General features: G+C 43.2%; 1 protein-coding gene across 1 annotated transcript; it reads left to right on the top strand.

The window, feature by feature from the left end:
- Positions 1 to 22,948: 22,948 nt before the first annotated feature.
- On the top strand, positions 22,949 to 139,440 carry tox3 (TOX high mobility group box family member 3). Its single transcript, XM_078210260.1, has 9 exons — positions 22,949 to 23,691; positions 90,526 to 90,591; positions 109,696 to 109,947; positions 121,466 to 121,735; positions 122,553 to 122,780; positions 127,695 to 127,775; positions 130,585 to 131,373; positions 136,553 to 136,728; positions 138,287 to 139,440. The coding sequence occupies exons 1-9, from the start codon at positions 23,590 to 23,592 to the stop codon at positions 138,345 to 138,347; spliced, it is 2,025 nt and encodes a 674-aa protein (XP_078066386.1). The 5' UTR covers positions 22,949 to 23,589; the 3' UTR covers positions 138,348 to 139,440.
- Positions 139,441 to 144,179: the final 4,739 nt, after the last annotated feature.

Below are 144,179 nucleotides of genomic sequence, written 5' to 3'. Positions count from 1 at the left end.
GCCTGGTTTTCTCAACTTAATGAGAGGGTTCCTTCAAGGGGTATGCCTGATCCAGAATAGTCCCAAAAGGAGGCTCGGATTATAATCTACTTCACAGCAACATAAATTATCACAAGAATTAAAATGCTCACAAAATACTGGGATTGATTTCCAGGGGTGTAGAATTTTTAAAAATTTGTGAATTTATATTAAACTTCTATAGAACACTGGGGTGGCTACATTTAGAGTTTTTTTTATTCACTCATAGTTTTGCTAGTTTGCTAATTATTTGCTCCACTTTTAAGAGAATTTATTAATAATCTTTTTAAGCTCATGCTCTAATGAAATGCTTATTTCGGCACCTTCACTATTGCTGTCATTTCCCTACCATAACCCATGAGTTTAATCTCACTCATTGTTTGCCATAACCCTACTTTATTTGTTATTTTATAATTTATGTGTCTATGGAACACTTCATTATTTCTTTTTATCTTCCTTGACAATTTGACTTCCTAGTTTCTCTTTGCCTATTTGAAAGTATTTTAAACATCTCTCCTATGGTATTTGTATTTCCGGTTTTCCACATCCTTTACTATCTAAGAGCTCCTTCTGAGGTTTTTTCTTTAGATTCGATTTTTTTCTTTCCTTATGAGCTATATTGATTATCCTTTTAAATATTTTCCACTAATTCTCTGTCACTTCATTTTTCAAGATGTTCTCCCAGTTTATCTTCTAGATTTTCACTCTCATTCTCCATCATTTGATCTTTTTCAATCCATTATCTTAGTCTTTGTCCTACTTATGCCCCTGTCAGCCTTGACCTGGAACTTACTGTGTTGTGATCACTATTCACTCAGATGTAGCCTTTCTTATTTTCCCTATCTATCCTGGTTCATCACTCATTAGAAGATCCAGCAGTGATTTTTTTTTTCTTGTTGGAGAAACTGAAATAACCTAACCAGAGATGACACAAAAATTGGCTGGGTGGTTAACAGTGAGCTTGAGTGTCTTGGGTTACAGGAAGATATGGACGAGATAGTACGATATGGGCAAATAAGTAGCAGGTTGAAAAGTGTAAGGTGGTATACTTTGGAAGGAGTAATTTGACAAGAAAGTATACTATGAAAGGTCTGACACTGGGAAATTCCAAAGAATAAAGGGACCTTGACATGTTTGTCCATAGATCTCTGAAGGTGGAAAGGCAGGTTAATAGGGTGGTGAAAAAGGCATTTGGCACACTCTCCTTTATCAATCAGGGTATAGATTACAAAAGCATGATGGAGCTGTATAGAACATTGGTGAGGCCACAGCTGGAGAACTGTGTGCAGTTCTGGTTGCCACATTATAGGAAGGATGTGATCGCACTGGAAGGGGTGCAGAGGAGATTCACCAGGATATTGCCTAGGATGGAACTCTGGAGCTGACTGAGGGGTGACCTGATTGAGGTGTTCAAGATTATGAGGGGCATGGAGAGAGTGGATAGGGAGCAGCTGTTCCCCTTAGTTGAAGGGTCAGTTACGAGGGGACACAAGTTGAAAGTGAGGGGTAGGAGGTTTAGAGAGGATTTGAGGAAAAATGTTTTTACCCAAAGCATGGTGACAGTGTGGAATGTACTGCCTGAGAGGGTGGTGGAGGCCGGATGCCTCACATTCTTTAACAAGTACCTGGATGAGTACTTGGCATGCCATAACATTCAAGGCTATGGGCCAAGTGCTGGCAAGTGGGAGTAGGTGGACAGGTCAGGACCTTTCATGCGTTGGTGCAGACGCGATGGGCCGAAGGGTCTCTTCTGCACTGTAGTATTTTGTGATTCTGTGATTCTGAGACAAAAGCAACCTGACCAGAGCAATCTGACCAGCAATGATAGCAACACAGTTGGTAATGAGCGGAGTCAACATTTGCCCAGTAAATGTGATTGAGATGTTATGAGGTGTGTCATTTTTATATGAAATTAGAACTAATGTTTTGCAGTTGTGATGAGCTAACCTTGGTCTGCACAGTGAAATGTTGATTCAGGCATAAATCAATAATTATTATTGTGTTTTGAACCATTGTATATTGTGTGCTGTGTTTCAAGGCAATTACAGTTCAAAGCATTTTCACTGTTACCCATTCTCTGAGGTGCGCTGTTACCGACATTTTTGAATGGTTCTGCATTTTTCTGGAAAAGACACATTCCAACTTTTAATTCAAATGCATTCCAATTTCCAAAGAGAGTGTTGTTTTTGAAAGTTTACTTTTATAAAATCTGTTTGTTCTGCGCCCCAGAGAGTGCAGAATAAATCAGGAGGCTGAATATAGGATATTATAAGTTTAAGTATTTGTGTCACAAGCAGGCTTACATTAACGCTGAAATGAAGTTACTGCGAAAATCCCCTCACTCCGTTGCCTGTTCGGGTACACTCAGGGTAAATTTAGCATGGCCGATGAACCTAGCTAGCACATCTTTTGGACTGTGGGAAGAAACCCATAGAGATACGGGGAGAATGTGCAGACTCCACACAGGCACTGACCCAAACCAGGAATCGAACCCGGGTCCCTGGCACTGTGAGGGAGCAGTGCTGACCACTGGGCCATCATGTTGAAATTTCAAACAGGATGCTGGTTGTTGAGGGTTCAAGTATATTCAATAAAAGCTCACATACATATAGCACCTTATCATATCAAAGACATGGTGAAGTAGAGTCACCACTGTGTAGGCAATGTAGCAGCCTTTATACACTCAATAAGATCCTACAGATGAGTGACTAGACGCTTCATTTTTGGTGGTGATACTTGAGGGAAGTATTGGTCTGGTAACTGAGTGAACTCGTTACTTTATTTCTAAATAATGCTGTGGTATTTTTTTTAACATCCATTGGATTGAAAAGACAGGGCCTTGGCTTAACCTTTCATTGAAGGATTGTATCTACAATAATACAGCAGTCCCTTGGTACTTTACTGCAGTTTGAACCTTGTTTATGTGTTCAAGTTCTGAAGTGAAATTTATGCCTATAGATTTCTAATCCAGAGATAAATGTCTGACCAGGCTGAGACATGGATGGAATCTTCCCATCCTGCCCACCAAGGGAATCGTAACGGACGGGACACAGACCATACAAAGGTCCGTTGACCTCGGGTGGGATTTTCTGGCCTTGGGGCAAGTGTGGCTGGAAAATCCCACCCCATAAAGTTGTGTACTGTGAGATGCAGACACAGAGTTGTTTTTCAAAGATGCAGTAATTAATGACATGACCTGTATGGCAAACTGAACATTGGGTCAAATCAAAATTGGTTAGATACCAATGCAGTCCACAGACCTAACAAGACCAATGGTAGGATTGTACAAAGCTGGTCTGCTGGCTTCCTTTATTTAGAAGCACCTCGCTGTCCATGGAACGAAATTGAAACTTAGAGAATACTAAGAGGCCTCGATAGTGTGGACGTGAAGAGGGTGTTTCCACTTGTGGGAGGGACTAGAACTCGAGGCACAACCTCAGAGTGAAGGGATGCTTATTTAAAACTGAGATTAGGAGGAATTACTTCAGCCAGCGGGTGGTGAATCTGTGAAACTCATTGCCACAGAGGGCTGTGGAGGCCAAGTCATTGAGTGTCTTTAAGACAGAGATAGATAGGTTCTTGATCAATAAGGGGATCAAGGGTTATGGGAAGAAGGCAGGAGAATGGGAATGAGAATCATATCAGCCATGATTGAATGGTAGAGCAGACTCGGTGTGCCGAATGGCCTAATTCTGCTCCTATATCTTACAGTCTTACAGCTCAGATACCATGAGGAGGGTGATTAAGAAACAGCTGGCAGATTTAACATGAAATTGGGAGGAGCACTCCTGCTCCCACTGGTTCTGAATGCATTAAATAAAACAATAAAAACATACATTTTGTGAGATAACCAGCAGTAGGGGGCCCTTTAATGATCTCAGCCTGATACTAAGAGCTTTCAAAGTCAGACAATGTGCATTGGATCAATATTAATGAAATCTCTGCTTCAAAATCATGGTAGCCCCTTCACCATAACTGATCAGATGGTTCGCTGTACCAATTGTTGACCCCACTGTATGTGTATTGATTCTGTAAGCTATTTTCTCCCACCATCTCATGACCTTCCATGCTACACAGCTTTATCCAGGCTTTGGCCTGGGAACAGATTTAGATGGCACTCTCTTTTGAACTGGTTCAGGTGAAACATCGCTGTACATTGCTGGTATTTTGTGCTTTTATTTCAGATTTTAATTTGTAATATTCCCTTTTAGTACTTCAATATTTATGCAAAATCTAGTTCAAGTATTTCCCCAGATCATTAGCCCACATTTTCCCTTCGGTTGAGAATGAGAAGAAGACATTGCACTCTCCAATGAGGAGAGGATCTTTATCTAGAATGAAGACCTTAGTGTGACTAATAAAGCTGTGGATATGCTAAGTGTGCAACAAAGCTCTTGTGTCGACAGAACCAGTCATTTCTTAGAGAGAAGTTTGAATACTGAGGTAACCTGCACAGGTAAGACAGATTGATCAGCTGGAGATTACATGCCCTATTCTTTGTCTACTTCTCAACAATTTCACTTGCTCCCTGCACCTAAACTAAATTAAACTATTTTGTGCCAACTTTTCATTTTTGGTTTAGCAGAATGGTTTAGACAATGTGGCGACACATTTAAAGCAACAACTGTGGCCCAATTTGGAAATCAGATCCAAAGAGAGGATTGACTGTAAAATATATGTTTCTGATAATTAGCGCTTGTATGCAATGCAGTCACTGTGGCTCTGTTGGTACCACTCTCGCCTCTTAAATCAGCAAATTGTGGATCTAAGTTCCACCTGAGAGGCTTGAGCAACTATGGAAAATGACACTCCACTGCAATATTGAAGGAGTGCTGCACTGTCAGAGGTGCAGTCTTTCAAATGAGGGGTGAGATTTTCCAGCTCTGCCAGCTGTCAGGAGCGTCCAGTCCTGCCCAAAGTCAATGGACTTTTGTCCAGGCTGTCGAATCTCCTGCAACAGGTCTCACCATGTCTGGGTCGGTAAATTGCGGCTGAGATGTCAAACCATGACCAGCCTGCTATCTCAGGTAAATGGGGAAGAGCTAATTACTGTACACTATTTTATTAATGAGCCAGTGAGTTTTCTCATGTCATGCTTCATGTGTACAGAGCATTGGTAAGATTGTATCTCAAATACTGGGTGTGATTCTCCCGGCCTACTGTGCTGCTCTTGCAGTGCAACGGGCCGGGAGACATCAACGGAGGCCGTTTAGCGGATTCCCTGCTGGGCGCCATGGCCTCCGTGCATCTCTGGTTCCAAGGTTTTTGGAGTTGTCAGCTGCACGCCGTAAATCGGCACAGAGCTGATTTAAATATTTAAATTTGAATGTCAATCCAATGGTGGACCCGGAGCCTTCAGCCCTGTGCCTACTGGCGTCTCCCCCTCTCTTTCTACCCCACCCCCCCACTTCCCCCACCCCCCCTCCCCACCCACCCCCCCTCCCCACCCACCCCCCCCCCGCCCCCCCCCCCCCCCCCCCCGCCCCATCAGGAGTGATCCACTCCAGTGGGGTTTACAACAGCTCATCGCTAATGGGGAACAGGCAGCCGACCCCACTGGAGCGAAAAGAGGCCCCCCCCAGGAAGTTGCGATTAAGAGGGAGGGGGTGATCCTTGGGCATTGCCTGCCTGGCAGTGCCAGCCTGGTCTCCTAGCAATGCCCAAGGGGTACCTTGGCACTGCCCACCAGGTCGAGACTGCTGGGGGTGTGGGGTCAGGGAGATCGGGGTGGGCGGTGGGGTGGCAGGGACATTGATGCTGGCCTGGAGAGGTCCAGGATGCCAGCGATCAGGGAGGTGGTGGGGGGGTGGGGAGGTGGTCAGAGACAGAGTAATGCGGGGTTGTGGGGCTGGCCAGCGATTGGGCTGGACAATGAGCAGGAGGTCGGCAATTCGGGGCCACCGCACATGCGCTGAACTCGGTGCTCACAGTTCGGCGCATGCGCAGTGGTTCACTCGCCGCTATGCTGCCGGCCTCTCCAGCGAGAATGGATATGTCAGGAGATACTGGATAGGTGCAGGAAATATAGGGTTGTTGTAGTGGGAGACTTCAATTTCCCTGGTATAGACTGGAAATCGCTGAGGGCAGGGACTCTGGATGGTGAGGCATTTGTAAAATGTGTACAGGAGGATTCGTTGGAACAATATGTGGACAGCCCAACTAGAGAGGGGGCTATACTGGACCTGGTGCTGGGGAATGAGCCCGGTCAGGTCTTCAAAGTTTTGGTTGGGGAACATGTGGCAAATAGTGACCACAATTCTGTTAGCTTTAGGATAGTGATGGAAAAGGATGAGTGGTGTCCCAAGGGTAAGGTGTTGGATTGGGGGAAGGCTAACTTTATTGGGATCAGGCAGAAATTGGCAGCTCTTGATTGGGAGAGGCTGTTTGAGGGTAAATCCACATCTGGTATGTGGCAGTCTTTTAAGGAACGGTTGTTAGGGCTACAGGACAAGCATGTGCCTGTAAAAAAGAAGGATAGGAAGGGTAGGATTAGAGAACCGTGGATAACCAGGGAAATTGAGGGACTGGTCAAAAGGAAAAGAGAGGCGTATGTTAGGTCCAAGCAGCTAAAGACGGAGGGAGCTCTGGAGGAGCATAATGAAAGTAGGAAAATACTCAAACGGGGAATTAGAAGAGCAAAAAGGGGTCACGAAATGTTCTTGGCAGACAGGATTAAGGAGAATTCCAAGGCATTTTATTCATACGTTAGGAACAAAAGGGTTGTTAGGGAAAAAATCGGACCTTTCAGGGACAAAAGTGGGGACTTATGCTTGGAGCCCAAAGAGGTAGGGGAGATCCTAAATGAATACTTTGCGTCGGTATTCACTAAGGAGAGGGATGTGTTGACTGGGAGTGTCTCGGAGGGGAGTGTTGAACCGTTGGAGAAAATCTCCATTACAAAGGAGGAAGTGTTAGGTTTGTTAGAGAATATAAAGACTGACAAATCCCCAGGGCCTGATGGAATCTATCCAAGGCTGCTCAGGGAGACGAGAGGTGAAATCGTTGGGCCTCTGACGCAAATCTTTGTCTCGTCACTGGACACAGGTGAGGTCCCAGAGGATTGGAGGATAGCCAATGTGGTCCCATTATTTAAGAAGGGTAGGAAGGATAACCCGGGAAATTATAGGCCGGTGAGCTTGACGTCCGTGGTGGGGAAGTTGTTGGAGAAGATTCTTAAAGATAGGATGTATGCGCATTTAGAAAGGAATAAACTCATTAACGATAGTCAACATGGTTTTGTGAGAGGGAGGTCATGCCTCACGAACCTGGTGGTGTTTTTTGAAGAAGTGACCAAAATGGTTGACGAAGGAAGGGCCGTGGATGTTGTCTATATGGACTTTAGTAAAGCATTTGACAAAGTCCCTCATGGTAGGCTAGTGAAAAAGGTTGGATCCCATGGGATAAAGGGGGAGGTGGCTAGATGGGTGGAGAACTGGCTTGGTCATAGAAGACAGAGGGTGGTAGTGGAAGGGTCTTTTTCCGGCTGGAGGCCTGTGACTAGTGGTGTACCGCAGGGCTCTGTATTGGGACCTCTGCTGTTTGTGATTTATATAAATGATCTGGAAGAAGGAGTAACTGGGGTGATCAGTAAGTTTGCGGACGACACAAAACTGGCAGGACTTGCAGATAGTGAGGAACATTGTCAGAGGCTACAGAAGGATATAGATAGGCTGGAAATTTGGGCAAGGAAATGGCAGATGGAGCTCAATCCTGATAAATGCGAAGTGATGCATTTTGGTGGGAATAATGTAGGGAGGAGCTACACGATAAATGGAAGAACCATAAAGGGTGTAGAGACGCAGAGGGACCTGGGTGTGCAAGTCCACAGATCTTTGAAGGTGACGTCACAGGTGGAGAAGGTGGTGAAGAAGGCATATGGCATGCTTGCCTTTATAGGACGGGGCATAGAGTATAAAAGTTGGGGTCTGATGTTGCAGATGTATAGAACGTTGGTTCGGCCGCATTTGGAATACTGCGTCCAGTTCTGGTCGCCACACTACCAGAAGGACGTGGAGGCTTTGGAGAGAGTACAGAGGAGGTTTACCAGGATGTTGCCTGGTATGGAGGGGCTTGGTTATGAGGAGAGATTGGGGAAACTGGGGTTGTTCTCCTTGGAAAGACGGAGGATGAGGGGAGACTTAATAGAGGTGTATAAAATTATGAAAGGCATAGATAGGGTGAACGGTGGGAAGCTTTTCCCCGGGTCGGTGGTGACGTTCACGAGGGGTCATAGGTTCAAGGTGAAGGGGGGGAGGTTTAACACAGATATCAGAAGGACATATTTCACACAGAGGGTCGTGGGGGCCTGGAATGTGTTGCCGGGCAAGGTGGTGGAGGCGGACACACTGGGAACGTTTAAGACTTATCTAGACAGCTATATGAATGGAGTGGGAATGGAGGGATACAAAAGAGTGGTCTTGTTTGGACCAGGGAGCGGCGCGGGCTAATTGTTCCTGGTTTCTCGTTTCAAGGCTTCATTCTATGATCATCTTGCTGGTGCCAGTACAGAGTGAGACTGCGGATAGTTGGGAACCTGTCTCGGGGGCAGGGAATTCATATGGTGTTCGTGGAAGTGGAAATGACTAGGGTTGGGAAGCATTTTCCGATCGGGGCCATTGTGATCTCCTGGACTCGTTTCGATCGCCTCAGGGGGTCGGAGAGGAATTTCCCAGATTTTTTTTCCCCATATTGGCCCTGGGGTTTTTCACTCTGGGTTTTCGCCTCTCCCTGGAGATCACATGGTCTGGAATGGGGGGGTGGGGGTAAGTTAATAGGTTGTAATGAACAAAGCATCGTAGCTGTGAGGGACAGCTCGGTGGATAGGATATTGGTATGTAGATAGGCTGGAAAATTGGGCGGGGATCCTGGATTCAGGATTCAATCCTGGACCGGGGAGCGGCGCGGGCTTGGAGGGCCGAAGGGCCTGTTCCTGTGCTGTATTGTTCTTTGTTCTTTGTTTGTTCTTTGTTTGTTTGAGAATAGGCCCAGCCCCTGATTTTCAGTGTGAATCTCACTAGGGCACACTGCAGTGCTCAGAGTGTGGAAGATTCATTCTGAAAATCCCACTGAAAATAAACAGCGGGAGTTCCTCCAGTTTTTATGTGGATTTGGCACTTACAATTTTTTGGGGAGAATCGCTCCCACTGTGTGTAGTTTTGGTCTCCTTATTTAAGGAAGAATGTAAATACATTGGAGGCAGTTCAGAGGAGGTTTGCTAGATTGATATCTGGAACGAGTGGATTGTCTTCGGTTGCAAAGGCTGATCTTGTTTCTACTGAGTTTTGAAGAGTGAGGTATGACTTGATTTGATTTGATTTATTATTGTCACGTACTGGGATACAGTGAAAAGTATTGTTTCTTGCGCACTATAAAGACAAAACATGCCATTCATAGAGTACATAGGGGAGAAGGAAAGGATAAGGTGCAGAATATAGTGTTACAGTTACAGATAGGGTGAAGAGAAAGATCAGCTTAATATATGATAGGACCATTCTCATGACAGCAGGGAAGAAGGTGTTTTTGAGTTTGTTGGTATGTGTTTCAGATTTTTGTTTCTTTTTCCCGACGGAAGAAGGCGGAAGAAAATCTGTCCCGGATGAATGGGGTCATTGATTATGCTGGCTGCTTTCCCGAGGCAGCGGGAAGTGTAGATGGAGTCAATGGGGAGGAGGCTGGTTTGGTGATGAACTGGTCTACATTCACAACCCTTTGTAATTTCTTACAGCCTTCATCAGATACGTCTGGATAGGATGCTTTCTATGGTGCATCTATAAAAATTGCTAAGAGTCGTAGTGAACATGTCAAATTTCCTTAGCCTTCTGAGAAAGTAGAGGCATTGGTGGGCCTTCTTTACTATAGTGTCAGCATGAAGAGATCGGGACAGGTTGTTGGTGATCTAAACACCTACAAACATTTCCAGTTCATCACCATTAATGTAGATAGGGCACGTGCTCCACTACGCTTCCTGAAGTTGATGACCATCTCCTTAGTTTTACTGACATTGATGGAGAGATTGTTGTCAATGCACTATTTCACCAGATTCTGTACCTCTTCCCTGTACTCTGTCTCTCGTTGTTTAAGATCCAACCCAATACAGTGCTGTCTTCAGCAAACTTGAAAATGAAGTTGGAGCAGAATTTGGCCACACAATCATAAGTGTATAAGGGGTATAGTAAGGGGCTGAGGACAATGCCTTGTGGGGCACTGGTGTTGAGGATAATTGTTGAGGAGGTGTCGTTACTTACACTTATTGACTGCAGTCTATGGGTTAGGAAGTTGAAGATCCAGTCTCAGAGGGAGGTGCTGTTGGGACAATGGCGTTGAAGGCTGAGCTGTAGTCAATAAATGGGAGTCTGATATCGGTGTCCTTGTTATCTAGGTGTTCCAGGGTTCAGTGTAGAGCCAGGAAGATGGCGTCCGCTGTGGACCTATTGCAGCAATAGGCGAACTGTAGTAGATCCAGGCAATCTGGAAGACTGGAGTTGATGTGTGCCATGACTAACCTTTCAAAGCACTTCATGATGATGGATGTCAGGACCACAGAGTCATTAAAGCAGGCTGCCTGACTTCTTTTCTTTGGTACAGGGATGACGGTCATCTTCTTGAAGCAGGTAGGAACTTCGAACAGAGTAAGGAGAGTTTAAAGATGTCTGTGAGCACCCTTGCCAGTTGGTACTCACAGAATCTAAGTGTTCAGCCGGGGACCCCATCTGGGCCAGTTGCTTTCCGAGGGTTAACTTTCAAGAAGGTCGATCTGGCGTCTGTGATGGTGACCTTGGATACCAGTTCGACCGAGGCTGTCGGGGCGGATGATGTCCGCTCACTGACTCCTGCTCAAAATGAGCACAGAATACGTTGAGCTTTTCGGAGAAGGTTGCATTGGTGTTGCCGATTCTACTCGTCTTCACCTTGTAGCCTATTATGTCATGTCGACCTTGCCACGATCGATGGGTGCTCATGTAGCTAGTCTGAGACTCTAGTTTGGTCCGGTACTGTCTCTTAGCATCTCTGATGGTCCTCCGTAGATCGTATCTGGATTTCTTGCATAGGTCAGGGTCACCCAATTTGAACGCCTCAGACCTGGACTTCAGCAGACTTGATTAAAGTATATTAAATCCTGAATGGTTTTGACAAATGGGCATTGAAATGATGTTTCCTCCTGTGGGCACGGTTTTAAAATTAGGCATCATTCTTTATAGGACAGAGATTAGAGTTTTTTTCTCTGAGAGTTGTGCAACTTTGGAACTCTCTGCAACTCCCTGCCTCAGAAGGTGGCTGAAGTGGAGTCACTGAATATTTTAAGGCAGAGGTCGATAGATTCTTGTCGGGCAAAGTAATCAAAGGTTGTCGGGGGTAAATGAGGAATGTGGGACTCAACACAAACAGATCAGCCGCGTAAATGGTAGAGCAAGCTCGAGGGGTCAAATGGACTACTTCTGCTGCTATTTCATATGTTTTGTATGTTCTCTGAACTGTTTCCAATGCAAGTATACCCTTCCTTAAGTAAGGAGACCAACATTGTGTACAATACTCTAGTCTCACCTGTGTTCTGCACATTTGTAATAAGATTTCTCTTGTAATAAACATCAACATTCCATTTGCCTTCCTAATTACTTGCTGTACTTGCCTGCTATTTTCTTTGTGATTCATATACTGTATAAAGATACCAAGCTCTCTCCATTTAACTAATATTCTGTTTTTCTATTCTTCCTGCCAAAGTGGACAACCTCATATTTTCCCACATTATATTGCATCTGCCATTTTGTTCCCACTCATGTAAGCCAAGTATATTGTTTTGAAAATGTTTCTATCCTCCATATTACTTGCTTTCTGGCCTATCTTTGTATCGTCAGCAAATGTCACTGCATTACAGTTGGTCCCTTCATCCAAGTCACGAACATATATCAAAAATAGCTGACGTTCAAGCACTGACTCATAGAAACATAGAAACTAGAAGCAGTAGTAGGCCATTCGGCCCTTCAAGCCTGCTCCACCATTCATTTTGATCATAGCTGATCACCAAATTCAATATCCCTTCATCCTCCCTTCCCCCTATATCCCTTGATCCCTTTAGCCCCAAGGCCTAATGTCTTCCTGAAATCAGACGTTTTTGCCTCAACTACTTTTTGTGGTAGTGAATTCCTACCTTCACCTTCTGGGTGAAGAAATTTCTCCTCACCTCAGTTCTAAAAGGTTTAGCCCTCATCCTTAAACTATGACCCCTAGTTCTTTTTTGTTTTTCAACTTTTAAATCTTAGTTCTTTCCCTGTGGAATCTGAGGAAAAGGGGCATTATGAATGTGAAGCCAGTTTTGCTGTTCTCAGTGCTGGATGTGGGAGGTCGTGGAGTCTCCTAGCCTCCCAGAAGTGCATATCTGTGCTGGGTGCGTCGAGCTGCAGCTCCTAAGGGACCGAGTTAGGGAACTGGAGCTGCAGCTTGAGGACATTCGTCTGGTCAGGGAAAACGAGGAGGTGATAGATAGGAGTTATAGGCAGGTGGTCACACCGGGGCCACAAGAAGCAGGCAAGTGGGTCACAGTCAGGAAAGGGAAAAGTCAGGTGGTAGAGAGTACCCCAGTGGTTGTGCCCCTTAAAAATAAGTACTCTTGTTTGAGTACTGTTGGGGTGGACAGCCCACCTGGTGGAAGCAGCAGTGGTCGTGCCTCTGGCGCGGAGTCCGGCCTTGTAGCACAGAAGGGTAAGGAAAGGAGGAGGAAGGCAGTGGTGATCGGGGACTCTACAGTGAGGGGGTCAGACAGGCGTTTCTGTGGAGGAAGTCGAGAAACGTGGATGGTGGTTTGCCTCCCTGGTGCCGGGATCAGAGATGTTTCTGACCGTATTCAAGAAATCCCGAAGTGGGAGGGAGAGGAGCCAGAGGTCGTGGTGCATACTGGTACCACTGACATAGGCAGGAAAGGGGAAGGGGTTATGAAAGAAGAATATAGGAAGTTAGGTAGGGGGTTAAGAAGAAGGAACGCAAAGGTAGTAATCTTGGGATTGCTGCCTGTGCCACGAGACAGTGAGGGAAGGAACGGAATAAGGTGGAGGATAAATGCATGGCTGAGGGATTGGAGCAGGGGTCAGGGATTCAGGTTCCTGGATCATTGGGACCTCTTTAGGGGCAGGTGCGACCTGTACAAAAAGGACGAGTTTCACTTAAATCCCAGGGGGACCAATATCCTGGCGGGAAGGTTTGCTAAGGCTACTGGGGAGTGTTTAAACTAGAATGGTTGGAGGGTGGGAATCAAAATGAGGTGACTAGGAGAGAGGAGGTTAGCTTAAAAATAAAAAGGGCTTGTAGACAGTGTGAGAGGGAGGATACGCAGGTGACAGAGAAGGGGAGCACTCAGACCGAAGGGTTGAGATGTGTTTATTTTAATGCAAGGAGTGTAGTGAACAAAATGGATGAGCTTAGAACGTGGGTCACTACTTGGAAGTGTGATGTGGTGGCCATTACAGAGACTTGGTTATCTCAGGGACAGGGCTGGATACTTCAAGTGCTGGGTTTTAGATGTTTCAGGAGGGACAGGGAAGGAGGCAAAAGAGGTGGGGGAGTGGCACTGTTGATCAGGGATAGTGTCACGGCTGTAGAAAAGATGGACGCCACAGAGGGATTGTCTACGGAATCTCTGTGGGTGGAGGTTCGCAACAGGAAGGGGTCAATAACTTTACTGGGTGTTTTCTATAGGCTGCCCAATAGTAGCAGGGATGTGGAGGAGCAGATTGGGAAGCAAATCCTGGCGAGGCGGGACTGGATGGGATGTACCCCAGGTTACTGTGGGAGGCGAGGGAAGAGATTGCTGAGCCTCTGGCGATGATCTTTGCGTCATCAATGGAGACGGGAGAGGTTCCGGAGGATTGGAGGATTGCGGATGTGGTTCCGTTATTCAAGAAAGGGAGAAGAGATAGCCTGAGAAATTATAGACCAGTGAGCCTAACCTCAGTGGTTGGTAAGTTGATGGAGAAGATTACCACATCACGAGATGTGATAATAACAGAGTGGTTGTGATGGGAGATTTTAATTTCCCAAATATCGATTGGAATATCCCTAGGGTAAGGGGTTTAGATGGGGAGGAGTTTGTTAGGTGTGTTCAGAAGGGCTTTCTGACACAGTATGTGGATAAGTCTACAAGAGGAGAGGCTGTACTTGATTTGGTATTAGGGAATGAACCTGGGCAGGTGTCAGATCTCTCAGTGGGAGAGCATTTTGGGGATAGTGATCATAACTCTATCTCCTTTACATTAGCATTGGAGAGAGATAGGATCAGTCAAGCTAGGAAAGTGTTTATTTGGAGTAAGGGCAATTATGAGGCTATTTGGCAGGAAATTAGAGGCATCAATTGGAAGGAGGTTTTCTCAGGGAAATGTACAGAAGAAATGTGGCAAATTTTCAAGGAAAATTTGTCTGGAGCACTGCACAGCAACGTTCCAAAGAGACAGAAGAGTTATGGTCGGTAACAGGAACCATGGTGCATGAAAGCTGTAATGAATTTAGTCAAGAAGAAAAGCCTACAAAAGGTTCAGGGAGCTAGGTAATGTTAGAAATCTAGAAGAGTATACGACCAGTAGGAAGGAACTTAAGCGGGAAATTAAAAGAGCAAGTAGGAGTCATGAGAAGGCCTTGGCAGACAGGATAAAGGAAAACCCCAAGGCATTCTACAAGCATGTTAAGAGCAAGAAGATAAGATGTGAAGGAGTAGGACCTATCAAATGTGATGGTGGGAAAGTCTGTATAGAACCGGTAGAAATAGCAGAGGTACTTAATGAATACTTTACTTCAGTATTCACAGTGGAAAAGGATCTTGGTAGTTGCAGTGCAGACTTGCAGTGGACTGAGAAGATTGAGCATGTGGACATTAGGAAAGAGGATATGTTGGAGCTTTTGAAAAGCATCAAGTTAGATAAATCGCCGGGACCAGATGGGATGTACCCCAGGTTACTGTGGGAGGCGAGGGAAGAGATTGCTGAGCCTCTGCCGATGATCTTTGTGTCATCAATGGAGATAGGAGAGGTTCCGGAGGATTGGAGGATTGCGGATGTGGTTCCGTTATTCAAGAAAGGGAGAAGAGATAGCCTGGGAAATTATAGACCAGTGAGCCTAACCTCAGTGGTTGGTAAGTTGATGGAGAAGATCCTGAGAGGCAGGATTTATGAACATCTGGAGAGGAATAGTATGATCAGAAATAGCCAGCATGGCTTTGTCCAAGGCAGATCATGCCTTACGAGCCTAATTGAATTTTTTGAAGATGTAACGAGACACATAGACGAGGGAAGAGCGGTAGATGTAGTTTATATGGATTTCAGCAAGGCGTTTGATAAGGTGCCCCATGCAAGGCTTATTGAGAAAGTGAAGGGGCATGGGATACAAGGGGACATTGCCTTGTGGATTCAGAACTGGTTTGCCCACAGAAGGCAAAGAGTGTTTGTAGATGGGTCGTTTTCAGCATGGAGGTCAGTCACCAGTGAAGTGCCCCAGGGATCTGTTCTGGGACCCTTGCTCTTTGTGATTTTTATAAATGACCTGGATGAGGAAGTGGAAGGATGGGTTGGCAAGTTTGCTGATGACATAAAGGTTGGTAGTGTTGTGGATAGTGTAGAGGGATGTCAGCAGTTGCAACGAGACATAGATAAGATGCAAGACTGGGCGGAGAAGTGGCAGATGGACTTCAACCCAGATAAGTGTGTGGTGGTTCATTTTGGCAGGTCGAATAGGATGAAAGAATATAATATTAAGGGTAAGACGCTTGGCAGTGTGGAAGATCAGAAGGATCTTGGGGTCCGGGTTCATAGGACGCTCAAAGCAGCGTCGCAGGTAGAGGCTGTGGTTAAGAAGGCGTATGGAATACTGGTCTTCATCAATAGAGGAATTGAGTTTAGAAATCGGGAGATAATGCTGCAGCTGTATAGGACCCTGGTCAGACCCCACCTGGAGTACTGTGCCCAGTTCTGGTCGCCTCATTACAGAAAGGATGTGGAAGCCATAGAAAGGGTGCAGAGGAGATTTACAAGGATGTTGCCTGGATTAGGTGGCATGCCTTATGAGGATAGGTTGAGAGAGCTAGGTCTTTTCTCCTTGGAGAAGCGAAGGATGAAAGGTGACCTGATAGAGATGTATAAGATGTTGAGAGGTATTGATAGAGTGGATCCTCAGAGGCTTTTACCCAGGGCTGAAATGGTTGCCACAAGAGGTCACAGGTTTAGGGTGCTGGGGAGTAGGTACAGAGGAGATGTTAGGAGTAAGTTTTTCACTCAGAGGGTTGTGGGTGCGTGGAATCGGCTGCCGGTAGTGGTGGTGTAGGCGGATTCGATAGGGTCTTTTAAGAGACTTTTGGATAAGTTCATGGAAGTTAGTAAGATAGAGGGTTATAGGTAAGCCTAGTAGGTAGGGACATGTTCGGCGCAACTTGTGGGCCAAAGGGCCTGTTTGTGCTGTAGCTTTTCTATGTTCTATGTTCTAGTTCTGGACTCCCCCACCATCGGGAACATTCTTTCTGAATCTATCCTATCTCTAAACCTGTTAGAATTTTGTAAGTTTCTATGAGATCCCCCTCACTCTTCATAACTCCAGTGAATATAATCCTAACCGACTTAGTCTCTCCTCATTTGACAGACCTGCCATCCCAGGAATCAGCCTGGTAAACCTTTGCTGTACTTCCTCTTCCTGCGGCACTCCACTAATTACAATTTGCCAACCTGAAAATGACCCATTTTTGCTTTCTCTCTGTTTCCTTTGAGTTATGATGTGGAGATGCCGGCGTTGGACTGGGGTAAACACAGTAAGAGTTTTAACAACACCAGATTAAAGTCCCACAGGTTTATTTGGTAGCAAATAAACCTGTTGGACTTTAACCTGGTGTTGTTAAAACTCTTACTGTCCTTTGAGTTAGCCAGTCCTCTATTCATGCTAATATATCACCCCACACCCCAATCCCCATCTCGTTTTTATTACATTGCTGTTTATGAGAGCTTGTTTTGTGTAAATTGTCTGCTGTGTTCCCTGAATTAGTTGAGAAAATAAACTTCAAGAGTACTTCATGAGCCATACGGCACTTTGGGATGTTCTGCGGTCATGGAAGGTTGTCTTTATACTTTTGTGTTTGCATGTACAGCAACAGCAAATATTAAAAATTATTTGGAATTTGTGTATGATATGCGTGAGGTGGGTCCGCAGATATTCACGAAGGGTCCACCTGAAGTGTTGGAAGGTTGTGTTGCTCAAAGATCAGCTCACTATGCTTTCTGAGCCGAGAAATGCTGAATTTAAATGGTCCATTTTGCATAAGGTTCATGAGCCATATGTTTCAGAAGTTTGTCACCACATAAGTTGATGAATAGGGAAATTAATGAATAGGTGACCATCCGAAAGAGACAGGGGAGTTGGTTTAAGTGGTCGCCGTGAATGTTGTTTTGTCACCATGAAGCAGATTCTTACTCTTCTGGTTCCATCTTCACTGTTATTTACAGATAATCCCAGCAATGTAAACCACATTTTTCCTCAAGCAATATGCACTTCGGCCTTTTGGCTAAGATCAAGTGTAGTATGGTCGGCAGCCCATGGTCGGCCGCACTTGGTTGAGGTCATTAGGTTACACTGAAGCTTCATATGTTTCATATGAAGCAATTTTTTAAAGCGGCATCTCAGCCTTTTGGCTAAGATGCAAATGAGCTCAAGTCTTGGAGGAGGAACCTCCCCCTTCTCCAATCAGCTTGGCTCATGTAGATCAGGCCCAAGACAGGGTGCTTTGGTCGCTCGCCCTGTCTTGTCAGCCTGGATCTGAAATGTCTCAACTTGTTGAGACTCTGAATTGGATTTGATTTGATTTGATTGAATTGGAAAAGTATTTTAAAAAATGCAAATTAAGTGCATTGTCTTCATAAAAAAAACCTCTTTGTTTGGTTTTAAAATTATTTATGAACAAATGGTGCAATGTGTTCTTTACATTGGAATCAGAGTTACAAACTCTGGCTGGATGCAATTCTGAGGGCTTGATCATGTGATATTTGATCATTGATATTTGGTCACATGACAACCTCCAGCAGGGCCCTGCTGAAGGTAAATGTTTAATTAAATTTTTGGTGAACACAAAGCAGAGGTAGGGTTACCAATGTGATGTGTGATCACAAGGCATCTGATCACTCTATGGGTGGGATTTTATGGCTTTGCTCGAGTGAAGCCAGAAATTCCCACCCGAGGTCAATGGAGATTTCCATTGTCGGACCCTCGCCCACTTCGATTCTGGGCGGGTGAGTTAGTAAAGTTCCAGCCATACCTTCAAATATCATTGTGGCTACCTTTTAAAGGTTGGCTTCCCTGTAGTTGATTATCTCTTCTTGTGGTTTTGCAAGTCACATTACTTCAATCTAATTGGTTGAATTTGTGAAAGGAGCTAAGTAAATGGAGAGACAGGGGGCTAAAGAATTTTCAAATGTGAAACAAGGCTCCAACCCAGCCACTTCTGGCTTTAGACAATCAATGCTCTCTCAGAAGATCAGTGGGTTATTAACACCATTCAAAGAGGCTGCATGCCCCTGTTTTAACTTGTCTGTTTTTAACCTCCTGCAGGCCAGAATTGTTGGAATTTCCAGTGCTTCTCCTGGGACCCCAAACCTAACTTTTAAACACCCCATGTGGTGATTGGCCAGCTGACCTATCCACCGCACAATATCTGCCTTCCCTCCCACAAGTTCCAACTGCCTCCACCACTACATACAAACTTTCTTTCAGCTTTTACTCTGGCCTTTACTAGCTGCTCATTTCTTGGTGCTATTCCCACTCACCACGTTGTCTCTGCTGCTTCCAGTTCTACAGGTTGGGCCCCATATCCCCTTTCTCCCATTCTCCCCTGCCCACCGTGACTCTCTCCATCTGCCCTCAGCCCCAATCCACTGAGCCTCCTTCCTCCGCTGCTCGGGTGACTAATTCTACATTGTGCCTCAATTCCCTCCCCAATCAGTCCGTGATCACTTTTTCCAATTCAGACCCACTCCTCTCCATTCCATTCCTCTCTCCCTTTCCTGGCTTTTTCTCCATCTGCCTGTCTCATTGCCACTCCCTGCTAAGTAAGTGCCCCTTCTTAGTGATGATGGGGCAGTGAGCAGTGAGCCAGTCTCTGTGATGCCAATTGGAGGGGTCACAAAACAGACAGGGGGAGATGGGGAAATGTATTGAGTGAGGTTCTCCAGGATCCTTATCAGCTGTCTTTAGGAGTTTCATGCCCTATTCCAGGAGACTCCCAGTATTCCGCAGGGGTCAGCAACCTATGATGGGCATAAATATGCATTCAAACAAAGTCAGCTCAAAACTGTGATCTTGGTTCTGTGTTGTGTTGGCTCATCGCAAGTAAAGATAGGTCTATGCCCATCTGCCAGGGTTTCCACTCCTGACTGCTAACTGTATCTTTAAAAACTATAAGGTAAACTGCAGTGTTGGTCAAAGTTTGATCAGCCTTTGGCAGGGGTAACATTATCCCTTTTTCCTTTCTTTTCTCTCTTGTACTCTATCTGCCATCGCACATAAAATTAAGGTTGGATGTTATGTGCTAAGTTCAAAATCCACAAGCTCATTTTATAATTTTCTCCACTGCCTCATCCCATTTACCTCTGCAACCTCTTCCAGCTTGGTATGGCTGCTGCTCTGCCCAAGACCGCAAGATACTACAAAAGGTCGTGAATGTAGCCCAATCTATCATGCAAACCAGCCTCCCGCCCATTGAATCTGTCTATATTTCCCGCTGTCTCAGCAAAGCAGCCAGCATAATTAAGGACCCCACGCACCCCGGACATACTCTCTTCCACCTTCTTCCATTGGGAAAAAGATACAAAAGTCTGAAGTCACGTACCAACCAACTCAAGAACAGCTTCTTCCCTGCTGGCATCAGACTTTTGAATGGACTTACCTCGCATTCAGTTGGTCTTTCTCTACACCCTAGCTATGACTGTAACACTACACTGCACTCTCTCATTTCCTTCTCTATGTACGGTATGCTTTGTCTGTATAGCGTGCAAGAAACAATACTTTTCACTGTATGCTAATACATGTGACAATAATAAATCAAATTAAAAAACATCAAATCTTTGCAGTTATGACTATGGTCTTCAATTCTCTAGGTATGGCCTCCTGTGCACTTCTAACTACTCCTTCCCTATCCTTGCTACCTCCCCCCCTCTATCTTCTGCTGTACCATCAGAGGATTCAGCCACCTCAGCTCTGTTCTCAGGACCTCCTTCCTGAAACCTGTGATCTCTTTACTCTTCTCTCATATTCTTAAAGAGTCTCTTTAGATATATGTTATAGTTTCCCTTATCTCTCCTAATTCTACCAGTATTGAAGAATCCTGCCTCTACTGCAAAGGACTGTGAGAGGTTTTCACTGCATTACGAAGCTCTGTAAATGCACATTGTTGCTGCTGATGTCCATTGGGAAGTGTACCAATACACACCAGAACAAAGCTTACAATATTCCCTCCACCCATTCTCATTCTTGGCCTTTTCCCAATACCAGACACAGCCTGCAGGGCAGAGAAAGTAAAATTGGAGCAGAGCCTGTTGTTCAGCCCCTTTCACTTGAAAAGAACAAGGCTTTGGGCACATATTGCATTAATGCTACAATGTGTTGAAGCCCTCAGGGGTTCTGACTGCATCACTCCAATTCTTAAAGTTTATGTTTTTCTCCTTCTCTTGGCCGACAGCTTGGATTTAAGCAAAACATCGGCAGGAGAATCTGAACAGTACATCTTGTTTATGAATAATTCAGAAACCCGTGAGTCTTCAATGGAGAACCTGTGTCTGTATATGTATCTGATGTATGTGTTTATGTCTATTGAACTTATTACAGAAGCAATATTAATGATCCTGTTTATGTTACAGATATGCCACATGACATTAATTTCTCCATTGATGAAATGTTTAGATGAAGCTTTGTCAAATCTATTTTCAACTTGAGCATGGCGTTGTATAGGAAGAGGTGTTTGTTTACTATTGGAACAGTGTGAGCTCACAGTACAGAGGTAACTCCAAGTGGCTGGCTGAATGCTAAGCAACTGTTGGTGGACCTGGGATTTACCTACCTATAAGTGTGCTGAGTGCAGCTGTGGACTACAGAGGTATGAGGCCTCCATAAAATCAGCTTCAGCGCTTGTCTCATGAGTTAGTAGCAGTACATTGCGGAAGTCGACCCTCAGTTCCAGGAGAATCCCAGCCAATCCAGGAGGGATGGTAACCACAAAATACATTGTGTGAAAATAAAGAACTGTTCTTTCATCTCACTTTCTCTCCTGATCAGAAAACGTTTTGTCAAACACATGAAGAAAACATATTTTTGAATTTTCATTAATAATTTCAAAATCTCACTCGACTACATTATGTCACAGCGGGAGCTAATAGTCATCATAGAATCCCTACAGTGCAGAAGGAGGCCATTCGGCCCATCATGTCTGCACCAACGCTCCTACAAAGCATCCTACCCAGGCCCATCCCCATAACCCCACATATTTACACACTAATCCCCCTAACCTACATGTCCTGCCACACCAAGGGGCAATTTAGCATGGGCAATCCACCTAACCCGCACACCTTTGGACTGTGGGAGGAAACCGGAGCACCCAGAGGAAACCCACGCAGACACGGGGAGAACGTGCAAACTCAACACAGACAGTCACCCAAGGCTGGAATTGAACCCAGGTCCCTGGCGCTGTGAGGCAGCAGTGCTAACCACTGTGCCACCGTGACACCCTCCATGTGAACAAATATTTTAGAAGTGGAGTATTTTCTCTAATGATTAATCTTATCCATGCAGACGGTGGAGGCGGGGGGGGGGAGCAGTTTTGATGTTTTTGACGGTGAACATGTGATTGGGCATATACTGTCTAAGTACCTATTCTTTTCTCATCTAATCTAGATGTAAATTATACAAAATAGATTGAGGGTTGAGCTTTTGTAAGATGCATTCAGAGGCCTGGGGTGATTCCCTCCCATAGGCCACGGGGGTCAAGATACACAACATTCATTTTGCAAAGCCACTTCAAGGGGTGAGGAACATAGTCATTTATTTTCATTTGTTCTTGCTTAATTACATGGATCGTACACAGAATATACCCACTGGACAGGTGGTTAAAATTTCAAGGAAAGAACTGTTCCAGGAACGGCCTTAATTGGAGTGGGGACCAAGAACTGCAGCCAATCATTTTTTTTGACGAAAGCATTCAAAAAAAGAGGAATTTTGAAATGACCAAACTTAGGAGCAGCAGTGCAGCATCAATTTGCAAACGAGCTGTAAGCTGAATCAGTTTTCATTCATCTGCCTGGAGCGCCGAAAATTTTCCATTTCAATGGGAATCATTAAAAGATCCAACTTTAAAAAACATACAGACCTACACGCTGTGTGTGGGTGGGTTGCCTGTGATCTGATTCTCTTCGTTTAATTCAACAAGGACTCGAGTTTAATTGATTGTTTTCACTGGGTTTTTCGCAGTTTGCTTGCACACACTCACTCACCGGGGTTTGTGAGTGCTCGGGAATTAACCCTGATGGCAAGGTTTGACAGGAGCTGTGAATATTCCGTAACTGTTCACAATGACCCACTCACATATAAATGGGTGCGATCTATTACAGGTGTATTTGTCCATGTTACATCCTGAATTTCTGCCGTCGTTTGATTTTTTTCAAAAGAAAATAAGACTTATGTGAAATGAAGTTCCGATGGGCTGGATTGGGAAGGAGAGTCTGTCCAGAAGTAAACTGGGGTGTTTTTTTTTTAGTATAGACTGGGAGAGACAAAGTAATGTTTGGTAGGTGTGTATTGAACCTCTGTATGTGTGTGTTGTGTGTGTTGTGTGTGTGTAGTGGCAGCTGCAGCTGGTGGGAGTGGTGAGCATTACTGGGAGTGGTTCATTATGAAGCTTTCTACACTGCCTTTCAGAGGTTTTTACTTGTGCATTATTCTCAGGGAGCACTGTGCCAGTAGCAGCTTCAGAGCTCTTCAGCGCTTTTAAGCTGTGACCGTTGGCTGGAAGATAGAACTCCTGTTAGTAACCCCTGGCTTGAAATTCTACAAGGACTGTTTTTTTAAAATATATATAAGCCCAGCTTGGCTGTGCGTGTGTGAGTGAAGTAGATATGGACGGATTGAAAGTACTATTTTAAAGAGTTAACAGAGAGGAGAGAAAAAAAAAGCTTGGACCCTCCTCCGTCTTCTTCAAGGGACCCAGTTGCTGTTCCAGTCTTTATCAGCACCCCAGATCAGAATCTGCTTTGGGTAAGGCTGGAAAGCATCAGCTTATCAGTGCTGGTCGCGTGGCTTCTTTGTGTACAACAGCTGCTCTTGAAGCATGGACAAATACTGAAGCTCAGCACTGGGCAGGTCACCACAGACCCAAGGAACACAGGAAATACATGTACCTCTCTTACCTTTTTCTAAACGAGATTTAAACCACTTTATACACAATCCCCAGGGTTACTTCTGTGCATTACTTATCCTCAATTAAGTTAGCACTAAGTGGATGTAAAAAAAGAGAAACCCATAATACTCAAAAGTGGTTCATTACCAAGGGTTGCTCTATTTAAAAAAAAACACACCATGGATGTACGTTTTTATCCAGCTGCTGCTGGCAACACTATTCCTGGAGATCCTTCCAACCTGGACCTTTCCCAATGCTTGGGCTACTACAGCTACAACAAGGTGAAAACATTTCTTTATCTTCATTGTGCCATTTGTTACTCTTCATACTCTGTAAGGAAAAGGCTGATTGAATTATCTAGTATTAAATTATTGCCAGTGTATGCGCTGACTGTTTATGTTTTATTTATTGGGAGTGACTCTGGCATTTTTTTTTGCTTTTATGATTTTAAATGCATTATCTGCCATCAGGAACTAACTGCAAGTGGCCTAATCATTATTCGCCTTTTCAGATTTTTGAAATCAATAGAAACACTGATGGGATTGGCAGCATAATCAGTGAGCCAGAAAACTGATTGCTAACCATCTTTTGAAGAATAGGCCATATTTGGACTCATAGAGATTACAGGAGTGTTGTTTGCAATATGTTGTCCTGTCATCTGTGAATGCACACTGAACAGTGCCAGAACATTTATTTTGATGTGCATTATTTATTTGAAGATCCAAACTAAAATTAAACCATTCACTCTTGAATATTTTTATTAGCTGTGTCATTTTGACTGTGATCACTCACTGAACAAAATCTTAAAACAAATTGTGATCTGAATTCTCATTGAATGTTAATTTGCACTATTTACTTCAAATCCTAACCAGAATCATTGGGAATAAAACTTTTTACCCCCAAAACTGCTGACTCCACGACAGTTTATGTAAATAACAATACCAGTGAGTTTTGCAGATTCAAGCAGTATAAAAAACGTTTTATCAACTACAAATTTAAAACTCTGCTACACGACCATTTGAAATGATCTGATGTGCTATAGAATGTACTATATCATTGTGCTGGTAACATGCTCTCCTTGTCTCGATGCTGCTCCTGTATTTGACTTTATTACTTGTTTACTGGATGCTTGAGTAACACATTGCTCAATCATTTACTGCTGTAGGCTTAAGGGACATCACGCCTAATTATTGACTAATTACTGTGAGAAAGTTTTGTTTTTCTCTCTGTCTCTTCCTGCTTTCATGCATGCCATGGCAGCATTATCTCCTGATTTTCTTGCACTGTGTATCAGAAGAGTAAACCTTTTGTACTGTCAAAGCAAGTATTGTTTCAAGTTACTCACATAGCAGACACAAAGCTGTTCCCGTAATCAATATAACAAGTTCCTTTTTTCATATCGTCAACACAGCACTGTTGATCTTTGTAGTTGTTGATAACTACATCATCAATACTAATGGTTAGCATTTAGTTTAGTAAAGAGTATGGTGGACTCCTATAGAGTTTGGCAAATCAAAGATGCTTTTATTATGCCAAAGATGTTCTTCTGTGCCCTACTGTAGATCTGTTGTGATCTGGCAGAACCACTTCATTGTGTTATTTAGCATACAGTTGTGACCCTGCTGAGGAAAAGCTTGCTCATAGTGCCAACCTCATTAGAAAGCTGGTTAATGTGTGCATGCTACTCCCAGTTTTAATTGTCTTTAATTATGAGTTCATGAATCTTTTTTCTTCTGGAGTGTAAACTTTTGAGGGTACCTACAATAACTTTCTGAATATTGTGCATTATTGATTTCCCTTGAGTTTCAAGTGGCAAAACTTTGTCAAAAGTGCTATATGGTGACACGTGAAAAGGCAATGATGTGCAAAATAGTTAATCTGATTCTAAAGTTTCTTTTTGAATAACTTTTTAAAACTGCAGTACTAATAATTCTCCATTAAAGCAGTTGAATAACTTCATAAAGAGATGAGTATTGGATATTATTGAACCAATTTTGAGACTCCAACACTTTTTTTCATCTTTTAGTACATTCCCAATGTGTCACACAGTATCTGATCTGAACAGTGGCAGCTTACCTCACATGATCTTTTGGGGATCATTATTTGAAACGGGTTAATGATACATTTTTCTAATACATGGGAAAGATCTATTTCCCAAGGTTACTGTATTTTAAACACATTTCTAAAATTAGTTTAGAAATTTGTCATAGTCTAAAAAACATTGCTATTTTTGCAAACGGTTCTACAGTTTGATTTTGTTTTGGATTGCTCAACAATGCTTATACCTATAAATAGAAGATGACTGGCAACTAAAATCAGAGTTGTTTTAAGATATTTGGCTTCAGATTTTTAGGTTTCAAAAGATCTTTATTTTCACTGGAAATGCTCGAGTAAAGCTGAAGCTACTGCCAAAGTTATGGAAACTCTCTTCTTATAACTGGAACTTTTAGCATGTTAGAGACTGTTCCTCTTTGGTACAAGTCAGCTAAGTTCTCCAGTTATTACCTCCAAAACATCACTATGATATCCCCAGTGCTTAAAGGTAAAAACCGCTGTCATGAAGTTGATTTGTTTATGCTGACAGGCGGTGGGCCAGCACACTCTCTCTAGCCCAAAGCAATGATTTGTTGAACATGACTCAGCTGTTCAATGCCTCTTACTTATACGTGCAAAAACATTTCACACAGTAAATGAATTCACCAAAAGATATTAACCGGAATCTTCCAGCTGTGGTTTTGAGAGTTTTAAGAAATGCTTGTAGGAAGGATTAATACAGGAGAAAAAGCAGTATAGCAGTAGTGAATGGAAGTCTGTTTTGGTACAGAACATAAAAGTTATATTGTGAATAGTTACGTGTTATGCAAATAGTTATGCAAATAACTTTTCAAATGGTTATGTGTTTTAGATTTGAAATTCAAAGTATGTTCTGATAATTAATTGATTCACGTGATTCAAATTTCAGATCCTCTGCACAGACTGAGGTTCAATTTGAATGCACTGCTCCTTCAAGAAAATAATGGAGTCTTGGCAATGAGATCAGTTGTTTGTTCTGTGCAAGGGACCATGGCATTTTGGTAGTTGAATGTTTCTGTCTTTCAGAAATCGGCAACAAAGGAGTAGATTTTGGCTTTTATCTTGCATTTCAAAATTTGCAGATGTCACAAAACTTGGAAAATATTGAGAGACTTCAAGAAGACATTGACAGGCCGATGGAATGGGAAGGCACATGACAGATGCAATTTATTACAGAATTACAAAATAAAGGACTTTTGCAATTCTGGTAGGAAGAACTTGGGAGACAATATAAAGTAAAGGGTACAGTTCTAAAGGGGGTGAAGGAGCAAAGAGACCCGGGCACTAATGTTTACAAATTGTTGAAGGTGGCAGGAAAGGTTGAGAAAGTGGTTATAAAGACATATGAGATCCTGGGCCTCTATAGATACAGGCATAAGTGTGCAAAAGCAAGGAGGTTATAATATGCTTCAAAACACTGGTTTGGCAGCAACTGTAGTCTTATGTCTGATTGTGGGCATTATACTTTAAGAAAAGTCTGAAGGCCAGAGAGAGGGTGCAGAACAAATATGAGAATGGTTTCAGGGATAGAGACCTCTGTTACATACATAGATTGGAGAAGCTCAGGCTGTTCTTCTTTGAGAAGACAGAGGAAATTTCATAATGGTGTTCAAAAACACAAAAGGTCCAGACAGAGTAGATAAGAGGAAATGGTTTATGTTGGCGAAGAGTTGAGAACTGAAGATTTGAGAACCTGATTTAAGGTAGTGTGGTTATATTCTGGTATGCACTGCCTGAGAGGGTGGGGGAAGCAGATTCAGTCATGGCTTTTGAGAGGGAATTGGATAAGCACCTGGAGGAAAAAGATTTGCCAGGCTACAAGGAACGCATAAGAGAGAGAGGGGCTAGCCAAATTTCTGTTGCAGAAAACTGCAATGGGAAAATGGGCTCCTTCTGTGCTGTAACCGTTCTACTATCATTCATTGCTACCAAACAATTCAAATGATTCACTTGGTGGCCCAGTAAGTTTGTATTCAAGATGGATCAGTAAGGTGTGTGTCGGTGACTTCCATTCATGTTCGTTTCCCAGGCCTTTATGGAAAGATTAGTGATCCTCTGCAAAGGTATATAAATGGAACTGAGTTATAAATCAGCCACAATATAATTGAGTAGTAAAACTGTCTGGAGGGGCTGGATGGTCCATGCTTGTTCCAAGACCAGGTCCAATCCTGTGTGATTTTTGAGGAGGAGGCTAGGTGGAGTCAAAATTCTTCAATCACGTGAATCTCCCTAGTTTGCTTGCTAAAGTCTGCTGGGATGAGAATTGAATCCAAATTACATGTGTATTGCTCAGAGAAAAAATACAATCCTAACTATGATGGTTAATTAATTTCTGTAAGCTTGCAGAACTTTTTCACAGCTGTAATGTTACACGACTGTTTGTATTGTGGCATTTAAAGATCCCTTGAAAACCAGTTTACAAGAGGAAGAGTTTGAAGGACAGTTTGCAGACTGGCATCAAAACTGAAATAATCATTCTTAATCAATGAAAGGATGGATTACAAAGCAATGAATAATGATGGATGAGTTGAGACTCTGTCCCCAGGTTTTTGTCACTGTGCTCATACAGTATAAATAAGTTTATGTGCATTAGAAACTGAGACAACCTGCTTTGTTATTTCACAAGAAGCAACTGAATGAATTCAGAGACTAGTGTCTGGCAGCTGTGTTGAGTTAATCATCCAACTAGTCATTAAGTACCTTCAGGGAAAGGATTTTGTTAATATCTCTAGGTATAATAATTCTGATTTAATTTAATCAGTGCAGTTTAATTTGACATCAGAGGGCACACTAAATCATAAATGCTGACAGGATTGAACACAGTTTAACATTCCTGTTTACCATCACTTCATATTCCATTATTTCCTTGCTCTGAATTTATTTTTTTCACCAGTGGAGAAATTCTTAATTTCTTTAAAAATAATCCTATGAGTATCACATTTTTAATGTTGCGGGCCTCAGTAAATTAAAATCTGTTCCAACAAATTTGGCTCTGGCAGCGATTTGCTTAAAAATGTTTTTAAATAACTCTGAACATTTAGTTGCAGTGAGGGAATATTTAAATATTGTATGCATTAAATATGACTCCAGAGAAATGGAGCTGGGGTTTAACACAAACTCTGTGGAAACTGTCAAGACAAAAATCTGCTGTGCAGCGGTAGAAGATTGCTTTACACTATTTGTAAGGACTGTGCTTGTAGTGCAAAGTGCTTCAGATGTTATGATTTATTGTAGAAACGTTACGAAGCTATTGAGCAAAATGAATGTAGTAAATAAGTAGAATTGTAATGAAAAGCCACTTCACTTTAATTTGGTCCAAGACTGCCTTTATCTGCATAAAATAACAATATCCAGTCCTACTTGGATTCTGCATTCATAGAATGAATTAAAATGTTGTATTTTCACAGTTTGCTATTTAACCAGCATCAGGTAATCAGCATCGTCTTGCAGCCACTTTCTGTGCTGCATATTTAAACAAAGAGCAAAGTGCTCAGCTGTTTCCGAGGGACGGTGCTGGAAAAACACAAGTGATTTATGTGCTCGCAATCTTTTTAGTGTGTATTGATTTGCCTGTTCCAATTCATAAACTGCCTATATCAACTCAGTCCTGAAAATTACTTCAGAAAATCTTATTCAGGATTGGTAATATAAAAGTTGAGGAAAAACAAGAGCAAAATTGTATTGTGAGGCAGGGAACATGTTCTCCAATATTGGCTTTCTCGTTTTCTGAAGAAGCTTTAAGTGAGAAAGGTTCTGCACGTAGAATTCTTGAGATTGCCCAATCTGATAAAATTGTATTTCCCTTCTTTCACTCATTCCATATTATATCCACGCATTCTGCTTGGTTCCCAAGTTAGGATTAAATACATTTGAGTTTGTTCCATCCACCCCCTCTTCTTTCAGCAAAGTTAAATGCAACAGTGATGTGTTCCTGGATGGGTGGAATCAATTCTATTTCAGGACAGGTGGATAAATGAGGAACAAAGGTCAGCAGTTAGAATAATCTGATGCTTTTTTTAACGTTATAATATTGCAATATAGCTGGTGCGAAGTTGCAAACAATATTGGTGAAAAGAAGATGTAAAAGAAAGAAGCTTGTAACTTTACTGCCAAAGTGCTACTTTTAAACTTGTTTGTGTTGCTTATGTGCAAGTTACACAAACCAGTGACATCTTGTACATATTTCAGATGTAAAGTATGTGTTTTGCCCTGCCTGAAACCTAAAGTTGTTCAGCCCACTTTTAGCACTTTCCAAGTGTACTAGTACTGCTTCTTTGAGTACCCTTTTGTTGAACGTGAAATCCAAAACGTTTTGGAACAATTTGCTGTGTTGCTTTATACGATGAAATACTTACACTTGTAACATTTTAAATAACTATTTTAGCCAGTGGAAAAAAAGAGCTGAAAGTCCAAAAGGATAAGGGGCCCCATCTTTGGAAAGTTTATAATAAATGTTCACGTTTCCCAAATTATGGAGGGGGAAGGGCTGATAGCAGTTTGATTTCTTTGTGCTGGCCCCTGGCATACCTTTTGGTAACCTTGGTAACAAAAGAGTTTGCAAGAGAATGATTTATCACAGCATGGTACTGTATTTGAAACCACATATGCGTAAGTGGTTTAAAATGGTATTTTTCTGCATCAGTTTCTCCACTGTGGATACTGAAATGATTTTAATTATAAGCTAGTATGGAACAGTAGTAATAAAAGTATCTGACCCCGGTGTAATCTACCTCAGTGCTGGCTGTCAATGATAATGTTTACGATACTGTGTATAATTTAGGCATTAGTGGACCAAAGCAATTTCGGTAGTTGCCAATTACTTAGAATTCTTTATTCTAAAGTTCAATTGGTGTTGCCAGCTGTTCCAGCATTTTGATCAATAATTGTACACTTGTTTAATTTTAATCATGAGTGCTTCCAGCAGTTGTGTAGCTACAGAAAAGGCAATTTGTTTTCGACAGAATATGACTAAGACTTGTTTGACCAGTAATTTAAAAAAAGCTTATCCCTACAAGCCTGCACTTTTTTGAAACTTGGACCTGAGTTTGGGACAACAAACATTTTTTTTTACTGAAATCTTTAATGGATCCCAACATGGTTAAAAAGAGAAGGTGCATGAAGCCCCATTGAAACTACAACTGCAAGCTCACTTACCTTGAAAACCTGCTCGGGTAAACGTGTTGACATGAACTGGGTCATTATTTTAATCTTAGTTGTGGGAATAACTTTCAGCTCTAGTTGCTGTGCTGTTGTGCATCAGGGGTTTTGCGAACGGCTGGTTTAACTGGCTTGATATGATCTCCCCTCAATTCTTGCCACAAAGGAACTTGTAGCATGTGCAATTAACTGGCAACACCTCCCCACACAAGAACTGAGTCCGGGCAGAGGGCGAGATGGTGGTGTAAACAGGGTTGAAATTGGTGTTGGAGTGCAGAAGAGAGACTGTTTTAAAAACTATTAAGCACTATTTGTCGGGAATTGCAATTAAATTGTGGGAAATGATTACATACATCTGATACGCAGTCATTCATCCCAGTTGCATTTCAGAGCAAAGGTGATGATTTTAACATCACCTGCACAGTCAGAAACTGACTGGATCAGGTCTGACACTGGTTTGATTTTACTCCTCACGGACAGTGAAATGAACTGGGTGTGACCCTATCCCTCCTGTTTTATCCCAGGTAATGTTAGGTTAAAATTACCCCCCAAGATTTTAGTTTGCTCATCTCTGAGTGCTTTTAGATTGAATGGGGAAGTTTAAATTGGGCTGGTATAAGTGGCAGGAAGAAAGGTAGAATAGTCTCTGACTTGAAATATTTGCTCCATTTCTCTCTTCACAAATGCTACTTAGCTTGCTGAGTATTTCCAGCATTTTCTATTTATATTTCAGAGTTCTAACTTTTGCAGTATTTTTGCATTTGCACAGTGCATATTATTCGGCTGGTAGTTTGATAATGCCCAGTACCTGAACTGAAGCTGCCAGGAATAACCCTGGGATATTGTGTACAATTCAGATTATCCTGATTCAAACTCAGTGTAGTCTCAATGGGGCCCACAATATGAACAGGGGCATTACTGGAATTCTGTCAAAGGCATTTCTACAGAATTAAGTGATTAATATGTTGTAAAGTGCATGGCACAATTGTCATATTATTGAAATGTCCTTACATTTATCTCTACGGTAAGTCTTGTTTGTCTTGTCAGAAGGCAAAAGACTGTGCTCCGCTGTTGCCACATGCTCTATTAGAAAAAACATTAAATGGGCAAAAGCTCTGAAGTACATTTAGATTGGTGTTGGCTGCTGTACTATGTTGTCAGTTAATTGAAAAAAACACCACTGCCTTCTATAGCGATGCTGAGCATAAATGGTTTGCTATCCAGAGTATAGAGCAGAACACAGCTTGTTTCTTTGTGATTGAAAGTGGTTCAAATCCTCCTAGGCGACTGGCATTGACTTTTAAAGCCCCGGACATATGGTACAGTAAATGATTTGTATTTACAGTACTGCCAGGCCTAGGTATCATGTTTCATAAAGGCAGTGTTTTGTAACAGTGCCCTGGTTTGTATTCCCAGTTCTCTTTTCATTGTGCCATGTCTCGGTATCCAACTATTCAGGCGGCCATTATCTTTTACAAATCATTGCATCTGTTATCTTCTCGGGTTACTATTGACAAAGGATTGCGCCTCAACCGCCTGCAGACCCAGTTACAACCTTACTCCTTCACTGTACACTGGCCGCCTGACTAAATATGGCAAAAAAAAATTTAATTAAATGCTTAATAATCGAAGATAACATGCAGTCTTTTTTTAAAAAAATAGTCACATGCGTTCGCAGACATGGTTCCATTTGCTGTAACCGGTGTCAATTTAATTAACGATTTAGATTTGATGTCTAGGAGTGGCGAAGAAACCTGACTGTCAAGTCTAACAAAGTCTTTGTGCTTTTGTGCGATTTTAATTTTCATTCCCATTTAGTTCTCGTTAACCTAGATTTAGCTTTCTGCACTGACGCACGGCTAGAAATCTGAAGACAATGCGGATTATGTTTTCTGAATTCTGAATGCTCCTGAGGAATGCCAAGAGTGGCTATTGTTGCACAATTGGAGACTTGTAGGCAGATGTCTTAAGGAGTAGTAAATAAACTTTAGTGTTGCCTGAACAATTTACCTTGCATTTACTGACCCTCAAAGGCAGCAACAACTTCTATCATTCACCTTTACTCCTTGAAAGGTTAAATTTGAATTTACTCTGTAGAACTTTATTCAACAATGTAAAACAATATAAATCATGCTCTCCTGCAGTATACAATGACCTTCCCAATTAATTGTCCCAAAGGACCTTTTGTCATCTGCTTATTTTAAAGAATATAATGATGTTTATAAAATATATTCTAAGCAGCTGGTTATCTTAATCTGTGTAAGAACTTTTAATGTTCTAACCTTCTAATAAAGGATGTTTTTACTTATAAGAGAAATATACTTAAGATTTTTGATATATGTAATTTAATATCAGTAAAGGCTGTTTATTATAAGCTTGGACGCATGGGTAACACATTCATATAACATTCCTCTATCTGATTTTTTAAAATAGAGGCATGAACATATTTAAAGTAACTTAATAAATGCTTAATTGTCTGTGTTGAAATAGCATCAAAAAGTGAAAGGAATCCATTATGCACTGGTCTATTAGAATTCCAAATAATCTACGAGCCTAAAGTGTATTATCCATTCCCTCATCATTTAAAAAATAATGTGAGAAAGTTCAACAGAAAAAGGTGCAAATTGCAGTACTTTGTTCACTTTATAATGGATTGAACAATCTAGAGAATTACATTTGCAGTCAGGCAAGTAATAGATATGCTATATCTTTTTCTTCATCACATATATCAAATTTACTGACCGTAATCAGTAAAATAAAAAGTGAGGTACCTAGAAATTTTTGTTCTGTAGGTGATCCTCAGATTTGATTTCTGAACAGCAATTCTGTTTCACATATTAACCAGGTGTTTGTTTCAAAGATACATTTCTCGTTGATTTCACCATATGGAAACAGATGAAAAATGACCTCCTCTTCCCTCCCCCCACCCTCCCTCACTCACCAGTGCAAATATTGTAATAAAGTCATCAATGCTGGCATTACATTTATGATGTTTGCAGTTTGTTTAAACTGAAAATAAATGTGTACTTGAAATAAGATACCATTTTTTTCAGCGAAGAAATAACATTGAGAGCCATGCTGGAATATCGAGATGCTTCGGGGTATCAGTCATGTCATCGCAATGATAAAAGGATTTAACATGAATGCAGATGATTGGCGACAACTGTTGGGATTAATAAGGATGGAGACAACAGTTTAAGTAAAGATGTTCCTACAAGATGCTTAAAATGCCAAACACGTTATGAACAGATTACAATTTATCTGATTACATATTACAAATTATCTCTGCAAATCCCTGAACTCCTTTCCAAACACACAAAACAAAGCTTTATGTAACCTCAGATGTACTCTGATTCGTCTGGAATACAACCTTTGCATGTGAGGAGAAAAAAACAATCAACAAATAGGATAGTCAGTTCTTGGTGAAATAAAAAAGCACAGTTACAATAGCCCTTGGTCAAATAAGGATGACTGAAGACTTTGTGGCTCTTTTGGCCTCTCCAGCAACAGAAACTGTTCTAAAGCTTTGTTTTACACATTTGCATTGTACACTGGGGAGGCGATGGCCTAGTGGTATTATCGCTCGACTTTTAATCCAGAAACTCAGCTAATGCTCTGAACATTATGAAGCTCAGGAACGACCTGTGGAAAATCTCCTTTGCTGTTGCAATGTAGTGGGTAGCCCCATGTTCCCAACCCAACATTATAACTGTAATTGGAAACTTGCTTAGTGGAGGATCATTTGGTTGGTGAGCTTTCATTTGATTTCAACTGGATTAATACTTGAGTTCAAAAGTTATAGGAGCAGAATTAGGCCATTCGGCCCATCGAGTCTGCCCCGCCATTCGTTCATGGTTGATATGCTCATCCCCATTTTCCTGCCTTCTCCCCATAATCTTTCAAACCATCACCAATTAAAAATCTGTCGAACTCCTCCTTAAATTTACCTGCTGTCCCAGCATCCATCGCACTTTAGGGTAGCGAATTCCACAGATTCACAACCCTTTGGGAAAAGAAGTTTCTCCTCAACTCTGTTTTAAAATTGCTTATCCTAAGACTATGACCTCTTGTCCCAGAATGCCCCACCAGCGGAAGCATCCACTCCATGTCTACTTTATCTATACCTTTTATCATCTTGTATACCTCAATTTGATCTCCCCTCATTCTTCTAAATTCCAGAGAGTATAGGCCTAAAATGTTCAATCTCTCTCCATACGACAAACCCCTCATCTCTGGAATCAATCTAGTGAACCTCCTCTGAACTGCCTCCAATGCCACTACATCTTTTCTCATATAAGGAGACCAAAACTGTGCACAATACTCCAGGTGCAACCTCACTTGAAAGAGAACATTTCTTTACCATGCACGCCCATAATGAGTCTGCTGGATGAGCAGCATATTGATTGCAAATTAGGCCAAGACCTAGATAAAGTCAGGTTCCGGCCTTCCCTGGCAATTACTGTGGAGTTTGTTTATCTCCTCCTACCCAATCACGGTCCACCATGTTAGATAGAGCATGGCTGTGGGATGTGTGCATCACTGGTTCGGCTAGTATTTATTGCCCATCCTTAATTGCCCTTGAGAGGATAATGGTGAGACAGATTTTTAATCAGTAAGGGAGTCAAGGGTTATGGGGATAAGGTGAGAAAGTCGAGTTGAAGATTAGCATATCAGATTAGTCATGACCTGATTGAATGGTAGGGCAGACTCAATGGGCTGAATGGCCTACTTTTGCGCCTTATGGTGAGCTGCCACCTTGAACCACTGTGGTCCATGTGATGTAGATACATCCACACTGCTTTTAGGGAGGGGGGTTCCAGGATTTTGACTTAGGAGCGGTGGTATATTTCCAAGTCAGAATGGTGTGTGACTTGGAGTGGAACCTCCAGGTGGTGGTGTTCCCATTTGTTTGCTGTCCTTGTCCTTCAAGATGCTGGCGGTCATGGGTTTGGAAGGTGCTGTCTAAGGAATCTTGGTGAGTTCCTGCAGTGCATTTTGTAGATGGAACACATTGCTGCCACTGAACATCATAGAATCATAGAATCATAGAAACCCTACAGTGCAGAAGGAGGCCATTCGGCCCATCGAGTCTGCACCGACCACAATCCCACCCAGGCCCCACCCACTAATCCCTTTTTTTTTACCCGCTAATTTACCCGCTAATCCCTCTAACCTACGCATCCCAGGACTCTAAGGGGCAATTTTTAACCTGGTCAATCAACCTAACCCGCACATCTTTGGACTGTGGGAGGAAACCGGAGCACCCGGAGGAAACCCACGCAGACACGAGGAGAATGTGCAAACTCCACACAGACAGTGACCCGAGCCGGGAATCGAACCCGGGACCCTGGAGCTATGAAGCAGCAGTGCTAACCACTGTGCTACCGTGCCGCCCTAGTGGTGGTGGAGGAGTGAATGTTTGTGGAAGGGGTGCCAATCAAGTGGGCTGCTTTGTCCTGGATGGTGTCAAGATTCTGGAGTGTTATTGGAACTGCAATCCAGTGGAGGTTATTCCATCGGACTCCTGACTTGTGCCATGTAGATTGTGGACAGGCTTTGGGGAGTCAGGAGGTGGGTTACTCGCTGCAGCATTCCCGGCCTCTGACCAGCTCTTGCCGTCACAGCATTTATATAGCTACTCTAGTTCAGTATCTCATCAATGGTAACCCCCAACACGATGTTAGTGGGGAATTTGGCAATGGTATTGACTTTGAATGTCAAGGGATGATGTTTAGATTGTCTGTAGTTGGAGTTGGTCATTGCCTGGGACTTGTGTGGTGCAAATGTTACTTGTCACTTCTCAACCCAAGCCTGGATAATGTCCAGGTCTTGCTGCATTTGGGCATGGACTGCTTCAATATCTGAGGAGTTGTGAATGGTGCTGAACATTGTGGAATCATCAGCAAACATCCCCACTTCTGACTTTATGATAGAAAAAAGGCCTTTGATGAAGCAGCTGAAGATAGTTGGGCCTGGGAAACTACCCTGAGGAACTTCTGCAGTGAATCCTGCAAACTGAGATGACTGATCTCCAACCACCACAACCATCTTCCTTTGTACTAGGTATGATTCCAACCAGCGGAGAGCTTTCCCTGGTTCCTATTGACTCCGTAAAAAGTCTCACAACACCAGGTTAAAGTCCAACAGGTTTATTTGGTATCAACCTATTGGACTTTAACCTGGTGTTGTGAGACTTCTTACTGTGCCCACCTCAGTCCAACACTGGCATCTCCATATCATGCCTATTGACTCCAGTTTTGCCAGGGCTCCTTGATGCCACACTCGGTTAAATGCTGCCTTGATGTCAAGGGCAGTCACTCTCCCCTCACTACCAGGCTATGTGCCACATACATAGCCAGAAATCTGCCAGGAGGGCATAATGCATAGAAAATGAAGGAATGCCAGCTTGCCCACAAGTACAAGTCGAACTCAACTGGGGATCTGGGTCACTGTTATGAACATCTTCTTTCCCCATTTTGTTTGGTGTCCTTTAATAAGAGAGGCCAGTTGGCATGACTGATAGACCTTCTCCAGAGAACCTTAGCACCCAAATGTCCAAGGAAATGTCCAATGTTAGAAATCGTGGTGCTGCTCCAGAAGATGCCTAAGATGTGCCCCTCATGGCATTGAAAAGTCCCCAATGGTATTACAATGAGGTGACCTTGCCTTGACCCCACACACTTTAGGTTCAATGCAGGAGGTCAGTGCTGTTCCTGGCACTTTAACTGAGATCAAAGGCCAGTGGACTTCCGCTGGATTTTCATTTCTTACCCTTCTAATGGGATAAGAACCTCCAATACTTTGTGCAGTTTGCTTGCGATGTTCCTCAAACCATGGCCATGACTTTAAAGGGCTCTTTATGGAACTGTACCTGGACAACAGCTTATTTAAAGTTTGTTGCCTAGTGGGCTATTGCATGATGAAAATTAAGAACTTTGACTTTATTTGAAGGGTGACAGAAATGATGAGATTACACATGCCTGGAGCCCATTCTTTTCTAAATTCAAGTTAAAATCTAATCAAGAAAAATGAAAAGGTTTAGTGGCAACTATTGCTGTTTACTGCTCGTGGCATTGTGAGAGAAATAATAATCTATTTAAGTTCAGGTGCAATTTTATACACTGAGCTCTTATGTAATGAAATATCATCTATCCTGACAAAATTTCACTATGTCAAGAACTGTCTGATTGAGCTGCCTGTGGACATTAATTTACAGACAGACACAGAAGGCATAACTAGATCAACATTTACAGAGTAAAGGCAACACATTACTCATGGCAGCTGAAGAGAAAAGCACATTAGAAGAAGAATTATGTGTCGCAGAAAGTGAAATAAATGAGTTGTCTCAGAGACTCGATGTAATAATAAAATAAGCACTGCAGGAAGAATTGATGAAGAAACAACTTGAGATCAAAAATCACATTTTAGCTGTGGAAGAGGGGAAAAAATAAGGTTCCAAACATGACAGAAACCTTGAAGGTGACCAGACATGATATGGTGCGAAGGTTCAAGCAACATTTAGAGGGTCTTAGCATCTTGAGTGACAATCGTGTTCCGACTTATTTTTAATGAATTGGGACAGAGCAATATTTTTACTGTAGCCAGAGATTCAATCTGTTTTAATTCATTGCAATAGCTTCACAATTGGAATATAGAAACATATTAAGGGAGAGGGCGAGTAGGATTTGAGAAACTAATTCTGGCAGTGACATTGATGAGACAAGTTAAAGGCTTCGGGCCCACACCTATACCATTTGGTGTTGTAAATGCACAATTAAAGTTTGAGTGAGAGTTGTGTCAATAGCGTGATTTTAAATGTTCTAATGGGCTGTAAAGGGATTACTGTATTTCTTTCAGTTTTAAATTGCATAATTAGTTATCATGCAATAAAGGGGCCCAAATTGCATAGCCCCTCCATAAATGGGTGTGGGGTTCATGATTAACCTGTGCCCATTCAATGTAATGTAGACAGCATGCCAACTTCATTTCAATGTTTGTTGCATGCAGCCAACATGAAACCGGCATGGATCAGCAGGCAATCCAAAATTGTAACTTGCGACCAGCAGTAAAACTAGCTTGTGCTGCTTAAACAGAAGGTTATTGCAACTGGCACTCACTCAGGAAATAATCTGACCTCGGAAATGGTGGAGAATGGCTCAACATTTGAGAGCGTGGCTCCAAAGTTCTTGGTCGCTGGATTGGAGGCCTAGGTGCAAGAGATGGAAAGTAGGAGAAATGTCCAGTTTCTGTAGGGGTTTGGGTGTGGGGCTACTGTATGATGCCCTTCTGATGCACCCTCAAAAGGCAATGAGAACTAGCTGGAGGTCAGTGCTAGGAGTCAACCCTGAGGACGAGGACGCTGTGTGTGAGAGGTTCACCAGCATTGCTGAGGTACTGCTCCTCCAGAGTGGCTGTGGGCTCTGTTTGACTCCAATATGCTTTTCTCCCTCAGAATGACAGCATTTTTCCTCCCATCCCTGCCACTTCCTTGCTGTTGCCTGTAAGCCAGCCAACCTGGACAGCAGCTGCCCATGCTGAGATAGTATAGCTCCTAGTTCATCCTTTTAGACCGAGAGCTGCTTGAGGTCTGTCATTTGTAAATGTGGTTTGGAGTGTTTGTTTTGTGATGGATTTTATTTTTGCATTGTGGCCAAGTAGACCATCAGTAACTGAGGGGAAGATAAGACACAGAGAATTGGAAATTGGGGTTCTCTTTATTGGTATCGCGCTCAAATGAGTTCTGTATGGACAGTCCAGCCAGAAAGGGGCTATCGAGGATGGCTCTTCCTCATGCTTGTTCTCCTCAGCTACTTATTGTACAGTTGGTAGAAAGGCTGTCCCATCATGATGCCAAGCCTGTGCGGTATGAAGCAGACCATCATATATCTTTGAGAGCTGCTTTGCTGAGTGCTGTAATGCTTTTCAAGTGTGGTTCAGGCAGTGGAAACATGGGGCCGATTTTACCAAATCAGCTCTAAGTGCCGGGTGCGGTCGTAAATCAGACCCGCGTCCGGCAGACGCGCTCCAGCGCCCCCATACGCCTTTTTTCGGCGTGGGTCCAGTGGGCGGGGCCTAGCGCTTTTGCATCTGTCGGAGCACCGAACTGCGCATGCGCAGTTCGAAGGCGACAGCACTCAGCGCGCCCGAGCACGAAAGTCCAAGGCAGCGCTGACAGCACTGCTGTCTGCAGTGGGGGGGGTGGGGGAGGTGGGGGTGGGATGTGACGTCCCTTCCCTGGGGGAGGGGGATAGGGGGGGGATCTGACATCTCTTCCCTGAGGGGGGGGGGGGGTAGGGGGGGGGGGGGATGTGACATCTCTTCCCTGAGTGGGGGGGGGGATCTGACATCTCTTCGCGTGGGTGGGGGGGGGAGGGTGGGGGGGGGGATGTGACATCTCTTCCCTGAGGGGGGGGGTAGGGGGGGTATCTGACGTCTCTTCCCTAAGGGGGGGGGGGTGGGGTAGTGGGGGGGGCGTTTCTTCCCTGGGGGGGGGGGAAGAGGGGGATGTGACATCTCTTGAGGGGGGGCGGTAGGAGGGGATGTGACGTCTCTTCCCTGAGAGGGGGGGGGGACAGGGGGGGTGGGGGGAGCGGGGGGGTAGCGGGGGGGGGATGTGACGTCTCTTCCCTGATGGGGGGGTAGAGGGGGATGTGACATCTTTTCCCTGATGCGGGGGGAAGTCGGGGGGAGGTATCTGACATCCCTTCCCTGGGGTGGGGGGGGGAGGGGAGGGGGTGGGAGTAGGGGGGATCTGACGTCTCTTCCCTGAGGGGGGCGGTGGTAGGGGAGGATGTGATGTCCCTTCCCTCGGGTTGGGGGGGGGGGGGGCGGTGGGGGGGATGTGACGTCTCTTCCCTGAGTGGTGGGGGGGGGGATGTGACGTCTCCGTCCCCCCCAGGGGCAGAGACATCATATCCCCCCAATCACCCCCCATTAGGGAAGAGACGTCACATCCCCCCCCCCCCCCTCAGGGAAGAGATGTCAAATCCCCATCCCCCCCTACCCCCCCCCACCAGTGAAGAGACGTCATTCTACCCATCAGGACCCCCGGAGCAAGGCCAGGATCCAGGATCCAGGATCGCAAGATGCTTTCGACGGACACCAGCGATCAAGGTAGGTTGGGGCCTGGGAGTTCCGATCCTGAGGGGGGAGTGGGGGGGGGCTGCTGGCGGGGCCTGGGTCCCAGGGTGGTCCAATGGGGGGGGGGCTGGGGGGGCGGTGGGTGGACTGTTGGGGTGGTTCACAGGGGTGGTCCGCGAAGGGTGGTCGGGGGCGATTCAGCGGTTCAGTTGCTGAGTTGAAACCCTATCGGACTTGAATTCAGTAACACGGTAAATGCGCGGGCGCCGATCGGATTGGAGCCTCGTAAAGTAGGAATCCTTGGGTAAGTTGGGCGCGGGCTTCATTATGCCGATTTAAGTGCATGCAAATGCATTTAAATCGGCCCGCTGGCCGATTTGGGCGCGCGCCGGTTGGTAAAGGTGTGATTGGCCTTGGGTAGGGTCTGGACCGCGTTTTAGGCCCGACGCCCAACTTTACCACGATTTCGCGCCCGTCGGGCCCATTGTTTCAGCTCACTAATGGTCTGGCTATAACATGACTTTCATGATATGCCTGCTGTCCACATGCACATGGGTTGTGCACTGGAGCCATCAGCCAAGTGATCAGTGGATAGCCCTTGTCACCTTTTGGTGTGCTGAAGTGACTCCAATCCAGCTGGCACACTGGGCTGAGGCAGAAGGAAGGCCATCATGTTTACTGCCAGGATACAAAGCATTGACCTGCATTATTCACCACCAGTGATCAAACACCAGCGGGTTGTTGAGGGAGTGGGATTCTTATGGGGAAGAGCTGATAGACCACCAAGCCTGCACACAGTCAATGACACCTCGCACCTTGGGGGAAAGCCTGCAATCCTAATAAAGGTGCATGTTTTGCTTCAGCTGCTCCTCTCTGGCATCAGAGAGTTAAAATACACATCTTTCTCTTAACGTATGTCCCCTCAGTGACCTCCCTTGGCCAACAGTGGGAAAGGGGACATACGGGAAACTGAGATGTTGCAAATATCTCCCTCTCCAGCTGGGAAGGAGCTGGGCACATAAATGGTATTGGGCACATAAACCTTTGGTCCTTGCCCTCCGCTGGGGCTGTAGTTGTGGCTGCAACATGCTGAAACTTTCAGTGAGCAAGTCCTTAGCAGAGATCTCCTGAGGTTGAGGTAGGAGAACTGCTTCCTGAGCACTCAGGGCAGATATGCTCAGAACTCTTCTCCCCCTGTTTTCTCTTCCAGCAGCTTGTTGTGTTCTGTGAATCCTCTGTTCAAGTCATACTGTACTCAAGGGAAATGCCTACTTGTGCACCCAGGTCTGGAAGCAATTGGTTTGTGCAAATGTCTTGAAGTCAGCAAAAATATTCTTCAGCACCTACCCCAGGATTGCCTGTCATAATTTAAGAGCCAGAGTTTTACCCACCCACCACACCGGTGGCTTCTGAAGCTGGGAGGGGAGATATGGACAGGATTCCTTCCGGGTTCCTGCTCACCCTGACCTGGTTGTAAGGGTGGGCAGGGCCTCAATTTTAAGGCTGGCGGACAGATGACAGTTCAGAGGGGGGGAAACGTATAAATAAAGAAGGGAAGGGAGGGGCACCTCCATCAGAAGCCCCCTTCTCCACCCCTCATGACCACCCGCCCCCGTCCCCCCCCCTCCCACTCCTCTCCCAGATGTTCCCTACCCTCCCTGACCTGGGCCCAGGTTGCTGGGTTTCGGGTTTCAGGTCTTGGTTCCAGGTAGCTCCCTACAGTACCTCCTCCAGCCACTGCAGCGCTGTGTCTAGAAGGACTGGAGAGTTGCTGACCCATCTGTTTGGCCATCAGCTCTTCAAGGTGGGACTTCCTCTAGACAATGCTTGTTAGAGGGTAATGTGACATCGGGGCAGCAACTTTTCACATAGCAGGAATCGAGCCTTTGCCGTCATGAGGAGTCAGGCCGATGTCTGTCGAAAGTACCAAATCCTTGTAGAATTGTAGCAACAGCCAGAAGAAAGCAACCAGTAACTCATCTGTAGGTAATGCTGATCCCTTTAAATAACACTGGTGGGTGCCTCTCAGCTACTGAGTGCCCTTTCAGTTGTGTGAGGTTAGCTGGACCATTGCGCTCCAAGTTGGCATCTCTGGCACGATGGTCTGTCTGCTCCCCATACTCCCGCTAGACATTAACTGTGCGTGTGCTAATGCCTTCACCAATATGCTTGTCTGAGCAATACACCCCACTAGTGTGCGCATGCACCAATGGTATCAGTGGAGCTCTACATTCTACATAGCCAGGGCTCAAACATGGGCACTAACAAGCTCAATTTCTTCATCTCTATGTTTGTTGAAGATGCCTGTGATGGAGGAAGGTAAATGTTCTGGTTAACGTGAATCAAATGAGAGTTGACAAACAATGTCTTGTATCCCTGCAGACCACCTGCATCATCCCCAATGTATCACACCCATTTTGTGAATCTGTTTGTTTATTTCCTATTAAAGAGCAACTCTGAACTGGACTTTACCTAGAAGGAACTGGTCTTGGCCATTCAAACTTATTCCTGCCCAGCCAGAAACAGGAACTTGCTGGAGTGGAGTCAAATGAATCAATGTACTATTGGGACAGTGTACATTTTAACCATACTACAGACAAGTTTAATAACGAGGCTCCTGGAGATGTGAAGCTTTCTCCACTGATTGATGTGGTTTAATTTGTACTCAGGACAACCTTGTGTGGCACGGTGGCATAGTGGTTAGCACTGCTGCCTCACAGTGCCAGGGACCCTGGTTCAATTCCGGCCTCAGGTCACTGTCTGTGTGGAGTTTGCACATTCTCACCGTGTCTGCGTGGGTTTCCTCCGAGTGCTCTGGTTTCCTCCCATGCTCCAAAGATATGTGGGTTAGGTTGATTGGCCATGCTAAATTGCCCCTTAGTGTCAGGGGGATTAGCAGGATAAATACTTGGGGTTACAGGGACAGGGCCTGGGTGGTGCAGTGATTCTATGATTAGCTTTATTGAGGATAGGAGAAATTGGTATTAACAGGGACAGGACTCTACCTTTTGATTTTAAGTTCACTTCAAATCTAGTTTGTGGCAGGCGTACATTCAATTCAAGACTGTGATGTTTGATATTGGCAGCTGGAAGAGATGCACAAAGCTTCATTTAAGTTGGGTTTGAAAGAATGACACTATTAGTTGTGACAAGGATGAGTCAAGTCGTATAAAGAATCAGCTTCTGGATGCTGCCATAGATGAGGGACTGTTGTGTGCCACACAACATCCAAAGCAATTCTTGGACCAATGTGATACAATGTATGAGTTTCTGTCACCTTTATAATTCCCACAGGAATTTATTCTTGTGGGAATCCTTCCAAAAATAACGATTAGCTAGACACTGGTCTGGATTTTAAAACGGTTGGGATTGGAGACCATCGGGCCACAATTTGCCGCACTGGCCTCCTAGCCAGTTCACCGTCATGATCCCAACTCCAAGCCATTTTGAATGAGCATAGCTCAAGGTTGGGTGGGTTGCCCACTGGCAAATGGCAAACAGGTCAATTGAGGCCAGTTAGAGTAAATTATCGGGTCTAATGCCCCTGTTGCATGCCAACTGGGACTTCCATTCGGTAATGCAGGCCAGCCCCATTGACCTTCAGTCCAGAGCTGCAGCTTCTGGCTGTCTCCTGGAGGGGTTGCCCCCTCACGGATGATGGCAATGTAGCCGTGACATTTTTTAAACAAGAAAATGAGATTACCTGCCCTCAGCAGCTTCCCTCATGGCCGATGGGTCTGTCGATAAGAAATTAGATGTAGCTCTTGGAGATAAAGCAATCAAGGGATATGGGGAGAAGGGGGGATTAGGATACTGAATTTGATGATCAGCCATGATCATAATGAATGGCGGAGCAGGATCGAAGGGCGAATGGCCAATTCCAGCTCTAGTTTCTATGTTTCCATGATGTCTGAGTGTTGAAAGACCTCTCAATGGCCTTTCTGTTATGGGACCCACTGTTGGCCTGAGCATTGAAAATTGTGGTGGGTATGTGTATGTGGGATTGGGACCTGGCACAAGTCCCTTGTACGATTACTGAGCCCTGATTAAAACTCCAGTCCAGTATGACTTCTTTTTCCAAGAAGAACAAGGAGGTTCAATGTGCAATACTTAGTAGATTTATGTTGTTCACTGCACTAACTGCTCCATTTCCCAGCACTAAGCTGTCCTGTTACACAGTGGTGAAATCCAGCATATAACACTGACCCATTCTTTCTTTCAGCAACAGGAGAACTCTATCCCTTGCTGCAATAGGGTTTGAATAGGTGGCACTTACCCTGTCTGGCCTACATGTGACTCCAGAGCTACAGCAATGTGGTTGACTCTCAACTGCCCTCTTAGATGGCCCAGAAAGCCACTCAATTCAAGAGCAACTATAGATGGGCAATGAATGCTGGCCAGCTAGTGACATCAATGTCCCATAAATGAATTTTTTAAAAAAGGGCTTGTGGTGATGGAGAAATTGACTCTTGCATGTGTTCAGACTCCAACATGATGTCTTGAAGCCTGATTCAGCCACATGACACTATGAGGCATCCACAGTGGCTGCCTGGAGCAAGCACAGGCATCATTTTAGTAATAAGGACCCTTTTCTGAAATTGGTGTCTGTGAATGTTTGAAATGTCACATGCTTAACCATACTCTCCCCCACACTGTCGTGGCAGTAAAGCTAGCAAGCGGCTTTCACAAATGATACTAAGATCTTCAATTCCATTCAGGCAGATTTGTTATTTTAGGCTTCTCTTGTTGAGCTAATTTTGTTTTGGATTTTGTTCGTCTGTTTTAATACTTTCTCCAGAGTGAACATGTGGAGGAGGGCAGAAACTGTTTTGCAGGGTTTCCTGAGTCGCTGAAGATGGGAATGCTGCTGAGACTACCACTGGGGTCCAAAATCAGGAGGAGTAGCAACAAGGGAGAAAACAAAGACTGCAGTAACAGGCTGAAGAAGACCAGGGCTTGTGGAGGCTTTATGGCATGAAGGTATTCGGGAATCAATCTTTATACATTTCCCACACATGCTCCTGCTTACTCCTCACAAACTAGTTCTGTTTTTGCAAACAAATTAAGGGCAATGTTCAACTTGTTTGTGACCATAGGAAGTGAACCTTGACCTGTGCTTGACTTTCTGGCAGTAGTCACAACACTTATAACTGAGTCAGTTCTCAAGACCCTCGCTGTCTTGCCCAGATCATTAGGTGGCAAGCTGCCTATGGTGGGACAAGGCCCTTGTGAAGGGCTAATAATTTGTCAGGAGCTCAACCACAGATGTGGAGCCAGATGTGAGAGTCACATATGAGAGTTCTGATTGAGCAAACCTCCTGAAACAATGATTCTGCTCTCTGGACAGTTCAGGAGGAGACCTTCAGCACAAGCGAGAGCAACTCTTGAGGTTTAGAAGCAAAGAATGACAGATGCTGAAAAGCTGAAAAACAGAACATGCTGGAGGTATTTAGCAGGTTTGCTGGCAGCCTCTCCAAGCCTCCTTGTAGTCTGTAGTCTCCATGAGGCATTCTAGGCCGTATCAAGATGACAGCAGTCTGAGGTGCATTAGTCTCCATCACTGTGGGTTTAGAAAAAAGCTTGTTCATTTGAGAGTGAAAAGCCCAATATTTCACCTCTGTTGCAAAATATTTGAGACAGTACCTTATAGCCATGTGGCACTTGCTCTTCTTCAAGGGCTGAAACATCGCACAAAATGAAAAGAGGTGCAGTGCCCAAAGAGTTGACCTCTGAGGGATCCTGTGTATGCACAGTCCTGTTTGCTTCAGTCTATGCAAAGACTTCATTTTAAGATATTTCTGCCTATGCACAATTACATTTAAATGCTAGACTGTAGGGGTTAACTAACTCTGCTAAGCTGAACAATTGTAGCTAACTTGACTACATGCCGAATCAGAAGGCATGATGGGTTAGCTAAAAATTGACTGCATTCCTGAAGGGTAAACAATGCAGGTTTCCCATAACGGCAGCTGCGAGGATTATTTTTCTAGATGGAGGCAGCATATGAAGGACACTTCCAATAATGAGATAAAGGTTGAGATATATTTTGGTTTCAGAGAGTGTGTTCAGTTCAGTTCTTAGATTCCATTGTAGAGGGCCGAGCGAGAAGCCTGTCTCCAATTTCGCTTTTTTGTCATGTTAATTCTTTAAGTTCTTTTCAATAAAAGAAAATCATTTTAAAACTCGTACCAGTGTTGTCCTCTCATCTCTTCAAAAGAATGAATGGACCCAATAACCTCTCATTCCATGGTTGACATGGTCTCAATGCCATGTGTGAAGATGACACATGAAGTTGGAGCTGAATGCTCCTGTACTCTTGGACATTGTATACAAATTAGGTGGCAGGAAGCTCATTACACTTAGTCCCTGAGGGTTGGCATTACTCTGCTTATGTGTGGTAGGACCACAATATCATCTGCACCCTGTGCAGCAGGGCGAGGATGCAAACTGTCCCTCCAGCAAGCTGCTTACTAAGCTGCCTAACCCCCTGACCTTTCTCCTGTAGCTACATCCTGGATAAATCTCCGCAAACTGACCAGTCCACCTGACCAGTCCAAACTGACCATCTTCACCACTCACCCACCCCCCTTTCCCTATGAACTACACTTGTACGGGTGGGATTTTCCGGCTGCGCTCGCCTCAAGACTGGAAAATCCCATCCGAGGTCAACGGACCTTTCCGTGGTACGCCCCTTGCCCACTCCGATTCCCTTGGAGGGCGGGATGGGAAAATTCTGCCCTATAGTGTCAGTCTCCACACTGGTAACTACAAATATAGGGTGAATTTTACTGTCCCGCCCGCCATGGGAATCGGGATGGGCGAAGGGCGGACCATGGAAAGGTCCGTTGACCTCGGGCAGGAGTTTCCGGTTTGGGGGCGAGCGAGACTGGAAAGTCCCGCCCATAGGGTCAATTGGAGTCTCCAATTTTGCAATGCTATCCTCTTCAATGACTTCCATATCCCTATAGATCTTCATGTGTGATGTGTTATAGGCACCGCCACCTGGTTCCAGTCACACTGACTTTTCAAAACCTGTGCTGCAATCAGGAAATGCTTGACCTTTTCTTGCATTAATTGAAGGGATGTGGGCATTGCTGGCTAGGCCAGCTTTTTATTGCCCGTTCCTGAACACTGAACAGTCTTATCAGGAAAGAATCAGGAAATGAAAAAAATTAAAAGGCATCTAAACAGATGCATTAGTAGGTAGAGAGATTGAGTCGATGAAAAGATGTTTTGGTTGAGTAAATATATTGCTTTTGAGAAATATATTCAATACAAATTTGATTTCTAGAATAACCTTTTCAATGTCACAAAATATCAAATTTACTAGCTCCCTATCAAACTTCTTTTGAATGAGACTCTTGGTAATGTATAGATGATCATTGACGTATATTGTACCGACTGATATGTACTTAGTATGGACTTAGTCAAATGACCCACTAAAGCCTTACAAGATTCCCGAGAAATACGTGACACCGTTTTGAGGACCAGCCTTCATTTTTCTCCTTCAGAAGAACTAAATCAAACTGAATGCCAACATAAAAGCTTCAGGGTATCTTATCTGTGGGCTTTGTGTTTCATTGAAAAATCATCTTAAAATAGACATTCTCCAGTTAAATAACTAGGTGGTTAAATTTGGGTTCATAGCACATGTTATTTCACTGCTAAACATTCCATTCTGTCTCCAAAGTGGTGTCTGGCTTGAGGGCATTAGTATGTGCACAGTGAACATCTGCTGGATGTAGGTTGAGTAGGCAGAAGATGACATCAGCCAGCATGCGGCCATTTTGCTGCCCTATATGCCACTGAATGCCTTCTCTTCAGTTCACACAGTTGAACGTGCCCTCAGCAGCAGGAAGGACCCTTCTGCCAGTGCTATTTAAAGGACGGCCCTGAACTTTAAAGTGGCTGGTTCCTTCAAGGCTGGAGCATAGGATACTTGCAACATCTCTCAGTTTGCTGCACTGAGGTCACTGGGGCTCTGTAATCAAATAGAACTGAATACATTTCACTCTCTGGATAAAGGCAAAATGACGAAGGGTCATTCTGACTCTCAACGTTGGCTCTATTCTCTCTCCACAGATGCTGTCAGACCTGCATTATCTGTTTACATTTCATTCTGTTACCAGAGAGAAGTCGGTGGAATTAGCATGACACTTTTGCAGGCATTGCTCGCACTGAATAAGAACTCTAAATCCATTCTTGCGATAAGGGCGTCAGTGGCTTGGCCAGCATTCATTGCCGCAACCGGATGTAATTTCACTCCTCCAGTGCCTGCTGGTGTGTGACCATATGAATAGAATTAAGTAGGTCAATGCCAGGTATCCTGGCAGCAATCACCATGTCTTAATTCTGTGGCAGTCTGCTGTGCCACCTGACTTTGAGCCTCCACAACAAACCAGAGGCGTCTACTGGGATCTCTTCTCTGGCTGCATGGCTCTTGACTCCAATACACAACCCAAGCACACGAGGGCAGCTCGCAAATGCAGCCACAAAAAAATGTAATGAAGAAGATGGTTCGATTGTTTAAACAACTCTTCTACCTGGACTGCTCTGGAGAAGCCTCGGTGTACTCGGCAGCACACGTATCGAGATTCTTGATCTGTTGCTTGTTGCACAACCTCAACAGAATGGCGGCACGGCCTTTGCCACCAAGGATTATTTTAGCCACTGTGCAAAATAAATGTTACCACAAAGTGAACATTGCAAACCAAATTTATAAATCAAAGAATGCCATATTGTATAGAAAGATCAACCAATTTCCTTTGTGCATCCCCATAGACTCTGGGTGCCTGGGCAGCATGGTGGCAGAGTGGTTAGCACTGTTGCTTCATAGCGCTAGGGTGCCGAGTTCAATTCCGGCCTCAGGTCACTGTCTGCGTGGAGTTTGCACATTCTCCCCGTGTCTGCGTGGGTTTTCTTTGGATGCTCCGGTTTCCTCCCACAGTCCAAAGATGTGCAGGCAAGGTGGATTGGCCATGCTAAATTGATCCTACTGTCAGGGGATTAGCAGGGTAAACATGTGGGTTTGCGCGAATAGGACCTGGGTGGGATTGTGGGTCAGTGCAACCTTGATGGACTGAATGGCCTCCTTCTGCACTTTAGTGATACTATGGATTGTCCCACTCTTCCTACTCAATGCTATCCTATTGGCTGTAGCATGGCTGATGCTGATTTTCATTGGGCTGGCTGCAGATTGCCTTGCAGGTTGACCTTGAGCTGCTCTGGCTGTGAATCTCCAGCTTCAGGCTGCACACTCTCGGCTGGCAGACATCAGCAAGGGCACAACTGGAGAGGCAGTGGTGAGAGGATGCATTGTCATCCCGCTAGTGGACTTTGGGCTCCATGGATCCACTGTCACTCCCTAGAGCACCATCTCTGCAACTAATAAGGTGTTGGAGGATAGATTACTGAAATGCTGTGGCAGCCTGCAAGCCCCTTTTTGGACATTGGACATCTGCAGTTTTGATAGTAGCAAGCTGAGTTTGTGCATTAGGAAGATGATATTGCATTGACTTCAGTCTGAGCTACCACTGCAGCACTCAGACATTGGGCAGTTGCTGTTTGTGCTGCAACTGTAACTGAGACATTGGTCATCAGACACTGCACCATGTTTGGTTCTACAATTGTGGCAATGAAGTTGCCACCACTTCCACACTGGAATTGATTGGCTCGTGTCTGTACAAAGCTGAGTACTGAGTTAATGCTGAAATGATCCATGTTCCTTGACGTTGCAGCCTTTCAGCCAGCTCTGCCAATGCACCGCACAATTAAAATTGCATACCAATTAACTCGGCATGCTATTTCATCACAGTCCTCGTCTGAGTACTCTACAGGAGAACTTGTGTGCAAGTTCACTGTCCAGTGAGCTGGCACCCTTCCCTATGTCTCACTACATGCCTTTTAGCCAGGGTTTCCTCAGCTTTTTGAACTCCAACCCCAGTGACTTCCCAAGAGGATCTAGGATCTATGAACTAGGTGTGAACGCAAATTCAATGTAAGCTAGTCTGGGAGTGGGTAATCTGGTAATAATTAAAAAGTTCTCTTATTAAAAAAGTACTTAAGTCTTACCCTTTAATTTTTAATGGGAGGAGTGATGCTAGAAACTGATTCTCATATCAGACACGCACCTCTCCCCCTCATGCACATATGCACACACACTCGCCTCCCTCCCTCTCAAACTCGCATCTCTTTTTCTCACACCCAGACCTCTCTCTCTCACCCCCACACTCACACATCCCTTACACACACATCCTTCCTTCACACACGCACATCTCTCTCTCACACACTCACTTGCCTCCCCCTCACTCATACACACCCATCATCATTCATACACCGATCCCTCTCTCACATGCGCACTCTCATTCCTCTCTTACACACACACATACACACTCGTCCTTCTCTCTGAGGCTTGACACCTGCTGGCTCCCTTCCCGAGGCCCCAACACCACCTCTCCATGTCGTCGCTGCCTCTCCTTGCTGCCTCTTTTCCACTTCCCTCTGACACCTGCCCCACCGGCTCCCACCTCAGCCTCCATCTTCACTGTTGGCCAGCAACAGCAAGCTGGGAGAAATCAAATCAGAGCAAGGCCTCTCAGAGCACTGGATGCCGATAGGCTGATTTGGTCCATTGCCCCTGTGTTCAAACCGGTGTTTGCTGGTCACGTGGAGGCCACCAGCACTACGACCCTCTGGAAGTTTGGGAGCTGCTGTTTTACGATATCTTCTCGGGTACATGCAGTGCCAGAATCTGAGCTGGTGCCTCTGAGTGTGAGAAGAAATGATGGTGCCACCTCATCTTCATTATTCCTGCTCCATAAGATCTTAAGAAACAGAAAGAGTAGGCCATTCAGTCCCTCGAGCCTACTCCACCATTCAATAGGATCATGGCTAATCCGACATCTCCCACGTTCACTTTCCTGCCCTTCCCCCCCACAATCCTTGATTCCCTCATTGAAAAAAAAATTATCTCAGCCTTAAATATACACAAAGACTCTGCCCTCCATAGCTCTCTTTGGCAAGAAGTTATAAAGACTCACAGCTCTCAGGAAAGAAATCCCTCCTCATCTCAGTCTTAAATTGGCACCCTTTTATTCTGAGGATATGTCCTTTGGTCGTAGATTCTCTCATGAGGGGAAACATCCTATCAGCATTTACCCTGTCAAGCCCCTTAAGAATCCTTTATGTTTCAATGAGGTCACCTCTCATTCTTTTAAATTCCAATGAGTAGAGTCTTAATCTGTTCAACCTTTCCTCATAAGACAAACCCTCCACACCGCGGATCATCCTAGTGAACCTTCTCTGAACTGCCTCCAATAAAATATCTTTCCTTTTAATAAAGGGACCAAAACTGCTCACAATGCTCCAAATGTGCTCACCAGTACCTGGCACAGTTGCAGCAAGACTTCCCTGTTCCCACCAGTTTGCTGCCTCTGATTATGTGCCACCTTTTGCTGAGCAAGAGAGAAGTCCATGTGTTTGCGAGGTGTGGTTGTCATGGAATAGCGAGCAGTATGTGCAAACTGGGAAATATGGATGTGAGGCTTTCAGCAGTGCTAAGTGTGTGAGTGTATGAATGCTATGAATTTGAGGGAAGAATATGGCTTGATTGAGTTTGTTGATAGGTGAGTAACAGAGTGGACAAAGAGTTTAGTGGTGCAGTTGATGGAGTATGGCATTTGACGATACGTTCACTGGCCTTGACTGCTCCCGTGCGATCACAGAATTTCTTGCGGAATTGCATTCAGATTTTCTGGATTCGTTTCCAGGTGTTGACTCCCACAGCTGTCTGGTCCCACTGCCTTCACAACATATATCTGAAGGGCCTCCAGGATGTGTGACATCCTTCCTCCTCACTTCTTCCTGCATCAGGACAGTCTCAGAAAACCTTGGAGCCCACTCTCAGTCATGTTATGCCAATCCTGTCTTTCCCAGGCTAGCATCAGTTGCAGAGTGACTTCCAGCACCTACTTGAATCACAATACTCCTTCCCTCCATTCTGGCTTTTAAGTTGTGCACATTCGCTTTTCGTCTCTCACCATTTTATGATGGGACCATAGCCATTTAACGCCGGCCCTGGTTTTGACTGCATGCACCAAATAGTTAAGTTAGCAGACATCACGAGGTTTGTGTGCTGCCTCTATGGGAGACCATGGGTGCAGGTTAATTCTACATCACAATCTTTGCAGTGGTTTCCAGGCATTGTTCAAATTCACAGCTCAACACTCTCCTATACACTTATCTATAGCGATTCCCCGCGATACCAGTGGGTGCTACTTTAATAGGATTTGTGATGTAAACTCTCTTGCGTATATCCTAGCTTTTATCAGGGTCCATCAGCCCTCTCCTTGCTAACCCAAATTGGCTGCTTGTCCCCCAAAGCCTCAAATTAAAAATGTTGATCCTTGCAGTTGGATCTGCTTGAAGCCTCACCTTGATTTATAAAGATGTGAAGTATATACAAGTTAGAATCCCTATAGTGCAGAAGGAGGCCATTCAGCCCATCGAGTCTGCACCAACTCTCCGACAGATCATCTTACCCAGGCCCTCTCCCCGTACCCCCACATATTTACCTCACTAATTCATCTAACCTATACGTCTTGGGACACTAAGGGGCAATTTAGCATGACCAATCCACCTAACCTACACATCTTTGAACTGTGGGAAGAAATCGGAGCACCCGGAGGAAACCCACGCAGACGCGGGGAGAATGTGCAAACTCCACACAGACAGTCACCCAAGACTGGAATTGAACCCGGATCCACGGTGTTATGAGGCAGCAGTGCTAACCATGGGAGGGTGTTACAGAGATTGACGTCCACACAAAAATCAGCAAAACAACAGTCTTCCAACAGCTCCACACATGCTGGGAAGCCAACACCATCAACACGGCCTTGAAGCTGCAACCCTATGGGCAGGATTTTCTAGCCGTCCTTGCTGCAAAACTAGAAAATCCCCCCTGAGGTCAACAGACCTTTGCATGGTCGCCCCCCCCCCCCCCGCCCCCACCCCCTCCCACCCGCTATGATTCCCGTGACTGGCGGGATGGGAACATGTCCCCCTACATGTCCATAATAGTACCAACTGCAATCTAAGACAACAAGACTTGGAAGAGAACAGCAAAGGCGTCACATAATTTGGACGTTTTCCACCAGTGCTGCCTATGTAAGATCCTGGGCATCACATGGAGAGACAGCATGACCAATGAAGAAGTTATATAGAGGACTAGTTGGAGGTACCTGCAGGACATTGTGACAAAGAGACGATGGAGGCTGGCAGGGCAAGTGTTTCACCTGCTCAATGTACGATTCGCCAGAGTGGCAGTAGAATGGATGTTACAGATAGAGGAAGAAGGAGACTGGGCTGGTCATAAAAGCTCGGAACACCACCTGGGATGGAGTGAGAGATTGTGATGGACCAATAGTGCAGTCTTGATACCCATTGTCCCATAAGGAGACAATGTAAGGGAGGAACTAAATTTAAGCCTCGAGTCCATCTAGGACTTCACCTGATCCCCAGCCAAGAGTATTGACCCAATTTCCACGGGCAGAGACTTCTCTAAAAATGGTACATATCTGCAGAACCCCCTTAACTCTGGTGGATCTGAGTTATCCAGACAATGTTATTTTCATGTAACCAAAATAACTGCAGCAATTATATCTTTGCTTGTTCTCAAAATCTGCATCTAGCCTCTCATCTTCAGCTTGCCTGAACTGCACCACTGGACTCATCAATTTCAACTACTGAACTTGAATAGCTCTGCATCTCTTTGTACCGTCTCAGTCAGTTTCAGACTGCCCAGAATCTTTGGGTTCCAGTCTGGGTTTCAGTTTCTGTTTCCTTAGAAACTGGGAGGGTCACGTTCCTTTCTCTGTTTCCCTTTTCACTTAGGGGCTGCTTCAGAAACATACAGACTTCCCTCATTCTCTGGCACAAGTGCTGCGACCGTAATCATGGAGATTTCTTCCCCCTACAATCAGAAGAAGAGTGAAGCTGCAGTACAGAGACAAATAACTTAATAACTTAAACATGCCTGATCTGTGATGAGCAATGCCACGAGAGACCTTTTCATTTTCACACTTTTCCTGTGGTAGCTGTTACAATTGGTTGCATTACATTGGAAGGTAGTCACTAAATATGTTAGGACATCACTGAATTAGACACACCAATTATTTGACTAAGAACCCCCTTTTTAAAAAGATAAAGTACTTTGTTGAGTTGCTTGAATGTTTTTTTCAGTAAACTGAAGTGTTTCTAATCTTGTTACACTGAGGTGCTGAAATACCAATTTCAAACCCATCTCTGCTTGCAGTAGCTGCACTTGGGAATTTCCAACAGGGAGGGAGGAGGTCCCTCGGGGTCCTGGAGAAATGAAAAGGTTAATTGCATTCATTAATTATTCTAATGTTTCATTTTATTTGAACAACATCTGCTTTATTTGAGCTGTAATTCTTTGGAACATGGCATAGTTCTATAATCTGAGCAGGCAGGGCATGATGGTGTAATCACCCAACCTGCATTGCTAGAAGGAATAGCATTGCCCTGGTCGTGAGGCAGTGTCACGTTACAAGATGATTTTTATCACAGTCTCCCTTGCTTTGCAATGCTTGTCAGAAGTCAGCAATGTTGAAATCTGTTGCTTCTTGAAGGACTGAAATATTTCTGCATACTTACAATGTTGATATTTGATGATCCGATGATATTCTCATTGGATTAATTGCGCCGTGAGTCATTTCAGTGCTGACAAAAATCATTTTTGGTGAGATTTCCTTTCGTTTTTAATAATTCACTTCAATAGCATAAGTTCATTTAAGAGGAAGCTTGATATACCTAACTGAGAAAGTAATAGAAGAGTATGCTGATAGGGGTAGGTGGATAAAGGTGGGATGAGGCTTGTTTCTCTTTTAGTTTTCAAAAAAACTTTTAAACCATCAAAGAAAACATTCAATTGACTCCAATTCATGGTCCCCCACAAGAGGGGCCACCAAGATCCAAGCTGACAAAATGAGCCATTGCAGCCCATCTTGGGCTTGATCCAATGCTTCATCTTAGCCAAAAGGCTGAGATGGCTTTCAAAAATTGTATCAGGCCACATCACCGTTTAAACTCTTCGGCTACTCTGATCATTGACTCCACCCTAGCCTGGGAGATCAACCTGCCTGGGTTGTCTGGGACATTAGCACCCACATGGACCAGTTGGGCTAAATGGTCTATTTTGTACATTCCAGGCAAAATGTCCAAGGTTATTTTAGTGATTATAATGTATAAGAATTCAATAACAACAAGAAGCATGATTCTATTAGATATCATTCACCTTCAGGAACCAGTTAAGTTCTGTTTTTGTCCTCTTTGTACGATAACCATCATGGGTAATTTGTTTTAATTGATGAAGCCCCAGGTTGTGTGCCCTTAGTTCCATTTTTCATGAAATAATATAATACAAGGAGGCCACTTGGCCCATTTAACTTGTCCTGACGCTTTTTTAAAAATTGCTCAATTAGTCCCTTGCCCACGGCTCTGCCAATTCTTTCTTTTAAGTTTTTATCCAATTTCACGGGTTGTATGGTGGCACAGTGGTTAGCACTGCTGCCTCACAGCACCAGGGACCCGGGTTCAATTCTGGCCTCGGGTGACTGTGTCTATGTGAAGTTTGCACGTTCTCCCCGTGTCTGCATGAGTTTCCTCCAGGTGCTCCGATTTCCTCCCACGGTCCAAAGATGTGCAGGTTAGGTTGATTGGCCAGGCCAATTTGTCCCTTAGTGTCGGGGGATTAGCAGGGTAAATATGTGTGGTTACAGGGAAAGGACTTGGGTGGTATTGCTGTCGGTGCAGACTCGATGGGCCGAATGTTATCTTTTAATTATTCATGTATGCAGATGCACCAGTCTCTGTCTTTCGGCACTTCTCTTGCCATTTTTACCATTCAGTTCATATTACCTCCCCATTCTTCATCCCAAAATGCACCACTTCACACTTCTGTGCATTAAATGCCATTTTACCTATCTATAACTTTTCGAAATTTGTTACGACAATCTTCATTGTTCACTACATTTCCAAATTGTGTCTTTTTTCATTCATTTGTGAACTGAGTGTCGCTGGCTGGGCCAGCACTCATTGTTCATTCCTCATTGCCATTGGAGGTAGTGGTGAGCTACCTTCTTGAACCGCTGCAGTCCATATGGTATAGATAGACCCACAGTGCTGTTAGTAAGTGATGCGCGATTGATTCACACGGGAGGCTAGAACGTACCCGGGAATAAAGGCTTTTATTCACGACAAATAGGAGCACACTACTCAACAATATTATCCCAGACTAAAGACTACTAGGAAGTAGCAGTGACCTTTATACTCCTGTAAGAAGGCGGAGTCCTGGGCGGAGCCGAACGGAGTGTACCACATAAACAGTAACAACAGGTGGAACACCCAACAACCCTAACCCCAACGGTAACGAGAGTAACATATATACAAGTACCCATAGTGGTAACCATCTATGGTTCACCACAGTAAGGGAGTTCCAGGATTTTGACCCAGCGACAGTGAAGGAACGACGATATATCAGGATGGTGCGTGACGTGGAGAGAAACCTGCAGATAGTGGTGTTCCCATGTGTCTGCTAATGTTGTCCTTCCAGACCCACAAACTTTGAAATGTCCTGTATAACAAAGTCCTGGTATATAAATATGCCCCAAAAAAACCATTGACTCCGGAAAACATAAATCTTCTGTCCAGTCCGATAAACAACTGTTCACGGCCACTCTCTGTGCTAATTTTGCCACTGAGTCTATTGTATGGTGTTTTGTCAAACACCTTTTAAAGTCCATGTGCGCAACATCAACCACAATACCCTCATCAACCCTCTCCATCGCTTCATCGAAGGACTCAATCAAGTTGGTCAAGCATTATTTTCCTTTAACTGATTTGTGCCAGCTTGCTTTTGTTAGCTCATAAAGTTTCCAATCGTCAGTTGATTTTGTCTCAGATTATTGTCTTGAAAAGTTTTCCCATCGCTAACATCCAGTTGATTGTGATGTAATTGTCATGTTTAAAACACTTCCCTTTTATTAAATATGGGAGTAACATTTTCAATCCTCTGACAGTATACCCAGGGAGGATTGGAAGATTGTGGTCAGAGCTTCTATACTTTTTATCCTTATTTCCCTCAATAAATTAGGATGCATTCCTTCTAAACCGAGCAATTTTCCTACCTGGAGGTCACCAAATGTTTAAACACATCCTCTTCATTTATTTTCATCCTGTCCAATATTGCTTTTCTCCACCTATCGATTTCCAGTGCCGTTTAATATAAAAAATGTCAGATTAAGAACACCAACATCAAGTCCACAAAACTGCTGTTTAAGGTGTCTGATGTTGAGAATTTTTGGGGTTATGAGCAGAGTTCAAATCAATCTAATTTGCAAATCTATTGAAATGTAATAAACAGTCAAATAGGATTTTCCACATTGTGCCTGGACCTGGAGGCAGGAAAGGGGATGGGACTCCTTTATGTTGGATCCTGGCTCACATCTGTGTTCACTCTCATTTCTGCCATTGTTACAATTTCTGCCATTGTTATTCTCTTATCCTAATAAGTATGGGTTTCTGGGATTGCACCTTTCTATATGCAAGGCAAAGGAAGAGGAGAAATGGGGTAACGGGCTGGCCAGGCCGTGCCAGATGTGCATGGAACCCAACAGCCAGGATATAAAGACAGAGTCCCCTACTTCCAGTTGTGCCAAAAGCAGAGTTAATGGAAGATGTGCCTTCCAATGATGCTACCGGCCTACCCTAACCTAGAGGTACTGCATTGTTAGTGACTATAAGCAAAGAACAAACAAACTCACATTTATGACCTCTGGATGTGGAAAAGTGCTTCACAGTCAATTAAACTGATTCCAAGTGTTGCCACAACTGTTTGTTGATGAACACAGCAGCCAATTTGTACACAGCAAAATACCACAAGCAGCAAAGTGTTAAGTATCTAATTTCTTGTCATGGTGAGGTTGAGTGATGAATTTTGACCGGGGCAGCAGGGGATTTTCTAATAGTGCCATGGGATCTTCAATCATGGATTCATAGAATAATGCAACCACAAAAGGGTTCCATTCAGCCTATCATGCTTGTACTAGCGCTTTGATTGAGTTCTCCAACTAAGTTCTGCCTCCTCACTCTTTCCCTAAAACCCTGTATGTTTTTCTCCATCCAATTCACTTTTGAATCTCAGTATTGAATTTGTTTCCACCACCCTATTGGGCAATGGATACCAGATTACAACTTGCTGAGTTAAGAATAAATTTCTTCATGTTGCCTCTCGTTCTTTTACCAATTGTAAATAAGTCCTCTGGTTACCAGTTCTTCTGCCAATAGAAATGCTTTGTCCTTACTCTATCAAAGCCCTTATTCATTTTGAACATCTCTAATCTATCTCTCTTAACCTTTCTGCTCTAAGAAGAACAATTCCAGCTTTTCTCATCTCTCCATATATCTGAAATCTCTCATCCCTGATATAATTTGGGTAAAGCTCCTCGTCATCCGCTGCAAGTTCTTGACATCCTTTCGGAAATGCGGTGTCCAGAATTGGGCACACTATTCCAGTTGAGGCCTAACCAACCTTTTGAGTTAGCACAATCTCCTTGCTTTTGTTCTCTATGGCTCTGTTTTGAAAAAAAACATGGTCCCTTATGTTTTTCTTAACAACCTTCTCAACTTATCCTGTCACTTCAAGGATTGTGTCCCTACAACCTCAGGCCTCTTTATTTCTGCACTATCTCCACCCTTAATCCCTCAGAAACTTGGGATGTCGCGTATCTAGATCAGCTGACTTTGGGACTTAAGGTTTCTCTCTTTATCTATTTTTATCATTTCCAATTCCTCTGTTACTTCCTCTGTTACTGTATATGAGTGAAGACTGATGCAATCCCAGTCTCTGTGTCCACTAGACTGCCTCTTTTTTGGTCCATTTTTGACATTCCTTAGATTGAATTTTTATTACTTATATTTTACCAATTAATTTTGGATTCCTTATTGCAGCTGCTGATCTATGAAATACAATTGGCAATGCATATCCCTTTTTGTGTAAAGAAGAACAAAGAAAAGTATAGCACAGGAACAGGCCCTTCGGCCTCGAAGCCCATGCCAATCATGATGTCATAACTAAACAAAAAAAAACCTTCTGCCCTTACTTGGACCATATCCCTTTATACCCTCCCTATTCATGTACCATTCAGATGTATCTTAAATGTTGCTAATGCACCTGCTTCCACCACCTCCACTGGCACCGTGTTCTAGGCACCCACCACTCTCTGCATGAAAATCTTCACCCACACATCTCATAGAGGTCATCTCCCTTAAACTCCCCCCCTCTCACCTTGAACCTGTGCCCCCTTGTAATTGACACTTTCACCCTGGAGAAAAAAGCCTCTGACGATCCACCCTGTCTATGACTTTCTGGTTATGACGTTCTGGCTATGTCTATCAGGTCTCCTCTCAGCCTCCGATTTTCCAGTGAAAACAGTCCTATTTAGTCAACCTCTCCTCATAGTCAACATCTTGGTGAAACTAGTTACAGTGAGAAATACAAGTAGCTACACAAAAGAATAATTGTGAAGGAAATGATCACTTTGCTTATTGGGAGCTATCTTTGAAATCTTGCTGGCAACTAATACTTTGCTCCTTTTCTATCTGGTTTTAATATAAAATGCTTTGCAATTTTAGTTAATTCAAAAATGATTTATTTAAATATCAACTGCTTTTACTCTGTTATGAACAAATAGAACCACTGGATTATGCTGCCAATTTTTTGTGCAAGATTGTCTTTATTGGATAGTCACACTGATCTTGTCAATGAGATGAGAAATCATCAGAGGGACCAAATGTTTCCTATTGGCCTAATCCTGATAAGGATATGACTAACTGGGTCAATTATCTGTCAAATGGGCATAAACATGCCAAGAACCTTTGCGGTTCATTTACTGCTGGAGTGTACCACTCGTAAAATACCATAAAAGAGACAGCAAAGAAAATGATGTTGGGTGGGGCAGGCAGGGAGTGTTCATTTTTAATTGTCACCTGACTATGAAAATAGAAGCTCCCGCTGTTACCTTGAAGATTTTAGAACCCACACAATTTTCATGCCATTTGAGGTTACAAATGATTCTCATGCTTACTTTGCCTCTGAACTATTCTTTATCTGAGCTGGCCAGTATACATTGGTTACTGCTACTGGAAAGTGAGATCTCTGTAATCTTAATTACCTCAGAGAGGATTAAATTAGTGAATGATGGCTCATTAAGTGAGCAGCGCAGTAGTATTCTGTCCCTCGATTTCTTTCCTCAGTCCTCAGTGTTAGATTTGGTTGTGGGAGAGCACTTTGGAGATAGTGACCACAATTCGGTGTCTTTTGTTATTGCGATGGAGAGGGATAGGGCCGTACGGCAGGGCAAGGTTTACAATTGGGGGAGAGGTAATTATGATGCTATTAGACAAGAATTAGGGGGCATAAGTTGGGAACAGAAACTGTCAGAGAAAGGAACTAATGAAAAGTGGAACTTTTTCAAGGAACAAATACTGGATGTCCTTGATAGGTATGTCCCTGTCAGGCAGGGAGGAAATGGTCGAGTGAGGGAACCATGGTTCACGAAAGAGGTGGAATGTCTTGTGAAAAGGAAGAGGGAAGCTTATGTAGGGATGAGGAAACAAGGTTCAGATGGCTCGATTGAGGGTTACAAGTTAGCAAGGAATGCGCTGAAAAAGGGGCTTAGGAGAGCTAGGAGGGGACACGAGAAGTCCTTGGCGGGTCGGATCAAGGAAAACCCCTAGGCTTTTTACTCTTATGTGAGGAATAAAAGAATGACCAGGGTGAGGTTAGGGCCGGTCAAGGACAGTAGTGGGAACTTGTGTATGGAGTCAGTAGAGATAGGCGAGGTGATGAATGAATACTTTTCTTCAGTGTTCACCAAGGAGAGAGGCCATGTTTTTGAGGAAGAGAAGGTGTTACAGGCTGGAGGAAATAGCTGTTCGGAGGGAGGATGTCCTGGCAGTTTTGAATAAACTGAAGGTCGATAAGTCCCCTGGGCCTGATGAAATGTATCCTAGGATTCTTTGGGAGGCAAGGGATGAGATTGCAGAGCCTTTGGCTTTGATCTTTGGGTCCTCGCTGTCCACGGGGATGGTGCCAGAGGACTGGAGAATGGCGAATGTTGTTCCTCTGTTTAAGAAAGGGAATAGAAATGACCCTGGTAATTATAGACCGGTTAGTCTTACTTCGGTGGTTGGTAAATTGATGGAAAAGCTCCTTAGAGATGGGATTTACGACCATTTAGAAAGATGCGGATTAATCCGGGATAGTCAGCACGGATTCGTGAAGGGCAAGTCGTGCCTCACAAATTTGATAGAATTTTTTGAGGAGGTAACGAAGTGTGTTGATGAAGGTAGGGCAGTTGATGTCATATACATGGATTTTAGTAAGGCGTTTGATAAGGTCCCCCATGGTCGGCTTATGATGAAAGTGAGGAGGTGTGGGATAGAGGGAAAGTTGGCCGATTGGATAGGTAACTGGCTGTCTGATCGAAGACAGAGGGTGGTGGTCGATGGAAAATTTTTGGATTGGAGGCAGGTTGCTAGCGGAGTGCCGCAGGGATCAGTGCTTGGTCCTCTGCTCTTTGTGATTTTTATTAATGACTTAGAGGAGGGGGCTGAAGGGTGGATCAGTAAATTTGCTGATGACACCAAGATTGGTGGAGTAGTGGATGAGGTGGAGGGCTGTTGTAGGCTGCAAAGAGACATAGATAGGATGCAAAGCTGGGCTGAAAAATGGCAAATGGAGTTTAACCCTGATAAATGTGAGGTGATTCATTTTGGTAGGACTAATTTAAATGTGGATTACAGGGTCAAAGGTAGGGTTCTGAAGACTGTGGAGGAACAGAGAGATCTTGGGGTTCATATCCACAGATCTCTAAAGGTTGCCACTCAAGTGGATAGATCTGTGAAGAAGGCCTATAGTGTGTTAGCTTTTATTAACAGGGGGTTGGAGTTTAAGAGCCGTGGGGTTATGCTGCAACTGTACAGGACCTTGGTGAGACCACATTTGGAATATTGTGTGCAGTTCTGGTCACCTCACTATAAGAAGGATGTGGAAGCGCTGGAAAGAGTGCAGAGGAGATTTACCAGGATGCTGCCTGGTTTGGAGGGTAGGTCTTATGAGGAAAGGTTGAGGGAGCTAGGGCTGTTCTCTCTGGAGCGGAGGAGGCTGAGGGGAGACTTAATAGAGGTTTATAAAATGATGAAGAGGATAGATAGAGTGAACGTTCAAAGACTATTTCCTTGGGTGGATGGAGCTATTACAAGGGGGCATAACTATAGGGTTCGTGGTGGGAGATACAGGAAGGATATCAGAGGTAGGTTCTTTACGCAGAGAGTGGTTGGGGTGTGGAATGGACTGCCTGCAGTGATAGTGGAGTCAGACACTTTAGAAACATTTAAGCGGTTATTGGATAGGCACATGGAGCACACCAGGATGATAGGGAGTGGGATGGCTTGATCTTGGTTTCAGATAAAGCTCGGCACAACATCGTGGGCCGAAGGGCCTGTTCTGTGCTGTACTATTCTATGTTCTATGTTCTAGTCCAAAGATGTGCCAGTTAGGTGGATCGGCCATGCTAAATTGTCGCTCAGTGTCCAAAGATGTGCCGGTTAGGTGGATTTCCCGTTCTAAATTATCTCTGTGTCCAAAGCTGTGTAGGTTAGGTGGATTGGCCATGGTAAACGTGTGGGGTTGTGGGGATATGGTGGAGGGGAGGGCCTGGATGGGATGCTCTTTCATGGAGTTGATGCAGAGGCGATGAGCTGAATGGCCTCTTTCTGCATTGTAGGGATTCGATGATTCCATGAAATATTTAAACTTTAAGATTCCTAAAATAATAATTTGAAGCTTGCTGAACAGTACACAATTTTACACTGTACCTCTGCTGTCAAACTTTTAACTATCATCTCGAGGTTCTGCAGAACGTCTTAGTTTGTGTTAAATTTTGGTTATTGTGAATCTACCCATAATGTATATCTTTCCTTCCTAAAATCCCAGCAAACAAACTTTTATCACATTCCACATATCATTTAAATCTTGGAATGGACATGGAAACTGCTCAATTCTGTAAACAAAACTGAAACAACCTTGAATGTAATCTGATATCTATTCCCTTTAGGCTTAAATATATATTCTCTCCGGTGATGTATAAGCAAATTTGAACAGCATTTGTCACTTAAGTTATCCTACAGTACACTTTAAATAATTTACTGTTATCAACTAATTCACATAATATTGAAACTGTGGCATTTTGCGATGCCAGTTACCAAGTGAAATCTTTCAAGGAATATTTACAAAATGTCGGATAGCAATGGGCCATGCTCACTGTTTTACTTTCCAAGAACAGAATTACTAAAAATATTTTTGAGACTCTCATGGTTTTGTTGGATATCTCCATCCCTGTTGGTAACTGCTTAAACTGTGCTAAGCCACTGCAACAATTATTCACCTTTTCACCTATCTCAGTGGGACAACAATGTCCCTTTAATAGGCCACACACTGGAATATACATTCTTCAATTTTGTCTAACAGTATGAATGTTAAGAAGGACTAAATCAAACCAGTTAAGTGGATCATCTCCAAATGGTGTATAATCTACAATGTGTTGTGATTATTTGGGTAAAACAAAACTCATTTTCTGATATATACGGACTATTTTTGCTTTGGTGCTAGAACTGAGTTTTGTTCTGAATGAATTATGTTGTTATTAATTTTTCCTGTGTAAGATTGACTTCCTGGGTTGTAATATAAAATCGCACTGATCTATCAGTAAAACTAAAAGCATTGTTAGGAGAAGGAAGAGATCCCTGTTGGCCCAAACCTGATAAGGATGTTACCAGCCAGGTCAAATGCCTGCCTAATGAAGATGAATGAAGAAAATCTCAGGACGAGAAAGACATGGTGGGCATTCAGCCCAGGTTATTGAAAGTGTGATAGAAACTCTGACACAGCATCACAGCTTCATTCATCATTGTCAAGTTTGTGCTCAGAGCATTCTTCCTATAAAAATCAGTCAACTTGGTACAACTCTGGTTTTAAAACAACACTTAACGTCTTCTTCACTTAGTTTTTCAGACACTTGAAAATCAGTGCAAAGGATCAAAGTAACTGATGGAACTTTATCTTTCACAGCCATATAAAAGACGTAATGCTAGAAGACATATTAAAGGTCTGCAGAAAATCCAAAGGATTTAGTAATATTGGTTAGGTATCATACCACAATGTCAAACACCAATTCACCATGCAAGTTATCTTCCATGACTCTGACATTTGTCCACTGCAAAAAGAAGCCACTGTTGCTTGGAACAATATTCTGTGCTTTTGTAATAAAAGCAAAATAGTGCGAACACTGCAGATCTGAAATAAAAACCGAAAGAGCTACAAAAGCTCAGCAAGTCAGGCAGCGTCTGTGGATAGGGACACCGAGTTGTCACTTTGAGTCCGATATGACCCTTTGTTTTGAGGAAGAGTCATATTGGACTCAGCAATGTTAACTCTGTTTCTCTCTCCACAGATGCTGCCAGATCTGCTGAGTTTTTCTGCACTTTTGATTATGTCGGCATGGTAGCACAATGGTTTGCACTGCTACCTCACAGTGCCAGGGTCCCAGGTTCAATTCCGGCCTCAGTCACTGTTTGTGTGAAGTTTGCACTTTCTCCCTATGTCTGCGTGGGTTTCCTGCCGCAGTCCAAAGATGTGCAGGCTACATGGATTGGCCCTGCTAAATTGACCCTAGTGTCAGGGGGATTAGCAGAGTAAATGTGTGGGATTACAGGAATTGGGATTGTGGTCAGTACAGACTCGATGGGCTGAATGGCCTCCTTTTGTACTTTAGGGATCCTATGATTGTACCTTTAGAGGATTTAAGAATTGACTTTTTTTATCTCTAGATTTGCAAACTCATATCTGCGATTGGCTATTTCTCACAAGTTTAAAGCAACTCACTAGCCAATTGGTTGAAGACCATGATCTATTTCGTAGTGGCTTAACTTTTGATTCTGTCTGGAATTTGTCACGATTGTAACCTTTAAGGGGCCTAAGGCTGATCTTTTAAAGTCTATGTGCTACAATAAACCAACTTGGTAAAGGTTTGTCTAATGGCTGGTGCATTAAAAAGTATATTGCAATGTGGATAGGCACATTTCCAGTCCTTTTTCTAAATGTATTTACATTAAACCAGCAAGGTGAATCAACATTGATTGACGAATTGGAGTAATTGAGAAACAGGTGCACAGGGCTTTTAGAGTAAACATAGAGGACAGATGTTTCAGTGGTTCAAATTAATTTGTTACAGTCATACTGTTAATCTTTAGCAACTTGTTGATTGGCATTTTGCAGACATATTTTTGGAAAACACCCAAAGCAGTTTCAGCACAGGCAGAGCATCACTGGCAGTAAAAGCAAGCAGCATGGGCACAAGAGTGGAATCCAGTACTGGGAAAACAGCCAAGATTTAAATTAGACAATAACCTCTGATCTGTATATTGCTTCTATTCTTCAGCTGCAGGCAAAGTGATTTGTTTTAATATAGTCAGCCCTGTAGTGTATAATAGACTGATGTACGAGTCATTGCTCAACAAAATGTGTTTCTTAAATTTATATAGATTGAACAACTGGTTTGTAATGCTTAGTTACAGTTGTGCAAACATTAACCAGTAACAGGGCTGGGATTAACTTGGAAACATCTTCCTTAGTGGAGTATTTCTTGTAAAGACTATTTCTCATTAAGACTGATGCATAACAGAGTGTACAAATGAATAATTGAATTATTAAAGTAGAATGGCAGCATCTACTTGTATTTGGAAACTTTCCAACTCATTTTAAATTATCTTTACTTGTAAAATATAATTGGCTCTGAGACCAAAGTAATAATATTTGAATTATACAGACTTTATGCCATTATATGACAAAATGCAAATTTGCCTATGATTAAATTTGATGTTCTTTTAAAGGAAAATAATTCTGCGGTGCACAATGCAGGATTTTTTGCCTCCTTGAGGAAATTTAATATTCATTGAGGTGAAGGATATTAAAGTGGGGGTAAGAATTTGTTTCCCATTTTTGGCACTCAATGTCAGCATCAAGAATATAGTTACCAAATTGGTCGTGAATCTCCCTATCAGTGTTCAAAGTTTATTTATTCGTGTCACAAGTAGGCTTACATTAACACTGCAATGAAGTTCCTGTGAAAATCCCCTAGTCACCACACTCCGACGCCTGTTCGGGTACACTGAGGGAAAATTTAGCATGGCCAATGCACCTAACCAGCACGTCTTTCGGACTGTGGGAGGAAACCGGAGCAGCTGGAGGAAACACATGCGGGCAAGGGGAGAATATGCAGACTCCACACAGACAGTGACCCAAGCCAGGAATTGAACCCGGGTCCCTGGCGTTATGAGGCAGCAGTGCTAACCACTGTGCCACTGTGCCGGGGAAAGGCGGAGTTAAAATAAACCATGTAACTGTCTGCGCTGACTCTTTCAACAAGGTTCTCTCTGCAAACTTGAAAACTTGTGGGGACACCATGGTCTACTTTCCCAAAACGTGCAGCCAAGAGATGAGTCATCAAATTGATGGTGTTTCCCTCCATGCTGTAGGATTAGAATAACAGCCTGTATTTTATGGTCAGCAGCGAAGCAAAGGCAATCACTGCTGATCTTGAAGAAAGCTGACCACAGAGATCTACGCAGGAAGTTCCGATTTCCCAGTGGCAATTGAAATTTCGCACCAAGCGGAGCGAATCTCTTAGCTGCAGCAGTGATATCAGCAACAGATAGGCCTCATGTTAAAGTATGCACACACAACAAGCCAGGACGTTAAAAACACTTAAAATCCTTCATTTTTACTTACATTTATTACAACAATTGAAAATTATGACTGTATTGAGAAAGAAGCTAAGATTTGTATTTTATGGAGAAATTTGACATTGTCTCATCTTATATTTGTGCATTCAGGGCTGTCGAATTCACTCAACAATAATTATGAAGTTAGTATGTCTTTGAAAATAAACCAGTTACACCTGATTTAATGAGGCATAGCATTTTCCTGGGATTGTACGGCAAGACTAACTGTATCAGTGAAAGTTCTCGAAAATCCATCATTTTAAGGAATGTCGGAGACTGTGGAAACCTCCATGGAGAGGGGTTAAATTGATTCCAGCAATTCCTGGATTTCTGAGTTACTCTGCGCTTGTCCAAACACCAGAGTAATGACTGTGAATGCTGACAGCTTTGCCGCCATTACCACCACAAAATCCAAGATTTTCACGTTTAAGGAGTGACGCACTGTCCAATGTTCTGTTTCAGAAAGCTTTTCCCTCCCCCCGATTTGAAGTGGTAAAATCTGAAAGTCACACGGACTTGCTTTATTTTTTAACATCTGCTTGAAGGCTCGCCGGCCAATGATTTTTCTCTATTTGTGTAAAAGTGGGCAATATGAAAGCCTGATGACACAAGCAGAAAGGCCTGGCCTAAATCAAGTGATTGATTTCAATGTCACGGCCCTTATTGCTGTACGTTAAAATTCTGTCACCTTTTAAAATGGCTATGGGTTAGCATTGTGCCCTTTGGTAATATTGTAGATCATCCGTATTTAAAGAGAACAGGATGTCTTGTCCTTATGATTGATAAATGTCTCTTAATTTGCTGGCTTGCTTTATTCTTTCACAGGATGTGGAAGCTTCAGGCAAGGCCAGCAGTTTTTGCACTTGTGATTCTGGTATGGGTGCACCCATGATCTATTTCCAAATCAAGATATTGTTTGATTTGGAGGGGAATTTAGTCTTCCCACGTGCCTGTTGCATTTATCCTCCTAGGCGTATAGGTCACGGCTTTAGAAGATGCTGCTACAGGAGCCTTGGTGAGTTGCTGCAGCGCATCTTATAGATAGTTAGTGCACACTGCTGTCGTTGTGTGTCGGTGTTGAAGGGAGTGTATGTTGAAAGTGGTGGATGGGCTGCTGATCAAGCAGGATGCCCCCCAGAGTGTCGGGCAGTATAGGGTGGTGCCCCCAGAGCATTGGCACCTTGGCAGTGCCAGCTTGGGCCCCCGGCACTGCCCAAGGGGCAAAGTGCCAATGCTCAGGGGGCACCTTGGCACTGCCTATCAGGCATGGGGCGGGGTCTATGGGGGCAGGGGCTAAGGGTGGGGACAGATGGGGTGAGGCCTGGTGATGCAATCGGTTGGGGTGGGGGGTCCCGCTGCCACTCTGCAGACAGGATCGGTGGGGGAAGAACGTAGGCCAGCGATTGGTGTGGGGGGGTCAGTCTGCTAGGGCTGTCGGGACTGTGCGGGGGGGGGTTCAGGACTGTCGGGGCTGGGACTGCGGGGGTGGGAAATCGAGCGGGGTGGTTTGGGAGGGTGGGGTGGAGGCTGGGCCGGGCATGTTTGGGGAGTCAGCAATCAGGCCATGGTGGAGGGCTGGTGTTGCAAGCATCGCGGGGCTGGCCAGAGGTCGACCTGACCAGCAGTGCGGGGCCACTGTGAATGCGCCAATTTTGGCACTGACAGATCGGCACATGCGCAGTGGCCCCCTCAGTGCTCTGCTGCCAACCTATCCAGCGGGAATAGGCCCTGCCCACTGATTTTTAATGATATACACACTAGTGCACTCTGCAGTGCACTGTGTGGGGGAGATTCCTCTCTGAACTCCCACTGAAAAAACAATTGTGAATTACTCCAATTTTCACACAAATTCGACACTTAGAATTTTTTGGGAGAATTCCGGCCAGTATTTCTATGGCTCATCCAGGGTGTTGATCTTAAAGGATTTACAGAGAGATGGTGCATAGTGGTAACACCACTTGAGTAGTAATCTGGAAGCCCAAGCGAATGCTGTGAAAATGTATTCAAATCCCACCAGCTGATGGAATTTAAAATTCAATTCATAAATCTGGAATACAAAGTTAGTTTCATTAAACGTGGCCAAGAAACCATCGACAATTGCCGTAAGGAACCATCTGATGCACTAATGACGTTTAGGGAAGGAAATCTGTCAACATTACCTGGTCTGGTCGAGAGCCACAGCAACGTGGTTAACTCTTAACTGCCTCATGAAATGGCCGAGCAAGCCACTCAGTTCAAAGGCAGTTAGGGATAAGTGACAAATGCTGGCCTTTCCAGTGACACCCACATCTCATGATTTTCTTTTAAAAATTGGCATTGGTAATGCCACTGAAAGTTATGGGGAAGTGATTAAACTGTCTTGCTGGCAATGGTCATTGCCAGTGGCCTGTTAATTCAAGCCTGAATGTTGTCCAGGTCTTGCTGTGAATTGAACTGAATACACAAACATTAGCAAACATCCCCATTACTGACCACCTGATGGAGGGAAGCTCATTGCTGAATGAGGCTGAAGATGGTTTTGCCTTTAACAATACCCTGAGTACTCCTGCAGCAATGTCCTGGGACTGAAATGATTGGCCCACAACAACCACAGCCATCTCCCTCTGTTTTAGGTATGGATCCAGCCAGTGGAGGGTTTTCCCCCTCATTCCCATTGACGTCAATTTTACACATCTCCTTGATGCTGTGCTCAGTCAACTGTTGTCTTGATGTCAAGGGCAGTCATGCTCACCTTTGGAATTCAGCTCTTTTGATGACAAAACTTTTACAATGATGGGGAAGAGAAGCACGACAATTGCACACTAGCATTCCCTAACCGGTGTCTTAGCATGGCTATCCAAAGAGAGACAGAGCAACTCCATCCAGGCCACTTTTCCCCATTTACTTTATATTTCCAAAGTGTCCAGTGCAGATTGGACCATTGTGGCTGTCACATGCCAACCAAGCATGTCTTACAAAAAACAATAAATTGGCCTATATCCTGATTCTGAAATTCTGACTTGTGCACATTGCTGGATTAGGGGTGGAATTTTCCCGTCCTGCCCGCCACAGGAATCATTGTGGGTGGAACAAGGACCATGCAAAGGTCTGTTGACCTCGTGTGGGGTTTTCTGGCTTTTGGGTGAGTATGGGCGGAAAATCCCGCCTGAGGAGTATGGACTGGGCTACATTAAGCAACAAACCTGCAGCAATCAGGGTGATGGAACGGCAACACGATACCCGACCTCAAGTTCTGGGGGGATATATTGAATCTTCAAGATTCCCATACTAGTTCTTTAAGGTCGCGTTTGATCCCTGACACAATTACCTGCAGAGAAAATCTCTTTACTCTGGGCTCAACAACATGCCTTAACTCCAACCTAAGTGGTAATTTTGCAGCTAAGCAAGCAGATATCACCTTTCACCTTTCAGATAGTGGAACCTTAGTGAATCATAGAATCCCTACAGTGCAGAAGGAGGCCATTCAGCCCATCGGCCCATTGGCATTCAGCATTGACTCTCCGAAAGAGCATCTTACCCAGGCCCACCCTGTCTGATTCTGTTGGCTATAGTATAGCTAGCTTTCATTGAGGTATACTTTTAACATAAAAGTTTATTTATTAGTCACAAGTAGGCTTACATTCACACTGCAATGAAGTTACTGTGAAAATACCCTAGGCGCCACATTCCAGCAACCTGTTTGGGTACACTGAGGGAGAATTTAGCATGGCCAATTCACTTTACCTGCACATCTTTCAGACTGTGTGAGGAAACCGGAGCACCTGGAGGAAACCCACGCAGACACGGGGAGAACGTGCAAACTCCACACAGACAGTGATCCAAGCCGGGAATCGAACCTGGGTCCCTGTCACTGTGAGGCAGCAGTGCTAACCACCATGCCACCCTATTCCCTGAGATATTCCTGGGGTGTTTATCTCAGAAAACTAAGGGCAACACAATTGTAACCCTATTCATGGTCTACACTTCCATGAACAGGCTGCCATGCTGCATCATACAACAGTAGGACCATTCAGTTTTCAGATGTACTTCAGATTTTTGTTTGTCAAGAGAAAGAATACATTGTAATAATTTAAAATAAGTGATAAAGCTCAGCGGCATAATCCTGTTTGCTTACAATTCACTTTTTGACAGTTTGTTCAAATATAAATTTTCTATTTCGAATCTCACTGGTGAAAGCGAATGTTGGATTCCTCCTTCTAATTCCCCTGAATTTGCTCCAGTCGCAACGTTCTACAGATTTTCCCATATTATCCACCGGAGTCTCAGGACAAAAGAAAGAGTTGAAGTTTGTTTAGGAGGGATTTGTACAAAGCCCTGTGATTGATGGTTGAAATTTGCAATTCAGTCAGACACTTTCCCAACGAACCAAAAGTGGTTCTGACATGAAACAATGGTTATTAGCAAACAGCTGTGCAGATTTATTCTGCATTCAGACTGCCCCTGAAAATAACACTCGCCTTTGAGCTTTGCCAGTGCTCGGATTGACACAGACTAAAAGTATTGTGCCAATCTGGATTTTGAACTAGATCGCTCTGTTTGGAAGTTTGAGCTCCTTACATTTTTAGTAAAAAAAAAGATGGTTCATTTAATTTATGCAATCCCACTCGCAAAATGAATATTCTCAGTCTGAAAATTGTTCTCTGGTAGCTTACTGCAGATTGGATGGCATGAAACTGACTTCCATCTGGAATAAGGCCTGAATTTACAACTTTTTTGCCCTACTCCTCGTTCCAGTTTGGAGCGAGTTCAGTTGCTGGTCACAGCAGGTCGTTTCACAGTTACTGATCTCACAGAATCACAGAATCCCTACAATGCAGGAGGAGGCCATTCGGCCCATCGAGTCTGCACCGACAACAATCCCACCCAAGCCCTATCCCTGTAACCCCATGTATTTACCCTGCTACCCACCCCCCCCTCCCCGACTCTAAGGGGCAATTTAGCACAGCCAAATTACCTAACCTGCTCATCTTTGGAGTGTGGGAGGAAACAGGAGCACCCAGAGGAAACCCATGCAGGCTCGGGGAGAAGGTGCAACCTCCACACAGACAGTCACCCAAGGCCGGATCTGTTGCATCGAAATAAAGCGTCATACAACATCAGCTTTTTGTGTCTGAAATCCTTTGGGCCAACTAATGTACAAACCTAGATTGTCTGGACTGCACTGCCTCATTGGCCCCATGAGCCCCACTTACTTTCCTCCATTCAGTGTCCTCCGCCATTGTTATTGGTTCTGGCTGATTGCAGTGGCAACCATTCCTGGTGGTGTTGCTGGGACTGAAGAGCGACTTGCTCTCTCACGGAAGGCGGGATCTCTGCCCTTGAACGGGATGCCACCCCACTCCAGGCAGTTAATGGCCTGAAGTGCATAGAATTGCATTAGGGTTTCCAGATTTGGCCATGGTAGTGATCCCCCCAGGTTTCCATTAAAGTCAGCCCATCAAGATAGCATGCTCAGCGGTTGAAAAGAGAGCTATACTCTCAGTTGTTGTGTCTATAGCTAAGTCGTACTTAACAACACAATATCTGGTACTTTCTGACTACATACAAATAAAGAAAGTTATTGACACATTGGTCTAACACTGTTACCTCCTTTTCCATTGAATAGTATGACACGTGTGCTCACTATCGCCATGGTACTGCATTTCCCAGAGTTCAGAGGGTTACCGATTGCAGTCATGGGTCCAAGCCTGGAGTCTTTGTGCCAGTGTGGCAAGGCTTTTTACACTTTGTGACTGTGCTGAGCTGAGGTAGGAATATTCATGAGGCACAGTGAGTAAAGTCATATGAAGGTTTGACCTTGGCAGGGACTAAATGTGCAATAGCTTTACAAGCTATACAGCGCAATCTGTGCCATTTAAGTGGTGCATACTTCTGTTGATTATTCTTACTTTTCTGGATACCTTGCCTTGTAGGTAAAAGATATCCAGGGGCACCGAAAATCAGCCAGATCATCAGTAAACTAAAGTGTGTGCGTGTCTCTGCTTTTCCTTGGTGCTAATGTATGAAGTATGAACTTTTGACCCTAATCGAGTATTCATCCGAGAGAGCGTGACTCAGTGTAGGCCCAGCTTCTATATGGGAAACCTGGCCCTGCATCTTTACTGCCACATATGCAAACATCAGAAAGGGTTTAAAGTTAATTTGTTAGTGTCACAAGTAGGCTTACATTAACACTGCAATGAAGTTGCTGTGAAAACCCCCTAGTCATCACACTCTGGTGCCTGTTCGGGTACACTGAGGGAGAATTTAGCATGGCAAATACACCTAACCAGCTCGTCTTTCGGACTGTGGGAGGAAATTGGAGCACCCGGAGGAAACACGCAGACAATGCAGGCTCCGCACAGATAGTGACCCAAGCCAGGAATTGAACCTGGGTCCCTGGCGCTGTGAAGCAGCAGTGCTAACCACTATACCATCACGTCAGGTTGTGTAATCTCTCCTAGCTAAAAGGATACAGAGCAAATTGCCACAGAGTTCTCCTTCTCCCTCTTAAATATAGCACTTATAAAGAACGAAAAGAGGAAAGAATTGCCTCCTGAAAATTTGAGTTCAGGTGTTACTTTTAGTACACAGAGTAACATATTGGTTTCATAATGTGGCTCATTGACAATTAGTGTTTAGTATAACAAAGGAGGAGAATATTCTGATATAATGACTTCCCCCTAGCTGATGGGCGGTTTTGTCCTTGGAAAGGGATGCAACCTTTCGTTCTAGTGATGTACCATAATGTCCAGATGCCAGCATGCAGTCCATAATGAATGTGATGAATGAGAATTTAATGTAAGAATGGGGGACACATATCAGGATGTGAGTGAAGGAACAGGCTAAAGTACAGTATAAGGTCAGAAACATCTTTATAGGCATTGATGATAGGCAATCAAGTTCAATAACAGAGCATAAAAAGGAGGCCAATGTATGTGGAAGACATGTTTAGTGCAGTGTATTCTTGAAAGATTTGGCTGACTGTTTCCTTGCTTGCTCTAGTAAGGATACTGGGCTTTCCCCATCATTCAGTGTGGTGCATGAGGTGGTTATGCTGGTACGCAATGACCTCCTGCCTTAATCACCTCCTTCCAATGATCCTGAGCAGTTCTTCAATGGGGCGGGGGGGGGGGCTCTGCCTGTCCATTTTAAAGTGGGCCTGGTCTTAATCCACAACGGAGGAGTGGGATAGGAGGGGGATCTGTGCCACACCCCACTGGAAAATTTAAACTTGGATCTCTGGAGAATGACAGTGCTATGTAATGGTATTGGGTGAATGAGTAGATACAGCCCAAGTGAAGACTTAATAAATGTCCCCGAGGGAAACTGCTTGAAAAATAGTCCATAAATTAGCTGTCACTTTGATGAAGTGCCTTTCAATAGCAGCAGTGAATTGCAACATATATAACATTATAATTTTATCCAGTTTTATAAATGAATCACTATTGGGCTACCAACTAGAGAAACAAGTATTAAATCATAATATTATAACCTAACTAATGGATATTGGATTGTAATTGTTATTTTTTGATGATGGGTAATGAACTATTAACAAATATCTCTTTGCCTTTAGTTTCTCAGCAATCCGAGTGTTGTTAAATAATTGAATTAATCAATGTGTAGAGGAGGTGGTAAAAATGGGTCGCGGTGAAAGTGTTTAAAGGCAGATTGCACAAAGCTTGGAGAAAGTGGTTTATCAATTTTAGTTAGATACTGAACTAAGTAGTCTGCTTTGGTATTCTCAAAGGTTAATTACTGTCTGTTCCAGTACAAGCCACCCTACCATTTCTTGCAAAATACAATGCTGTTACATTAAAATTGCATGCATAACATAACCACAGTTATGTTGACATACCCAGTCACTGGTTTGAATTTTTAAATCTCTCAAACGTCTAAAGACACTTAATGGATGTTTAAAATCCAATCGCAGGGTGACAGAGGCTGCATTTATATAGCAATGTTCACATCCCCAATGTATCCGAAGATGCTTCATATAACCAACAATTAACATTTGAATCTCGCCCGCTGCTGAGTCAAACATGTCAATTAATTTGAGCACAGCTAAGGTATCAAATGAAATGAATGTCCAGCAAATCATGAGGATTTTTTTGGCAGTGTAGGTTAGGCAGTAATTACTGCAGTCAAATTCCCATTTTCCTTTTCCTTTTGTAATGGAGTCCTGGGATCTGATGGACAATTTACATTTCACCTGAAAGTGGCCACTTCTAGTGGTGCAACACTCTAGTCAGTGTTGAAATCCTGCATGTGAACGAGGCCTCCACTTCATTACATAACCCCCTCACTCAGAGATCACTGTCACTCAGCCAGGTTGATGAGATGTCTAAATCATTGATCCTTTAGTTTTCTCCCCGAGCAGTAGAGTTTCCTAACTCAAAAACTGACCCTGACTCACCATTATTCAATGATAGGTGCCCTGCCTCATTTGGCACTGAACCTGACCAGTGTGAATTTGGTTACAAAAGAAAACATGAAATATTTGAAACTTCATTCATGGCTATTTTTAAATATATTTAGATGAAAATTTGGTGTGCGATCGGAGTTAGAAAATTGATTTTTCTGCGGAGGCAAATATAACCCAATGTCGGAAAAGATTGGGGCAATACTTTTCCCTGATCTGGGAGTATTTGGATTAGTGGGTGGCAAAAGTGGAAACAATGTTTGATTTTCTTTTCCCCCAGTATTCTCGGCTGGATGAATGCAGAAATGACACAGAAGAAAGAGAAAATTAATTAAGTTTGAGGAATTAATTCGCTTCTGTTTAGAAGATAGACGTTGCTTTAAGTTATTGTGATGATCCCCATGAGACCCATGGGGAATCATTGATTGCTCACCCTGTGGGGCTCATTGAGTTCCCCTGCTACCCAGCTAGAACTCATTATCTGAATGTTTTATAAGGCAGGTCCAGGACTGGGCCTGCTGAACTGTAGTCCCAGGCAGGGACTAGTGTCTGTACATCACAGTAGTGGTCTTACTTTGCATTCTGAAATAATCTCAGAAGCTACTGCAAAGAGACATTTGAAGAGTTTGGAGGAGGTCTTATGGCTTTTTTCTGATGCTGGCATCCGATCAAAAATGGAACAATGTGTGTTTCAAGTCAATGAGGTAATGTACCTCGGTTACAGAGTTGACAAGGATGGATTACACCCTGTTGAAGAGAAGGTGAAGGCCATAAATGGGACTCTGACTCCAAGGAATTGAAATCTTTCCTGGGTCTCATCCATTACGATGGAAAATTCATATCAAACTTGGCGACCCTGCTGGCACCACTCCACGTACTATTAAAAAATAATCAGAAATTGTCGTGGCAAATGCCACAAGAGAAAACATTTGGAAACAGCAAACAGCTACTGCTATCAACAAATATACCAGCCCATTATGACCCCCTGAGACCACTCATTGTAACTTGCCATGCTTCTCCCTTTGGGACGGGAGTGCTATTATCTCACCGTTGGGATGATGGGACAGAATGTCCGATCATGTACACATCACGAACCGTGGCGGATGCAAAGAGGAAATATGCCCAGATCGAAAAAGAAGGTTTAGCCATGATGAAGACGTTCCACCAGTGCATCTGTGGTCACCATAATAACCGATCACAAACCCTGTTGGGCCTCTTCAAGGAAGAAAAGGTGATTCCTCCCACTGTGTCAGCCTGGATCCAATGCTGGGCACTGCTATTAGGTGCCTACGAATATAGCTTAGAAGATCATCCAAGGAGACATATAGCCAACACGGATGCCTTGACCTGCCTGAAGCTACCCACCAATCTACCTTCTCCGAAGATGGATCAAATCTTCATGACTCTGAACTTCATGGACACTCCGCCAGTATCTGCCAAGCAAATCCAGGCATTGACCCAAAAGGACGCTATGTTGGTCAAGCTACTTCACGGCCTAAATGGTGACCATAAGGGCGCCCTACCTTGGACCTAAATATCAGGAGTTGAGTATAGAGGATGGCATCATCTTGTGGGGAGCCCGGGTGGTGGCTCCACGTCCAGGCCAGCGACCAATACGAGGTCCAGAGGGAATCATTGATTAATCTCACTGTGAGGGTTGTTGAGTATGAGTTCTCCTGGTAACAAGCAGTGGCCTGCCCTGTTGGAACTCGCTACCTGAGCGTTTTATATGGCAGGACCAGGACTGGGCCTGCTGAACAGTAGTCTCAGTCAGGGACTAGTGTGTGTGCATCATGGTAGTAGTTTTGCTTTACATTCTGAAATAAACTAGTAAACTATGTTCCTTTCCAGTCAGGCTTCCTGAGTCATTACAGTTATAATGAAAAGTTTAGAATTGTATTTAGTTTTAATGGCCTTGATCTTACAGTTGTAATGAGATGAAACTTTTAGCATTTGTCATCATTGTTCTGTGAAATGGACAGCAACCTCTGACATCAGAATATGCACAGTTAGTAGCACATTTATTCAAATTCTCCCACATACAAATCAACTCATAATATTTGACTTGATGTGAACTTTAACTTTTTATGCAACTTGTCTTGCTGTAAAAGCCCTTCCAAAAGTTCTGCCTTGTTGAATGAAGTGTAATGAGACTTTAATGGTCTACAAGTCATAATTAGAACTGAACAAACTCTCTGGCCCTGAAGAATGGTTATTTGTGAAATGTCATATTTCATGATAATCGCCCAGATCTTCTGGTGTCTGGATTGCCGGAGACCGGACATGTGACCCAAATGCATGTCCAGACCGACGGAAGTCCCAATGCTTTGACTCTGGGAATTGCCTGTGAGGTTTGAGTTTCTAGCCACCCGAGCCCCTGCTACAATCCAAAAACGTTTCTGGGCGGGATTTTATGGCGTCGCTCGTCCCAAAACCATAAAATCCTACCCGAGGTCAATGGACCTTCCCATAATCCGCCCCTCACCTGTTCTGATTCCCATGGTTGGTGGGCCAGTGAAATTCCGGCCTTTGTCTTTGAATTAGAATCAGAGACTTCAGGCAGTTCTGACTTACTTACTTGAATAGTTACCTAGGAAATGTTGGATAGAAACTTTCTAGTCTAACTCTTGGTTAGCTATACAACTCACACTGACACCCCCCCCCCCCCCCACCCCAACCCCAGACCCGACAGACACTATCACTATTCTCAACCTGACTTCTCCTGTACCCAACCTAACTGGCCCCCTTCATGATGCACCCTCCTGACTACACCCTGAACCCACTCACCCACTCACTCATCTACACGTCTCATCCATCTTACCCACCTATCAGCTTTTCCACCTGACCTCCCACTTGCCAGTCTACCCATGCCACCCTCCCACTTCACCTGCCACCCTAATAATGTCACATGCCAACCTACCAACCTAGTACCTTGCCTACCCTTCCCATGTACCCACATACCCAGCTTACCCTTTCCCTCATTCATTCATTAACTTTCACACTGGATATTTAAACTTATGGCAGCGAGAGCAGTAAAATAAGTATGCGTCTTCTGCACTATTCCCTTCACTGTTCTCTGCGTGGATTCCTGCACAGATGAGTTCTTCTGACTGCTGCATTCAAAGTCAGAACTTTTTAAATGTATTCAGATAAGTGCGAGTTTTTTGTCTGATCAGCATCAGATGCAATAGTTCCAAAACTGATCAGAAGATTTGGGCCGATAATTTTATAAAAATATATTTTTAAACTTTATTGTAGTACAGTTCCTACCTTAATCTGATGTGCATGTCCCAATCTCTCTTTCATATTCTGTAGGATTATATAAAGTGAAAATAAAACTGACATGTTACTTCCTGGTTTGCTGTCTGTGAGAATTCTGTGATGTGATTAGCTTCTAAGCCTACTTGACGTTATCATTGATACCGGACACCAGAGATCCCCTGCAACTGGTACTAGAATTAAATTCATTTGGGGAAAGGTGTAATCCACACCACAGAGCTCACTAGATCTTTGCAGCAGCTTCTTTCAAGGTTACTTCATCGCTGAAAGCAAAATCCAGGCCATTGACTTACCATGCGCAATCATTATTATAATGAAAGTAATTCCTTATGGCATATGGAGACGTGGGTGGGTGAGAAAATGGAATTTGTGCTGTTCAAAGTACTGAGACAAACAAATGCTTAAGATTAAGATTCCCAGTAGCAAGAGAAATGGTGTTTTGTGTAAAACGGACTGACCTTGCTATTGATCAGATTTTTTTACAAGTTTTAAGATACTAATCTGCATCTTTTGTTTTGTTAAATAGAAAATGCTATGCCCAGCTCTTCATTACTGCATCATTTATAGTGTGTTCAGTCTCTCAGGTTTAACATTGAATAAGGCAATTTCTCTTTGGGCCTTGTCGCATTATTTAAGGAGAAAATGAGGGATAATGAGCCAGTGTTTGTTTTACACCTCCACCAATTTTCCATTAAAGGCAGTGAAAATTAATATTAGAAGAGGTATAAACTGGGCTGCCAACTTTCTTTTGCCCACTTTATATCATTGTACAAAGTCAAGGTTCACTCCATGGAGCGTGAGTGATGCAGCAAGTCTCAAATGAGGGAAAGCGATGGCCTTGTGGTATTATCACTAGACTATTAATCCAGAAACTCAGCTCATGATTCAAATGAAGTGTTGCCATTTCCCTTCAATAACATTGTATTAAATAAATAGTTCAAATCCCGCCATGGAAGATGGTGCAATTTGAATTCAATAAAAAATATCTGGAATTAAGAATCTACTGATGACCATGAAACCATTGTCGATTGTTGGAAAACCCAATTGGTTCACTAAAGCCGTTTAGGTTCACTAAGGCCGTCCTTACCTGGTCTGGCCTACATGTGACTCCAGAGCCACAGCAATGTGGTTGACTCTCAACTGCCCTCCAAGGGCAACTAGGGATGGGCAATAAATGCTGGCCAGCCAGCGACACCCACGGATGAATAAAAAACCCCTGAAATTCCTGACTCTAGATTCATAGAATCATACAGTGCCCTTCGGCCCATCGAGTCTGAACCAGCCCCCAAGAAGTGTCTGAACTCCCACATAATCCTACTTGACCCTTACCCTTGAATGTTATGGCCTGGCAGATGCTCATCCAGCTACTTTTTAAAGGTTGGGTTTATACTATTACTGCAGCTTCGGCACCAGGCGAAAGCAATTTATACTGACACGACAATTGGAATGCCAGTGTGTCCTTAGAACAACCATGAACAATGCTCAAATGGAGTAAAGTATCAAAGAAGACACACAGTTTGATATTTTGTACTTTGCCAGATAAATGTGAAAAATTCCTAAATAAAAGGTTTGTCAAACATCATTTGCTGATTAATATATTCAAACCCAAAGCTGCTTTCTTTTTCTTTATAAAACGTTGCACCTTTGTACATAACATTTGATGACTTTTCCGTCAGCAGCCACACTGTTCTCTGGTTGTTTCTAAATATAATCAGGCACTGTAATGACAGTGTAATGACAGGAAAGTAAATATTGATTTCCTAAGTATTTAATCGTTTTTATTATAACTGCCCTCTATGTCAATATGGAAACTTAAAAGGGTTATTAAGTGTGAAAGTATTTGGATATTTCACCCACATCAGAAATCTTCCTGTGGTGAGTGATTGCTGCATCGTATTACTGCACATCAAGTGTTTGCACCTCTCGCTCCAGGTTGAGGGAGCATTCAGTCTCGGCTGAGTCATTGAGCCAGGGAATGGTAGTAAGAGGTTACCCCACAAGCAGGCAAGGGAAATCAGAGGGTGTGTTAACTCAGTCTTCTATCCAGAATCTAGCAGCCAGTTAAGAATGGTAGAACTGTTGGGAGTGCCAATAGTAGGAGGTCTAAGGGTCTTTATGTGGTCCTAAAAACGTTTGTCTGAAATACACAATCCTTTTTTTTTATTATTTGAAAAACCTTTTCCTATTTATTTAATACAATGTTATTGAAGGGAAACGGCAACACTTCATTTTTCTCCGCACGATCAAAGCATTTGACTTTTCTCAGATTCCTTGTTGACACGCTTAATATTCCGCGTCAGTAAAAAACAAAGGACTTACGAGTGTTCGATAATGTAAATTGCAATGTGCCATATGTGTACTAAACCGACCTGCTGAGCTAAACCTTTTGTGTAATCCCTTTTTCTGTTTCCAGCTAGCTGATCAATTGTAGATAGACATTACATTGTGTTTTACCACTGAATTTAATCTACATGTATAAAATGAGGCAACATTTGACATTCATTATTGTATTAAGTCTCAATAGTACACCTGACGGTTGAGCATGTGTTCCTACATTATACGAATGCTTTGGACCTCCTGCCAAAAGATTTTTTTAGTGCATATTGTGTTGTTTGTACTAATCAGGCTGAAGTAGCATTAGTCGGTCTTCTCATCTTTTAATTACAGACAGTTTATTGTCTGTGCTGACCCAGTTTCTGCACAGCACGCCAGGCTTAGCAATCTCCGTTAATTTAATTTGGCATTTCATTCAATCAGGCAGACTGTGAGCATGATGAAAAAATTATTTTAAAAAAACTCGCTGTTCATCCTTAATTGATGTTCCTATCAGCCTTTGTCCTTGCCAGGCCTGGCGATTATTTGCCACTCAGTTGAGCAGATCTAACCAACTGTATTTTCTCCTGTGGAAACATTATAATTTAGAATTCCGATTCGGCTTTTGAAAATAAATTAGTGCAAGTCCACCATTATGCCCGTGGGGAGTATATTTTTCCCATCACCCATAGGTGGGGGCTGAACTAATCCCAGGAGCATGGGTTTTCTCGTAGTGCTTCTGGGTCAAAGGTCATTTTGAGCTTGTTGAGCTTCAGCGGCTTTGCTGGTTTGGATAATGGCTGTTTGTCCAAAGCAGGCCTTAAGTTTCAGGTGAGGGCTTTTCTGCAGATTCCCTGCTCTAATGAAGCCACCTGTTTTACCAAATGGCATGAGGCCCTGTTTTTTTTTACCCTTATCCGTGCACCGTAGTGTTAACATTGTCATCGAGTTTCTTATTTCTCCAAGGGAAACAGTAATTAATGGACACCATTCACAGCTGATTAGCCGTAGTTCCTCCACTAATTACATTCACACACTTAACTGTTCAGCAGACATTTTAAATTTGCTTTTCATTTCTTTCTTAGTCCTAAACTAGTTTAGCTTCCTGAGATAATTATTCTTACATCTATTTAACTGAAATGTTTGGAGTGCCCACCTGGTCTGTGTTTCGTTTCACCTGCGTGGTCTGGAGACATTTAAAAGGGAATAAACCAGACAACCAAAGTCTGCTTTTTAACCAGAAGCTGCTCCCTCCTTCCCTGCTTTGCTACTGTATGATTTCTATGCTTCTCTTTTTTTGAAGGTTGTTTCAATTGATTTTCATTATTCACAACCAAAACTTCAGACTTGGGTCCTAGGCCTGTTTCTTGCCCAGGTCCAAATCTGGTTTTGGACCCAGGAAAACATGGGGGACCGACATTGTGTACAGTTCAGGATATTATATTTCCAAGTCCTAATGCTAGTCATGTCAAAATCACATCAAGTGAATGAATTCCCATGTAGAGTCATACAGTTCAGAAAAGGTCCTTCGGCCCATCGAATCTGCACTGACAGTATCCACCACTAAAGGCGCGCTAATCCCATTTTCCTGCATCTGTCCCATACCATGACTCAATTAAAAAATTGCTCAGTTTGTGAAAATAGACTTTTGTAAGAATCAACCAGTTGATAATTTTATATATGTTCCCGTGCCTATGAGAATTTTTTAATAAGCCTTGCATTTCTAGCACTTTTCATGACCACTGGACGCAAAGTCGATAAAGTGCTTTTTGAAATGTAATCACTGGGGGAATGTAGGAAATGTGACAACTAATTTTCACTCAGCAAATTCCTGCAAACAGCAATGTGATAATGACCAGATAATCTGTCCTTTGTGATATTGACAGAGAGAGATATTGACCAGGATACCAGGGATATCTTTCCCACTACTTTTCTTCAGAATCCTGCCATGGCATCTTTTACATCGCCCAAGATGGGGTCCCGGTTTAACGTTTCATCTGGAAGACAGCACCTCAAACAGTGCAGTGCTCCCTCAGTGCTGCACTGTAGTGTCAGCTTCCATTTTTGTGTTCAAATCCTGGAGTGGGACTTGAAGCCAGAACTTTGTAATTCAGAGGCAAGTGTTCTACCAACTGAGCAATGGCTGACACACCAGAGTGAAATATAGTGCTTAGAAAATCCTCCTCATTACTTCCATGGCCAGTAGAATTATCAACTCCCCAGGATTGTCCTGAGGAGTCCTGAACAGGCTGGCTGAGTGGGCAAATGTTGGCAAATGCAATACAATGCAGTGAGGTTATCCGCTTTGGTGGCAAGGAAGGTCATTGTCTGAATGGTAGCAGTTTCGGAAAAGGGGAAGTGCAACGTGACCTGGGTGTCATGGTGGAACAGTCGTTGAAGGTTGGCATGCAGGTGCAACAGGCTGTGAGGAAAACTAATGGCATGCTGGCCTTCATAGCAAGAGGATTTGTGTATAGGAGTAAAGATGCCTCTCTGGGGCATACAGGGCCTTGGTAAGGCCACACCATGAGTATTGTGTGCAGTTTGGTCTCCTAATCTGAGGAAGGACATTCTTGCTGGTGAGGGAGTCTAGCGAAACTTTACCAGGCTGATTCCTGGAATGGCAGGACTGACATATGAAGAGAGACTGGATCGACTGGGCTTGTACTCACTGGAATTTAGAAGAATGAGAGGGGATCTCATAGAAACATATAAGATCTTGATGAGACTGGACAGACTAGAAGCAGGAAGAATGTTCCTAATGTTGGGGAAGTTCAGGACTAGGGGTCACAGTCTAAGAATAAGGGGTAAGCCATTTAGGACTGAGGTGAGGAGGAATTTCTTCACTCAGAGTTGTGAACCTGTGGAATTCTCTATCACAGAAAGCTGTTGGGCCAGTTCATTAAATATGTTCAAGAGGGAGCTGGACATGGCCCTTGTGGCTAAAGGGATCAAGGGGTATGGAGAGAAAGTGGGAATGGGATACTGAAAATGCATGATCAGCCATGATCATATTGAATGGTGGTGCAGGCTTGAAGGACCTATTTTCTATGTTTCTATTATTGAAGATAATATGACAACCCAGGAAAAAAAATCATAACCACAGTCTTTGTATTGTTTAGATAATAATTAGTTCTAGGAGTATTTCAGATGGACAGGGAGGATCTTTCCCTTAACAGTCCAAGACTATTCCAATTGGGTATCAAAGAATGCAATTTGATTTCAGTTGGCGTGGGAAGGTACTGTATCTGGAGGATGGACCAATAATGTGAGTGTAAAGGCAGGGAAATTAGAGGTGGGAGGACATTCCAGGATTACAACCAATCAGAGCTGGCATCCTTAATGCTCTTTAGGGAAGGAAATCCTGCCAGCCTTACCGAGTCTGGCCTACATGTGACTCTGGATCCAATAGCAATGTGATCGACTCTTAGCTGACTTCTGAAATGGCTTAGCAAGCCACTCAGTTCGAGGGCAATTATCACAACTGTTACGGTGCCAAAGGAGAACTATTTGGCCCTTTGTGGCCTGTTAAAGCATCGATAATAAATGCTGGCCTTCTAGCGATGCCCACATCTTACCAAAGAGATAAAAAAAAGCCTAAACATCTGTGATAATTTTGATCTGCCAACATTGATAGTTCCCCAGACTGGTTTTCAATCACTCAAGTTGTACTCTTGATTGTTGGTATCACATGTCGAAATAAAGGGATCCAAAGACTGGAGCTGGAAAATGATGCAAACTTTATAATATCGCTCCTTCCATCACAGATGGATCATTTTTGCATGAGGTGAATGGGTTTGCTGCAGCTCAGAGCTGTCCTCTTGTGGAACCGTGAATGTTTATAAATGGCTTTAGGTTTATCTTTTCCTTGAGTGCAGCAGAATTGGAGAAGTTAGGAATACTGATTGTTATTGTAGATTTACTGCCAACATAGTCATTCTTGCCACTTCCAGCATTGCTCCCATGGGCAACGTGTGGAAAGGCAAATGATAGAATCAAAGAGACAAAATAAAATGGTTAAAGGTTTGCTAACTGCTCGCTAATGACAGCTGAAGCCAGGTGGGGAGAAACACATGCAGATTTCCTCAGGGAGAATAAATTTGGAAAGGTAGTTATTTAATCCAGTCCTGCTTGTTGTCAATTTGTGAACAGCAGGGCGTAATGTGCATATGAAAAAAAGAATGATACACATTTACATAGCACTTTGGAAACATCTCAACGCACACTGAATTACAAAGTCACTCCACAGTCATGGTGCTGTGTGCAGATTTTGGCTCTATCCTGAAGGAAGGAATTTGAAGGAATAGGGAGGACACGGTATCCAAGAGAGGGAAGGAAGAGGCACCAAGCATCTTGCCCAGGAGATGCCATAGGGAGGCCTACACCACATGGACCGCACCAACTGACCATGCAAAGACCAGGTTTGCACTTAGCTTTGGAGTCTCCCCTTCTCCCTCAGCAGGTTTTACTGGGTGGAACCTCTATGGCAAATAGTTCAACCAGAACACTGTTAAAACTTCCTTGTGGTGAGATCTGGCCGATTGGATCCCAATTTGCATATATTTATGAGGTGCTACCTGAGTCACCTCAAGTACTCAATGTTAAAACAGTCACAGAGAGGTATTCAAGTGGCAAAGCACACGGCACAGTTTTAACTTCTGCTCTGCTTGAGTTACAAAGGGCAGAGGGAATTCAGCTCCCCCAGTCCTCACCACCCCATTCAGATCCTGCGAAGAAAGGTCACTTTCATTAGAGCATGACAGGGTCATGGAGCACAGGCAGCAGAGATGGGAGGGCGTGCAAAGAGGGAGAAGGAAGGTGAGGGCTCACAACAAAAAGCAGCACCCACTGATTATATTTGGAGAGCATTGCGCTCACCTCCATCTTAGCTAGGAGCAGTGACTCAGGAAGCTACATCTCACCAAAGAGGTAGTCACTGAATTGTGCCAAAATGCAGGGTGAGGATGGCACTACCAGTGTAGCTCACCATGGTCCTCCAACTCTGTACCAGTAGATACCTCCCAATAGGAGCAGGTGACATTGCCAACCAATCACAGCTCGCTATCCATTGCTGAATCGGAAAGCTTTCAAAGGCCCTGTACATCTTCATGATATTTCTTACCAGAGAGTAGCAGGAGGATTGGGTACGTGGCTTTCTCAGGATAATAGGATTCTCAATGGTTCAGAGACCCATCGATGTATGTTCTGCATACCCCACAGAGATGGATCACAACCATAATGTCTACCATACTCTGAAAGTGTAGTATGTATACAACCTATAACAGGGCATTGTGTCAGTGAGTTCCCATCATCCTGACAGCAGCCCATGCCACTTTCATTCTGCAGACTCAGCCATACTCACCATATTTGTGTCACCAAGACAAACCAGAGGCAAACAGCTGGTAACGAGGGCTGCTGGCTTTAAAACTTGGTCATAGCTCCTCTCTACCACCAGAATGTGTGGATAGTGTGCTGCTTACAATGAGGCACCTGGAAAAAACCACTGGCATTCTGAAACAATTGTTCCATCACCAGAACGACTTAGGCAGAGGCCTCCTGCACTTGTTCGAACTTGTGGCCAAATTCTTAGTGATCTGGTGCATCCTCCACAACCCGACTGTCAAAAAGACGCAGCCACTCAGGAGGAGGAGGGATAAAAGAAGGAAGCATCCAGGATTCCTTTGTTCTGGACTGGTTGCCCCGGATCTTCGCTTCTTCTAAAATCTTATAACCCCATCACTGTTGCTTAACAATTTCCCACTTTTCAATCCTTTGCTACAGTTGATCACAGCATCCTTTTGGACAAAGTCCTAAAATAAAAGGTACCTCAAAAAACCTTTCTATTTTAACTTCATCCAACAATACATCCAATCGTAAATACAAAGCTACACCCTTGTGAATCTCCTTATTGCCTAACTTCTGTGTGCCTTTGCCTGGTCTGGTGTTCCTATGCAGTGCCACCTTCTTGGCTGCAGCATGGCTAGAAGGCCTATGGCTATCATTGGGAGAGACTACGCATGGTCTTGCCTTCTGTGGTTCTGCCCCAGGAGGCACAGCTTCAGATAGTAGTACCTCAGCATGGGCCTCAATAGTCAACAGGAAGGACAGTGGCAGTATGAGTCCTGAGGCTGTAGCACAGATCATTGAACCAGAGAACATGTTGACATTTAAAAATGAATGTTTGAAGGAAGGGGGAACAAAATAAGTGTGAGAACAAAGTGAGCAATTGGGGTTAGGACTGCAGTCTCTTGCTATATTGATGTGTTTGATGAAATAGAAGCGTGAGGACACTAAAGTAACTTTCCTTCAGAAATTGTACAATTTGTTAAAATGCCAAATTAATTCAAATTTTATTTTTTGCAATCCACATCAAAGAAGCAGTTTTTACAGACTTGTGTTTACTTACATTACCTTTGCAGTTTGCTTCAAACTGTCAAAAGCTTTCCTGAAGTCTTCACAAAATCTTGGGAGTTTATGAATCAGGGTTGACACACTCAGCATCCCGATTCAGGCAAGTTTATATTGCCTGTGATGAATGGATTAGCCTGTTAACCTGAAAGTGTCATCAACAAGGATGCCAAGGTCACAGTCTGAAAACTTACAGTTTACGAACAATGCACCCACCCTTCTGATTACTGCCCCCGTGTATACTGATGGATTGCAATCAGTTGGCAATAAATATTCGTTAAGCACTTTGTTAGCTGCTTGAGAAGACTGGGGCTGACTTTCAGTGCAGGTACATGTGGACTAGTCTCTCCATTCCTCACAGGTAAGATTTATGTATTGAAGTGGTATGAAAGCACCAAAGGGAGTCCTGGAGTACCTGCCAACATTGAATGATGAGTCTTCAATAAAATCATCACTCTTTAACTCCATGTACAGGAAGAAAATATATCCATTAATACCTACATGTTTAAGAAACGCTCATTCATAATAATGTGGGATGTACATTAATTTCTCAGCTGAGGAACATTTCTACACTCAAACTAAAACCACAGTAAGACTATTTTTTCAAAACTTTTCTAGTTGCAAATGTTAGTCGATTCTACAGTCTGATGATAATTGGACTGGCACTGGGCGTCTATAATTTTCCAGGCTTCTGTTGAGTGGGCAATACTATGGTGCCCTTCTCATATGTGCCAGCTGCTTATCTCAGGCACGCAGGTGATTTCACCCTTGCAGTTTTGCATGGAGCTAGCCTCCCTGCCTCAGTGGACTTGGGGTTTGTTTTGTCAACAGTTCCACAAGATAAGTTACCCAGTTGAGGTTTCAGACCTTCAGGCTTGATCAGATGATCTAGGATAACACTTTAATCTATATCTGATGGATTTCTATGCATTTCAGGTAGGTATTTTTTTCTTAATTCATTGAAGAGGTAGGTTTCTTATTCAGTCAAGGAATATGGGCTTTGTGGGTAGGCCGGCACTCATTGCCCATCTCTAGTTGCTCTTGAGAAAGTGGTGGTGCCTTCTTGAACTGCTACAGTCCATGTAGTGTAGGTACACCCATAGGTATTAACACAGTATAATTCCATAAAAGGAAAAATTGAAAGGTGTCCTACCAAGATTCTTCCCTCTGTTAATGCCTAAAATCGTTTTGATAGACACTCTAATAATTATTTGTGGAGTCTTGCTGTGCATCAGATGTTTACCTACACCATAGTAGTAATTCACTGTACATCAAGCAATTTGGGATGTTCTGAGTGAAGTGGTAAGGTGATATACAAATGAAGGTTTGTTTTACTTGAGTGTGTTGCTCTTTTAGTCTTGATTTAAAAGTACATTAATTGGTACGTCAACTTTTTTGGCCAATTGTGTAAATTAAATTGTTTCACAGGATATAATCTGAGCCATACTATTCTTGGCATAATGACTCCCATAATTTCACAGCAAGCCAAAAAATGCCCCATGTTGTTGCAATATTGCTTAATTACAAAGCTGCCTATCTTGCTCGTTTACATACTGCTAAAGTTATGATCCTGTACTTAAATTACATTAATTTCATGGGTTCACTTAATAAATATATCGCAAAGTGTCAGTTTGCATTGGTTCCACACAGTGTAAAAATGGGAATGCATGTTGCACAGGCCAGAAGATGCTATATTCCACCATGCAATTGCCAACAAGAAGCTTTCACTGTTTTGTTGTTAAAAAAAAAGGTAGTCTTAAAAACCAGAGCAAATATTATACGCCACTTGGCCATCCAAAGAAGCATCACTCATGCCAATGTGTAGGTCACATTGAATTTAATGGTACATTCTTTTGAGGCTACATTTCAGCATGTTTAGCAATAAGAGTGCCACAGTCCAGTCCAACTTAAATATTTTAAAATGTGCACCATTACTGGACTAGTTTTGCATCTGTATTGTCAATAACATAAATGATGTGAGAGTTAAATATTCTAGGTTAATTTACAGATAAACCTGTTCCTAAAGTCTTTGCAGAAATAGTGTCAGGCAATAGACAACATCTTCATTGAGAATGCATTTGTGTTGAAGTGCTTACTAAGTTATAGACTAAAGCTAAGTTGTAACTTCAAACAAGACTGGAGTTAAAACAAATGACATTTTTAGTACTTAGCCACTTAGCAATCAATACATGCACCAAATTCAAACTAGAGTAAATGGTTGTGACTTTTTTTAACCAACTATTCAAGAAGTGTCAGATTTACATATAAATCATCAATTTCCATTCACCAGCATTTGTAAACATTTTGAATGGCTCTTAAATAAATTCAGTGTTTTGTGATTCAGATTGAAATCAGCATTGCAAAATAGTGATTATAGTTCTACATAATAAGGAACATGGAAATCCTCTCGCTCCTCAGTTTTTCTAAGTCAATTGGTAGTTTGTGGAATGACACTAAACCATATTCCTTTTTCTTTTTTCCCTAGTTTGCAGGGAACAATAACTACATGAACATGGCAGACCCAAGCCATGCTTTTGCAACAAGCAATGAGGCAAGTGCATTTATTATTCTCAGTTGTTTTATCTCTTTGAATATCCATTGTCTTGCAGTGCTCTGCCTTTAAATTATTGGTTGAGAAATTGGGATTATTTTACAGGTGAAAAGTGACGCTAAACCGTCCAATTTGCCATGTGGTGTACGTGTAATCATTCCACGCTGGGACAGTATGCGTGCCTGAAACCTGCATTCAGCACTTTTCGTATTTTAGTCCAGGGCACATTTCCTGTTTCATGTCCTTGTCCCATATTAGATCGCAAATGACCTTCGAATGCACAATGCTTTTACCCTTCAAAGACCTAAAGCAACCCAACCAGAGGTTCTTTAAGGGCCTGTTGGAAACTGTCACAGAAAATGTAACTTTTCTCATGTTTATCTGAATATGGAGCTAAGAAGGGGTGATCTGTCAGCGACTAGGAACTGACGTGAGCTGAGTGTTCACACCGGCTGGCTTTGTCCTCTTCTGGCCGGGTGTTCTACATCTGGGGTGTGATTGTGTCCCCAGTGCGCCCCCCCGCACCATAATGACATGTGGCTCTCTTGTACGCCAACTTTAGTGCATGGTCGTTCTTGCATTCAGATGTTACCCAATAAACTCAACTAAACTAGGGGTGGCACCGTGGTTAGCACTGCTGCCTCATAGCTCCAGGGACCCTGGTTCAATTCCGGCATTGGGTCACTGTCTGTATGGAGTTTGCACATTCTCCCTGTGTCTGCATGGGTTTCCTCCAGGTGCTCCCGTTTCCTCCCACACTCCAAAGATGAGCAGGTTAGGTGGATTGGCCATGGCAAATTGCCCCTTAGTGTCAGGGGGATTAGTAGGGTAAATATCTGAGGTTACAGGGATAGGCCCGGGAACTGTTGTCAATGCAGGCTCGATGGGCCGAATGGTTTCTGTCTGCACTGTAGAGATTTTATGATTCTTCTATTCTAGCTTGAAGTGGTTTATCCAGAACATAGCTGCACCATTTTCCTGTATATAATTAGCTGAGATTGTGTTTATATACTGTCACACGGCATTATAATTAATATTGTTCTGGGATTTTGCCTTCAGCAAAATTAGTATTAAGCATTAGATAAAAATGCCATAATCTGTCGTAAAGAATATTTAATTAACAACAAAATCCTTGTTGTTTTTGTAGTGACAGTCGCAGTAAGTACTGTGTAGTGCATGTTCAGAGAGTAATTCTTACTCCACTTAGTTAATTAACAAACAGTGATTTTTATGGGTAAGATTAGGCGGGTTTCAACCTTTAGAATAGAAAGTAGGTTGTAAAATAAAGATGAGGAAGATGAGGAGTCTGCAAAGGCTATAGATAGTTAAAGTGAGTGGGCAAGAATTTGGCACACAGAATATAATGTGAGAAAATGTGAGGTTGCCCATTTTGGCAGGAAGAATAGGAAAGCAGAATATCAAGTGAAGAGAGACTGCAGAATGCTGCGGTACAGAGGGAATTGAGTGTCCTTGTATATGAGCTTTAAGGCCCCTGATATTTGGTGATGTTCCTCTTTTTTTAAATTAATTTCCTTCAAAAATGACTTCTCAATAATGACAGCTCATCAGCTGCTGAATCCATCATCTGTGCATTTGTTACCGCAAAACTTGATGGTTCCAATCCTGGAGCAGAACCTTCTGACCTCGGTGGAATCGAGTACGGAGGCGGGAAGGTGTGCATATTGCACTGACAGCCAGTATGCCAGTTTGTCCTGCCTCGATGGGAGGGTAGCTAATTTAGGATTTATAAAGGCCTATTATTGGAGGCCAAATAGAATTTTTTAGTTAGTCTTTTTTCAAGAGAAAAAAGACCCAGGCTGTTGATCTTTTCTTGGCATGTATACTTACACATATCAGGTATTGCTGTATGGCATCTAAGTCCTGGGGCCTACTCTGCTGGCATTGACCCCAATGGTCATCTTGTCCCATTGCCTTGGTGATATCTATCTGGAGGGTCTCCTGACCCCCTGAAAACAAAGGATATCTCTCTTCCAATTCCCGCACTCAGATCTCCAGTGCAGCCTTGGAGCCTGCTCTCCTCCCCCCTCTTGCCAATCAGTCCTCTTGCAAGTCGGATACTCTTCCCAAGCCACTTCCAGGATCTGTTGCATGAAAATGTCCTTCCTCTTTAAGAGGTGCAAGTTGGCTTTAAGTAGTGTGGGCTAGTTTTAAGTGGTGCTAACCTTGCACAGGCTTGGTCGTCCTGCTGGTCCTCAATACCACATTTTGCATTGGGCTGCATGCTGCAATGATTTAAATGCTGAGGTATTACAAAGTTTGTGTGTTGCCTTCAGCAGGAGTGGATTAATCACACATCGCAATCCCTGCACTCGTTTTCAGTAATCACACTATTTAACCCCCTTAAAATGGTATTCAACTGTCCAGGTACACAAATGTCCAGGTACACTAAAAACTAATTCACAGGTACAGTACTAATCAAAAAGGTTAATGAAATGTTGGCCTTTGTCTCAAGGAAGTTACGCTTTGGTTGTGTAAAATCTCAGCTACAATCCATCTGGACTTCTATATTCAGTCTGAGCACTGCCCTCAAACTCTGATTACCTTCCACTGACTTCAGCAGGTGCAGGGGTGATCTAATTGAGTTGTTTAAAATGATTTAATAGAGTCAATACAGGAAAGTTATTCCCTGTGAAAGGAGCATCTGGAATAAGGGGTCACAGTCTTAAAACTAAAGCTAGGCCATTTCAGATGTGAAAGCGAGAATTCTTTTTACACCAAAAGTAATGGAAATGTGGATTCTCTTCTCGAAAAGGTGGGAAAATTGAAACTTTCAACACTTGAGTCTGACATTTTTATTAGGAATAGGTGTCAAAGGACAGGGATCAAATGGAGTTGAGGTACACACTGGCAATGATTGCATTTGATTGCAGAACATGCGTGAGGAGTTGCATTGTTTACACCCTGTTCCTGTATTCTCCGTGTATTCTTATTTTGTAGTTCAAATGAGTTGTTCCACTATTTTGCATTTGCTTTTAATAATACAAGAATATGTGTGTGGAAGGTGTTTAGTGTTAGATGATGTGGAATGGTGCCCTGGTGCTATTCTCCTTTCCCTTTGCACGAGATCTGTGATTGTCTATATGAAGGGACCTCCCAAAGAAGTCTTTCAAGAACTTGCTTTCCATTCTAAAGTATGTCTGTCTCATTCCGTTGCACCTTCAAGATGATCATCCAGGAATGCAAACACAGCTCAGCGGTCCTACATGTGTTTGCTGGGTTTGTCCTGTCATGCAAAGCCAAAAGGCCCAGATACAATTTAGGAACCAATGGCCTATTTCTCCCCCTCTGCATTTATTCTGCTATTGCTTCAGTCTTTAGGATGGTCACAAATTTCTTTGATCGGAGGCCACTGCACTTCTTACAAAATCTCTGAATTTGATGGTTGTCTCACTTTGTTTTCAAGCACATCAAATTTGAACATAATCGCCTTTTTGCAATTTGGACTCCCAACATGATCATTTGGAGCATTCTAGAGAGATGCTAAGTTATCCTCATGGTGGCACAGTGGTTAACACTGCTGGCTCACAGTGCAAGGGACCTGGGTTCGATTCCTGGCTTGGGTCACTGCCTGTGCATGTTCTCCCTGTTGGTTTCCTCCAGGTGCTCCGGTTTCCTCCCACAATCTGAAAGACGTGCTGGTTAGGTTCATTGGCCATACTAAATTCTCCCTCAGTGTACCCAAACAGGTGCCATAGTGTGGCGATTAGGGGATCTTCACAGTAACTTCATTGCAGTGTTAATGTAAGACTACTTGTGACGCTAATAAATAAATTTAAACCAACGTGTGTCCAAGATTTCCCACTCAATTACCTTAAGGTTGGTGGTTCTATGTTTTCTCTGGCTCTGGGCAATAGTAAATATTTTGTGGTCAATTGTCTTTGATACAATTTGAGTCTGGTGCTTTTCCCCTCAAAGTGGTAGGGCGCTGTTCTGGATGCTTTCATGACAAAGGAAAAAGTCTTGTTGCATCACTACAGCTGCCGGCGCACATCCTAAATATTCTGATTTATTTATTTATTGGTGTCGCAAGTAGGCTTACACTAAAACTGCAATGAAACTACGGTGAAAATTCCCTAGTCGCCACAGGGGAATGTTCAGGTACACTGAAGAAGAATTTAGTATGGCCAATGCACCTAACCAGTACGTCCTTCAGACTGTGACAGGAAACTGGAGCATCCGGGGGAAACCAACACAGTCACGGGGAGAATGTGCGGACTCCGCACAGTGACCCAAACCGGGAATCAAACTCGGGTACCTGGTGCTGTGAGGCAGCAGTGCTAACCACTGTGCTACCATACCACCACAGGGTTAGAGAGAAGAGCAAGCAGATGTCCCATCCTCTTGCATTTTCGTAGCACCAAAAGGGCCTCCAGAATTTCTACGCTGTTATCTCAAGTTCAGCTGGGACCAATTTGTTGTATCAAGAGGCTTGCAATGGCAGAGTTTGGTGTCATTCCATTTATTGTGCAATTAATAACTATTCCGAAAATAACATTGCTAATGGGCTCAGGTTGCATGTGCACTCCACTGGGTAATAATTTGTATCTGACAAATATAGCAAAACAAGGAATATATTAAATTGATTTTATAATTAAGACACAGAGGAACCCTGATCGATATGCAATTTGCAAATTAGTTTTTAAATATAAACACAAAATATTTACCAAAACAGTAGTAAGGATTCCTCAGTGACCCAGGCCGATTGTACTGAATTGCTAAGCCTCACAGACCTGTGCTGAGTTAGCTAATATCAGCTGGAACAGCACATGGGCATTACAAATCCCTCACCTCAGGTTCGGTAAGAAAACAATGGGGTTTGGGGTTACCACACCTGTCCATTATCCAACAATCCTTCCTGAAGGGGCATGTGTGCATGAAGATCAAACCAAACTTGGCTGTGATGTTGACTGTAGTCAAAAAAAGCAATCATTGTGTTATAATCCAGGTCAGAAACTCCAAGGTGCTTCATGGAGTCAGCTTGGATCATACATTTTGGCATGGGTAAGCTTAAGATATTTCACTTCAGGTATGATACAAATGACCCACCAGGGAGCTTTTATCAAACAAAGTTTATTTAAAAATACAGTCAACACATAGAAAATTAGCAATAACTTTTACCAATTGCAAACAAGAAGAAAAGAACCACGATATTGTATAAAACTTAACAACCAAATGCACTGTTCCACTACAGCAAACATCCTTACAAACATACACACATCCCAGGTTTGGAACATAAAATAAGAATGCTCCCATGATGCTGGAACTTGCAGCTCTGCAAAACTTGCTGCGCATTACTCCTTTGGCTGGAGAATTGAAACTCTGACTTCTCCATTCTGGAATCCCAGCAGACCTCAAGGTAGAGATAGAGCCACTGCTGGCCTCCAGCTTTTAGCCAGCAAACCACTTCAAGAGACAGGGGCAATCCTTGTCTCTAGTTACTAGCCATCCAGCCACCAAGAGCTAAATTTCCAATACCAAAGAGAGAGGCAGAAACACTGCTGTCAGTCTGGATTCCACACAACTTCTAACTAGCAGCAGCCAAAACTGAAAGTGAAAGAACACTTGGGAGAGAAAAAAACTGTCCCATCTGACCTGTCAATCATTCTTCCCACAACAATTCAAAAGGTCGTAAACTCCCAGAGAGTGCATTAGGCCCAGATTTTAAAAATAAACAAAAACCTATTTAAATCAGTTAATTGATAAAAGCAATAAAAAGACATCTAATCGGGCAGCCCGTGCCATGATGAAAAAACATAGCTGCTTATAACTGCAGAGGATATGATTAAAAATAAATTTCTTAAAGACACAGTAGTATCACAGTAGCCAGACTGCGATTGGCCATTTGGGTGAATAGTGTGACCATATTTCAGCCAAGAATCAACAAGTTCAGGGGAAGATGAAAATAAACTGGTTGGAAAATTGACAAAAAAACAATGGTTCAACATTTTCAACTCAAGAGTAATATTGGGGTTCCAATTGAAAAAAAGGCATGCTTTTACTCAAATTAAAAGAGTTGAGTGAAGGTCTGGGAGGTTTACACTTGAGTTTGAAGTTTCTTTGGTAGTGTCACAAGTAGGCTTACACTAACACCGCAACGAAGTGAAAATCCTCCAGTCGCCACACTCTGGCGCCTGTTCGTGTACACTGAGGGAGAATTTAGCATGGCCAATGCACCTAACCAGCACATCTTTTGGACTGTGGGAGGAAACCAGAGCACTCAGATGAAACCTGCACAGACACGGAGAGAACGTGCAGACTCTGTACAGACAGTGACCCAAGCCTGGAATCGAACCTGGGTACCTGGTGCTGTGAGGCAGCAGTTCTAACCATTGTGCCGCCGTGCCGCCCGACCCTATCCTCGTCTCTATCCAAGCCAATGTAGTAATAGGAGTAAAAAGCTACGATCACTAGGATTGACAGTAACTGCTCAAATGGCTTAAGCTGAAGAGGGAACAAAAGACACGGTTTTTCTTTGGTCCCAGACGTCTTCGTTATGATGTCCAGAGCTTGTCTGTAACAAGCAACATGATGCTTCATTCTGCATTTTTAAAAATGTATTTGAATTGCCAACCACTTTGCAGCAGCTGCTCAGCTGCTCAGAGACCATCATGTTCCAGCTGTGATCATTTATTGCGTTGGACATTTTTTTTGTGGAGAGCTGGTTTAATGATTGGTGAGTGAGTGAGATTAGGAGTAGGTTGGAGTGGTTAAATCAGGACAAGTTCAGAGCAAGCCAGGAAGCCAGTTTTAACCTGCTGACCTAAGGTGGGCAAAGGAGTGGCCAGTCAACCAGTTCCCAGGGGATGGGTTGGCAATTTGAGTATGCTAATGAGGTTTGTTCAATCTTGAAGGGAGTCATAGAATCGACAGTGCAGAGAGACACCATTTGGCCCACCGAGCCTGCACCGACAAGAATCCCACCCAAGTCCTATCTCCGTAACCCCACATATTTACCCTCCTACTCCCCCTGACACTAAAGAGCAATTTATCATGGCCAATCAACCTAACCCGCACATCTTTGGATTGTGGGAGGAAACCGGAGCACCCGGAGGAAACCCACGCAGACACAGGGAGAACGTGCAAACTCCACACAGACAGTGACCCGAGGCTGGAATTGAACGCGGGTCCCTCGCGTTGTGAGACAGCAGTGCTAACCACTGTGCCACCATGCTGCCCATGGTTAGGTTTTCTAGGCCACAGGAAACCTGACAACTGAAGGCAGACAAACGCGACTCTGAAGGAAAGACAAGTACTTTTACAGCACTGCCTGTGGTATGAGGAGGAGTAGCACTAAACCCCTTCCCAGCACCCAAGCTCCGCAGCATCCTACTTTACCCAATGCAAAAAACCATGGAGTCAGGACTGGACCCCTCTGAGGTGGGGGAATCAGATTCCTTATACTGAAACAAAGCCCTTTCCTTGGGATCAAATATCAAATCCCACTCTGTGCTCTGGAATGAGCTCCAGCACTGGGATCATACCCACTCCCCTCCAGAGTCAGGAAATTGGAATCCTTGCCCATCCTCGGGGTCACAGCTCGGACCTACCTAGTGGTCCTCTAGCCTTCCCCTGCCAAACTGGAGGACAATTCTTTCCAATCGGGCTGACTTCCTTGTGTAGAACCTGTCAAGCAGAAATGGCACATGCCATGCACATAAAACTCCTCAGCATTCGAGGAAACCTGGGCTACCAAACCCAATCTGTTGTAACAATCTGAAATGTTATCTCCCGCCTCGCTAACCCACTCTAGTAAAATTCAGGCATTGGTGTTTCACTCCAGTCCCCCATTTCTCAAAATCGGAAAGGTGTTTTACTTCAGAGTTCAGATTAGTACATCTTGGTTTGCACAAAATGAATTAATAGGAATGACATTGCATTCCAGATTACTTTGGAAATGTCAATTTTCGAACGTTTATCAAATGATGTCTCCAGCAATCCACTATTAAATGAATCATTGAAATGGCAATTGGTACTTCGTTAAGGTTAGCAAAAAATGTTCCTTTAATTTTGATATATTGAAATTTTTGCGGTCCTACATGTATTTGTTTAAAGATCAAAAAATGCCACTGCATACCTTAATTGCCATTAAACATTGATTTTAGAAATAGTGAAGTGAATTAAACATTTTGTACTTTAAGATTCATCGAGTCAGAATTGGTGCTTCTCCAGTCAGTTAATCATTTACTACTTACCATTAAACCTTCTCAACAATTGTACTACTTCCTGGTTGAAAAAAGATTCACTGTATTGTACGTGTCCTGTATAAGGTCACAATGAACAAGCCTTAATTCGTTCCATTTTGCAGTCAGTGCATGCTGTGCCAGTGCATTCAACTGATGAATGCTGAGGAGTATATGTTCCTCTTTAAACAAATGGAGAGTTGATTGCTCTTAAATTGTGGAAAGAAAGATGAACTCAAACCTAAATGGAGGATGGGTGCCATTTTGTTTCCAAATTTGCAAAAGAAAACAAGACAATTATGAGACAGCAAGTTCTCAGTATGGGAGTCCCCCCCCCCCCCCCCCCCCCCCGCCCCCCCACTTCCCCTTCCACAAACCACAACTCAACTCTGATCCCTCTGATCATAGAATCCCTACAGTGCAGAAGGAGGCCATTTGGCCCATTAAGCCTGCACCAACTACAATCCCTCCCAGACCCTATCCCTTTAACCCCATGTATTTATCCTGCTTGTCCCCCTGACACTAAGGGGCAGTTTAGCATGACCAATCCACCCAAACTGCACATCTTTGGACTGTGGGAGGAAACTGGAGCAGCCGGAGGAACACTGGATGAACGTGCAAACTCTGCACAGACAATCACCCAAGGCCGGAATTGAACCCAGGTCCCCGGCGCTGTGAGGCAGCAATGCTAACGGACATTTTTTTTTGGTGTGGACACTGTTTCTGCCTGTCCCATCGCCCTGTGCTTATTCACAGTTGGAATCTGATTTAAGACTTGACATTCCTATCTCTTGTCAGATATCCAGCCTCTGGACTTCCCGAGCCGGAGTTTGGCTGCAGAGGCAGGATTCAGGAGGTGGGTTTGTTTCTGGGTTGCAGACCCACCCCTGTCGGGAAGCAGATAAAGCTTCCAATTTTGATGGTGGTGAGGGATTTATAGATGAGGGGTCGGGAGTGGTGGCCAATTAGTGACCATGGCGTGGGGGGAAATGGAGGCAGGGCACCAGGGAAGCAGGCCACATCCTGGCCTGACTTGACAGCCATTACCCTGGCTGCTGCCTGCATGTGGTTTGTCTTTTTAAAAAAAGAAAGCACGTGAATCTTCAAATTGCAGATTGAGTACTGGAACCAGGGATAGGGTAAAGAAGTGTTCATGTTATTAAAATGTCATTGCCGTGGATTAGATTTTCTTCAAAGCTCAATTTGTTTTCAATCAAGTGAAACCTTTTTCATGCTGTCATTTCTGTTCCTGACAGGCTAGAGCTGTTCAGCCTTTCACAGCTTCCAACAGCCATCCATCCCCACAATATTTCAGGACCATAGAATGTTTTATTCATTCATGGAACATGGGTGTCACTGGCTGGTCAGCATTTATTGTCCATCCCCAGTTGCCCTTGTTCAGAGGGCAGTTGAGAGTCAACCACATTGCTGTGGCTCTGGATTCACATGTAGGCCAAACCAGGTAAGGATAGCAGATTTCCTCCCCTAAAGGCACTCGTGAACCAGATGGGTTTTTCCGACAATCGACAATGCTTTCATGGTCATCAGTAGATTCTTAATTCCAGATATTTTTTATTGAATTCAAATTCCACCATCTGCTGTGACAGGATTTGAACCTGGGTCCTCAGAACATGAGCTATTCTTAATTAATAGTCTAGTGATAATACCGCTAGGCCATCGCCTCCCCATGTAAGGTGAGCTCTTTAGGATCTGTTCAATGCGCCTAATTAACAATGTGGGCAATTCCACTTTACTGCCCTCCCCTGCTCTTTCTCCCACCCTCACAAGAATTGGCAAGGCCAGAAAGAGAAGGTGGCATGCCATGATGCATGACATTAGTACCATGTTTGTCCACTGTTCCACACAAACCCGATACGGTAACAAAAACTTGTGTCCAATTTGCATTGAAGAAATGTTATTGGGTTTGAGGTGTTCTTTGGGCTTTCCCAACTATGAATATTCATTGTGACCAGGGAAAGGCTGTTGTACAAAACTCTTTGGGATGTTGATATTTAGCTCAATTTGTTGATGGCACCATGGCAGGTAGGAAAGTAAGTTGTCATTAGGCGATAGAGAGTCTGCAAAGGGATGTAGACAGTACAGAGAAGGTTCACTCAACTCATTCCTGGGATGAAGGGCTTATCCTGTGAAAGATTTAATAGGTTAGACCTCTACCAGTTGGAGTTTAAAAGAACGAGAGGTGACCTTATTGAAACATACAAGATCCTGAGGGGACGGATACTGAGAGGGTGTTTCCACTTGTGCGGGGAGACTAGAAATGGGGGACACAATTTAGAATAGCAAATCTCCCTTTTAAGATGGAGATGAGAGAAATTATTTCTCTCAGAGGGTAGTTAGTCTGTGGAATGCTCTTCCCCAAAGAGCATTAGAGGCTAGGTCATTGAATTTATTCAAGGTGGAGATTTGTGATAGACAAGGAAGTTATAGGGGACGGTGCAGAGAGGAAAGTGGAGTTGAGACCACAACCAGATCAGCCATGATCTTATTGAATGGCAGAGCAGGCTGGAAGGGCCAAATGGCCTATTCCTGTTCCAAAGTCCTGTGTTCCTATTTACTTGTTGATTGTCTTTATCTGAAGCTGAATGCACATCTCCCACTAATTTTGATTTGGATTGTCTTCATGATTCTGACTTGTCCTGGTCTCTTCACACAAAATTTCCATCTACATCATTGATGGGCTGATTTTATCCTATCGCTTTTGACAGTAATGGTATGTGAAGATGGCTGCTCACGTTCATAGTAGAGTGGCGGCACAGTGGTTAGCACTGCTGCCTCACAGCTCCAGGGACCCAGGTTCGATTCCCGGCTTGGGTCATTGTCTGTGTGAAGTTTGCTCATTCTCCCCGTGTTTGCGTGGGTTTCCTCCGGGTGTTCCAGTTTCCTCCCACGTCCAAAGATGTGTGGATTAGGCGCATTGGCCATGCTAAATAGCCCCTTAGTGTCCCGGGATGCGTAGGTTAGAAGGATTAATGGGGTAAATATGTGGGATTGTGGGGATAGGGCATGGGTGGGATTGTTGTCGTTGCAGACTTATGGGCCGAATGGCCTCCTTCTGCACTGGAGGGATTCTATGGTACTTCCTGATGTGCTGCCACTTTGACTTAGTTTTCTGAATTGGTAAGGCCCTTGCAAAAGCAAAACTGGAGAAAGCGAGGAAGCAGTAGAAGACCAAAGGACAACTCAATATCTTGTAGCAAAAGATGCAAGAGATGAATGACTTTACTCTCCAAAGTAGACTGCAGATTGCTGTTGTCGTGTGAGATGTCACCACATAAGCTGCAAACGGATTCCTCCATACTTTCAGCTGTGGTGCTGAATCTCTTTGGCAGACCTTTTCAATACTAAAGAACAAAGAACAGAACAAAGAACAGTACAGCACAGGAAACAGGCCCTTCGGCCCTCCAAGCCTGTGCCGCTCATTGGTCCAACTAGACCATTCGTTTGTATCCCTCCATTCCCAGACTGCTCATGTGACTATCCAGATAAGTCTTAAACGATGCCAGCGTGTCTGCCTCCACCACCCTACTTGGCAGCGCATTCCAGGCTACAATAACAACATGTGTTTATGTAGGATTTTTAACATAGCATTTCCTGGCTTACAGCAGTCAGGTCCAACAAAACTTATCACTTAGCCAAATGAGGGAAATATTAATACAGGTGACTAAAAGCTTGATCAGAGAAGTAGATTTTAAGGAGCATCTTAAAAGAGGGAGAGTTTGAGACTCAGAGAGATGTAGGGAAGAAATTCCAGAGCTTTAGGGCCTATGCAGCTGAAAGCTTGGCCACCAAAGTTAGAGTAAGGACTATCATCAATGCATAAAAGGCCAGAATTAGAGATCTCCGAGGGCTATAATACCTAATATAACAACTTGTGAAAGTCTTCTGCCGGAATTTTACCGCCTCACCCGCTCGAGGTTCCGGGGTGGGTGTGCCAGTAAAATTCCAGCCTTCATCTCTGTCCTATTTAGCGGAGCTGGAGGTGACATTGTTTTCCAACGAGTTTTCTTCTGGGTTGCCCTTGTAACAATGCTTACCACTACATGCATGTTGTGAATGACACATCAGTCACGGAACCCTGTGGCTCATTAACTGTCCGGCGCTTGGGAAAGTTGGAATCAATTACAGAACATCCTCATCAGAATTGTCCTTCTCTGAGGCTATCTGCAGCTTCCCGATGCCTGGAGGAACCGAAAAGAAATAGTGAAGGTTCAAGTGTTATATTGGCGCTGAGAAGCTGAGCATTAGCAGGTAAAAAAGTGAGAAAATATTGCTTGCAAAAGTGAAATTTGCTGAATAGTTGTTGAGATGAATGAAGGCTTGCAGATTAAATGCAAACACTTTGCTCAGATAAGGCGCAAACCTAACCCTGCTCAGCACTTTGAGAATAGCAAATTACTGCAGATGCTGGAATCTGAAACAAAAGCAGAAAATGCTGGAAAATCTCAGCAGGTCTGACAACATTTGTGGAGGGAAAACAGAGCCAACGTTTTGAGTCTGGATGACCCTTCATCAGAGTTGAAGACAATAGAAAATAGGGTGATATTTACACTGTTAGGGTGAGGGGGGTGTGGATTGACAAATATGTCATAGACAAAAAGACAAAGAGAATATAAATGGTGGTGATCGTGGTTAAGAAGGGTGCGAATAGCGGCCCATTAAGAGACCAGAATGTGGCAAAGCAAAGATAAGCAGAGTATCAAAGGACAACCTGAGACAGGTAACAGATAGTCCTAGTGGAGTGGGGAGGCCGTAGTTGTGAATAAAGATGGAATACGAGATTGAATAAAGGTGGAAAAATGAAAATAAAAAAATTAATAATAAATATATAATTAAGAACGATAAGAAGCCCAAGAACCATTTATTTGGATTGGAAAATAAAGCATGTTACTTTGCTATTTAAGAAAGATGAGAGAGGGAAGCCAGGGAATCATAGATGAGTTAACCTAACATGTTGGGGAATTACTAGAGTCCATAATTGTGTGATTGAACACCTTGAGAATTTTCAACAGGTCAGAGGAGCCAGCATGGATTTGCAAAAGGTTAAGTCTTTCATGAGATTTGAGCCCTGCAGGCAAGACCAGCATCTGTCGCTCATCCCTAGTTGCCCTTCAGGAGGCGGTAGTGAGTTCATCTGGTTTGACCTCTCTGTAGCAGTTTGTTACAACTGAGTAGTTTGCTGGGCCACTTCAGAGGGCATTTAAGAGTCAACCACATTGTTGTGAATTAGGAGTCACGTGTAGGCCAGAACATGTAAGGGTAGCAGATTTTCTTCCCTCAAGGATGTTAGTGAGCCACATGGGTTTTTACCAAAAAAAATGATAGTTTCACGGTTACCGTAACTGAAACCAGCTTTCAATTCTAGGATATTTTTTAATTATTGAATTTTAAATTCCAACAGCTGCCATGGTTTGAGCCCATGTCCCCAGAGCATTAAGATGGGCCTCTGGATTATTAGTCCAGAGACATTAACACTACACTACCATCCCTTTTATATCTAGAGAGCTAGAAAACAAAGGGGTAGAAGTTATGCAACAGTGATACAAAGGCCTTGGTTACTGCCCATTTTGGGACTAAGTCCCATGGTGAGGCCGGGAACATGGAGTGTTTCCCACTGCGGAGGCCAATGGGAAAAGACGCCAAATCTTCCAGCAGCAACCGCACTAATTATGCAACTGGGGATTTTTATGCCATATTCAGTGGTGAGGCAGGCCTGGATGGCACATAGTCCACCGCCATGTCCACTGTCATGTTTAAAAGGCGTCCAACCTCACTGACCCACCATTGAAGGGAGGTCACCCAGCATTGAGGGAAGAAAGTGACCCACCTTTAGCGAAAGAAGGTGGACCACCTTAACATGAAGATGGATCTCCGGCGACCAGACAATGGACCTCCTGAGAATGATGATGGATCTCCAGGAACATTGAGGCTGTAGATGGAGCCTCTTCAGGACACCTGATCTGAAAGGTCCACTTGCAGATGCTCCCCTGGCCACTGCTGTGATGTTCCCATGTTGTGGGAAGCCTCCATCTCAAACTCTGGAGGCAGCTCCAGCCGTTATTCAGATCAGTACCAACATTTGCATGCCACCTTTTTCCGGACATGTTTCATGCCAGCGTCTTCAGGAGCGATTTTACCATTTTGATACTAAGTGCTGAATATGGGCGTAATTCAGATCCGACTTGTATACCTGTTCTCAGGCTCCCCCATACACACTTAGCCTGAAAAAAAATCGCGAGTCTGAATTGCGCTGTGGGCGGGGCTTATCGCACCGGAAACGTCACTGTTCCGATCTGAGCCTTCAACTGCGCATGCGCAGTTAAAAAAAATAATTGAAAACGCTCCCTGTCACATCGCTCCCGGGCCGCAAAAAGTGGATAAAGCGGCCCGGGAGTGATGGCCCCCACAGACATCGCCCCACCCTCACAACATAACTGTCCCCCTTATCCACCCCCCCCTCGCCATCCAGACCGATCACGACCCCCTGTCCCCTTCCCTCCCCACCGATCACCCGCAGAGTGGCAGCAGACCCCCCCTGCCCCAGCCCCCCCCCCTCCCCCCCACCAGGGATCCATCTGGCCCACCTCCCCCCTTCTCCTTCCCAACCCCCCCCCCCCCCACCCCACCACCAGAGAATGATCTGTCCCTCCCTCCTCCCCTTCCCCACCAGAGAGCGATCTGGCCCTCCTCCTCCCCTCCACTCCCCACTAGAGAATGATCTGGCCCTCCCTCCTCCCCTCCCCCATCAGAGAACGATCTGGCCCTCCCTCCTCCCCCCTGCCCCCCTCACCAGAGAATTGTTTGGCCCTCTTCCTCCCCTCCACCCCCCCCCCCACCCGCCCCCCCACCCCCACCAGAGAATCATTGTGGCCATTTTCGGGACTTGGTAAAGTGGTAATCTGCGCGGACATGGACGCGGATCGCGTTATTCACCTCAAGCCCGACTTTACCAAGTTTGCGGGCACAATGCAATGGTAAAATCAGGCCCTTCATCTGTATTCCATTAAAGGGATGCAAATAGGGTTCACTTCGGCCTGTGGTGGGTTTTCTAACCTGCCATAGTGGGCACAAGCGGAAGTTCCGGCTGTGAATTCACACCAGAGACAACTGGAGTACTGTCAGCAGTTCTGTCACTACACCTTAGACAGAATATAGAGGAGGGATTGGTGGTAATGCACTTGAAGCTGTGCAAAGATTGAGATATTCAGGTTCTTCTTTGACAAGCTCCAGAGGAATCATAAAGGTTGCATGATCCCTGATAATCCAATGCTCTGTTATTCATTGTTGCCCACTTATTAATTATAATATATACTGACCATAAATGTTCTGATTATCAGATGTAGATTATCTCTCAGCAAACCTGTAAATTTAGCATAGGAATCAAGTGTAAACCTCACTACACACCATCACGTAAAGCACTGGCTTTATCCCAAACACAAAACCTGACTTCAAACTGCATAAACCTGCTCCATAAAGTTCACAACATATAGTACCATATTATCATATGATAGCTAATATCCATGTGAGCTCCTTGTCCACAGTTTATGACATTATCTAAAGTCCACATTAAGATTACTGCCTTGTAATCACTCTCTATTGTTCCCCGCACAATCAATTCATCAATGTTCCCCTGTCTGCACACCTTGTGAGCGGCAGCCATTTCGTATTCAGACGCACATTGGCATTCTGGGCATGTTTCTCTACTAGATTTTAAAGTTAGTCCACATATAATTTTAAAGAAATGTCAACTCGTAATAGTATTTCACTTTAATCCAGAATGACAGTCAAATGGCTTATTTATGTAAAATCCTATTCAGCCACTCAGTTCGTTTTAATATCTATAAAATGCAGTAAATGGTTTCAATGACAGGTTAATATTGATTGGAGGCCCGTTCTGGGTTCCAGATCTTAAATCAAATACACTATGGTTCACTTTAATACAGAACACATTTGCAATATGTTAATGCTTGGCAAAATAATAATTGTCGCTCCTGTACCAACAAGACGCATCTGCACTGTTTTTATACAGTCATCAGAATTGAATGTCTAGGGTACATGCTCTTGTGTCTACATTATTAATTTAGAGCAATTAAACTTTAATCACAAGCAAATGTTTTCAAATGCAGATTTAAACAAACCAAGCAGTTATTTTTATCTGAAGTGACACTAATAGAAGCTACACTGGACTGATATTTGTAGTGTGTTCTCATGGACACTATCAGTCTGGCACCTTATCATTTTCGATTTTGGAGAAATAATGACAGCTGACAGTTTCTGTATGCACGTAGAACTTTCTTTTTCGTTCAGTGAATTTTTGACATTTTTAAGCAGTTATTAATTTCGTATTATCATTAACAATTTGAGCGGTGATTATGTTTGTAGGAGATAAGATTTTTCATTAACTGTGAATTGTCCAACACTATTATAAGAGTTGCACAGAAAACAGCTAGCGGTGAATGTAATTGGATTCTGAGCATGGATTAGGTACAAAGACATTGTGCTTGTGAAAATGTTCCTAATTTACTGCCTGGAATACCATCAGATTCCAGATTTGAATGGGTGTATTCACCAAGTGAATTGATCTAATTGCTTCCTGAGTCCATATCCCTCTCTGCAAAAAATCTATCCTTATGAACATTACAAAATCCAGATTCACACTGTCTCAGTCCAACTGCTGTTAAATGCCTAATCCATGCCTTTGTCATTGCTGTCTTCATCGTTGCCTTCTTCGTTCAGCTTCTCCCATTTTACTTGCTTTATAATGCTGGTCAATCACTCTTCTCCATTTCCTCCTTGCCAGTCACCCATCCCTCTTCCAATCCTGCCGCGTTTAAGTCTCCCACCACTGCACCTTTCCATCTGGCCTTAGGCCGCCTTCTCCTTCTTCCCGGCAGTCCGATCTCCCTTGCTCATCTCACCACATTTCCTCTCAGAGATAACTTTACCATTTCAGACTCCCCCTTGGCTACTTTCTTTGATGCTTCTACAATCTTCACTGAGCCCCTGACATACTGGTTCCTGATTTTGCCCTTGTCACTTCATGCGTCCATCTCTGCTGCCACATCACATTATTATCCAGTTTTTGTTCCTCCTTTGATGTTGCCCAGGTTTCTGCACCATGTAACAATGCCTTTGTCGGGGCCAAACTCAACTAGCTCAATGCTCTTCCAACTAGTTGTCAATTCACTAACTTAAACATCTCAAATTTCAGTTTAGCTGAAACATTGCTGCTGATGCTAGGGTTCCCACTCCTCTAGGACTGGCCTGGAGTTTCCAGAAATTGAAGATCATTCTTCGGGATGCTGCTGTGCATAACCTTGGAGCAAAATCACTGGGGTATTAAAAAAGGTTGTTTTCTTTGAACCGTTTTCTTTACCAAATATAAAAATATCGAATCATAGAGTCCCTACAGTGCAGAAAGAGGCCTTTTGGCCCATTGAGCCTGCACCAATAACAATCCCACCCAGGCCGTATCCCCGTAACCCCACATATTTACCCTGCTAGTCCCCCGACACTAAGGGGCAATTTAGCAAGGCCGACCAACCTAACCTGCAAATCTTTGTACTTTGAAAATGGTAGAAAAACAAGGCTAGTTGGCTGACAGTCGCACATCATCCAGTTGGGTAATGAGTCTTTTTGCTTTCCAATTGGCCTTAGAAGGCAATGTATCACAAGGATGGGTTTATTGGTCGACTAATGGCTGGACTGTGAGGGAAAGACATGTGATGAAACCTCCAAGAAAACATTCAATTGCTGATTAGAACACCAGCTGATACCTTACCCCATACCAGCTTCCATCCACCCATCATACTTTTCCTTGCTGGCCTGTATTGGCTCTTGCTTTTTCAACATCTCAGATTTGAAATTCACACCCTAGTGTTCAAAAATCTCCATGGTTTCACTCTCATTGTTTTTGTACGTTTTCTTCAGAACTACAATTTCTCTCACCCCCCCCCACCTCTTCCCCACCCCCACCCCACCCCCACCTCTTCCCCACCTCCCTCAATTGAGCTCTTTGTTCCTCAAACTCGAGCCTCTGGGGTATCCCTGCCCTCTTTCTCAACTTTATAAATCTGCAATCGCTACCTTCTTGTTATTTCATTACGTACAAATTTCCGCAGTGATGTCCCTCCCCACCCCCACCCTTGCCCCATCCCACGTGCATTGTCATGTCTTTGTCTGAAGCAAATGGCACCATTGTTTTCTCTGGCGCTTTGTGAATAACAAGCAGCTTTTCAGCAGTTGTGAACTCAAGTGACCAGGTCTACGATGTGACAACAGAGCAGTTACATTTGATTGCGTAAGGAGCAGCTGCAATCATGTATCAGCATTGCTAATCAGTGCAGGTGGAATGTGGGTCACCCAACACCAGAATGTATAAACAATGAATTTTTACAGTGCTGTTTTGTAAACCTCCTGCACAGGAGCAGCAGTATATGTTGAATTAATCTATAAAGGACCGCTAAGCACAGATAATAATAGTCTAGCTAATTCACACTGTAATAAAGTGTTAATGTCCTACCACTTGTACTTTCAGAAGCCTTGCTAACCTAAGATTTTGCTAAATAGTATCACTTAATGGGTATTTAAAGCTGCAAATAAGCAATCGTGCTTATTTTGCTTGTCCAAATTGATCGCTTGCCAACTGAAGAGCAGCCGTTATATCGTAAAAGAGATTTTGTTCTGCAGTGTTAAGTCTCCCTCCAGACAAGTGCATTTTGATGCAGTTTCTGATATGCAATGATCTCAGAGAATTTTTACTAATTGAGGGTGCCTGCAAGAGTGGAACTGGAACAAAATTCTATTGTGTTGTCGAATGGAATACTCTTCCTGCGTCGAGGTGTTACGTTTACTGACTGTTGTGTCTGATCCATTCTCTCTGCAGACATTCCACACTCCAAGCCTTGGGGACGAGGAGTTTGAGATTCCACCCATTACCCCACCACCAGAAACAGACCCCACGATGGGACTAACAGATGTGGTGTCCGCTTTTCAAGGCCTTAATGATCCATTGCCCTCACAAGGGAATGAATTCACTCCCCATTTCCCCCCACAAAGCCTGGAACTGCCTTCCATCACAATATCCAGAAGCATTATGGACCAAGATGGTGGACTCCTCAGCAACGGTTTGTCTGTGGTAGGTGGAACTTAACTGCCTGGAATACACAGCCTTTTATTTCTAGCAAGAAATAGACATTGCTTTGAATGATGTTGATTATACACTCCTGAACCCAAAAATCCATCCGTATACAATACTAATAGATATCTTTATTGAATAGATATTCAACTCATTGACATACAAATTAGCACTTGCATCTGTTTTGAACATTAAAACCAAATGTTGTTTTTGTTCATGTGTGGTTAATACAGTTAGAGTCTTGAATGCTGATTTCCTGATTGAAGTAAAAATAAAATGGAGAACTCGCCTCTGTTTTTATAATAATTGTGGCACTGCATGAACAAAGTAAATTTACATTTAATAAAATAGCGGTTCTACCAGTGGCTTGGTGAGCTTAGCCGATAGTTAGCTGTGCTCCATCGATCACCAGTTCAATCTTCAATCTCTGCTGATCCCAACCCAGCAGCGGGGTGCTAGAAACGACTTTAGTGACCTCTGGTGAAGGCAAAATATTGCGGATGCTAGAATCTGAAGCAAAAGTAGAAAAGACTGGAAAGTCTCAGCAGGTCTGACAGCATCTGCGGAGAGAGAGTAGAGCCAATGTCTCAAGTCTGGATGACCCTTCCTTCTTCATTACCTGTGACAAAGGGTCATCCAGACTCAAAACGTTAGCTCTATTTTCTCTCCACAGAAGCTGTCAGACCTGCTGAGATTTTCCAGCATTAGTGTCCTCTGGGTTGGGGAGAAGAACCCAAGATCCCCGCAATGGATTGCTATCCAGCAACACTTACTGGAACTGCCCAAGTGTGGTCATCCAGCAAGTGAGGGTCAAACCTGCTGTACCCCACAGCCTGCCTGATTGCCAAAACACACCATCAAAGCACTCACATGAATACTGGGAACCCAACAAAGCTTTTAAGAGGGAAGAATAATGGTGAAAACAATAAAAAGAATACTCAGAATTTCCACACAAAGCCTGCCTTGATGTATTTGCTAAGAAATGTAGACTATGCAGCAGTTGATTTACTCCAAGCTCTTTAATCAAAGATTTGACTGACTTTATAAAAAGTTAATCCAGACTGGTGAATTATAAATAACCTGATCAATCTCCTGCCTGCTTCATAATCTTTTAAATGCTAGTGAGTATTTGATTTGCTTTAAACCAGGTTAAGTTATTACAGAGGTCTAATGTGTAACTACATACAATGACTTACAATTTAAGTTGAAGTTATGCAGTAGCAAATTGTAGCAAAGGGAGGAAATTTAACAGGGATAAACTAGTGGGATTGGATGCAGGGTGGGAGGGTTACATCGGCAATAAAATTCCCAGCAATCTCTGGGTTTTACAAGGGAAATCAGCCAATCCGCTCCCAGGACTCAGTTTGACATTTTAAAAAGGTTAATAAGAACAGATGCCTTGGATTTCATTGAATCATGGAATCCCTACATTGCAGAAGGAAGCCATTGGGCCCATCGAGTCTGCACTGACCCTCCAACAGAGCATCTTACCCAGGCCATGCCCGCCCTATCCCTGTAACCCCAAATATTTGAGTAAGAAGTCTCACAACACCAGGTTAAAGTCCAACAGGTTTATTTGGTAGCAAATACCATAAGCTTTCGGAGCACAGCTGTTGGACTTTAACCTGGTGTTGTGAGAATTCTTACTGTGCTTACCCCAGTCCAACGCCGGCATCTCCACATCATGACCCCAAATATTTACCATGGCTAAGGCCCCTGACCTACACATCTTGGGATGCTAAGGAACAATTTAGCATGGTCTAACCTGCTCATCTTTGGACTGTGGGAGGAAACTGGAGCACCCGCATGAAACCCATGCAGACGCTGGGAGAATGTGCAAAATCCACACACCCACCTGATGCCAGTATTGAACCTGGGGCCCTGGTGCTGCAAGGCAGCAGTGCTAACCACTGTGCCATCGTGCCACCCTTAATTTATCCTGCTTTACAGTCTTTACACTGACTGGCTGTGTCCTGGGCCTTGGTGAGGACAGTATCAGGGAGCGGTCCTGTGCCTTCATAGCACTCCTGGTAGGCCAGGAGAAGTCAGAACACTTCCTCCTGACCCTCAAAGTTTCCTCACCATCGGACCACCCTACAACATGTAACATACCCCACCCTAGGATCAGGCTTCCCACCCCAACCCTTTGGAGTCTGGGATCGGAAACACCCTCGCACAACTCCCACTAGGATCAGGGATTGGATTTCCCTGGTCTGACAGCTTCTTCCAGAGTGGTCCTGGGGTTAGGTGGATTGACCATGCTCAATTGCCACTTAGTGTCAGGAAGATTATCAGGGTAAATATGTGCAATTATGGGGATAGGGCCTGGATGGAATTGTTGTCAGTGCAGGCTTGATGGGCCGAATGGCTTTTTTCTGCACTGTAGGCATTCTATGATTCTATGAAACTGTGCCTAGACTTATTTTTTCTCCAACAGAATCACCTTCACGTTATGGTTTTCTACTGTACTGTGTATGTGTTTTCAGCTGTCTGTTCAATGTTTGCAGATTGCAGTCATAGCTGGTGAGTGAGTGGTAGGGTGGAGTATTAAAGCAGGTGCTTGATGTGAAGGTCTGGTCATTCAGGTAAAATGCAACACAGCTGTCCCTGGAATGTAGCATTCTCAGAAATGTTATCACCTTTAGATGTTTGTGAAAGGTTTACACAGTATGCTTCAAATCATTTCGAATATTGGTGCCAATAACAGTCTTTTGTTTTCAACATTTAGCAGTAGCTGTTTTGTGTCCCTCCCCTACCTTAATCATGTTTTCAGTTTCCTGAGTATACCCTTTGATATAAATGTTCAAACATCTGTGCTATCTGGTTGCTACAAAGCTAACATGTCACTCATATTGGGAGTTAACAAACTGCAGCACTTCCAAAGTTTCCAAACACAATCTGATTGCCAACTGACAATAAAAATGGTATCGGACAGAAAACAACTCCAGATTTTGGCAAGCATATCTTGTTCAGCAGTCTATCTCGAACCTTGGAAAAATTGGCTACAGTGAAACAGTTGCTGTTCCCTCAGTCTCGTTTGCCAGCCCCATGAATTAACCATCATGCCAGAGCTGTAACAGGCATGGTGGCACAATGGTTAGCACTGTTACCTCAAAGCGCCAGGGACCTGGGTTCGATTCTCGGCTTGGGTCACTGTCTGTGCAGGGTCTGGATGTTCTCCCCGTGTCTGCGTGGGTTTCCTTCCACAGTCCGAAAGACATCCATTAGGGATGCTAAATTCTCCCTCAGTGTACCCGAACAGACACCGGAGTGTGACGACTGGGGGATTCCCACAGTATCTTCATTGCAGTGTTAATGTAAGCCTACTTGCGACACTATAACTTTAAAGTAACAGGTGATTGGGAGGGATGGGGTGGTGCTGGGAATTTTCACCTTCACCGTTTAGGCAATAATCTGATGGAGCTGGTTACCTACCCATTGTGGAACCCATTCATTTTTCATCCCACTGCTTTTCAACGTGTTAGCACCTGTTCAGCTGTGCATGCTGAGAGGGAGTCCTTTCAAACCAGCCGAATCATGGAACACCCGATTCCCATTCCAAAATAAACGGCACAATGCATCTTGAAGTTTCAACCAGCAGGTCCAACTTCAGATCCCCTTAATGCCATTAAGATTTGCAGTTCTAGTTTGCTGGTATTTTGGAATTAATTATCTGCTTGCGGAATGGTGTGTATAAATGGCCAGCAAGGTGTTCATCTGGACATTGTTCAATTTTCCTCCTTCATGGGTCAGCATTGATCCAATATCAGCCATGATTGAATGGCGGAGCAGACTCGATGGGCTGAGTGGCCTAATTCTGCTTCTATATCTTATGGTCTTATTGGCTGCAATTCTGAATGCCCCAAGCAACATGAACATTGTGAGTGTTGGCGATGGAATTGAAGAAAGGAAAAGTTACACTTGTATACATATCCTACTTACCTCCTTTCAACGGAAGATGTAAAACACTGGTGGTTTATGTTAAAATAGGTTATGTTTCTATTTTTATGTCTCTCCAAAGAAGAAATTTAGTGGCTTTCAACAGTGCAGCACTGATACATCACCTTTATATTTCCCATGGGTAATATACCAGAGATATACAGTAAACCATTCCAGGAAGCAGAACATTCTTTGGATTTCTTGTTCAAAAGAATGTGTCAGGTTGTTTGATGAGTTGCAAAATAGTACAAACATTATCAGCACACATGGTTATTCGAAAAGTGGATGAAACAGAATTATTTCTGGGTCCTCAATTAAAAAAAATAATGATGCTCCTTAGGGGCAACAGACAGGACTATTCACTCATTTTTCTATTATACAACACAGGCATAGTCATTTATAGTTTCTGGGAGAGAGGCATTTTGTACCACAAGCATATAATTTAGCTTTCAGGTATTAAACACTTTCCCTCCTTTTATATGAGATTTTCAGTATTTGCTCACAGCATGATTGACATATTCTGCTCACAGGAAGTATTTTTGCTTTCAGGACAGACAATGAAAGAAATTCAATCCTGTAGAAATAATCGCTGCTGAGTAAATTTATTAAACACCAAAATAGGAAACTAATTTCTGTACATTGTGAACCAGCCTTAGAATCTGATTGGAGGAGTGTCATTTTACAGGAATAACTCCAAATTTTTAAAGTTTATTTATTAGTGTCACAAGTAGGCTTACATGGCAATGAAGTTACTGTGAAAATCCTCAAGTCGCCACACTCTGGCGCCTGTGCGGGTACACTGAGGGAGAATTTAGCATGGCCAATGCACCTAGCCAGCACGTCTTTTGGACTGTGGGAGGAAACCGGAGCAACTGGAGGAAACCCACATAGACACAGGGAGAACGTGGAAACTCCACACAGACAGTGACCGAAGCCAGGAATTGAACCCAGGTCCCTGGCGCTGTGAGGCAGCAGTGCTAACCACTGTGCCACCGTGCTGTCCCACATTGCAGGTTAGCTGCAATATGTTTGTTTTACTGGTTGCATTATTGATTTACCACAAGTATTCCTTGGGGCACATTTCTAAAGTTGTGATAGCTTGCCCACATAATGCTGCGAGAGCAGGGATGAGCTATTCATTGAGTTAGTAGGATCAGGCTTCCGGCCTAAATTGGAAAGATGGGATGAGAATATCGTCTTTATACCAGTTGTGAATGTAAAAAGCTTGGTACTCTTGGCCAAGTTGCGGATTGTCATGGTTCCGCAATAGAATATGGTTCATAAATTGACATCAAGTTGCAACCTCACTCAGAGAAATCATAAGGAATGCTGGTGTGAGATGTGCAAAAAAGCATGTTGTGATGGTCTTTTCAGAAAAGTATGTTCCATTTCCAAATTCTGATTTTTTTCATATTGGAGAAGAGTTGTCAAACTTGGAGTTGTAGAAGATAGCTGTGCCGATTTCACAACCAGAGTTCATTAGCTGCAGTTATGATGAACCTAATTAATTCTTGGCTGGGTAGCCCCATGGAACACTTGTCTAAAGGAGAACATTGCACCTCAAGGGAGGAACTGAATAGTAGACCTGTCCCGCAACAAGCACATCTCTCATCAGCTGTTCACTAGGCAGCACTTACAATGATCATGGAGAAAATTGTAGCCTTAATTGCTCTTCCTAACAAGCTGATGGATGTGACACAAAGAAGTCCTCGTGAGGGACAATAAAGGATAAAATTTGATTAAATGGTGTTTGTATGTTTTGATCACAAGTTCTCTTATTTACAATCTAAATTAATAAGGTAAAACAAAAATATTATAAAGTTAACCTTGATTAGAAAAGAAGAAATGACATGACTCAATTGTATGGCATCATGTACTATGGGCATACAGTCTTGTCCCACCTGCCACGGGAATCGTAGTGGGCGGGACAGGACCCTGTGAAGATCCGTTGATCTCGGGCAGGAATTACTGGTCTTGGGGCGAACATGGTCAGAAAATCCTACCTTGTATGTTTAAATGAACTTTCCTATGATTTGCTGTTGGGGAAAAATGATGATACTTGAAGCCCAGGCACATAATTCAATGTACATTGAGGTCTGTACATATTTGCCAAATGTCACATGATTGGGCAGAATGGTGGCGCAGTGGTTAGCACTGCTGCTTCACAGCGCCAAAGACCCGGGTTCGATTCCCAGCTTGGGTCACTGTCTGTGCAGAGTCTGCACATTCTCGCTGTATCTGTGTGGGTTTCCTCCGGGTGTTCAGCTTTCCTCACACAGTCCAAGGACGTGCAGGTTAGGTGCATTGGCCATGCTAAATTCGCACTCTGTGTACCCGAACAGGCGCCGGAGTGTGGCAACTAGGGGATTTTCACAGTAACTTCATTGCAGTGTTAATATAAGCCTACTTGTGACACTATAGTAATTTCAAATTCAAACACATTGGAAGAATTTCGCATCTACGTTTAATTGCAATTTTAAGAAAATATCTTTAAGCAATCTTAATACCAGATATATAGTCCAAATAATAAAAGCTAACTGTAAATGAATAGACAGCAATAATCCGATCTGAAGAGTCTTGATGCCGAATATAAACTGCTGGAGTTTCACTTTTGATTATGACATAATCTGAAGCCTTTGATTGGATTATTATTTTGTAATGCAGTTGCACACATCCATTATCCTGTGCATATACACTGTATTGGAGACTGTAACTTGTGATTCCTTATGTTTGTGACAAACAGGCATATTGGCCTTTCCTTACAGGGGATTAAAATAGGTTTTTGATGTGCGCAGTTCCGTAAATCATAGATTTTGTACATTGAAGACAGTTTTTTTTAATCCGAGGTTCAAATTTAATTAAACCAAGTCCATTGGTAATTTCCTTTCACATCATTTTACTGCTATTTAATAATTGTATGGTTATCCCCCAGACACTTCCTCGAATCTATGGCTAGTGGTTCAGCACATTCTTTTAACACCTTTCCATAATCTGTCCAGTCCACTGAGTAGCAATGACTCCTGTAGTACATCAGTTTCAGAAACTGGAATTTTTACTAGACAGCTATTGTGACATATTGGGTCAGTCAGAAATGAAAGATATTCATGCAAGCATGCAATACTTGTAATGAAGTCTCACTCTGACCTTCTGTATGATTGATTCTGTAATTTAGTTTTCTCAGGCTGCGCCAGAAATGAAATGAAATCATGTTGAACAAGTTCTGAATACCCACAGTGCACTACGAAAAATCTTCAACCCAAGAGGCTTGAGGGGCAACAGCTGAGCGATTTATCTCTGCACTATTATAGGCTTTGCTAGCATTCAGAATTTCATTTTTCTCATTTGGTTTAAGAGCTTAATTCTGCAGGTAGTTGTGAATGGTGGTGGGGTTGGAGAGGGGGGGGGGGTAAAATAAAACACAGTTCACATATAAATTGCCAGAACAGGAGTATGTGCAGAGGGCTGATAAAATGTCTGAATAGAGCTGACCTTTCATGTTGGTGAAAGTTGCTGGGGGATTCATCCTCATAATTACCATATAGATTATTTTATTCCTCTTCTGCAATGAAACATTTCAGAGAGCACTATTGCTGATTGAATGAAAATTGAACTTGTTAACAGTCTTTCCAGTTTTGACTTAGAAATGCTATGGGACTCTGCTGTATGTTATGTAAGGTTAGTTTTAATGAATTCTGATATTAACTCTGAAGGAACAGCGAATGTCAAAGCAAAATGCCTCACCCTATATCCCTCATGTATTATTCTGTTAAAGGAGTAGATTTTGCTTAAGTGTATATACTATACTATTGAATGTACAATTTGCTGAAGTGTATACAATATTTAGCACACCACTTCACAGCTGCGTGGACTGGATATACCCCAGTAAATTGTATATTTAGGAGTTTATATTCCCCTATGCGCAACCTGAATTTTGCGCACTCCCATGTTTACAGGCAAGACAGATTTTCAATCCATATTTTGATTGAAAATGTGAATTGATGCACTAATAGCTCACTACAAAGAAAATTTCTTTGTATATCAAACATATTGGTGCATAATTACACATATCTGCCAAATCCCATTAGTGAATATTCAATTAAGCCTAAAAGAAAAATGTTTTCACACAATCAATGTGAACCGAGCCTTTAGCCGTGTGTTTTTACTTCATAGTAAATATTTCCACGATGACTTTTGGTGATTGTGATTTGTGGTATATTTAACTTGCAGTGCCATTGCAGATATCCCTCATTTTCTAAATAAAGGTTCTATGTAACCTCCCAAATCAATCCATGTTTTAATCAATTTAGCGAATTAACAACCTTGTTTACAGAGCCGCAAGTGAAGTAGTTATTTTATGCATCATTAAAATGTTTAATGTCTGGAACGTTTAGTTCTTTTGAACAAAGTGTTCACTGAGCAGTTGTTTATCTTTGCTATCAAATGAAGATTACCTGTGGAATTTTCTATCTGAGCACAATAACTGTGACATGGAACAAAATGGCTTGCATGATTCTGTAGTTCCAATATTTCCCACAACTCAACATTTAAAGCAGTTGCCATCCATTAGGAAAATGAATGAATCTTTTATACAGAGCAAAAAATCATTAAGGGGATAAGGGAACAACAGTGGTGACTAGTAATGGTTGCTTTAAGCATCACCGACACATATCTTAAATGAATGAAGATTTCCAGAATTATTGGTTGCTTTTGAGTTCCTTATATTGGTTTAATTATCGCTGATGTTATCCCACACAAATTGTATTTCAATTGATAATCCTTTGCACACACTTCTGTAAGATATGAATCATTAAAGAAATGCAATTTATAGTGTCCCTAATAGTCTTTGGGAAGCTGTCATGATTTGTATCAGCTGCTAGAATTACAGCAGATTTGTAATTAATTCTGAGGGATGACCAATAGCATGTTGTGGCTTATGATTTGTTTTGCCACAACTACATAACTGGTGAATTATGTCAACACTTGTAAAGGTTCTTTTCAAATTTATGCCAAACATTCATTTTCTGGGTTTTATAGTAATAGAAATAAAGTCTGTTCCTCAGGATGTCATTAACTTTGGGAGGCATGGTGGCACAGTGGTTAGCACTGCACCTCATAGCACCAGGGGCCCGGGTTCAATTCCAGCCTTGGGTGACTATGTGGAGTTTGTACATTGTCCCTGGCTTGAATTTTACCGTCTCGCCCGCCCCAGAAACGGGGTGGGTGAGGCTCGCAGAACAGCATTCTCAGTTGGCAGGATCTTATGAGCCTTGGGCGGATGAGGCGGTACAATTCTGGCACCCATGTCTGTGTGGGTTTCCTTCGGGTGCTCCGGTTTCCTCCCAGAGTCCAAAGATGCACGGATTAGGATGATTGGCCATGCTAAATTGACCATTAGTGTCAGGAGGATTAGCAGGGTAAATGTTTGGTGTTACTGTGATAGGATCTGGATGGGTTTGTTGTCGGTGCAGGCTCGATGGGGCAAACAGCCTCCTTCTGCTCTGTAGGGATTCCATGATTCTATGATAACTTAGAATTGGGCCTTATTTGAGTATGTTTTGGTTCCCATTGTGTAAAGTGTGATAGCATCAGGTGACAGGACGTGAACTGAATTTTGGTTCCTGATATTTTCATGCTTCAGTTCATGTTTAAGATGATGGGACATGACTGAAGCATGCATTTCATTTGAAAACACAAGATGGTTTTCTCCCATAGCTGTGATATTATGAGGAAGCAGTTATACTAAGCAAGACAAGAACAGTGGAAAAAAATCCTCTGCTTCCATGCATTTAGAAATGAGCAGGAACAGAAGGAAAATGAGAGATGCAGACTCGCTTGAATCAAAGTGTTGCTAATTTCTCATTTTAAATTGTGCCAAAAAATTAGTCGCAATCAGACTTCTCAATAATCCACCAGATAAAACCAAATCTTCCACTCAACTGAAGCAACGTAGAGAGATAAGGACCAAAGCAAGAACTAGCTTTCGAGGAGACCTGTCTCACTGGGATTGAATTAGTAATTAAGTGTATGTTTGGATTGTATTTACATTTTTCATTACATTTTGAGCTTATCAAAGCCTGGAACGTGAAAGGGAGTTTTTCCTTTTTTTTTTAAACAGATAATCAAAATCAAGCACTTCTCAGTCCCAGAGGCCTGTAAAGCTCTTCCTGAGTAACATGTATTGACAGCAACCTCTGAAGAGCATCCTTTATTGCAGCAGTGTACATTTTCAGCCATCCTTTGGGTTTGCTGAGTGAGCTGGACAATTTAGTACCAATTAGTGTGAGACTACGGATAGCTTTTCTGCTGCGGACATGGGCTAAGCAGCACACACAACTTTCGCTCAGTTACTTGGCGTATGATTCAAACGTGGGTAAACAAATAGTCTCCTATCCCAATGTCCAGCTCATCCAGCAAGTTAATTTCCAGCTCTCGTGGAGAATTGTTACTTGGGGAATTTCAACAGAGTCACAAAGTAATTTCAATTGGTTTTGTTAGATTACTTACATTCTTCATTTTCAATTGGAAGCTTATTATGTCATAAACGTCATTAAACAGACCATGCCAATGACAGCAATGACATAAGATTTCTTTTGTATTTATTAGACAACTCAAAGATAAAAAGTGATTGTCTTGCTCAGATGTTATCTGGTCAATCTCGTTTATGGGTCACAAGTGACACGAGAGATATCTGAACCAGTGAACTTGATCATAACTCAGTCTTACTTGTACAGATATGTATCGTTGTCTCATTACTGATCCTGACAAAGCTTCTACATTTAGTACATAAACTCTATAGGGTGGCACAGTGGTTATTACTGCTGCACCAAGGCCCGAGTTCAATTCCAGCCTTGGGTGATTGTCTGTGTGGAGCTTGCAAGTTCCTCTTGTCTTCGTGGGTTTCCTCAGGGTGCTCCGGTTTCCTCTCACAGTCCAAAGATGCGCACGTTAAGTGAATTGGCCATGGTAAATTGTCCGTTGGTATCCCAAGATGTGTAGATTAGGTAGATAGCCATGCTAAACTGTCCCATAGTGTCTCATGATATGAAGGTTAGGGTGATTAGCAGGGTAAATATGTGGGGTTACAGGGCTAGCTCCTGGGAGGGATGCTCTTTTGGAAAGTCGGTGCAGACTCGATGGGCCGAATGGCCTCCTTCTGCACTGTAGGGATTCTTTACAACAAGCAAAAGCCTTTCAGGCCATCCTATCCCCTCCTTCCCCAGACCATGCACTATATAATATTGCCAATCATCAAACTTTTCAACATTTATGCTTCTGCACAGCTCTGCCACTCAGTCCTACAGCCTTTCCCCAACTGCAGCTCGACAGGAACAATTGGGGAAGATATTTTTCGTAGGAACTCATAAACTTTCATTTCATTGAAACCAAGCCGAAAATTGAGCTTATTGTATCATGGGAGTAGTTAATTATCTCAAATTGTGCCTTATCCTTCCAGTCCTATTAGAATATTATATAATTCCTTTAAAATGGTTAAAAAATTGGATGACCTAATGCTTTTGTCTTTAAGGTCTGTGTCCAGTTAACATATTTCTGAACTTGTTTTATTCTTCTATCAACACAGGACCTGGGCCAAACACAAGTTCCCCAGTATCACCATGATCCGACCATGGGTATGAGGTCGGTTGTTCACATGGCAGATGTCAATCAAGCAGGAATGATGCAACATAATCAGCTGACCACCATTAACCAATCGCAGCTGAGTGCGCAACTGGGATTGAATTTAGGAGGTGGTAACGTGCCCCATAATTCTCCCTCACCCCCTGCCAGCAAGTCAGCAACCCCATCCCCTTCTAGCTCAGTCAATGATGATGACGCTGAGGAATTCAACAGGGTAAGTTCTTTGCTTCCCCGTACTCAAAAATACTTAGAACATGAATTTACTTCAAATTGTTCTGGAGTCATGAGCACGTGTTTTTAATTTATAATGCTTCCTGCAGCATGTAGCCTTCTATTTTAAAGGGATAATTCTTGCTGTTGTACTGAGGAACTTAATTATTTTTAAATAGTCGTAATTGTGATAGATTGACATTGTCCTGTGTAGTTTGCTTATTTTTCTATCCTTCCTGCTTGACTTATTTATGGAAGTTATTTGAGTTCAATGCAGGCAAACGAAAACTCAAGGTCAATAATTGCAAAGTCTCATCTGGGCAATTGCATAGAGAAAGTAAATGAAGAGTTCCATCAAATGTCACTGTTCATTTTCATAAGATAATTGCAATTTTTAAGTTTGCTTTGAGAGAGTGATATTTGATTAACTAATCTGCCTTGATTTGCTTTTGTTCTGTCAAGCACTTTAGAGATTGTTTTAAAGCCAGTTAGTTAATCCAGATCAAGAAAGCATTGCTACATATTTGATTGCCTAGAGCTTTGATCTGTTGTTGCTAAATCCCTGCATGATTCAAAAGTGTAGTGTATACTTAATGCCTAAAAGACATTTGATACATTGTAAACTTTTGATTTATCTAAGACTAAACGTACAAATATTTGTTCTTTCAATTTTTACCTTTGTTAAGGAACATTAGAGTCCTAAATGAATCATCATTTTTTTTCAACACAATCTAATCAAAGAAATAGGTTTCGGGCTTACAATTTTAATCGCCTTGAAGTGAGCACTTACTGTAACCAACAATTCTCATGTCCTGCTTCAGGTGAGTGTTGAGAAACGAGCTGCAGTGGATTCAGGAAAAAAACCCAAGACACCAAAGAAGAAAAAGAAGAAAGATCCCAATGAGCCCCAGAAACCTGTGTCAGCGTACGCTCTATTCTTCAGGGACACGCAAGCTGCCATTAAAGGACAAAACCCCAATGCTACGTTTGGAGAAGTTTCCAAAATTGTAGCATCCATGTGGGACAGTCTAGGAGAGGAACAAAAACAGGTGACTTTTAGATGCTTTGTACAGACCATGTGTAAAATGATGGTCAGTCAGATCTTTTGCTGGGTAAATAGATGTTGACAATATGGCTGGGTTACATTAAGTTGACTTATTTGTGTCACAAGTAGGCTTACATTAACACCGCAATGAGGTTACTGAAAAAATCCCCTAGTCACCACACTCCAGCACCTGTTTGGGTACACTGAGGGAGAATGTAGCATGGCCAATGCACCTAACCAGCACGTCATTCGGATTGTGGGAGGAAACCGGAGCACCCAGAAGAAACTCATGCAGACACAGGGAGCATGTGCAGACTCCGCGCAGAGAGTGACCCAAGCCGGGGAATTGAACCCGGGTTCCTGGCGCTGTGAGGCAGCAGTGCTAACCACTATGCTACCATGCCAGCCCATGCATTACATGTATAATGGGCTGGATCTTGCTGTGCGATTGAGAGCAAAACTGTCAGCAATCGCTGTCATTATGCCATTAAAACTGCTAGCAATTCTGGGAGTCTATGGATGCTTAGCATAACATGGGGGCTAGATTTCCCTGTGCCCTCCGGAAGGAAAGTTAGCCGTCACCCAAGGCACTATAAGGAAGCCTGTATGCAGCCATACAACATTTACTTCTGGTGGGCTAAAGGAGAGTGGCAGTTCCGCCCCTCAGGGAGAGAATGTCCTGACCTTGAGTGCTGCTGGCCAATTTAATTGATTGGCACTTCCAGCCATCCCAGAAGTGCCAACACCCAATATTGGGAGCTGCCAGTACTGCAAGCAGCTCCACGATGAAGAAAGGATTGATGCCAGAGCCAGGTAAGTCGGGCCTTTTTGGTGGTGAGGGGGGATCGAGCAGCCTGTGGGGGGTCTCTGGGGCTGAGGATGGGGTGGCTGGTTTTGGAGGTCAGGTGAAAAAGAACAAAATGGAGTAATATCTTGGTGGAAGTGCCACTGATGCCCACAGGGCATGCCCTGAATGAGGCGCCTCCCACTTTCCTCCTGTCTTTTTTCAACATGTGCTCAGTAAATGGACTGCCTACCTGTCCATGTTTTTGGCAGTGTAATATTCCCGTTGGTTGGCTTGGTTCCAAATTCCATTGACCCCGAATTATTTATATTAAAAATGACAGACAGCATGCTAATTTCAGAGCCAGCCCACCCACCTTTTATGGTGGACAACTTGGGGGGTGGATGGGAAGGTAGTGGGCTCAATGCCCCTTGTATTTTAGTTGCCCCCTCCCCCCCGCCATCCCAACGAAAAAACACCCAGCGGCAGTGGTAAAATCCAGATGTTACTAACAGTAATTCTGTGTTTTCCCCAGAGGGTGTATTGTTGAGTCTATCCCTTGCCCCCACAAAACACATACTGAATCAATAAATGAAAACTTTTTAAGCTGTTAGTCTTGCTATTTAAAAAAACAACCTCGAAAAAGGACACCTTCTTGAATGAGGTATAAACCGGGCTTTTAACAGTGTACTAACCCCTTACAGGGCCTGAAAAGCGAATGTTGGGTGGGGTTCTCCCAAAAAGCTTCTAAGTGCCGAATTTGCATAAAAACTGGAGTAAATACCACTGTTCTTTTTTCAGTGGGAGTTTCAGAATAAATCTCCTACATTCTATGCACTGCAGAGTGCACTAGCTTGAATCTTATTAAGAAGCTATTCCTGCTGGAGAAGCCGGCAGCATAGCACTGAGTGGGCCACTGCGCATGGGCTAATCTGTCATAGCGGAGATCGGCACATGTGCAGTAGCCCTGCACTGCCGGCCTCTCGAACGCTGGGCAGCTCGATCTCTGGCAAGCTCCGATCCACATCCACTCTGTTGGCCCGATCTCTACACCACCGCCCCCGCACCACGGCAGTCCTGATTTCCCTGTCGCCCCCGATTGCTCTTCTCCCTCCCTCTGTCTCTAGCGAGTGCAGAGTGGCAGCAGGGCCCCCACCCCCACTGATCTCCCCCACCCCCTATAAGCCCACCAATGGGCAGTGCCAAGATGTCCCCTGGGCATTGCCACTTTGCTCCTTGGGCAGTGCCGAGGGCCAGGCTGGCAGTGCCAAACTGGCAATGACCAGGGGGCACTCTCCCTCCCTCCCCTTACTCCGACCTCCTTGGGGGGCCTCGATGGCCCCACTGCACTCCAGCGGGGTTGGATCACCAGCTCCCCACTAGTGGGGAGCTATTGTAATCCCCGCTGGAGTGAAATACTCTTGGAGTCGGGGGGAGACACTAGCGAGCCTAGAGACTTCAGTCCCGGAGATGCGCAGAGGCCATGGCACCCAGCGGTAAGCCCACGGCACCCTACGGGAAGCCTACTACATGGCCTCCATTTGAGTCTCCCAGCTGGATTGCTAAAGCAGCACAGCGGGTGTGGAGAATCGTCACTGTTATATTTGTGGAGTATTTAATTTCTATTTTATGATAAATGAAAGTTCCACATTTTTTTAAACGTTTACTGCTCGATTGTTGTGGGCAGTTTTTCAAGGTTGGCACCAAGTGCTGTTACTTCACCACTAGCAAGAAATTTAGCCCAGTAAACAAACAGTCAAAGGTAGGATTTTATTGGTCGGTCATTATACAATTTCTTTGCATTTTTCATTTCAATAAGGTCAAAAAAAGGAAAATCAGCTGAAGTGTATAGGTGTTAGTCTGACATTGCCCACTTCACAATATTATCACAAAAACTTAAAACTAACCCCAAATTCACACCATTTTGTACTTTCTTAATCCAAGTAGCTAACAACCAGAAAAAAAATCAGAACACCACCTGATCTTTGTTCAATCAGGTTCATAACCTGCTTTCATTTTACTCTTTCATTCTCCACTTCTCTTTTTTTGTTTGTTTCTTTTCATCCCTTCCCTCTGTTTCCTTTCTATATTGTTCTGCCACCTTTTTCCTATATTTCTCCCCTCTTACGCCTGGATTTTCATGAGTTGGGATGTCTTCGGAGCCCTTCAAAAATAGTCAGTGGGTCCTGATTCCAGAATTCCTAACCCCATTCCCAGGTTGTCCGATTTTTGTGAGTGCCTTTTAAAGGGTACGGACTGGTTCCTATCACTTGTCTATATTCAGCACTCCCAACTTGGATAGCTCCATTGCAAGGATAGGCATGTCCTATTCCTCCACAATTTTCATGGAGTCAGGCCAGGTTTTTAAAGAACCGTGGTTCATGGTCCCTAGTCTGCATGAGGGATCATTTAAAGGGTAGGTTCAATAAATCCGCCTCGTGCCCCCTTTGTGAAGCTATGCCCTTCTATCCAGCCCCTAAGATCCCTCATGCCCCACAAACCAAGCTATGGCACTTCCATGCCCATTGACCCACTATACACTGTCTAAAAACAATTAGTCCTATAGTGAAAGTGAGATGTGTAAAGAAAAGCTTTAAAACATTGCTTTCTCCTATATTAAAAATAAATAATTTCAACACAAATTTCATAAAAGTGTCAATCATCTAGACTCTTTAAAGTATTAGTAACAATAGGCGCAAACCATTGAAACCACTTAATCTTGTATAAATAAACATTGTGAAATTGATAGCAAAAGTCAGAGAGCCTGAGCTATCAACCAAGCAATGTTGTCTTTGAGGTGCATGTACTTCAACAAGAGTAATAGTTGTCTGGGCTCTCAGCCAAACATACATAATGAGGCTTTTTAAAAACATTTTTTACACATCCTATTGCCACTATATGGTTTTTCTAGGCGATGTATAGTGGGTCAATGTGCATGGAAGTGCCATGACTTAGCATGGGAAGCATGAGAGGCACTGGGGTCTGGGTGGAATGGCAGAGCTTAGCATGAGGGATTGGGTGGGGGTCATATGGTGGCATGAATGGGCTACAGGGAGTGTTTGAGAAGTGAAGACTGGAGGGCCTTTGTGTTGCTTATTTTAACTGGGACAAAGTCCCATATCATGGCACCTGAAAGCCCCCATGACTGCCTCCAAATTCTTTGCTGGGTCAACTAGTCCAACTCCAGCCCACAGCTGTCCCCAGCAATGAAGATCCTGCCTTTGCAGGCTCTTTCTCCCAAGGCAGGTGGACCAAGCCGGGAGTTTTCCTGACTCCCACTCTGGGATGAAAATCCAGACCTTACTTTTTCTTCCTGATTCCTATACCTATCTTTTATTCTGTGGCCATTTTTATTTTCTTCCAATTTCTAAGAGATATTTCCCCTGACAGGTAGCTCTGTGAGAAAGTGCCAGCTATTTTAAGGTATCCAGTTTGCAGTGCTGCGCTTTGCATTTGATTAAGTCCAAGAACTTTGCAAAGGTGAAACTTGTCTCCTCCCTTATCTGACGGCAACATCTTCGAGATTCCGTTCCAATTTCCCATCCTTCACCACCCACAAGCTCAACATGTCTATAACATAGCTAACCCTGAGCTTACCCATACTAAATTCAGTTGCACCATCAACTTCATATTCCATCTGCTCTCATTCTCCCCCTCTCTCAGTCTCCCTCTCTCCCACTCTCCCCCTCTCTCTCTTCCCCCCTCCTTCATTCCACTGTTGATGGAAGAGTCTTCTTCTCTATTAAGCAGCCAACTCTCTAACCCCATCACCTCTCCACTTCCCCCCTACTTTAAAAAACATCTCAAAACTGTACTTTAAATCAGCATTTAGCTACCCCCCCCCTTATTTTTTTTACCCTTCATGTTCAAGTGACCCATTTCCATTCCTTGGGTCCCATTTTACTTTAAATCTGATATTTAGCAGCAAGTTGTTATTGTTAAACATCAGAGGGGTTTTTTCTGAAGATCTGCAAGTTGCATAAATAAAAATCCCCCCATAAGCAAAGGCTATAAAATTGCTACACGACACCCTGAAATATTTTTCTGCATAGTTTTCTTGCAAAACTAATAAACGTACAAGGTTAATAATTGTATGAGAATTTTAACCTTCAAAATATCTGTTCTTGCATGCAGGTATACAAAAGAAAAACCGAAGCTGCGAAAAAAGAATACCTAAAAGCACTTGCTGCATATCGAGCAAGCCTTGTTTCAAAGGTAATCTTCTAAATGTGCATGTTGAATGTGGTCTGTTTATTTATGTGGGATTCATAATAGGTAGTGGGTTACTACTGGAGTCAAACTTAATTAAAATATCACAAATCACATAACAGAATTTGGTTTTATGTCACAAGTTGGAGTATAAAGTGAGTGATAAAAATGCTGTGCAGCATATATTGAATTTGTCATTTGTCAACTGACGAAATAAAGTCACTGCAATAATTTGTGTCAAATTCCATCTCCAAAATCTGAGGAACAAAATATGCTTTAGTTCAAACAGAATTGAGCAAAGACATGATATCGGCCAGTCATGTGTCAGTGGTGGCACTTTTGCATCCAAGTCAGAAGATTGTACGTCAAGCCCACTGCACAGGTTTGAGCGCATAATCTAGGATGAACCTTAGTGAAGTACTGAAGGACTGCTACACTGTCCTTCAGATGAGATGTTAAACTCATCTCCTTCCTCAGCTGGACTTATAATGTCCCGTGAAAGTTTTCAACGAAGACCAAGGTCAACCATAAACTTACTGAATGGTGGAGCAGGCTCAAGGGACCGAATGGTCCACTGTTACTCTTAATTGTATATTGTTGATAGACAAGGGAGTCAGGGTATCATGGGTAGACAGGAAAGTAGAATTGAGATCCCAGTCAGATCAGTCACAATCTTTTCAAGTGGTGGAGTGGCTTAAGGGGCTGAATGGCCTACTCCTGCTCCCGATACATATGTTCGTATCTTCCATTATTCAGCCCAATCTTTATCCCTCAATCGATTTCACTGAAACTGATTACCCACTCATTGCTGTTTGTGGGACCTTACTGTAATTACCTAATACATATCTTGCATGACAACAGTGACAAAGCTTCACAATTACTTCAACGGGTGTATAGCATTTGGGACGTCCTGAGGTCACGAAAGATGCCACATGAATTCAAGTTCTTTCTTTTCTTCCATAAACATGATGCTAATGAGGTTCAATCAGTGCTGCATTATTACACCCTGTGGCACACCTGCATAACTCATTTTTATATGGGTCTGATCAACCCATGGGAGCAGGACGTAGGGTCTGGCAGGACTGGATAGAGTTTTAGGGTCTAGTGGTATTTTGAGGGTGATTTGAGTTGAAGAGTTCTGGAGCTCTGGGAATATTGGAAAATAAAGACCATAATACTTGGCCAAGAGCTGGTAGAGACTTTTGAAAGGAGACTGCTGATTCTTAATGGTTCATTTAAATAGTGTTGCAAAGAATTGGAGAGGGTCAACGATGTAATAGAGATGGTGGGGAATTAAGATTCACAACTGTTTTAAATTCTGTACATGCAAATTTCCTGATTAACCATCCACTTAATGCATTAATTTTCCAATTTGTAATCTGTCTTATCGAAGGTTCAACGTGCTGGTACAGCTACTTACTTTTTCAGTGTATAGAGTTTTGTCAAATTATTTGAGAGAGATTTACAACTAATATCAATGCAACCATTATTTGGTAGTTAGGAAAATGTTAAATATCACGAGTACAATGGTTGGAAGTGAATGCACTGGAGCCGTAAGCAAGGAATGGAGAATCAATTGGAGTTCTTTCAAATAATTTGTCTCAGAAAATAAAAATTTAATACCGAAAGATTAATTTTATTTGACAGTATTTATTTATATTGCCCATTACCACTTTCTCTCATGAATGGACACATTAGAAAAGTTATCTCGGTAATCTGATTTTTCTTCAATAATTGTTTGATCAGCACCTGTTGTTTCAAAACATGAAAAAGCAATTGATTAACTACCACATCCGTTATGCCAATAAAAAGATTTAAAATATCATATTTGCCATAGGCTAGTTTATGATTTCCATACTATTCCACTTCCTGATTAGTTTATATTTGATCTAATTGATATTTATCACAGCATGTTATTGATATTATCTGATTTTCATTACTGTTTTATATTACATGGATGGCTGAGTTATTTTCCTTCACAGTAATGTGATAATGATGCATAAGATCAACTTACCAGATGACTAGCCACATCCATAATGCGCCTTAGAATTGATAGAAACTGTATTCCACTGACATAGTTCTATTTAATCTTTTCTGAATTAAAAGGAAAAGTGGCTAAATGTGTTTACCCGTAGCTAATCCAACTTCATCTTGCCAACTCCTCCTTCCCTATTTATATTTCTCCATTTTGTTTGCTAAATACTGGAGCAAATTTTATGTGGTGATTTCAGCGAGGAGTTCTCCTTGAAACTTGCCCTCATCGGTGTAGGAATCAATCATTTGGAATTGTGGACTTCCTCTTTTTGCAAGTCATCTTATTGTGTTATGGCACAAAAATGATCATTACAAATGCAAAAGGAAAAGACAGCCCATGACAGCATGGTAGCACAGTGGTTAGCACTGCTGTCTCACAGCACCAGAGACCCAGATACGATTCTGGCCTCGGGTCACTGTCTGTGTGGAGTTTGCACGTTCTCCCTGTGTCTGCGTGGGTTCCCTCCAGGTGCTCCAGTTTCCTCCCACAGTCCAAAGATGTGTGAGTTAGGTGGATTGGTCACGATAAATTACCCCTTAGTCTCAGGGGGACTAGCAGGGTAAATATGTGGGGTTATGGGGATAGGACCTGGGTGGGATTGTTTTCGGTGCAGGCTCGATGGGCCGTATGGCCTCCTTCTGCACTGTAGGATTCTATGATTTATGTTTTCAGTTACCTTTCCTTAAAAAGTGCTGTCGTTGTTGCATGAATATAGAGTGTTTTATAGAAGTTCGAGTGTGTTACTTATTTTAAGGTTCTGGCATTTTGTTCTCTCTGCAGGCTGCTGCTGAATCAGCTGAAGCTCAGACCATGCGATCTGTTCAGCAGACTTTAGCATCGACTAGTCTCTCAACTTCCCTCCTTATGAATCAGTCACTTTCCCAGCATGCATCTGTCTCAGCATCAACCCAGACACTGCCAAGGGCAATAGCCCCCAAACCAATGAGGTTGCCCTTGCAAGGCAATCAGCTGGTGGCATCAGTTACTATCACACCAAACATGTCCACAAACATTGCTACGCCCATGGGGACCTCCATGGTCCCCACTCCACCTTCACCCCAGCTAAGCCCTCCCTTGCAGCCCCAGCAACACCAGATGCAACAGATGCAGCAACATCAATTGCAACACTTTCAGCAGCATCAAATGCAGCAACAAATGCAACAGCAAATGCAGCAACAGCAAATCCAGCAGCATCAGCACCAAATGCAGCAGCATCAATTGCAGCAGCAGCAGATGCACCACCAAATGCACCAACAGCAAATCCAGCAGCATATGCAGCAGCAGCTACAGCAGCAGTTGCAACAGCAGCAGATTCAGCAGCAGTTACAGCAAATGCAGCTACAGCACATGCAGAAACAGCAAATCCAGCAGCTGCAACAACAACAGCAGCAACAACAGCAGCAGCACCCATCCCAGCACTCGCCACCTCAGCATTCCCCCGTGGCCTCACAGTCAGTGGTGGCCTCACAGATCACTTCCCCAGTCCCCACACGCTCAAGTCCACAGCCAGCCCAGCAACAGCAACAATCGCCACTACAAACCCAGGCCCAGACCCAAGTATTGCCACAGGTCAGTAACTTTTTAACATGAAAACTTCCCAGCAAAACAAGGTGACATGTCATTTTAAGCTGACATGACTAATATTCTAAAATGGACGAGATCTGAAAGATTGATGAATTTGGTGTATTGATGACCTCAGATTCTTTGTTATAAATAAATAAATATGTACTTCAAGATGCGCTTTGTCTTGTGGTAAACTGATCCAGCATGGATTTTTTTCATATCAATTATGCACATTATGTTGATGTGAGGCTGAGCTTCGGATAAAATACATTTTCTACAGTGACACGTACCCTTATATTTCTTTGAAGAAAATGTAAAACAATAATCTGACAGACTTAAATTAAAGCCAGAATTTTAAATACACATGGCAATTGGTATGGTCAAATTTAAATATTTAACACAGCAAAGATATATTTTGCCAAAAGGTGACTGCAGAATTAGATCAGTAAGAAAAGATTTACATTGACTAAAAAAGCTTTAGATTAATCGGTGACGTCTAATAAATTATTCTGTATAGTTATGGATTTTGGACTAATTTGCCACATTCCATGTATGTTTTTAGAATTAATACCATTTTTACAATTCTACCACATCAATGCAGAACTAAAATTAAAACTAAAGTTGCATAAGTAGACAATGTCAGCTCTCAATGGCAGTCACACCACTTGGGTGATACCAGCCAACAATCAGAAAGGGACCAGAGTCCATGAGATGCATCATTAGCATTATTCTTGGGAATAACTGTTTTTATTCACTGGTGGGACATGAGCACTGCTGGCTGGCCAGCATTTATTGTCCATCTGTAGTTGCCCTTGAAATTGAGGGCAGTTGAGAGTCAACCACATTTCTGTGGCTCTGGAGTCACATGTAGGCCAGACCAGGTAAGAACGATAGATTTCCTTCCCTAAAGGACATTAGTGAACCGGATGGATTTTTCCGACAATTCGGAAAGGGCGGCACAGTGGTTAGCATTGCTGTCTCACAGCGCCAGGGGCCTGGGTTCAATTCCCAGCTTGGGTCACTGTCTGTGTGGAGTTTGCACGTTCTCCCCGCATCTGCGTGGGTTTCCTCCGGGTACTCCGGTTTCCTTCCACACTCCAAAGATGTGCCAGTTAGGTGCATTGGCCATGCTAAATTTCCCCTTAGTGTCCCGGGATGCATAGGTTAGAGGGATTAGCGGAGTAGATATGTGAGGTTGCGGGGATGGGGCATGGGTGGGATTGTTGTCAGTGCGGACCTGATGGGCTGAGTGGCCTCCTTCTGCGCTGTAGGATTCTATGATTTCTATGAGTTGTGATTCATGGTCATCAGTAGATTCTTAATTCCAGATCTTTTTTATCGAATTCAAATTCCACCAAATTCGAACCCAGGTCCCCAGAACATTAGCTGAGTTTCTGGATTTACAGTCTAGTGATAATACCACGAGGCTATCACTTCCCCAGATAACAACTGGTATTGGTCTTTCCTTGTTGGGAACTCAACAAATGTATTACAGAAAGGGAAAAGCTTACTGGATTCAGTTCAGTCATCAGAAAGTCCTTCATAATTCATTGCTTTTGATAGTCCTTTCACACTCATGGAATGAATCCAGTGGATAATGCACTTATTATCTGAGTCTGCAATCAGATGACAATCGGGAAAGTGCAGTTACACTATGTACTTGTAAGCTGGTTTGCAAATGTATCTGCTGTCCTATCTCCAGTGACCAGTGTTAAATGGAACAAAGAGTCTGAAATGAGTTCAGTTGACCTGAAGCAGGAATTGAATTGTAACTCCAATTGGTGAGAGATTCTATGTGCCTCACGTTTTATAAACAATACTTTTCCATTGAACTCGCTTGTGTAACATTGAACGCAATTTTTTGTTGATAGTCCTCCCCAGTCATCCACAAAATATCCAAGTGCAATATGTTGCTCTTGCAACCCACCATCCTGAATTAAAAGATATTCAGAAATGTATACATACAAATTAAAAAATACTAGGAAAAATCAATGGATAGAATCATAGAATCCCCACAGTGCAGAAGGAGCCCATTTGGCCCATTGAGCCAGCATCGACAGCAATGCCACCCAGGCCCTATCCCCGTAATCACACATATTTACTATACTAATACCCCCGACAGTAAGGGGCAATTTAGCATGGCCAATCAGCCTAATCCTTTGGAGTGTGGGAGGAAACCGGAGTCCTCGGAAGAAACCCACGCAGACACAGGGAGAACGTGCAAACTCCACAAGGCTGGAATTGAACCCGGGTCCCTGACGCTGTGAGGCAGCAGTGCGAACCACTGTTGCCACCATGCTGCCCAGATGACATGATACCCACTGCAGATAACGCAGCAATGTTACAGTTGGTAGATACTAAGTTTTAAAAGTGGGGCTCTGATTATTAAAGGACAAACATCCATTGCAAAGAATTGTGTGTTCTTCTAAATAGAGCAGAGTAGTACACAATCTTATCAGTTGTCTACTTTCTCACCAGTAAATTAATCTGTAATTTGTATTAATAGCATTGAGAGAAAAAGTACTGAGCACCTTTGTGCATACCGCCTGTGCACAGATGGGATTAGCAGTTCACATTATTTCATTTCTCATCCAAGTGCTTCAGAAATGAGGCTGCCATCGTAATGTTTTCTGGAACAGCATGGCTGCCGTCCCCAGCTGTCTCCAGTGATTAATTACAGCATCTGTCCTGTCAGAAGCTATAGTGAAGAAGTCTGGTTAAAATTGCAAATGAGTGCTGGCAACAACCTTAAACTGCTGATGATAAAATGAAAATTAAAAACAGCAAGTGTCATGCATGACTGGAATCCCAATACACACCGGGGACATGCTATAGTATGTGTCCATAGCTACCAGCTATTAGTTATAAACAGAAATTAAAATAATGAGCGCTCAGAAAATAGCAGGTATTGTGTTATGCCTGGACTATGTTGTTTCATTGATAAGGAAACATGTATTTTTCTTGTGTTTTGCAACTGTTTCAGCATTTTGATTCTTGTGTGCAAATATTTAATGGTGTCTTTCTGAATGTCTGATTAAATTCTGAAATCCATTGCTTGGAATAAATTAGATGGGAAGAAGAGAGAGCTTTGTGTGTGAAAATTATCTCCTCCAATTTACATTTCATCTGCTATCAGAAAATTAATATGAATTGGACAATGCTGCTGTATAAAGATAATTCAGCGCAAATCAGCTTTTGTATTTTATTGTCAGGTATAATTACAGTTTTGTCTTTTGACAAAAGAGTAATATGATTCATATTTTAATTTGTTTATTTTTGGCTATTTCAGAAATTAAAGTTTGTGCGACTCTTTCCACCCTAGGGAAATTAGGCGCCACAAATATAAAATTATAATGTGATATCTCACTTGCATGAACACACGTTTTCTATCCCTTCATTGCCTATTCATGGCACACGTATTTTAGATGTTAAAAATGCATAATCACGTAAAAGAATAGGATGCGTTTCAGATCTTTTTTAACTCGACGAAGTTTAAATTAATTTTACTTGTTTCCATGGAATGCGGCAAGACAGCACACCAGGCTCTTTCCCATGGCGGTGGAGAGCTGTATCATCATTCCCATTAAACAGTTCTGACATTAGTTGAATGAACACCAAAAGTTTTAATTAAAGTTGGCACTAGGTCATTAATCACTAAGTTAGAGTAAAACAACCCCAGTGACTGTATGCAACATAATTTCAGTCGGCCATTATCACCTGATCCATTGATGTTTGCGGTATTTTGAGACAGATGGATTAAATATCTCAGGTTTAACCAGTGTCTTCTCCCTTGCTCCATTGAATAGTCTTTAAGCATTTGAAAGGCCTCTTTTCTATTACCCACTTCATGGAGTAGTTTGCAGCACTGGACTTGAGTATAACCTTTCTTGCCCCTTTGTTTGGCTTTTGTTTTGTAACAGCTGTTATCATCGTTTTTGGTCAGCTGTGATTGCTGGAGGGAAAATAGGGCCAGATGGTGTTTTGCTATGCATGAATGGAGTGTTAGAGTAGTTTGGACTGAATAGGCCACGATTGAATGGTGTCTATGCACCACCTGCCCCCTTAGCAGCAGTGTTTGGATCAGAGTAGCATGATCTGTCTTGGACTTAGTAGGTTGGGATGGGAAAAAATAGAGAACTTTGTTGCATTTAGCCCATATTTATTGATCTGCCGTGTGGGCAAGAGCACAGTGCAGTGCACAGTCAATTTGACTTAATTGGATATGACACCACATGTACATGTAATCTATCATTGCTTTCTTTCAATACAGGTTATCTGTTTGTTTCCATGGCGACGTGGTATTGTCATTATGTAGTATCAGATAAAGGAAGGAGGCAGGAATATATTTGAGTTGTGTGTTTTTGCTTTTGTTAGTCTTTTAGTAATTATGTTGCATGCAACAAAGATGCATAGAATGCAATTCAAAAAGTGTCTCCACCCAGTTTTCCAGCGCTAACATTGCTTTGTGAAAATGCAGAGGGAGGATAGCACACTTGAGCCACATACTGTTGATCCAATTAAATTCTAAGATTAAAGCGTGCAAAATGGTATTTTTACTCATTTTTAATTTGAATTGTAATTACCAATTATTGTGTGGAATTCACAAGGACAGGCTTTCAGAATATAATGCTCTTTTGAGATGGCATTGCCTAAAATGACCCCTCTTTAGCTGCAGAGTATTTTGCGTCTCTAATTTGTATGCAAGCCTTGCTTGCCCTTGTCTGTTGGAAGCCAAAGTAAGTATAATTTTCTTCATTCCTGTATCCACAGGTCAATCACTCCCTTGAAAAGAATGATTGTGAGTTCTGTTACTATGTATAAGGTTTAGTGCTTGACCTTAGTATTCAGAACCGAGGCTGGCTATTTTCTTTATTCCCTTTCATTGTGTAGACACTGTGCTTATCATGAGGCTGGAGCAGGGGGCAGTTTCACATTTGGGGTATGAAGGCAAGCTATTAGGACTGAAAACACCTCATAGGAACCCCTAGTTAATCATTGCAGGAGGGGTTAGTACCGTTATTCCCTGCTGACTATTGATGATTATTCCATGACATTTACATCTCGATTGAGCACTGCAGAGTTAGATAAAGTTCTCCGGCTCTTTGCTATCCACCACAGAACCATTTAAAACATTGGATTAATTAGAAAAGATTCGCCTATTTAAATAGTTTTTAACTACTTCCAGACCTTAACACCACCTCCGCCTGAAGTCCAGCCTTTCATCAGCTCTCCCCCACCAGCTCCTGTGGGTGCTACCACTCTAATACGATGCATGAGGACTGGCTGTACAAATCCACCAATCCAGAGCGTGGAGTGGGATAATGAATACTGTAGCAGCGAGTGTGTAGTTAACCACTGCAGGTAACATTTCACATATACCTGTTTTATCAGCTTAGTTACTTTATCTAAAAAAAAATGTATTTTTCCAAAGACACACAAAGCAAACATGATTCCTGTGCAGGCATGCACAAATCTCTCCATTTGCAAAACAGTAGTGGTAGGAGATATTTAACTGATATTTTTGGTGGAAGCTCATTTGTGGCTGGAAATCAGGATTAGGCAATACATTTGATTATATTTTGAACATAACTCTATGTAGTGGTCTATATATCCATTTTCATTATGCCAAACTGGATCTCAGTCATCAATCATGTCAATTTAGAACAGAAAACACTGCTTATCCCATCAAGTATAGTGATGTACAGGAAGATGAATCTTCTGAATACACAGACATGTGTTCTTCATTGATGAAGCACAGATCATTCTGGTGAAACAATGCTTTTTAAAGATGGAAGTTTACTGATCTAGGGAATTTAGAATGGACGGAGGACTATAAACAGCTGATGCATTATATGGGATAATTCAACGTCCACCAACTAATCTGGTGGATTTTGAAAATATTAAAACGTCTGTTTCAGCCAGTGCAGTCATTCACACAGTAAACCATAATGTACTTGTGATGCATTGTAGTACTAGGGTCACTGGAGCTGTTTACATATCTATCATTCTGCCTGGATGTGAACATGAATTTCAGCTCTTAGTTCGTTGTGCCATTTAATTGCGCCTTTTTGTTGTAACCCGGAATAAAAATACATAAATGTCTGACCTCTTGAGTGGTGTACATGGTACTTCTGAATGTGTACATATTTTAAAATTCTTTGGATGCTGATATTTTCTGCACATCCTATTTCTAGGCAATGAAAATAATGATACATATGCTGGTGTTCACAGACTTTGTAATTCTTTTTAACCATTAGTCATGGAGTATGAAATGTGGGAACAACAAGCAGAAAGAAACATTGGACTGGATGTCACTTTTTGATGTTTTTTAAAAAGAAAAGCTATTTTGCATTTTGTGATGTTCTATTGAACAGTGACTCCCAGTTAAAACTTCCATGTGTTATGAAAATTACACTTGAGGTGCTTACGGTGTAAATCCTATTTTACCACCACTGGTGCAGCCTCTTTGCCAGTTTTTTATCCATAAAACACCAACCTGTGAACAGAGCATTGAAAAATTACAGAAGATTCCACTGAGGAGAGTGTTGATGTCTTTAGTCTGCTTCCTTTATCCCCCTTACAGGAATTCTATTTACAGATTTGAAATTATAAAATGGGTAACGGGATTGTGGTAAGATTGGGAAGCAAGTCTGCCAACATGCAGCCTTTTGTCTGAAATATTCCTCGCGAGTTCGGATCTGATAAAGGTTAAGATGCATGTTGTCACTAAAACCTAATTTCAACTCTTTGCTGAAATGTCATTTTCATTCACATGTTCAGATTGATTGGCAGCAAAAAAAAAACCCTGAAGTTTAATCATCTATAACTGGTCTTGGAGTACATATTACAATGTTAAGATTGTTTTTGTCTACTATTGTTTGAGTGCCGCAGCGAGTTTAAAATCTTGTGTCTTCTGTAGGGATATCTTCATGGCGTGGGTTGCCTCTCGTAATCAGAGCAGCACTGCTTCTGTGAAGTGAAGATTTGCCATCGATGTTTTTGCAGCCAAAACTCGGCATTTGTCAGACAGACTGCCAAGAAGATGTTCTGAAAAGGCAGGCTGACATGCTTTGTTCCCTTGTAACTACATGGGCACAGACTTCAGAAGGCTTTCCAGTGACAGGCTGTACAGACTTTCTTTAGGCCCACCTGCCATTTCTTGCCAGTGCCCGGAGAGCTAGCAATTTTACATTGTGTAATGTAGCTTCAGATGATTATTTTGTTTGACATGAACTTAAAGGGCATGGCTTTTAGTAAATGACATGCCTCTGCATGATTGCTGAAGACTTTGAGAAGACTCAGATGGGGAAAAAAAACTACTTTTCTTTTATGACGAGTGATGTCATTGTGACCAGTTGAGACATAGGGTACTGAGTGAAGCATAATACTTAAATGGAATGCTAACTACATTTTCCGTCACAATAGCTCGAATGCTTTTTAATGGGTTAAAAGAGAGTTATGATTTTTTTTTGCTCAGTAATTGTTTCCATTTTACAAATTGTACACAATGACCAAGTTTAAGAATATTGGTTTCTCAGATGTAATTATTTTGTAAGTTTTTAAGAAACCAGGTTCATCATGTAATAAGCGACCGTGTGACACCCCGTATAATAACATCTTCTCCACTGTTAGTTTCATCTATTTGTCCTGCAACCAAAAAGAGTTATTTTACTATGTACTGTATTGTAGGAATTGCTCTTTGTACGGCAATTTCTTAGCATAGTGTGCTCAATTTAACTGTGCCTCCTTTAAAGGAGAGTTGTGTATAAGGCCAAATGCTTTAAAAAAGCTCCTCTTTAATGCAGTAGTCAAGGTAGGGATGGCTAGCAAAATAGCCTGTAAACCAAAATCAATCATGTTTAATATTTTTACTTTGGTTTGTATTTAATTTTTTTGTATTAAAATTTGTGGTCTTATTTAAGATTTAATTATTGAAAGCCGATAGTTGACGTATTACCAATTGACATTTCAGTGAAGCATAAGTGTTTCTCCATTCGGAAACAAAATGTTTTCTTTCTCTACTGTAACTGATCTTTTAATTTCTTTTATTTTGGCTGTAATAAAAGTGACATGAAAATACTTCCGCGATGATGTTTCATGAATCCAGTGAACGATGAATTTTCCCTTGTGGATTGCAGCACAGTGCCATTTTCCCACAGAATAAGTAAATACACAACAGCATGGTGGCACAGTGGTTAGCATTGCTGCCTCACAGCGCCAGAGATCAGGGTTCGATTCCTGGCTTGGTTCGCTGTCTGTGTGGAGTCTGCGCGTTCTCCCCGGGTCTGCGTGGGTTTCCTCCGGGTGCTCCGGTTTCCTCCCACACTCCGAAAGACGTGCTGGTTAGATTCATTGGCCATGCTAAATTCTCCCTTAGTGTGCCCGAACAGGTGCCAGAGTGTGGTGACTAGAGGATTTTCACAGTAATTTTGTTGCAGTGTTAATGTCGGCCTACTTGTGACACTACTAAATAAACTTTAAAGAAGGTACTTCAGGATATTACAATGATTGATGTGCCACAATCCACGTAGGGCAACTGAACGCACATGACCTGGACACACTGCATGCTTTAAAGTTCAAGATAGTAACTGTCACATTGAGACTCTAACCAAGCGCTCGGAGCCAGTTGTTTTCTTCAACCAAAGTAAAAATTTGGAAAGAGATTTCATTCTGAAAAGTCCTGGGAATGTATTATTTTGAGGGAAGTTGCAGGCACTCCATTGTGTTCATTTGTAAGCAAATACAGACCGAAAAAGGGCAGAAGTTTATTTTAGTTTAATTAGGGCATCATGATCGGCCCGAGCTTGGAGGACCAAAGGGCCTGTTCCTGTGCTATACTTTTCTTTGTTCATTGTTCTAATGTACTAACGCCAATATTATCTTGATAAGCAGGAATTTTAACAGATATGGACCCAAGGTGCTCCACCCATTTAAATCAGTCAGTGTGAATCATAGAATCATAGACTCTACTGTACAGAGAGAGGCCATTCGGCCCATCGAGTCTGTGCCGACTACAATCCCATCCAGGCCCTATTCCTGTGACCCCACACATTTACCCTGCTTATCCCCTGACATTAAGGTCAATTTAGCATGGCCAATCAACCTAACCTGCACATCATTGGACTGTGGGAGGGAACCGGAGCACCCAGAGGAAACCCATACAGACATGGGGAGAACGTGCAAACTCCAGACAGGCAGTGACCCAGGCCGAAATTGACCCTGGGTCCCTGGCGTTGTGAGGCAGCAATGCTAGCCACCGTGTCGCCCCATGTGTTCTAGAGAAAGCCCACAGTTTTATTTTTAGGGGGGAGTTTTTACGGGGAGAAGGAGGGCACATCCTGCCTTAGCAAAAATATTGTAACACGCTGTGAACCATTGCCATCCCCCTCTGGAATTATTCCCCTTGTGCCCGAGCTGCCCATCGGCTGAGCACCTGATTTGCCAACACTGCACAGCCACAGAGCTGGAGTGAAGTGCCCATTAATGTTTGTATCTCACCAGCTGTATTCAAAAAGACCCAAGCCTGAAATACTGCAGCGGGTGGCAGAGCCATTCTGTTGCCTCAGTAATGGTGACCATGATAACTATAATCGATTGTTGTAAAAACCTTTCTGATTCACTAATGCTCTTTAGGAAAGGAAATCTGCCATCCTTACCTGGTCTGGCCTACATGTGACTCGAGACCTATAACAATGCAGTTGACTCTTAACTTCCCTCTGAAATAACCTAGCAAGCAACTCAGTTCAAGGGCAATTAGGGATGGACAATGAATGCTGGCATCCACATCCCACAAGAGAATCAAGAACAGAATAAACCTTGCATCACCATCACCAACCCACACCTATCCCCCTGTGCACAGGCACAGCAAGCAATTAGGAAAACAATTGGCATGTTCACCTTTATTGCAAGGGGATTGGAATGCAAGAATAAATAAATCTTGCTCACAATTGTACAGGTTTTGGTGGGTCCATGTCAATGTGCAGTTTTGGTCTCCACATTTAAGAAAGGATATACTTGCATTAGACGCTGTACAGCGAAGGTTCACTAAATTGGTCCCCGGGATGAGGGAGTTGTCCTATGGTGAGAGGCTGAGTAAATTGGGCTTAGATTCTCAGGAATAGAGAAGATCTTACTGAAGCCTACAAAATTCTGAATGGGCTTGATAGGTAAATGCTGAGAGATTGTTTCTGCTGGTTGGGGAATCTAAAACGACTGAGATGAGGAGAAATGACTTCACTCAAAGGATGTATATTGTTGGAATTCACCATCCTGGAGAGTTGTTTATTTTGAAGTTTATTTATTGGTGTCACAAGTAAACTTACATTAACACTGCAATGAATTTACTGTGAAAATCCCTTAGTCGCCACTCTCCGGGGCGGCACGGTAGCACAGTAGTTAGCACTGCTGCTTCACGGCTCCAGGGACCTGGGTTCGATTCCCGGCTTGGGTCACTGTCTGTGTAGAGTTTGCACATTCTCCTTGTGTCTGCGTGGGTTTCCTCCGGGTGCTCCGGTTTCCTCCCATAGTCCAAAGATGTGCAGGTTAGGTTGATTGGCCATGCTAAAATTGCCCTTAGTGTTCTGAGATGCGTAGGTTAGAGGGATTAGTGGGAAAATGTGTAGGGATATGGGGGTAGGGCCTGGGTGGGATTATGGTCGGTGCAGACTCGATGGGCCGAATGGCCTCTTTCTGTACTGTAGGGTTTCTATGGGGGGGAATTTTACCATTTTGAGCCTAAGTGCCGAATCTGGGCGTCAAATAGATCCGCGCCTGGAATCCTCTTTCCAGCGCGCCCATACACGTGCTCCGGTCCGATTCGCGCTGTGGGTGGGGCTTAGCGCTGGCGGACTGATTGGAGCTCTGAACTGCGCGTGCGCAGTTCGAAAAAAATCTGACAGAGCGCGCCTGAGCGCGAAAGAAAAAAAAAGCAGAAAGCGGAGAGAGCGGCTCTCTGACGGTCAACGTCTGGTCGGGGTGGGGGGGGGGGGCAGAGGAGAGGGGGTGTGATGTCTCATCCTCTGGTCAGGGGGGTTCCGCTGCCTGTCTGCGGCCGATCCCTCCTGGCACCATCACTGGTATACTACCAGCCACAGCCATCTCTCCCGCTCTCTCACACCTGCAGGGAAGAGTAATCTGTGGCTGGTAGTGTACCAGTGATGGTGCCAGGAGGGATCGGCCGCATACATGCAGCGGAAACCCCCCCCGACCAGAGGATGAGACATCACACCCCCTCTCCTCCCCACCCCCAGGGGATGATACGTCACACCCCCTCTCCGCCCCCCCCCCCCCCCCCCCCCCCCCAGGGGATGATCGGTCACATCCCTCCCTCCCACCACCACCCCCCCCCCCTCTTAGAGGATGATCGGTCACACTCCCTTCCCTCCCACTCCCCCCACCCCCAGGGGATGAGACGTCACACCCCCTCTCCTCCTCCCACCCCCCTCCCCCCCACCCCAACCAGAGGATGACCTGGGTCAGAGAGCCGTTGCAGTCTCTGACCCCGCTCTTCGGAGGCTGCAGCGGCGACTTCAGACTTTTATTTTGCAGGCCGGTTACAGCGCGGACACGGATTGGGCCAGAAGACGGTAAAGTGGGATTTGGCGGTAGAGTTGGGTGCGCGGTTCATTAAGTAGATTTAAATGCATGCAAATGCATTTAAATCATCGGGCCGCCCGATTCGGGCGATAGAGGCGCGATCTGCTCGGATTCGCGTGCAGATCGCGGTATAGGCCCGACGCCCAACTTTACCACGATTTCGCGCCCGAAAACGGGCGCAAAGCTTTGGTAAAATCAGGCCCTCCCGTGCCTGTTCGGGTACACTGAGGGAGAATTTAGCATAGCCAATGCACCTAACCAGCACATCTTTGTGGATGCTCCATCGTTGATTACACTTAAGGCTGATTTAAGACAGATGTTTGGTGTCTCAGAGAATCAAAAGATCTGGGGAGCAGGCAAGAAAGTGGAGTTGAAATTCGAGATCAGCCATGATCATATTGAATGACGGAGCGGGCTCGATGGGCCACGTGATCTACTCCTGCTCCTTTATCTTGCATTCTTGTGCCTCACCCGGGAAACTATTGTTCATGCGTGAGCTGAGAATGTAAATACAGCTGCCTATTCACCTAGTGGAATCATCAGCTCTGTATATCATTCTTGACTTCTGGTAGACGAAATGGTGAATTTGATGAGTAAGTTACCAAAAGCCTTGAAGTGCATTGAAACACATACTTTTCAGTTCTCGAAGATTTAACACCTGAAATGATTCTTTCTTTGTCTGGATATAGCAACAAAAACAAAGCTCTTATGAAAAATATTGTATCCAATGAAGATGTATGAGTATTTATGCTCCTGAATAAAATATTATTTAATTACATTGAATGTAATACAAAAGCTAAGATAGTTGAGGTGAAAGTGTTGTGTGCAGTGTCACTATTCCAAGTTGTTTCATACACATTAAGGAAAGGAAAGAGTGAGCTGAATTCTCTCATGGGCTTCAGGACCCTAACATCAGGTCCAAGTGGAAGCTCTGAACTCAACGCTAGTTGACAACAAGAGCAACAGTGATAATCCTGGGGATGACCTCCGAACTGGTCATCCCTAAACTCGCCCCCTCCTTTTGCTCTAACCTATGCCTGGAGAGGTAAGCTTAAAATAAAAGTTCACAGGAACCAAGCAGGTAAGCCCATTGGACTGGAGGAGAAACTTTCTGGATGGCAGTATTTTGGGGTTATAGGGACAGCATTTCCTGCCCACAGCCTCCTCTTTGGGGCACAGGGCTTCTGGTTCCAATAAATCCACCCCCCCACCTCCCC

The sequence above is a fragment of the Mustelus asterias genome, chromosome 4 (genome assembly GCF_964213995.1).
Source record: "Mustelus asterias chromosome 4, sMusAst1.hap1.1, whole genome shotgun sequence".
Lineage (NCBI taxonomy): Eukaryota > Metazoa > Chordata > Chondrichthyes > Carcharhiniformes > Triakidae > Mustelus > Mustelus asterias.
The sequence above is the reverse complement of the archived record's forward strand: the minus strand, read 5'-3'. Positions and strand labels throughout refer to the sequence as shown.

Coding starts and splice junctions, on each gene's coding strand:
- tox3 (XM_078210260.1), top strand. CDS start 23,590: ATGGATGTACGTTTTTATCCAGCTGCTGCTGGCAACACTATTCCTGGA. Junction 23,692..90,525: donor GCTACTACAGCTACAACAAG/GTGAAAACATTT, acceptor TTTTTTCCCTAG/TTTGCAGGGAACAATAACTA. Junction 90,592..109,695: donor CTTTTGCAACAAGCAATGAG/GCAAGTGCATTT, acceptor TTCTCTCTGCAG/ACATTCCACACTCCAAGCCT.